Source organism: Phocoena sinus, chromosome 1 (genome assembly GCF_008692025.1).
Source record: "Phocoena sinus isolate mPhoSin1 chromosome 1, mPhoSin1.pri, whole genome shotgun sequence".
In the NCBI taxonomy this organism is placed as follows: domain Eukaryota; kingdom Metazoa; phylum Chordata; class Mammalia; order Artiodactyla; family Phocoenidae; genus Phocoena; species Phocoena sinus.
The window spans coordinates 116,655,899-116,777,794 of record NC_045763.1 but is presented as its reverse complement, the minus strand read 5'-3'; the positions used below and the strand labels follow the sequence as shown (position 1 = coordinate 116,777,794).

The following is a 121,896-nucleotide window of genomic DNA, read 5'->3' as shown; positions in this document are numbered from 1 at the left end:
GAGGAAGGTTAGCAGGCATGGAGACCTCCTTCAAGTTTATAAAAAATTATTTAAGAGAAGTTGGCAACCAGCTGTTAACCATTTACATGAAGAATGCTAAAAAAAAAGAGTAAAGCTGCAACAGAATATATTTCCCAATAGGAAAAATAATTTGACACTAAAGTATGTGGCTAAAGACATTTATCTTTTGGGAGGCCTCTGGGCATAAACTAGGCAGCGGTCCAGCCATGGGTGGTATGGCACCTCTACTGTGAAATAAAAAAATGTGTGTTAGAGCTTTTAATTGTTCTAGTGATGGCCATGGGTGCTGCTAGCAATTAATGGTGCTAAATGTCCTGCAATACATGTGACGATCCCGCCCAAGGATGAACTGTCCTATTCCAAATACCAACAGGGCTACTGCTGAGAAACCCTGGGCTAGAGTGTTGTCTGATCTGGTTGAAGTCTGTCTTGAGGTAGAAGAATGGCTGCTATAACCTGGTTAGTATCCTCCACCCTGGGAAGCCTATAATTCTTCCAAGAAAATCAAAGGTAGGAAGAGCAAACACAACCTTATGAAGACCTACTCCAGCTGTGACGAGCTGTTATACTACAAGAAGTTAAAGCCAGTCCATGAGCAATAAGCCCCATTTCAGCTCCTTTTCTAAAGAACAGTTACCTGTGACTGCGTAGTGCTGAGGCACAACAGGAGAGCTGGGCTGGAGGAGGCCGAGGAGTGAAGATGAAAATGTTGTGCTCCCTTGGCCACAGCATGCAGGACAGGGAGGGAAGAGCGAGGTAACCAAAAGGGCCTATGATGGGCTGAGGCTGAAGGGGCAGCAGATAAATACACTCTAGTGGGAATGTGGTTAGGCTTGGGAGCTGCAGGCCTCCTTGACAGCCCTTCTGTGTGGAGAAGTCTTCAAAGCCAGAGAAGGAGCTCCCCCAGGAGCAGCCAGTGGGGCTCCTGGAGGTGACTCCCTGTAGACAGACATCCTGAGAGCCATCCTGAGGGCTTGGAGGATACAGACAGCAGGTACCTGGGGAACTCATTATGTGTAGTGCTCATTTACCCAGTCCCAGGGTTGGCATTTGGGGAGCCTGGGGGAAGTTTTTGCTTCATGTAGAATCAGCATTAGAGGAAGCTGGTTTATTTAGTTCCCTATACTTGTTTGAATAAACGCATTGTGGCTGAGCAGTTAGCTCAGTTGGTTAGAGTGTGGGGTTAATAATAAAATAATGAATAAGCACATTGTGGGGATTTTTGCATATGTGCCTTGGAAATCCATAGTTTACACATCTCAGCAGCTCAAGCTTGGAACCATATCATCTTGGATCTCAGGAAGTTTAGGCCCTTTTTCCTACAGGCAGGATCTCTTACAGACAGTTTAGGAATCTGATTCTCTCTTTGGAATTAAAGTAGTCAAATATGGTCATGGTTCTGCAGAGGGCAGTTCACGCTGCCTGTCTTTCTGCCCCTGTGACATTCAGAATTGGAAAGATATTGTCTTTAGATCCAAGCATCCTCTCTTGGGGGTTAGAAAACAGATGAGCCTCTGAACACTGTGCTCTTTACTCAAAATTACCTCCTCTTCTCCATTTGGCAAACTTCTACTAGTCTGTCAAGACCCAGCTTCAGAATTTACTTTCCGCTGAAGACTTTCCATGCGTTACTTTATTGCTTCTGTAGCATTTTCTTCCTTTAACATGTGGTGCTTATCTGCGCCCATTCATTCTTCGAGCACTAAGCATAAGCCAGGCCCTGTGCTCGTTGCTGGGCATACAGAAATGAATGAGATGCCTCATCAACCTTTGAGGAGCCCACTGTTTGGTTACAGGTGGTAAACAACTTTAATAAACTGAAATAAATGCCACGAGTAAGTGGGACAGGAAAGAGATGGTCCTTGATTAGACTCCAGTTGATTACAGAAAAAATGGAGTAGGTGAATAAGACCAAGTTACAAAATGTTTTAGAGTATTTAGACATTATCATTTTTAAGGTCCTCTCAAATGATTTCACTTATCCCTCCTTTTAATGGGCTTCACAGTCCCTTAGCAACTAACCTCTAAAGGACCAGCAGCCCTCACCACTAGCTACCCTCCACCCTCTTCTTGTTTATCTGGTCATTTTGCTTCCATGCTGGTAAAAAAGATACTCAACACTGGAATTTGATAGATTGATCTGGTAGCAGTAGAAGTTGGATTTGAGGTTGGTGAGAAGAGGCAGGGTGGTTGCTGACACAACAGTCAGGCCAGAAATAATTGGGATTGATCTAGAAAGGGTGACAGTGGCCTATATAAGAGGGACAGATGGGACAGACATATGATGTGAATCAATAGGGCTTGTAACTGAATCAATGTGTAGATCAAGGGAGAGGAAAGAACCAATCATTTCATAAACTACTCCCATCAGGTTCATTCATGCCAACTCCCCCAATTAATCACAAATATGCATAGCTTCCTGTTAGATAAATCAAACAAATGATCTATATATTAATGTTCCATCATTAGATATGATTGGTGACTATGGGATCTCAATAGGAAAGGAGTGGAGTTGGGCAAAATAGCTCAGTGCTTTATGATGCCATTGCTCTGGGACAAATTAAGAAGATTTTGGAAATGGGGCAGTGGGTAGATGGTATAAAAATGTGTTGCCAGAGGAAAAAGAGGTTTTTAGCTCCAGAGTCAACTAATATTTATTGAACACTTTCACAAGTTTTTGTCTTACTTAATCCTCCAAATGACCCTATGAAGTCACTGGTACTATTTTCATTTTACAGATGAGAAATTATGAGGAATTTATTACTCTACCAACAGTAAGTCTATTGAAATTTGGTACTAGATGGAAATGAACACGTGAAGTGACTATAGAAACAAAGCTGGCAAAACAGCCAAGAGAACCTGTTATACACTGCTTTATTTGGGGACCATTTATTCTAGTTCATTCATGGCATTCACAGTAGTTTAGGATCCCAGGTCTAACCCTCCTTTAGGATCGTCAATGGGACTCTTCCAGAGTCATGAATAGGACTCACAACAGGGTTAACTGAGGCCAGCATTGTTCCTGAATGTCTTGGTCAGCTTTGGCCGCTATAACAAAATATCATAGACTGCGTAGCTTAAATGGCAGACATTTATCTCTCATTTCTGGAGGCTGGGAATCCAAGATCAAGGTGCTGGAAGATTTGGTTCCTGGTGAGAGTTTTCTCTCTGGATTGCAGATGGCTGCCATTTTTCTGTGTCCTCTTATGGTGGGGTTGGGTGGGAGAGAGAGAGAGAGAGAGAGAGAGAGAGACCTCTGACATCTCTTGTTAAAGGGCTCTAATCCTATCAGAAGGACCCCACCCTCATGACCTCATCTAAACCTAATTACTTCCCACAGGTTCCATCCCCAAATACCATCACATTAGAGTTTAGGGCTTCAACATACGGGTTGTGCAGGTTGTGGGTGGGGGGGCGTGGGTGGACACACAATTCAATCCATAGCACTGAAGTTATATCTACTCTCATACTATCCCTGTCACCTGGAGCTGGGGTCTCCAAATTTTTTGGATGTGAGAACTCCTTTTTTAATTTCAAAATATTTCATGACTCTCCAGCTTGATGATGGTGGATAATAATAGTTGTACTATTTGTTCCAATTGATAGAAAAAAAAAATCCTGAAAAGAGAACTACGAATTTAGTAATTCATGCTTTCAAATGAATTATGATACAGTCAAAAATAGCTGCACATGTCTTTGTAAGTATTTATACACCCTGCATATGAAAGCTGATGCACACATGAATCCTGGAACTCACTGCAGTGTCTCTGAGGCAACAAGGAGAGAAGTGGGAATGATGCTCTGAGTAGTTGGTTAGACCAATAAGTGGGTAGGGCATAGGTGGAGGGAATCTGGGGTAGGAATGCAGAGAGGCAGCTGAAAGGTTTATTAACACATGGCAAATGTGTCCAGGAAGTCATTCTGGAAGACCCTGGAGAATAGTTAGTTTCCTTTTACTGGAATGTGGGATCAAAGACTATAGGAGAAGTCCATTGTCAAAGTCAGGGCCTCCTGGGAAGAGGGAACTCATTCTATGAATGAGAACTTGTTAAAACTGCTGTTATAACTGTCACCTCGGAGTGAGATAGAAAACAATGTGGGGAACAGGGTGGTGGAGCTAATAGCTATCCTGCTTCCGGCTGCCAGGAGACATCATGTCCGTAACAGTTTTGACTCCTCACAGTAACCTTGGGAGGTTGATATTGTCAGCCTCACTGTGAAGATAGGACACAAAGGCCAGGGAGGTTAAGTGACTATCCTTAGGACACATGCTTATAACGGTGGACCTAGGATAGGAACACATGCTACTCTGGCCCCAAAGCCTGTGCTCCATCTACAATATCTCACTGCTTAAGCATCTCCTACTTCAGGCTGTCAATGCTTTGAAGGGGGTCAGGGACAATAATAAATGTGGGTAGGAGGCTGGGTACAGAGGTTAATGATCTAGTGGTCCTGAGCGCTAACATTTTCCAGTGGCCTTTGGCCCACTGTAGATTTCCTTTTATCTTTGGAGCTGTGCTGAGTGGAGAAAGGTTGCACTAAGATATTTGAGAAGAAAACATATTACAGTACATAATTTCTGAACTTCCAGACTAATTTCCAAGACACAATGACATTCAAATAGGATTTGAGATATGTGTAAATTCACAATGTATAGAACTCCTTTTTCTCCTAGTCTTTAATTAATATAAAGGAGAAAGCTGGTTCATATAATCATCATTAGCTTATAATGCAGCTGCAGACCCTGGGGTGAATTGCCTGTTTTTAAATCTTGATTTTGCCACGTACTAGCTGTATGACCTTGAGGAATTTACTTAATCTTTTCAAGTCTCAGCTTTCTCATCTGTAAAGTAAGTTTAATAAAATACTTACCTCATAGACTTACAGTGAGGATAAAATGAGTAAAGTGCTTAAATTCATGCCTGCTATCCAGGAGGTAGTCAATATATGTACCAAAAGGGAACATCACCAAGGGGGACAAACAACCTAGAAGTAATGAAATAATAAAAAGAAAAGAGGGAGAAGAACTCTCTGCTGATGCTAATTGTGTTTTAGCTGCCCATAGAGTCTTCATTTATTCTTTCCTTCCTTTCTTCTTTGTTTTAATAATTATTGAGTAGCTACTATGTATCTGGTACTGTTCTAAGTGCAACAGATGCAGAGAGGACACTCAGGGAGTGGAGCCTGAGTGATAGATATAGGTATCTCATGGTTCAAATTAAATTCAAGATAGCTAATGTCTAGAATAGGCTGTGAGAGGAGATACCACCTTTTCTTTTTCTTTTTTTTCTTAAGATTTTTTTTTTTTGATGTGGACCATTTTTAAAGTCTTTATTGAATTTGTTACAGTATCGCTTCTGTTTTATGTTTTGGTTTTTGGGCTGCAAGGCATGTGGGATCTTAGCTCCCTGACAAGGGATCGAAACCACACCCCTTGCACCACCAGGGAAGTCCCATATTTTCTTTTTTTAATTAATTATTTTTTTTTTTAGTTGAGGAGATTCTAGTGTGTGGACCCAGGACATTCTATGATCCAGAACCAGCTCTTTCTTTTCAGCCCTGCTTCCTTCCTATGTTCTCCAAATACCACTTGTTCTAATAACTAAGTCTCCCTCCTTCTGTGTGAAAGGTCGTTTCTGCTTCTATTTTCTAGTCTGTAAACAATAAAGAGACTGAAACTTATTAAGGGTTTGAATTACCAGTAACTGTAAGAAAGCAGTGATAAAAACAACAAAATATTAAAGTTTATAAAAATCTCTGGCTTTAACCCCAGTGTAAGTGGAGGGAAGCTTAATTTTTTTTTCTCACTTCATTTGTCTCCATTGGCTCATCTATAAAATAGAGAGGATAATATCTACTCATAGTGTTCCTATGGAGATTATATGAGTTACTGTTTGTAAATAGCCAAGCACAGTTCTTGATACATAATAGGCAAACAGTACATTACGTTTCTGCTTCCCTCCCTTCATCTGTCCTCCCCATCCCCACTATGCATAACTCTGGGTTCTACTTGTATGTTAAGCCCACCCCCAAAGCACACATACCTTTATTCTCTCTCATGTTCATGGATGGGTCTTGTTATTGATTTCTCCAATCTCTGTTGATTGGAAAGCCCAGGTCTCACTTTCTACCTCCTCTCCAACTCTAGATTCTCAAATGTGTGGGGATGGGGGTAGAGGTGGTCTGGTTTCAAACCCCATCTCTTCTTACTTCACATGTGACCTTACAAATATTTCCTCCTCTGTTTAGGCTTCAGTTTCTTCTCCCATAAGATGAAGACAGTACTAATGTCTACCTCAGGGGACTGATGTATGGGAAGGGTTGCATGGGAAGATGCCAGTAAGGCATTTAGCAGAGGGCCTGGTATAGAGCGTGCCATCAATAAGTGGTAACTGTTGATAAAGATGAGCATAGATTTCAAAATATGAGTGTTGCTGGTCATTGTTTTATCTTCACTTCTCCTCCCCCAGGCCTGACGTCAAGGCTAGAAGGTGGCTGGTCTCCATCTAGCTAACACTGTGGGGCAGCTTGCAGATTAGAGGATGCTTTTCTGTCTTTTGGAGATGTGAGGAGAAGGAGGTAGCGGGGGAATGAAACACAATATTTTAGCAGAGGAGAGAATCCCAAGGACCAGGAAGAGGATCTGCATGTGGTTTGGAATGGAAAAACCACTCCCAGTGCAGCAATTCTGCAAGTGTGCCTTTGTCCAGGATCTCTGCCTTGAACTCCTACACTCATGAACCCAATATTTCAGCCAGCCAGCTGGCTGTTTACTGACACTCATCTTTCTGCCCTCTGCTTGATATCTGAGGCAGTAAGGTGGGTACTTCTGTGTTCAGGGAATATACTTTTTCTAGTACAGAGAGGGAAAATTAGGTTCACTCAACCAGATTCAGATGTTCCATTTCTCTCCTCCAGGCCCCACCAGCCAGGAGTGTGATAGACGGTGTGGGGATGGGACTGCATGTCCCCAATCCCTCTGGCTCATTCAGTGCAAAGAATATATTTTGAGCTAAATTCACCAATTAAGCCCTTTGAAAGTTCTGCCTGAGATTTTCTAAGACTAATGCTCAGATATCACTTCCTGAGTGATTTTTCAGTATTTATATAATGCTTTTTATTCCCCAAGTTTTGTGACACAGCCGTACATTCATCTTTCCACTTGGCAATATTCCTAGGAAAGAAAAGAAAAAGAAAAGGTGATATTCCATGAGGCAAGGGTCATAAAGCCACATCCAGTCAGACAAGAATCATGCTTCATTGAGTCATAGAATGTGACTTACATCTCACCAGGCAGGGCTGAGGCTCTCTCAGTCTTCAGGAGAGCAAAGGCTTGAGAGTGTAGAACCAGGACTGCCAGGACTCCCGCTGTGTGTGGCAGACACGGCTCCCAGAGAATCTTCTGGAAGGGAGGGCTAGAAGAAAAACTTAGAGCCCACCAAGGTCTGTTAGTTAATTTCTCTCTCTGATTGGCCAGATCTGGGAGTAACAAACAGACAGAAAGCAGCACTGCATTCTCCTATGCCTCCCCAAAGCCCTGTTCCTTTAATCTGGATCGCAGTCTGTCAGAGAGAGCCATTCTCCTGTGCCCCAGGACTCTGGGGTCCCTCTCCCCAAAGCCACAGTGACTGTCCCCAAGGCAGCAGTAGCAAGATCCAAACACCATGATGTCTGGGGATCTCATTAGAAAAGGGACTCATCAACCTACTCACATAGGTAGTATGTAGTTGTCAGGGAGAAAGAAATTTTCCTCTGCCCTTTCAGGTTCTTCTGACTGGTCTAAGAATTAAATTGACATGAGACAGATTAACATGAGAAAATCAAACAAAAGTTTAATGACGTGTACATGGGAGAGGGCCAGGAAAACTGAGTAACTTGCCAAAGTGTCCAAAGACCTCACTTTAAACACCATCTTCAACTAACAGAAGAGGATGTTGCTGGTACTGATTTGGGGATTCAAAGGGGAGAAAGGCAATTCACATGCAGAGAGAAAAGCAAAAGTTTAGTAAATAAATGTTTGCTGGGCCTGCAAAGACAATGGGACACAGAAAGGAAATTTTTTTTAAACATCTTTATTGGGGTATAATTGCTTTACAATGGTGTGTTAGTTTCTGCTTTATAACAAAGCGAATCAGCTCACAGAAAGGAATTTTAATAAACAGACTTTCCTAGGTTCCTCACTGTCTACCACACCTACTTCATATTATAGTTATCTATGGTGATGGCTCCTTTCCTGGAACAAGTCCTCCATCTGTGTTCTTTCAGTCAGTTAGGGGGAAAGTCAAAGGTTCTTCCTGAGTCTTTTGGGACTTAATTGTTTCAGCTCAAAATAATCTACATGCCAAAGAGACATTTTGGGGTGACAAGTTTTTCTCCCCTACATAGATGATCTAGGGTTTCCACAGGAGCAAAGCTGTTTCATCAGGACATGGTCCTGCTCTGCTCGGTGGATGGAGGATGAAGAGGAGCTCTTGCCTCATGACCATCATTGTAGAAAGTGTTTACAACCTTGTGGAACCCAACCATGTTTAAGGGTGCAGCTTCATTAGACAAGCCACTCACACACTAGGGCCTCTGTACCCTAAGGGCCGAAGGATCTGTCTCTGAGGTCCCTTCCAATTTGAATGTTCTGGGAACTGTGACTCATTCATTCACTGATTCCTTCAACAAATACTCATTGTGTGATTTTCACATGGAAGGTACGTGGAATATAGCAGAATGGGGACATGGCATCTGTAACTATATACCAGTCCTGCAGGTTTTGCCCAGCAGACTCCAAGGCATCACTGCATATTGCATAGGAAAAGCTGAGAACCTTCTCCTTGAGGAAGATGAGAAGGAAGGCCCATATTGGAGTCCTTCCTGCACCTGCCCTCTTTCTCTTTCCCAGCATTTAGGCGTTGAGCAGGCCTAGCCTTGTCTGCCTTTCATAATGCAAACCCAAGATGGGCCTTTCCAAAGGTTGAAGGAGAATCATATCAAATATACCAGGTTCCACTGGGACTTGGGCTCTTTAGTAATCCCTAATTCTGGTACCCAGTTTATGCCTTTCTCTTAGAGACCCCCAAAGTAGGAAAGGTTCCTTCCCTAAAAACCAGTGTACTGAGAAATGAATACTTGAAAGCAAGGCAATTTATTGTGGTGTCTTTGATAAGCTAAGTAAACTGAGAGAGAATGATAAGCATGAAATAGTTGCTAGGCATTTGGTTCGGTTGCACATAGTCTCTTTCAAGGCCCTCAAACATTTACCCAAGAGCAACTGCAAATACTTAGGCTCATAAGCCATTAAAATCCAGAGACTTACAGCTAAGAAATAGATATGTAGTATATTTATCACTGCTTGGGAATGGCCAGTGCATAGCCTCATTTGAACTGTTTAAAATCCTTTACGGAGCAGCTAAAGGAAGGTTTAAAGCTGGGCAGCAGGTCTTAGCAAGACCTTAAAATAATCATTAAATCTTGGGCCTTATTAGTCAATGTCCATTCTTCACAGTTTTTCTGGTAGCTCTGTTTAAATATTTATCTCTGAAATTAGAAATGTAATTGAGTCTAAACCCATGAGGAAGGAAAGGAAACCCTGATATTGAAATTATGAACTGAGAAATGACTTTTAAAAAATATATGATTCTTATTGCACATTTATCTGAAAAAGACTGAAAAAAATCTGGAGTGGATGGAGGTTCGGAGGTTTTTCTTTTCTGAAAAAGGAGTGAGTGCATCATCGGTATGTTTGGGAAGTTTTGTCTTTTCCATTCTGATTTCTTTAATATCTCTTCTTTTGGCTTATTGCATTTAGTTATGAACTACAATACAGTATTGAATAAAGGCAGTTACAGAAGCATTTTTGTCTTTTTCCAAATTTAAATGCTTCTCATGTTTTGGTCACCATTAAATGTGATGCTTGCTATCGATCTCAGATACCCTTTATCACATGAAGAAGTTCCCTTCTATTCCTGGTTTGTTTGCAAGTTTGTCACTAACAGTCTTTTCAATGGTCTAGTTCCTTTTCTGTATCCATTGATATAATTATATGCTTTTTATTCTTTAATTGGTTAGGGTGGTGAATTATATTAATAGATTTTTCTGATGTTGACTCATTCATATATTTTAAAGGAAAACTCCTGCTTGGCCTTTTTATACACTATTGAAATCAAGTTGCTATTTTTTCATTCATTCATTATTAGTCGATAATTATCACTTCCTACTTTATCTATTTTTTGTACCAGAGGTTTGCAATTAGCAACCTCTTTAAATGCTGGGGAACTTTCACCCCTTTTCTATCCTCTGAGCCTGGTGTCTTTTTTTGTTGTTGCTTGCTTGCTTTTTGAGAGAATAGGTTTTCACTACAATGATTTCCACTTTTTAGGGTTTTTAGTCTGGTAAATTTTCCATTTCTTCTTGGTATAATTATGGTAATTTATATCTTCTTCTGAATTTGCCCATTTTACATTCTTTTTCAAATAGATCAATGTAAAGTTTTTCAAGGTATGCTTTTATAATTGTTTTGCTCATCTGTATCTGCCCTTTTATCTTTTTTTCCTATCTGATTTTGTTTATTATATCTCTGATTTATCATAGTTGCTAGAGGTTATATTTTTAAATTAATCTTTCCAAAGATCTAAATTTTTTAGAAAGTTTCTAGTATCTTATATTGCTTTAGTATTTTAATTAATTTTATTTCATTATTATTTGTTTCTGCTTTCTTTGGGTTTATTTTGTTATTCTTTTTTAAGCTTTTTGAATTAAAATATTTATTTTTCCTCTTCCTTTACATTAAATATTATAAGGCTATAAATTTTTTTCAGAGAACAGCTTCAGATTTACCTTGTTCATTTTGATGTGTAGTGCTGTTGTAAGTTGTATTATATAAATTTTCATTTTTATTTTTTATTTAATTCACAGTTTATTTAGATGTTTATGTTAAGATAATACACAATACAAAAGAGATCAGATCCTGGAGTTGGGGTGCCTGGGTTTGTGTCCCATCTGCCACTTGCTATATGTGACCTTGGGCAAGTTGCTCAGCCCCTCTGTGCCTCAATTTCCTTATTTGTAAAATGTGAAGAATAATAGTATTGACCTCAAACAATTGTTGTGAAGATTGAATGAGTAAATATTTGAAAGTTCTTAGAGTAATGGCTGGCATATAGTAAGTGCTATTAAGTGTTTATAAAATAAATCTTCAGTACTATGAGGAGGGGTAATGGAAGGTTTGGCTACTTTTTTGGATTGATTTCTTTATTGCATTATGGTCCATGAATATTATTTGTATATCGTTGTTTCTGAATTTGTTGAGGCATCCTTTGGGGTCAAAACATTCTCTGGATGAAGGTTAGAGTTTTAGGTTAGGCTTGTTACTTGTCATAACCTTTTTAGTCCTATTAACTCATTGATTATTTTATTAGTCCAAAAGACATGTGTTAATATCTCCTACTATGATTGGTGTTTGTTTGTCAGTTTCTCTTGGTAGTTTTATTGGTTTTTGCACAATACATTTTGAAGCTATGCTGTTAGGATCTTACAAATTCAGGAATGGAATACCTTCCTGGTGAACTGTTTTGTTTACCAATATTGTATGTCTCTTAGCGGTTTTCACTTAGAAAGATATTTTGTCTGATATTCATAATGTTACATCAACTTTCTTTTTTTTTTGCGGTACGCGGGCCTCTCACTGTTGTGGCCTCTCCCCTTGCGGAGCACAGGCTTCGGACGCGCAGGCTCAGCGGCCATGGCTCACGGGCCTAGCTCCACGGCATGTGGGATCTTCCCGGACCGAGGCACGAACCCGTGTCCCCTGCATTGGCAGGCGGACTCTCAACCACTGCGCCACCAGGGAAGCTTACATCAGTTTTCTTTTGGTCAGCATTTTCCTGGATGACATTTCAACCCCTTCATTTTCAACCTGTGACATATTTTTTTTTAAAAGGGGAAAGTGGATCCTTCCTTTTATTCAATTTATTTTTAAATTTTATTTATTTATTTTTGTCTGTATTGGGTCTTCGTTGCTGCACGCAGGCTTTCTCTAGTTGCGGCGAGTGGGGGCTACTCTTCGTTGTGGTGCACAGGCTTCTCATTGTGGTGGCTTCTCTTGTTGTGGAGCATGGGCTGTAGGCACACAAGCTTCAGTAATTGTGGTGCATGGGCTTAGTTGCTCCGCGGCATGTGAGTTCCTCCCGGACCAGGACTTGAACCCGTGTCCCCTGCATTGGCAGGTGGATTCTTAACCACTGTGCCACCAGGGAAGTCCCTGTGACATATTATATTAATAGTATAGTGTAGACTATTAAAATTCAGTCTGAGAGCCTCTGTGTTTCAATTGATTAGCTTAATTCATTCACATTTATTATAATTAGAGTAGTTGTTAAATATTACTGCCATCTTATTTTATATTTTCCATGTGCTAAGATTTCTTAATCTCTATTTGTTTCTCAACAAATCTTTTTGTTTGATTAATTTCTTTGTTCCACTTTTCTGGTTAGAAAATTATATATACATCATTTCTATTTATCCAAGAGTTAACCTTAATTTTTACAATTTAATTTTATTTTTGTAGAATTAAATGCAGAATTAAAAATACAAAATAGTACTACATTATTAAAACATTTTCTCTATCCACCCATGATTCTTGCTTTTTAGAAGCACCTACTTTCAACTCTTTTACCTGTGTCTCATGTTATTTGCCTCCACATTTCTGCTATATTATATATAAAATGCATATAATGGTATTTAATTCCTAAATTTTAGGCATTATCTCTTCCTAGCTTATTTATAACACCATCATTTGTACACATGAACACAAACCTATGCACATACTTCTCCTCTTGTCATCCTTTCAGTAAAAATTAAGTCTATTTTCAAAATATACATTATGATAATATGCAACTATTACTCACAACTGAGCCATGTAGCATACTCTAAGTGTACATCTCTTCCAGAGCAATTTTTGTTTTTCTTGCTAAGTTTTAGTAATTGAGTCTGTGAATGAAAAATGTTGCCTGCCATATCAGTAAACAAAGGGTGCTGCAGCCATGAAGCTATCACATTACAGCTACCCCCCCAGGGTGATCCCTGAGGGAACCTAGAATGGAAACAGGATGCCCACTGCCAAGCCCTCAGCCACTGTAGCCACACACACCTCCCCTTCCCCCTTCCCCACCAACCTGACTGTGCACCCTGAGGGGACTCAGGATAGGAAAGAACAGGATCCTGGCCCTATATGGCTAGGGTGCATATTAAAGAAATGATTTCAGTAAGCCCAGACTCTTGCATCTTCCCATACATAGTAAGGTGCTAAATTCCTTAAATTGAGCTATCTGGTTTTCTTTAGTTAACAGTAATCTTTTGAAGTGCTGACTACCTGGTCTTTGTTGCAAAAACTCCTGTATATCCTGGCTCCTCCCTTACCTCTTTGGAATAGTCCCTCAGAACTATCTGAGAGGCTGTGTCCCAGTCTTAAGTTCTCAGTATTGTCTGCCAGATAAAACATAATTCTCAACTTTTAGGTTGTGCACTTTTTTCAGTTGACAGGTCCATTTATTTGTGTAGTTTTCAAGTAGCTGTAAGTAATCTAGCCTCAAATTTTCCACCTTCTTCCGTAGTTAGATACAGTCAAACATATCAGGTAATATTCCCAAGTCACTTTTATCTGTCTGTCTGTCCATCTATCTATCTGGTTAGTTGGTCTCCTAGTTAGTTTCTTTTTGTCTTAAGATCATCTCTTTCCATCTTCTCCAATCCAGCTCTTGAGTTGCTCTGTAGGACAGCTGCAGGGCTGTAATCCTGGAGCTTTCCTTCACCAGTATTCCTCCCACTTTAATAATTCTTCCTAGATTTGTTAAAGTATAATTGACAAAAACTGTATATATTTAAAGTGTTACTGTGTGATGATTTGATACACATTTACATTGTTAATGATTACCACAATCAAGTGTATTAACACAACCATCACCTCATATAGCTACCTTTTTTTGTGTGTATGTGGTAAGAACACAAGATCTAATATCTTAGCAAATTTCAAGTATTCAATACAGCATTATTAACTATAGTCACCATACTGTACATTAGGTCTCCAGAACTTATTTATCTTATAACTGAAAGTTGGTACTCTGTGACCAACATTCCCCCATTTTCTCCCAGCCCCTGGCAACCATCATTCTACTCTCTGCTTTTGTGAGTCCAACTTTTTTTGGATTCCACATGTAGGTGAGATCACACAGTATTTATATTTCTGTGTTTGGCTTATTTCACATAGTATAATATCCTCCAGGTTCATTCATGTTTTTGTAAACACCAGAATATCCTCCTTTTGTATGACTAAATAATATTCCATTGGGTGTATATGTATGAATGTGTGTATACATATGTATATAATATCTCCCACATCTTCTTTATTCATTCATCAGTTAATAGATGCTTAGATTGTTTCCATGTCTTGACTATTATGAATAATGCTGCAATGAACATAGGAGTGCAGATATCTCTTTGACATACTGATTTCACTTCCTTTGGATACATGTCCAGAAGTAGGATTGCTGGATCATAAGGTAGTTCTTTTTCCAATTTTTTAAGGAATCTCCATACTACTTTTCACAGTGACTGTAAACAATTTACATTCCCACCAACAGTGCACAAAGGTTCCCTTTTTTTCCATCCTTGCCAGCTTTAGTTATTTCTTGTATTTTTGATAATGGCTATTCCAAGAGATGTGAGATGATAACTCATTGTGGTTTTAATTTGCATTTCCCTGATGATTAGGTGTTGAGCACCTTTTCATATACTTGGCCAGCAGCATCCTGAGATTCCCTGATCTCTTGCCTATGTTAGTTTCCCTGTTTCCTGGAGCACCTCTTCAATAACTTCCTGAGAACAGCAATATGGGATATACATTTCTTGAAATATTACTTCTTTGAAAATATCTTTATTATATTCACATAGGTTGTGAATCATTTGCTTGATATATTAACATAGCTTAGAAATAATTATCCTTTACAATATTGAAGGCATTGCTTCATTGTTTTCTAACTTCTAGTGTGGTTGTTAAAAAGTCTAATTTCAGGGCTTCCCTGGTGGCGCAGTGGTTGGGAGTCCGCCTGCCGATGCAGGGGACACGGGTTTGTGCTCTGGTCCGGGAGGATCCCACATGCCGCCTAGCGCCTGGGACAGTGGGCCATGGCCGCTGGGCCTGCGCGTCCGAAGCCCATGCTCCACAATAGGAGAGGCCACGGCAGTGAGAGGCCCACGTACTGCAAAAAAAAAAAAAAAAAAAAAAAAAAAAAGTCTAATTTCATTTGAATTATCATTCTTTATAATATGATTTTTTTCCCTCTCTTTCTCTTTTTGGAAAATTTTAGCACTTTTTTACCCCTAGAGTTTTAGTATTACAAGATGATACTCTCTGACATATATACTCTTGTTTTTCCACTACTGCTAGTCACTCAACCTGGAAGTTGATGATCTTCAATATTTTGAAATATTCTTTTCATTGATGTTGTCTCTCTTCTATTTTCTCTTGCTCTGAAACTGGTATTTGTTGGACATTAAACCTCTTCTATTGATCCTCACATTTTGTTTTCTTTCTCTTTCATTACTTAACTTTTTTCTTCTTTTTAATACACTTTCTGGAAGACTTTTTCAACATTCTCTTTTTAAATTTACTAATAGAATAAATTGTCTTTAACAAACTTTTTTGTTATAGAAACCTTTTTTGTTTCATGAATGCACTCTATTCTCTCATCTCTTTGAGAATATTAAATATATATAAATACACATGCATCTATACTTAAATTTTTTTCTCTGTGCATTGTCTCTCTTTTTCCCAGTATTCATGTTTTTTTTCTGTTTGTTCCGTCATGGTCTTTCATGTTAGAAACCACCTTGATTTTTCATTTGTATCTAGGAGAGAAGCTCTAATAAACCAGTTGGAAGTTCTGTGTATATAGGACAATAAAGTGACAAATCATTTTTCACTGGGAAGTACCCATGTCAATATCTATAGATGTATTCTCTTGGGATTCTCTATTTCCCCAGGGAGGATTACTGTAATGTTCTTTCTGGTGGCTACACACCTTGTTGCCAGAATTCTGGCAGACCACGGGGGAGAAGGAGCATGAGGGGAAGTCTTTCTGCTTGCTGTATGGACGTTTTCTTCTTCCCCTATTTTCTACACAGCATTTTTCTTTAGTTCTGCAAATATCTCTGGAAAGTGTGAATTTCCAGTATTTTACCTGAACGTGGGAGGGGCACTGACATTGCTATGCAGAGTGGAGAAGGAACCCCCATTTTACATATTCTGGAAGAGCCACACTTAGAGAATTAAGAAAATTGGAATGAAGTCATCGTCGAGAACTCTGAAGGATCTGAGATTTACCTTCCTTCCAAGCTTACAAGTGAGCCTGCCATAGTTCCATGGATGCAGGTAAAAGATGCAAGACACCTTGGACTGAAGCAAAAGACATTATTACTCACAGCAATAGTATTGACATTTGCACCAGTTCTCCAAGTCCCAATTCTTACAGAGGAACACAAAGAGAGCCAGGAAATACCTGAACATGCAGTGAGTTGCGTTAGAAAAGTGAAACTCTAAGCTTAGGGGACCTGAGTCTGAGATAATATAAGTAAGCCTGCCTACTCTATGCTCCAGAGAGAGACACTCTATCTTCCAAGGCTGTTCACTATAAAAGTACACTTGAAATAATAATCTGGAACAAAGGCAGTCAGTGTGTCTGCTCACAAGACATGTAGAAATGCAAGAGACCCAAGGAGAACTGTCAGAGTTCAAATATGCACAGCAAAGTCTAAAAGGGAAGGACAACGTGTTGTGTGTGACAGTGGGTGGGCGTAAATGTTGGCTTCTATAATAAAGTGTAGAAATATTGAGCATCACCTATGGAGGAAAAGCAGTGTGGCTTTTATAAGGGGACTGTATCCTTTAAGAGGCTAGATGAACCATTTGCTGTATAAATAAGAGAAATAATATACTTTTAGTTCAAAAATTGGAAGGTCTCTCTCTCTAACATTTGAGCCAATAAAATGAAGAAGCTTTATTATGGTTATATTAGAGGTGGGTAATAAAGGTCAAGATTAATGGTTATTTATCTTCATAGAAATGTATATACTTCTCAAAGGTGTGAAGATATAAAGTCAAATGAAAATAAATGGCAGGAATTTCTTTGCAGCTGTCAGGAAGAGGCAGGTAAATTTCAGTGAGAAAATGAAAAATAATGCATTAGAAGAGGAGAGCATAGAGTATGATTAAAGCACAAAGTGCTCTGAGTTATTAATTTAAAAGAAAGTATAATTTGAAGTTACTGTGTGTGCTATTCCTCAGTATGCAGGGCTAAATGATTTTTTTAAGATGGATTTAATTAGCAAGCATTAAAAACAAAAGCAAGAACCCTCACACAAATCCTTGGTTCACCTTCATGCAGTGCTGGTGACTCCCCATCCATGCTACTTGAGAAGGTTCAGAGAAGAGCTGGTAAATGCCCTCGTGAGAGTGGCAAGGGCTCCCGTGTGCAAGTAGCCTGATAAGACAGAGACTCTGAAGTCTGCAGTGGTAGAAGCAGAGAAGGGATGTGATTTTACTTCAATACATTATGAATAGTGTGAACAGAGCTAATACTGGTTCATTCAACTGACACAATATTAGGAAGTACACAATGACGTATTTAGTTCAATCAAATTCAACCTTTGTATTTTGGAAAATCCCATACACCAACGCACTCTTCAGCTTCAGGGACTCAGCTGGGTTTCTCTTTCTACCTCACAGGAGGCCCCAAGGACTCAGTCTCTTTAAAGCTGCTATGAACCACAGAGCCTAGACCCATTCAGAACCACACTTGTTTCCTAAAAGTGACATGATTGTCTCTAATAATGATAAAAATCATGGCCAACATTTTCTGAGATCTTACTTTGTGTCTGTCATTTTGCTCAATGCTTTATGCATTAACCTATTTGAGCCTCACAATATTCTTCTGAGTTAAGAACTAGTATTGTATAGATAAGGAAAGTATGTTACAGAGAGGATCAGACCTTGCCTAAGGTGAAATAAGATTCAGTCATAGGAACCTATGACTTCAGAGCCTCTGTACTTAACTGTAGTGATTCTTTTGCTGCTTCATCTGTATCTTTATAAGTGCTGGTCCCTCTAACTAGATGTCCGCAGTGACACATGCATCATTCGCCTTTTCCTTACTGTCTTGGATAATACCTCCTTGATAGTATACTCTGGCCCTACTGCTGAGTTAGATGCCCCTCCTTTGTGTTTCCATACCATCTTATACTAATCTCCATCATAGCACTCATTACTCTGTACTGTCATTCCCATTTACCCTTCTCCTCTAATGATGTTCTGAGTTCCTTAACATCAGGGATTCTTTCCAATTAATTATTCAGTCAATAAATATTTATTGAGAAACAAGTATGTTATAGCCATTGAATCCATAGATCTTAGTACATAGTAGAGGAATCAGAAATATTTGATGGACGAATAAATTAATCAATACTCTTCTTTGGGATTCCTCTCCCCTTAAGATCAATTGTGGATTTTTTTTCACTAATCTCACAGAAAAATATAGGAGTTAATTGCATAACCACATTGAATAAAATATAAAACTAATTGCATTCATGCAAGCTTCCTGTAATTATTGCCTTTTATCTTTAGCTTCCAATTCCCACTCTGAACTGATCACTGCAAGTCTTCCTGGTTAAGCACTTCATGCTTAAGGATCTCTGCTGGTGGGAAGCCTCAAACCTTGTATATACTAAGAGTTGACTTATATAACATTTACTAGGTGCCAGACACTTTTCTAACCACTTTGCATAAATCAACAAGTTAGTTCTCACAACAACTCTCTGAAGACCAAGCCGTTTTAGAGATAAAGAAACCGAGACACAAAGAAGTTAAGTAACTTGCCTATGGTTACATCGTTAGGAATTGGAGGAAAGAGGATTCAGTCCTGGGCAGTGTGAATCTAGAGTCCATGCTTTTAATCACTGGGCCCTATTGCCTCTCATTACTCTCTATTTCCTCTAGAGCCATAACGATGGGCAATTGCATTTTGACATATTGTTTGTGGGAGATCATTTGGTAAAAATTTTGTAGAGAAGAACAATACTCTATTAAATACTCTTTAAAGTTTAGGATGCTCATGGTCTTTAACTTGGCATTTTCACTTCCTGGTGTTCACTTATGTGTGAAATGGCATGTTTATAGAGTTTTCTATTTCAGAATTGTTTACAGTGGCAACAGCTAGAAAAAAAAAAGGACCAAAACATCCATCGGTAATAAACTTGGTTAACAAAAATGACATATCTATAAAGTAGAAAGTTATGCCACCATTGAAAAATAATCAGATAATTATGTAAGTGCTCTACAGAAGGACATCCCAGATATTGTTAAATATAGTGGGGAAAGTATTAATGTGTATGTGAACACATATGTGCTTTTATATTAGCTAGTATATGCAAGGCATCTCTATATTTATATACTGTATATTGCCTGGAAGGAATATAGGGTGGAGGGGTAAAGGGAGGAAGTGTGCTTACTGACTATGTTAACCTGACTTTGCTATTTAGTTGTTTTCGTAATACAACTTTACTCTTCCATTACCTTCATCAGCATGGCATTACTATTCCAAAACATTCTTGCCCAGGAAGACAAAAGTTGTATATAACTTTATTGTTCTTCTTAGGAACCTCTACCAAAAACTTATGTCAACGAGCATCAAACTGTTTGGATTTTTAATAAATAGCATCAAATGACTGTTAATGCTCTAAGGAAATTGAAACTCTAATCTCAAAAGTATTACTTTGTTGAGTCTATCAGTCCTAAATTATTAAATCATGATCCTTACCCAATCCTAATACAGTCCATGAATTGAAAGACTGGCGTACACCAAACTCCGAAACTGGCGTACACCTACTCCAAAGGTGAAGTAAAGACATTTCCAGGTAATCAAAGACTTGAGAGTATTTGTTGATAGCAGACCTGCCTTACAAGAGTACAAGAGGAAGTTTTACAGGCTGAAAGGAAGTAACACTCGACAACAACTGGAGCCCATACAAAAAATATAAATAGTACCAATTATAGTAATTACATAAAGCATAAATGTATGCTCTTATTTAGACTAAATTTTGATGTCAAAAGTGATCATTTACCTTTCCCTTCCTACTCCAGCACTGGCTCCCATGGTGGTTTCATGCATGAATCTCTGTTCCAGTAAACTATGACTCCTTATATTTGCCTGTCTCTGCAGTCTTAGGGGCAGTAGTTTTCCCTGTGTCCTCACCTTTCTTATGGATTCAAGAACTGTTGATTTTTCAGCCTGTTCAGGCTTTCACTTTCTTTCATTAGGATAGAATGGTGTGTTCCACGCTCCTTACATGTGGAACCAGGAACCAGAATTCCCAATCAGATTTTTTTTTTGTCAAAAAAATTCTTTTGAATAAATCCCCTTTCAAGCATCCAAGTTGAATTAATTCTAGATTTAGTTAACTGTATGTGGTATTATAGTTTATTTCAGTTTATGGTGTACACTGAACATTTTAAGTTTGAATTTTATGCTGTAGACCATATTTTGACCTCATAGAAATCTCAAGAACTAGAATCAGTGGGCATCAATTTAAAGGGCTATATACTTATAATATTAACAATAGGCTGAGGTTATAAGAACATTTTTTTTGAAGTTTGTACTTGAAGCTCACTTTTATGCTAGCCCTAGTTGTGTCAGACGACACATCACCAGTCACCTGAAACCTTGACACCAGTGACTTTATTTACAATATTTCTGTCTGGAAATTTTGCAAAACTACTTGAGAAGAGATTTTAATATCCTTCCAATAATCCTGGAAAAGAGCTTTATTATCTACAATTATGTCAAGGCATTCTTGACAACTTTACTTTTTTTTTTTTTTTTTTTTTGCAGTACGTGGGCCTCTCACTGTTGTGGCCTCTCCCGTCGCGGAGCATAGGCTCTGGACGCGCAGGCTCAGCGGCCATGACTCATGGGCCCAGCCGCTCCGCGGCATGTGGGATCTTGCCAGACCGGGGCACGAACCCGTGTCCCCTGCATCGGCAGCTGGACTCTCAACCACTGCGCCACCAGGGAAGCCCCAACATCTTTCCTTTTAAGTGTTACAGACTCTGATTAGAGTGGGTCATTGAGATCAACTAATTTAACATTTGCTGATCTCACTATCATGTTTGAAGTAAGCTCTAAAGGCATAGCTTTACCAGATGATCACCATGGTGAGATGAGAAACACAGAGGCAATGTCTTCTTCTGGCTAATGCTATCCTGAAAATGGTAGAAATAATGAAGATATAAGAGTCAAAAGGACAATTGCAAAGGTAGTAGTCAGAAGACTGTCAGTGACAGAATCAGTGATTGGACTAGCAGAAACCAGGTCCAACATGACTTAGACATAACAGAGAAAATGATCAGTGAGTGGATCACAAAAGGTTAGCTAGAGAGTGGCCACAACCTGAACCAGTGATAGAAGCAACCCTGTTGCACACACTGAGGATGCCAGCCTGACACAGGTCCTCCAGTTCTTGAACTGAGTAAGAGTGGGTTGCAGGTGCCAGTGAAAAGGTATTACCCCATTACTGCTATGGGTTGGTGATAAGAAAGCAAAGAAGATGATGACCTGTGTCTCACAGTCCTCCAAGAATCAGATACTGATTCTTGCCTACAAGACTTGAAAGCAAAATGAGATAGTGCCCATGCTGAACATCTTTGAAGGAAACAGGACACTAAAAAAGAAACACAGGGAGAATGTGAAAGTGATAGCTAGTAAAGATTATAGTCCCAATGATGACATTATCAGCCACTGTTATGAAGTATAGGCTTAGGGGCAGAAAAAAACACTCTTGAAAAATAACTCACTCACCTCTATGTAAACCATTTCATTGAAAAATTTCCCAATAAGAAGAGATTTAGAGAAAGTCAACATTATTTATTAACACCAGGTACTGTTCTTTTTCTCTAGGGAGTATATTCTATAGATCAAGAAAGAGACATGTCAAAATTTACTTCAAAAGAGCATTGACCTCCATGTCTGGAAACATGGCTAGTAGCGTAGCCTGAATGGCCCTCCCAAAGCCTGGCCAAGTACTAGTCATCTTCTCTACACAAAGAAGAAGGAAAGGAGAGCCCAGGACTCAGGATACTGTTCTGGCACACTTCCGGGGCACATACTTTGTGTTGGCAGTCACATTGACAGAGACGAATGGATCAATCCCAGATATTCATCATCCTTCCCTGTGTTGCTGCCTCCTCATTGTGTCATCAAAGGCCCAGATCAAGGATGAGTACAGAAGGTGTTAAAGTGCCAGGCTCACTCAACACCTGCATCTTCTTTGACCTGAACCCACCTCTTTAATGGTCAAGTAAGGTAGTTGTTTTCATAATTCTGCTGTTCATCTTACGTTGAAACTTTCCCTCCCTCCAACTCCTGTCCTAAATTTAGTAAATCACGAAAAACTTCTTAATTTGTTCTCAAGGATGGTGAGCTTTTGTCCAGTGGAAGAGCACTGATGTTCCCCTGAGCCTCGGACATTATTCAATAGTGCTGCTCAGAGTACTGTGTAATCTGTTGTATAGTTAGAACCTCACCTCTCCTTTTCCTTTGTCCAGTTCATTCAGATCCAGATCTTCCTTAGAATTTAGACCAAACTCTACTGCTGTTACTGAGATTCTCTTTAAAGATTTCTCCAGCTTTGGGTGGTAGCACAGCCTTGTTCTCTTTTTTTTATCCTTCTGACTTTGTACCTGCTGACTCTCTCTGGCAGTGTCATTGTGACTATCATTTGCTTGGGTTGTCACCTCCATACTCTGTTGTACTTCTTCCTGAGCATGCTGTTCATCTCTGGGACCTGCTACACTCTGGTCCCTACATTCTGTCTGGCCTCCTGAGCCCACTGCCATTCAAGACTATGCCATCTAGCTCTTGAATGCATGAGCTATTTCATGTCTGTAACCAACAACTGTTTCTTGTTCATGGCCATGCAGTATGAACACCATGTGGCCATCTGCAACCCCACTATGGGATTCAGTCATTGTATTAGAGTTTTCCAGAGAAACAGAACCAAGAGAAAATATATTGATATATGTAAGAGATTTATTATAGGGATTGGCTCATGTGGTTATGGAGGCCAAGAAGTCCCACAGTGTGCCCTCTGAAAGGTGAATAGCCAGGAAGCCTGGTGGTATCATTTAGTCTGAGTCTGAGGGCCTGAGGATCAGGGGGCAAATGGTATAAATCCCAGTCTCAGTCTGAAAGCCTGAGAACCAGGAACGCTGATGTCTGAGGGCAGGAGAAGATGGATGTCTCAGCTCAAACAGAGACAATTTGCCCTTCCTCTGCCTTTTGATTCTATTCAGGCTCTCAACAGATTGGATCATGCCTGCCCACATTAGTGAGGGTGATCTTCTTTACTCAGTCTACTGATTTAAATGCTAATCTCTTCTGGAGACACCTTCACAGACATACCCAGAATCAATATTTTACCAACTAAATCTCTAGACATCCTTAGCCCAGTTAAGTTGACACATAAAATTCACCATCACAGTCACCCTAAGTAAGAGGCCTATGCCAGTTGCCATCTGGGTCACTGGGAACTGGCCTGGACATGACACTGTACAGGTAACATGTGTTTGGCCTGCCCTTCTGTTATACCTTGGTCATCTCTCACTTCTTTAGTGATGTGAGGTACCTGCGAGAGCTGGCCTGCACAGACAGACATCACTGTCAGTGAGATCATCAAGTTGTCATCAATGTCTGTGACGTTGTTTTACCCGTGGGCCTGGTCTCCATCTCCTATGTTGTCATCTTCTGCACCATATTTAAGATTGCTTCATAATCTTAAGATTGCCTTGGTATCTTAAGGCCTTTGCCTTTAAGAGTCAGAAGAAGGCCTTTGCCGCCTGTGCCTCCCACCTCACAGTGATCACCATCCACTATGGCTGTGCCTCCATCATTTACCTGAAGCCTAAGTCCCAGAGTTCCCTGGGGCAGGACAGACCCATCTCAGTGACCTACACCATCCTCACTACCTGGTGGACCTTGTCATGTACAACCTAAGGAACAAGGAGGTCAAAGGTGCTCTTCACACAGCCACGGTTAAGATACTACTCAGGGACTTTCCTGGTGGTCCAGTGGTAAAGAACCCGCCTTACAATGCAGGGTTTGATCCCTGGTCAGGGAACTAAGATCCCACATGCATCAGGGCAACTAAGCCCGCGTGCCACAAACTACAGAGCCCACGTGCTCTGGACCCTGCGCGCTGCAACTAGAGAGAGAAAACTCTCATGCCACAACTGGAGAGAAGCCTGTGTGCCGCAAAGAAAGATCCCATATTCCTCAGTGAAGATCCTGTGTGCCGCAACTAAGGCCTGATGCAGCCAAAAATAAATAAAATAAATAATAATTTTTTTTTTTTTAAAGATACTACTCAACCCTCACTGCATCAGACTATGACAGCTTCTCTTCGTGTACTCACTCTTCCAAAGTGTTTACGGTCAGGAACACCCTCCACTACACCAGGTGCCTCCGTGGGTTCTGCTCCTGCAATGGCATCTCAGGAGACAGCTCCTCTCAGACTGCCAGTCACATTCCCATGAATAGCATAGGGAGGACAACTGCTGGTCTATAGGGTGCTTGTGTGTATTTGAGAAAAAAAAGAACATTCCATCCCCTCCTCTAGACACTGCTGTCAGAAGTTGCCATGGTTATTTTACTGCCTCTCCCGGGAAATTATCATAAATCTATGATGCCTAAAATGTGAATGGCACTCCCTTAGATGTGGCACTGTCACGTACTGCACAACCTGCAGAATCCTACGCTGTGATTCTGACTGTACAGGTGAAAAAGGGGCCTAGAAACAAGTAAGTGCCAGTTTCTTTCCCAGAGTCTTTATTTAGTCCTGGATTGTCTGAAAGGCTGAAGTCACTGACTGCTATTATCCACTAGAATACCTCTAGTTTCTCTAAGTCAAGTCTGGTCAAGAGAATGTTTTAAACTTACAAATTCTGGAGTTATTACAAAGGTGAGACCCAACACGGGGATCCTAGACAGAACTAGCCTCTCTGGGTCCTGTAAACCAGAACCATCCCCAAATCTAGCAAGAGCTAGTGGTACAAATTTACATGCATTGAGTTAAATGCCATGGTTGCTCACCCTGCCAGCATCCTAGGATATCTTCCTAACCAGAACTCACACATACAGGGGCTATGATGTTAAATTCCCAGTTCTGAGCCTGGTGGGTCTTGTTCTGCTATCAAAGAAGAAAACATGCATGCTTTAAGTATTTACTGTATAACAAGCGCTATGTTAGAAATTATAGGGCTTCCCTGGTGGCAGATGGTTAAGAATCCCCCTGTCAATGCAGGGGACATGGGTTCGAGCCCCGGTCTGGGAAGATGCCACATGCTGTAGAGCACCTAAGCCCATGTGCCACAACTACTGAGCCTGCACTCTAGAGCTCGCACACCACAACTACTGAAACCCACGTGCCTAGGGCCCATGCTCCTCAGCAAGAGAAGCCAACACAATGAGAAGCCCATGCACCGCAACAAAGTGTGTCCCCACTCACCACAGCTAAAGAAAGCAATGAAGACCCAACCCAGCCAAAAATAAAAATAATAACACGTATATATGGAATCTAAAAAAAAAAAAAAAAAAAAGTCTGTGAAGAACCTAGGGCCAGGACAGGAATAAAGACGCAGATGTAGAGAATGGACTTGAGGACACGGGGAGAGGGGAAGGGAAAGCTGGGATGAAGTGAGAGAGTGGCATGGACATATATACACTACCAAATGTAAAATAGATAGCTAGAGGGAAGCAGCCACATAGCACAGGGAGATCAGCTCGGTGCTTTGTGACCTCCTAGAGGGGTGGGATAGGGAGGGTGGGAGGGAGACGCAAGAGGGAGGGGATATGGGGATATATGTGTACCTATAGCTGATTCACTTTGTTATAAAGCAGAAACTAATACAACACTGTAAAGCAATTATACTCCAATAAAGATGTTAAAAAATGATTAAAAAAAAGAAATTATAGAGTCAGTACCTAACTATACTTGTATTCTTTAAAACCTAATATATCAATTCTTTATTTCACTCATTTATTCAAGTGATATTTACTGAGGGCTTCATTACCGGTTCATGTTGATATGATGAAGCTTGTTCTTAGAAGGCTGGCATCATTCCAAACTTTTTGATCAAGTAACCCTTTATTTTTTTTCTTTTTCTTTTAAAAATTTTATTGGATTATAGTTGCTTTACAATGTTGTATTAGTTTCTGCTGTACAGCAAAGTGAATCAGCTATACGTATACATATATCCCCTCTTTTTTGGATTTCCTCCCCATTTAGGTCACCACAGAACACTGAGTTCCCTGTGCTATACAGTAGGTTTTCATTAGTTATCTACTTCATACATAGTAGTATATATATATCAATCCCAATCTCCCAGTTAATCCCACCATCCCTTCTCCCCTTAGCCAAGGAACGCTTTAAACTCTTAAAAATTATTGAAGACCCTAACAGCTTTTGTTTATATGATTTTACTGTAGTAACAATTAAAACTAAAAAAAATTATAAGTATTTTTTATTCATTTAAAGATAACAACAATAAACCTATTGGATGCAAACATAAATAACATGTTATGAAAAACAAGTATAACCAAAACAAAAAAAAATTTAGAAGAATGGCACTGATTTACATTTTTGCAAATCTTTTTAGCATCTGGCTTTAATAGAAGATATCTGGATTCTTGTGTGTGCTTCTGTTTATAACCTGATGCCATATCACATATTATGTAGCCTCTGGAAAACTCCTCTCACAGGAGAGAATGAGTGAAAAGCATAATTAATGTCAGTATTATCATGAAAACAGTTTGAACCTGACAGACCGTCTGAAAGGAATCCCCTGACCACTCTTTGAGGATGTCTGAGCTAGTGTATAAGACCTTGTCTGTCTGTTGTGAGCTATATTTGCTAATGTTTCCCCTCCCTGCACTGACTACACTGACTTTAGAATTTAAAAGGGAACTAGAAGTAGGAGTGGGGAAGCATCACTTCTTAGAAGTAGTGAGTAAAGGAACCAATGAGAGGTCACAGGTCTCTCTCATCTTTGGGCACTTCTATGGTCCATTGGAAGGGGCATCAGAAAATGCCTGAGTGGGTGAGGGGAGGAAATGAGATGTAGAGTTGGGGTCAGGAGGTTCTAAATGGGTCTCATTACCCATTAGTGTTTGGTGTATGGGTAAGAGATGGGCTTTACAAAATGTGTTTTCCTGTTGATTTTCTCTTATTCCTGGATCCCAACCAGCAAATTGGAGCATCGGTTTCTGAGAATCAAGTGAGACCCTTTTACCTCTCTCCCTCCCTCCCTCCTTTCCTCCTTTTTTCCTCCCTCCCTCCCTCCCTTCCTCCCTCCCTCCCTCCGTTGTTGGCTCTAAGCACACTGGAGTTCAGAGCCAAGAAGTACAGTTAAAAAAAATCTAAAGAAAAAGAGCTTCATCACTGCCTATATCTAAGTGGCATCTATTAGTCATATTCCTTTCTTCTTTATCATATGCCAAATTAGTATATGTGTACACAGCTGTTTTCTATTCTTAAGTATGGATCAATTTTGGCTATTTTTGTGCCAATTTTATGCTGTTTTAATTAATATAGATTTATGATTTATCTTGATATCTGCTAGATCAAGAAATCCATTGTAATTTTTTCTAAAAGTCTTGTCTATTTTAGCATATTACTAAACATAAGCCTTATGAAAGCAGTGATATTGTTTATCATTTTGATTGCTGCACCCCAGCAGCTTTAATAAAAGTGACACAGTGTAAGCACTCAATAAATATTTATTAAATAAAGGAATGAACTAATTATAGAATTAGTTTTTCAGTGTACATGCAGCATCTTACTGGGGTTGTTCATAGGATGGCACTGAATTTGTAGATTGACTTGGGAAGAATGGACATCTTTGCATCCTTAAATCTTCCCACCAATGGATATGGCTCCATGTATGCAGTTCTTTCTTTAGGTCCTTCAGTAAAGTGACATAATATTCTCCAGGAGGCTCTTGTCAATTTTTGCTGTGTTTTTATAAGGTGCTCAGGTGTTTTGTTATTGCTGTAAATGGATATTTTTATATAACAGCTCTACTGAGCTATAACTCATAGAACATAAAGTTCACCTTTTGAAAGTGCACAATTTAGTGGTCTTTGTTAAATTTGGAGTTGTGCAACTATCACCACTGTCTAATTTCAGAACATTTTCATCACGCTAAAAGATACCCTGCATTAGCAACCACTCTCCATTTCTTCCCTTTCCTCAACCACTTACAAACACTAATCTACTTTCTGTCTCTATGGATTTGCTCATTCTGAACATTTTATATAAATGGAATCACACAATATGTTATCTTTTGTGATTAGCTTTTTTTGCTTAGCATAATGTCTTCAAGGTTCATCCATATTGTAGCATATATCAATATTTCATTCATTTTTATGGCTAAATAATATTCTAATATATTGATAAACTCTATTTGTTTATCTATTAACCAGTTGGCTGAAATTTGGGTTGATTCCACATTGTAGGTGTTATGAATATAATGTTGTTATGGATGTTAATCTACAAGTTTTTGTGTGGACGTGTGTTTTTATTTCTTTTAGATATATACCTAGGAATGAATTGTTGCTGGATTCCATTTTGCTGAGGATTTTTGCATCTATATTCATAAGGAATACTGGTCTATAGTTTTTTTTTTTTCTTGTTATGTCATTGTCTGGTTTTGATATTAAGATAATACTAGTCTCATAGAATGAGTTGAAAAGTATTTCCTCCTCTTCTGTTTCTTGGAAGAATTTGTAAAGTATTGGTATTAATTTTTAATGTTTCATTGACTTTACCAGGGAGACCGTCTGGTCCTGGGCTATTCTTTATGGGAGGTTTGTTCTTGTTATAGGTCTATTTAGATTTTCTATTCCTTAAGTGGATTTTGAGAACTTGTGTCTTTCTTGGAATTTTCCATTTTATATAGGCTGTCTAATTTGTTGGCATACAATTGTTCATATAATTCTTTTATCTTTTAAAATTTCTGGAAGGTCACTGGTAATATCTTCTCTTTAATTTCTGATTTTGGCAATTTGCGTCCCCTCTCTTTTTCTCTTGGTCAGCTTAGCGTAAAGGTTTGTCAACTTTGTTGATTGTTTTAAAGAACCAACTTCTGTTTTTTTTAATTATTATATTTTTTCTATTATCTAATATCATTTATTTTCCCCCAATCTTTTTTTTTTCCTTTTGTGTGCTTTAGATTTAGTTTGCTCTTCTTTTTCTAGGTTTTTAAGGTGAAATCTTAGGTTAATGACTTGGGAACTTCTTTTTTAATATACACATTTACATTTATAAATTTCTCTCTACACACTGCTTTTTCTGTATTCCATAAATATTGGGATGTGTTTTCATTTTCATTCATCTTAAAGTACTTTCTAATTTTCTTTATGGTTTCTTCTTTGACACATCAGTTATTATTTAGGAGTGTGTTAGTAGCCACATATTAATGAATTTTCCAAATTTCCTTTTTTTAAAAAAAATTTAATTTTGGCTGCATTGGGTCTTTGTTGCTGCACGTGGGCTTTCTCTAGTTGCGGTGAGCAGGGGCTAGTATTGTGGTGCACGGGCTTCTCATTGCAGTGGCTTCTCTTGTTGTGGAGCACGGGGCTCTAGGCATGCAGGCTTCAGTAGCTGTGGCGCCAGGGCTCAGTAGTTGTGGCTCACAGGCTCTAGGTGCGCGGGCTTCAGTAGTTGTGGTGCACGGGCTTAGTCGCTCTGCGACATGTGGGATCTTCCCGGACCAGGGCTCGAACCTGTGTCCCCTGCATTGGCAGGTGGATTCTTAACTACTGCGACACCAGGGAAGTTCCAAATTTCCTTTTATAAGTGATTCCTAATTAGTTTCATTGCATTCAGGAAATATACTTTGTTTGAAATCAATCCTTTTAAATTTACTGAGGCTTACTTAAGGGTCTAACATATGTTCTGTCCTGAAGAATGTCCCTTGTTGAGAAGAATGTGTATTTTGATAGGGTGGAATGTTCCTTGGATGTCTGGTCTAGTTGGTTCATAGTGTTGTTCAAGTCTTCTGTTTCCATGTTGATCTTATGCCTAGTTGTTTTATCCATTATTGAAGATGGAGTATTAAGGTCTCCAACTATTATTATTGAATAGTCTATTTCTTCCTTCAGTCTGTCAGTTTTTGCTCCATGTACTTTGGGGCTTTGTTGTTAGCAACACGTACAATTTATAATTATTATGCTTTCCTGATGGATTTAACTTTTATCACTATATAGTGTACTTCTTTTCTCTTGTAACAACTTTGGTCTTACAGTCAAGTTAGCAGTCAAGTTAGTCTGATATTAATGTATCCATTCCATTTTTTATTACTGTTTTCATGGCATATCTTATTTCATCTTTTTACTTTTAATGTAATTTGTCTTTGAATGTCTTTGAATCTATAGTCTGTCTCTTGTGAACACCATATAGTGGGATCATATATTTTTAATTCACTCTGACAATCTCTCCGTCTTGATTGTATTATTTAACTTATTTCTGTTTAATGTTGCTGGCCAGGTAGGACCTACATCTCCCATTTTACTATTGGTTTTCTTTCTTTCTTTTTTTTTTAAGTACTTGAGTTTTTTATCTGAAATTCAATTTTTTTAAAAAAAATTCTTTATTTATTTTGGCTGCACTGAGTCTTTGTTGCAGTGCGTGGGCTCCTCATTGTGGTGTGTGGGCTTCTCTAGTTGTGGCATGCAGGCTTTTCTAATTGCGGTATGCAGGCTCTAGAGCATGCAGGCTCAGTAGTTGTGGCACATGGACTTAACTGCAGTATGTGGGATCTTAGTTCCCTGACCAGGGATTGAACCCTGGGCTGCCTGCCTTGGGAACACAGAGTCTTAACCAGTGGACCACCAGGGAAGTCCCTTACTGTTGGTTTTCTTTCTGTCATTCTTTATTTTTTTTTCCTTTTGTCAACCTATTACTGCCTTCTTTCTGTTAAGTAGATATTTTCTTTTGTAACATTTTAATGCCCTTGATTTTTCTTCTCTAGATTTTTTTGAGTTATTTTCTTAGTGGCTGCCCTGAGGAAGATTACAATTAATTTTTACTTTAAAAAATTCTAGTTCTTATTAATACCAACTTAATTTGCAAAGCACACAAGGACTTTGCTCCAATATAGCTTCATTCCCTCACCTCTCTTGTGCTATTATTGTTATATATATGTGTAATATCTTTATACAATTTTATACAAGTCCATCAACATAATTTTGTTTTGATTGCTTTATGGTTGTATTTTAAGTCAGATAGGAGAAGAGTGCAAACAAAATAGATCTATATTGTGTTTTATACTTACCTATGTGTATACATTTTTGTCTTTTTCCTGGCTTTAGTTGGAATGCTCAAATGTTTTGTCATGATATATGCTGTTTGGTGCAGACTTCTGATAGATGCTCATAGGTAAAGGAAATTTCTTTTTAGTCTTAGTTTGGTAAGAATGTTTATGATTAACTGAATGTTGGATTTATATCTAAGGTTTTATGTTTTTCATCTTTTGACATAGTCATATGAATTTTATCCTTTAACTTTTATTATTCTGATAGATTCTTTTAATGTTGAATCTTCTTAATATTCTTAGTCTAAACTCAACTTGGACATGCTGGGTTTTTTTAAACTATGGATTCCTTTTGTTAAAATTTTATTTAGAATATTTGCTCCTATCTGTAGGTGACATTGGTGCTTAATTTTGTATTTTGACTGCCTATTTCTGGTTTGATATAAGGTTTTTGAAGCTGGTGTTCTCATGATTTGAGTTGGGGAGATTGCCCTCTTCTTATAAGACCTGAAAGAATGTGCATATTTTCTCTTAAATGTCTGGTCTCATGTCTTTCTCTTGAATAGGGGTAGAAAGTGTATTTTGATTAAATTTTAATTTTTCTTGATTATTGGTCTATTCATTTTTCTAATTATTCTCAGGCCACTATTAATTTATATTTTTATTAAAACTGTGTATTTAATCTACATTTTTAAATGTATTGATCTAAAGATTTTCCTGCTATTATCTTACAGTTTTAACAATTTTACTTGTATCCCTAGTTATGTAAATATCCTTATTTTATTTGTGGTTTTATGTAGATAGTACTTTTCTCATTTGCTCTTGATCATATGTACCAAAATTTTTTATTTTCAAGACTTAATTTTTATTTTTATTATTTTTTATTAAGGTATAGTTGATTTACAATATTATATTAGTATCAGGTGTTCAATGTAGTAATTCAATATGTGAGTCACTATATTGATTTATCTTCAGTATTCATATATTGTCCCCTTTTTCACTCCTATTTGTCTTTTTGTTCTGCTATTCAAGACATTTCATCAAATTTCTCTTGCCACTCTCATACTTAATTTTTTATTTCAGCTACTGTATTTTTAATTTGTAAAATATCTTTCTGCTTCTGAGAACGTGCCTTTTATATAACACTGCTTTTATTTCTCTGATAAAGGATTTTGTTGTATCCTTCTGAAAATGTTAAATAAGTATTTTTTGAAAGATTTTAATCTACTCCCTGCACTGTATCTGATTCTTCCATATTCTTTTGTTATCTGTTTATTAGGTTGATGTCTCTTTCATGTTAGTGGTTTTCCTCAAATGCTTGGTGATCCTTTCAGTGCATTATAACTATGATTGACATACTAATAAGCTGTTTAGAAACTCTGTGTACATGTGTGTGGTGAGGTGGGATATATTGGATGGTGGGCTTTATTTACTAGGGTGATAATGGTGGGTAATGTGATAAAGCTGGCTTTATTAGGGTAAGCTTACTTTTTCAACATAGGACATTGAGCTGTCCATATCTAAGTCTTTGTTCTTGACATGCTGAATTTCTCAGGGGGAAATCCTTCAGTTTCTTGGTGGGGAGCTATAAGCTTTCCATTGAGCAAGAGAAGTGAGTTTAATTTTCTTATAATAAATTACTTTATAAAAATATTATAGCTTTTTAGCTCAACACTTCTAGTATCTAGTTGCTTCCTCCTGTATTTATGGGGTTTTTCCCCTAGTTTTTGTTATGGCTAGACTCTGTGTCACTGCCATGCCTCTTTCTCCATGCCTTTTCCAGACAAGAATTGCTCTTGTTTGGAAACCACCAACACTGTTCTGTTACTGCCTACATGGGAGCAATAGCTGATGGGGAGGGCTCCTTCTTCTGGGCTAATACCTCCTATTGCTTTCTCCTGGCATTTATCATTATTCTTACTTTCCACCATCGCTGGTATGAAGCAACTCTTGTGTTGCTCCCAAGTTTTGTGACTGGACTTTTGTTTTTATTCCCATATACTTCTAAGATACCTTATCAATCTGATTACATTTGTTGGGAGTCTATATCATGCCTCATAGTTGCTCAACATGACTCATATTTTCTAGTCCACTAAATAGTCCATTTTTTAAAGCAGTGGCTATATAATCCTAATTTTAAAATCTTTTCTTTCCCTTCTTGGGTTTGGTGCAGGGGTGGGGTTGGGGAGTGTGGAGAGGAGAAATGTTGTATGTACTTATTGGGCCATAGTGAACATCCAAAATCAAACGTTCCACTTTCTTCTTTATAATTTTCTGAAACTTTTTTCAAAGAATTAGTATTGCTTTTGTGATCAGGAAAATGCCAATTCACATACTGCTATTTTAGAATAAAAGGAGACAAAAGAAAAAATAGGGGGCCTCCTTCTCAGATACTTACCTACCATTTCAGCCAGCTTGGCGTGTCACTCATGCATACAACACTGCATATGGCATCCATATCTCCCCATGTTTTCCCTAAGTTTAGTGGATCACACCAGGAATACCTCAAAGTTCTGCTTTGCTTTTGGTATTTGGTCAAAACCTGCTGTTGGGTTGCTACTTTGGTTTTCAGTTTCTGCAAAGTTGATGGCTCAAAATCTTGTATGTCATTTTTTTGGCATCTCAATTTGTAGGTGAACAATGATCATTTAATAGTATGGGTTATTGTCTCTAATCAGTCTAACAACATCAGTATTCTGAATAAAGCAAGTCATTTTTATTTTTTTAAATGTTCAAATATGCATTTTCAAACGCAGTTAATCATTTTATCTGTGACTTAGACTGTGACTTAGACTGAAATATCTTTATATGCTTTTCATGATAAAATTCTATCAAGCAATTGAAGTATACATTTCATTTATTATTACAATAGTAAAATGCAAGAATAATTGATAATATTGTGAAAGTTGTTAATTTTCTGGACAAATTTAAGAGTTTTAAATAGTCAAATAGGAAAATAATATTTCATATAAATATTGAAATAGTTTGTTGCTTATTAGTTTTAGAAAGAACACTATATCCTTATAAAGTCAATAGATATTTATAAAATTTAAATTGTACAAAGCAGAATAATGGAAATTAGATATCAGAATTCTAATCTTTGTAAAATCGTCTGGTGTTTTGTATTTATAATATTAAATAAAACAACTTTTCAGCACTGTGTTTTTAGCTTCTTAATTCCACTTAAGCCATGAATCTTATATTTTATACATGAGTTACAGCACAATTTCAGTTTTGCCACCCAAATCATGTATGACAGTATCCAGTATAAATTATTTTTAATCCGTATCTAATAAAGAATATGAAGAAAAGAAAATGTTAGAGAAAAATGAGATATTACCTTCAAGATATTTTGATTTTCTACCAATCTCAGTTCCTCATTGAAAAATGAGCATCTATCTGGTTTACCAAATGTGTGTTTTAGTGACTGCTAGAACAATCTAGCAGCTACAGTGAACACTAAATGTCCTTCCTCTGAAATGTTTAAATATGATTACCAAATGTTTAATAATAAAATTCCAATGTTATTAAATTATGAAATAAGATTTTAATTTTATTTCAGTTTCCCAGAGACAGTCTGATGATATTGGGCTGAGGCATTGACTTCCGTTGAATATTTTAACTCTCAGTTATTGAGTATTTGGTCAAAATATGTCTTAGATGCACCTCTCTTCACTAATATTACTTAAATAAAATGAAATAGAACAGAATTGACTAGAATGAAAAACATCTAAATGCATTGCATATAGTAAGGGTAAGTACTGTTTTGTCAATGGTTTTTCTTGTTTGTATATGTATGTGTATGTGTATATATACACAGACATACAGAAAATGTATGCATGCATACTGGGTTATGTTACAGTATGCATTGCTTATTGAGGGCCATGGAGCATGGTAAAGAGTTTGAAATCTACTAAACTAGAAGGAGGGAAAGTGTTTGATGTAGAGCAGGACAAGCATTAACTGCTGAAGTTGCTAACAAAAGATAGTAATGCAAAGTTTGGAAGTGTTGTTTTTTTGTTGTTGTTGTTTTTTATAAGCAACTACAAATACATGACAAGATTTAAGGATGGATACAACAGCAATTAGAACTTAAGTACAAGTGGGAGGGAGGAAGGAGTCAAAAATTAGTGAAATAATATAAAATAGCCAGGAAAAATTGGAGAGGTAAGAATACAGGGATCATGTTAGCTAATAATAATAAGGATAATGATACATTATATTTCTTAACACCTCCTGTGGTTATCACAACAATTTATGCTCTGTTAATTCTACTATATTTGATTCTTACAATAGCCTAATGGGAAAGGCAGAGCCAGCATTGGTAACCCCATATCGTAGATAAGGAAAGATTCCATTACTTCCTTAGGAATACACAGTTGGGAAGGAATAAAGGTGTGTCTTAAATTCAAGTCTTCTTATGATTTTGTGTTCTTCCCAACAAAAGAGGCCAGTTGAGAAATGAAGGGTGGAACCAATATGTCTGGGGAAACTAAGTAAAACAATCACTTTCTGTGCTCATGAGATCACTGAAGCTCTGTATCAGGCTAAATGACTGGGATGTGTCTGGAGGATTAATCATCCAGAAGCGGAACTCCCCTCATCATTCTCCAGGGTGTCTAAAGAAAGAGACTCGACCTTGCACCAGGAATAGAAATAAAAGTGATAGCAGGCAGACAAAAACGGAGAATCAGAAATCTCTGTGGCAGTACCCTCCTCAGATGGATGAGGTTGAACCCTCTGGGTTTCGATGATATAATTAGAAGTTTACAGAGATTATAGCGCTTTTCTTACTCTAATAAAAATAAAGAATATTTGCCCCTGTTTTGTCATTTACAAAGGATTTTCACACCGCTTGTCTCGTGTTTGTCGTGAGAAACTGACGTTTTGTAAGTGAGGAAACAGTGGTTTAGAGAAGTTAACTAATCATTCAAGTATATGTGGTGAATAAGAAGCAGAGCCAGGACTCAAAATGCAGTCTTTTTCTTACAGTGCCTATGTTATATCCACTTTACTCTGCTGGCTTCCAAAAACTGCTACCTAACATTTTCAGTAGCTAACTTTGCCAATATAGATTATTATTAATAAAGTTGAATGAACAGGGCAGCATTTTTGAGGCTACAGTCTAAAATTTAAAAAGTCTTTTTATTTACTGAGTAAAAGTGACCATTGGCAAACCTGGGGTACCTTTATTTTGGGGTTCTGTTGGATTCCACCACAAATTTTAAAAAATACTCAAATTTATGAAAGACTGAACCATAATGGGCTATTTATGAAATTACAGTATTTGGACATAACCCTAACTTTTGAAATTAACAGGAAGGAGAACACAGCCTGTGAAAAACAGGTCACCTGGTACAAGTAAGACATTAAACTGTCCACTTAGTGAAGTCTTCATCTGGTTACAACATCACTCACTGCCCGTTTCAGACTTTGAGCCATAAAGACATCATGGGAAATGCTCACTATAGTAATATAATGCATGTATGAGTTTAGAGGTAGGAGAGTGAGGGAGTGATTTCTTCTTCATTAGAAAGTTCATAAAAGAGAGATGCTTTAGTTTGGTGTTTTAAAAGGAGAACACCCTGTTTGAGTGGGCAGTGAGGCTGGCAGTAAGGGATTTCCATTAAGTAGCAATAAGCTGTAGAAAAGCATGAGAATATGAAATGGGAAATGGGAAGCCACAAGTCACCAGGTGTTCTGTGTGGGACTGGATAACAGGCTGGGGGAGGGGTGCTGGAAGTGGAGGTGACTAGTGAAAGATGGCATATTAATTCAGGTCCTAGGGGGTTTGAAATGATAGTGTTGATGGTTTGAGTCTTTTTCTTTTGTTGAGTCACTAAGTTATCATATGGCTATTTCCTTACCCATCCAAATCTTCCCAATCCTCTCACCTGACTAATCCTTTTTATAGATTCTCTCTTGTATTCCCATCCACTAGACACTTCTTTTCATTCTCCAAGCATCTCCAAAGGCAATACTAATTTTTTTTTAACTGGGTGAACCATTCACATATATTATCACCAATAACCTTTGTACATTCTCATAATATAAATGCCAATATGATTACTTGGTGCTACCTCTTTCTTTAATTAAATTGCCAAGGAATTTTAATCACTTTCCAAAAATGTTTCTATTACATGGTCCTGAAAACTTAAGTTCCAGGTTGGCCATATGGGAGAATGCAGACTTATATGGAAAAGATCCAAACTTCAAGGACTGATGAATTGTGTAGATGCTTATTATCTCTGATAGCCATTTATTTTTAATAAATTTATTTATTTACTTTATTTTTGGCTGCACTGGGTCTTCGTTGCTGCACGCAGGCTTTTCTCTGGTCGCGGCGAGCAGGGGCTACTCTTTGTTGAGGTGCGCAGGCTTCTCATCACGGTGGCTTCTCTTGCTGCAGAGCATGGGCTCTAGGCGCGTGGGCTTCAGTAGTTGTGGCACATGGGCTTAGTTGCTCCGCAGCATTTGGGATCTTCCCAGACCAGGACTCGAACTCATGTCCCCTGCATTGGCAGGTGGATTCTTAACCACTGCGCCACCAGGGAAGCCCCGATAGCTATTTATTTATGATGTCTAAGATGCAAGGAACTTGAATTGTCCATAAAAGAATGACTTCAATTGGGTGTTAAGCCTTTGTAACTTTAAATGGATAAAAGTGAATCCCATGTCCAAAAAGAGTGTTATAGAATATATTTAAAAGTTTAGTCCTGCCTTGGAGTAGCCTCCCCTCATTAATTCGTTCTACTATCTTGATCTTATTCTGTCCCAGCTGTGCAGACAACCCATCTACTTCCTCAAATCAAGTTCTTTCTCCTATATTTATTGCTCAATACCATCTATGCTCTCTTGTCAGATGCAGGCTTGCTTGTGCTTTGGAGAACCTTCTCCCTATCTCCAGGGGCTGGGTTTGTAGTCCTTTTTTCTCTTCTACCCAACCACTGCTTAGTAGGCCGCAGAATTTTCACTGTAGGTGCTGTGGGCACTGCTTTACTTTTTCTTCTCTGTAGAATCTTCTAAGACCTTCTGTGAAACAGGCCCATCTTCTCAGGAAAGCTTCCTGCCAGTGGCCCGGAGCAGAGCATCCTTGACCTCTTTGTTCCTCAGAGCGTACACCACAGGGTTCAGTAGAGGGGTGATGTTGGTGTAGGTCACTGAGATCAGCTGACCCTGATCCTTGGTGTTCTCTGACTTGGGCTTGGGGTAGACAATGGAGGCACAGCCATAGTGGACCATGACCACAGTGAAGTGGGAAGCACATGTGGCAAAGGCCTTCTTCTGGCCCTTAGCAGAGGCAATTTTAAGGGTGGTGGAGATGATGAGGATGTAGGAAATGAAAACCAATCCCATGGGAACCAGGATCACCAGGATACTGATGATTAAAGTCAGGATCTCATTGACAGTCATGTCAGTGCAGGAGAGCTTCATCACAGGTCAGATGTCACAGATGAAGTGGGCCAACTTTGTAGCACAGAAAGATAACCTGAATACAGATGTAACCTGTGTCATGGCTACAACCAGCCCAATGCTGCAGGCCTCCCACACCAGCTGGATGCATGCCCTCTTGTTCACAATGACAGAGTACCTCAAGGGGTTGCAAATGGCCACATAGCAGTCGTGCCCCATTGCTGTGAGCAGGAAGCAGTTGTTGATGGCCAAAATGATGAAGAACATCTGAGTGGCACAACCTGCCAAAGAAATGGGCTGACTCAGGCCTGTGAGGTTACAGAGCATCTTGGGTATAATGATGAGTGTGTACATGGTTTCTGAAGCTGACAGCATGCTGAGGAAGAAGTACATGGGGGATGTGGAGGTGATGATCAAGGCTAATGATGGTCATAATGATGATACTGCCTGCCAAAGTTAACATGTACAGTGCAAGGAACATAATAAAGAGAGTGAGCTGGTGCTCATGGAAGCTGAAGAAACCCTGGAAAGTAAACTCACTCACCAAAGTGTGATTCTCTTTCTTCATTAAATCATATATGGCATCTAAGAAAGTAAAAAATTATATAAGGAACCTAGATGGTTGATTTCTGTCAAGAGCAGGCCGGGCAGATTCTTTTGGTTCATCTACTTCAGGTCTCTGATTATTTATATTCATACCCATGCTCATTTCTTTTGGGAATAAGCAGTGGAGTAATGTTCTTTGCTCACCAAGGAAAAAAATACATGGTTTTTAGAGTCAGGTGGTATAAACTCATATTTTAGTTCTATCATGGGCTAAGTTACTTCGGGCAAGGAATTTACATCTCTAAGACCAGTTTCCTCACGTTTATATGGATGCAATTATGATAACATCATAGATTTGTTGGTAGAAACATTTTTAAACTGTTAAGTATCAACTTATATTAGAATTCAAACAATTATTGAATCCATTCAAGTTCAGTGGTGTAATGTCGTGCAGAGCTCCAGGCTCTGTAGCTACCTACTAATTCCCAAGCTTCTAGGGTTTAAGGTAGAGCTCTTGTCACTATGGTTTACACACTGTGTTCTCATTTCAGTCTTTCAACTCTGATGGTACTACTCCTCTCAACTTCTGTGCTACAGTCCTCTTCCCTAGACACTACTCATTTTTCAAAGCTACACAAAGCCCATAACCTCTGTAAAATCCTTTTCTATTCTCTCTCTCTCACCCTGCTCCCTCCCTCCCCCCCAGCCCCAAACATGTGTCCTTGCATGCAGGTAGCATACAACTGTATACTAGCTCTTTTGTGTTGAAAGCACCATAGTGCATTTGTGATTACAAAATATGTTCACATACATTATTTAACTTCATCACCATCCAATGGAACAGGAAGGGTGAGGATTATTGTTTCTCTTCAGAAGCAGAGACTGAGGATCAGCTCCGTTTAGGTAACTGCCCGTGGACACACAGGTGTCAAAGGATGAAAATCAAGACTTGAACTCATGTCTTCTGATCCTGTGCCCATTGTTCCTCCCATTACACAGAACTGCATCATAGAACTGTCCCCATCATGGCTGTATTATATAGTCTTTGAGAGTAAGGACCAAGTATTTCAACTCTTTATAACCCTATGACAACTGCAATGTAGGGCACAATGTCTGCTGATGGAATCGTTGCAGGTAACTGGTCCATCAAACAAATTGCCTGTTAGAAAGCAGAGTGCTGGGGCACCACAGCGAGCTCTTCTTCAAAGAAGAGGAGTTTTCAATGTTTTTTAACCTCTGTCTCCTTTCCCTCTGTCTATGCCTGTGACAGCAACAAACAATTAAAGAACTGGGCTGAATTTTAACATTGGAATTATAACTCTAGAAGAAAGCTAACACTATGAACATCTAATTGGAAAATATACTGGTAGTGTAACTTTTCTAGTAGCTTTTACCCTATTACTAAACAACATATAATTATGTGACAGGTTAGCTATAAAAATAAATTTAATAATAGAATACATGGAGTTGCCTAAAAAGTGCATTTTGCTGGAAGTAAAGCAAATTAGCCACATCGAAAAATGACTCACTATTGGGTAAATTTCAAAGGCAAACTTCTTTAGTGCTTTTAAGATTAATCTATTTTTCAGAAATATAACATTTTAAATAAAGGAAATCTACAAAATGGTATTTATAAGAGATTGCTGCACAGTTACACTTCAACCCCTCCGAGCATGATATGAAAAGAAATGGTATGAGGTTGAAAGAAAAATTTTATGTTAGACGTCAGGGACCATTTCTTAACAGGGAAAATTGTTTGGCTTGATGTGCGTACCATGATAAGTAACTGTAAATGTATACTATGAGGCTTTATAAACAGTGTCTCTGTGGATTATGATTTGTGTGAAGACAAGAATATAGACAAGGAAACATAGCTGCTAAGTAGCAGAGCCACATTCTTTATTACCATATTAGTCAAGATAGTCTAATTCTGGAAGTCATTATTCCTTAGGATTAGCAGAGGATCTTTGAAAGTGGTAAATTAAGGCTAAAGAAGAACAAAAATTCATATACACCTGGACCCTTTCCAGCTTAATATAATTTGACCCTTTAACAACAATAAAACCCATACGTGTATTTTATTCTGTATGTGGCTACCTCTGTAAATGATTGAAGTCTTTTCCCAAATCTCACTTGCTTTTCTTCCTGCAAAACTGTGGCTCAACAGAAAAATGGAGGTAGCGATCAGAAATGTGGCCCATTGGTCACAAGTATTCACAAATCAAGGTCATGAAACAAAGGCACCTGAATGTGATCCTTCTGCCTGCTTTAGGGCCAGTCTAGGGCTGAAGGTAAAAGGAAAGTTACAGGGGGCTCCTCAGATACTAGATATTCTCTCCAGCTGGGGGAAGAGCTTTTGACACCCAAGAAAGGCTCTCTGGGGATCACCTCTCAAGGTTTCTGGATGACATTCCCTGAGCACCCTCGAGAGTCACCCTGGGGCTAGAAGTAAGCAGACGGCCAGTGCCCAGGGACCTTGTTATATAGAGGGCACATTTACCAGATTATATGGGTTTGTGCTTTGGGACTCTCATGGCACTTTGCACTGCAAGTAGAAACAGCAGTGGCTTATTTGTCAGGTTTTGTTTTTTAAATAAATATTCTATTTTTATATAGTTGGGCCTTGGAAAACCATGGTTACAAAGCCCAAGTGGGCTCTAGCTATGAGCCTCTGTCTTGGATTCCAGGAAACTATGCAGCTCTCCCTGTAGTCAAGAACCCTGCTCAATATCTTTTTTTCTTCTTCTTCTTCTTCTTTTCTGGAACTAAAACAGTCAATCTGGTTATTGTTTCTGTCTTATTGTGGGATTCAGAAATGGTAGACCAAAAGCTCAATAGACAGTAGAGACCTCTCCAGAAGGCCAGGAGACCACTGTCTGTGTCTAAAGAAACCTGACCCAGGATTTCATACCCCAGGCCTGTCCAAGAAAATAGTTAAATGCACAGGGCTTCACAAGCCCAGTCTGGGGTTACCTCCACACTGGTTTCCCAGCCCCAAGTCCAGGCATTTTTTTCTCCCCCTAGGAGCATCTTATTCTCACTATTTTCCTCTTTTATATTGGTAAAAGACAAACTGAGGCATATTAAAAATTTTAAGCTTTTTTTTTTTTTTTTAACAAAAATCAATGCAAATTGGGCAGTGCCAAACCAGAAGTTGTTAGGGGTGTCCCAGGGCCAGGAACTCAGAGAGACTTCTATAAAGAAAAAGGAGAGGCAAAGTAAGGAGAGTAATGACTGGCTGTAGCTTAAAGCCTGGTTGGCTTTTTGTGATTGGTTGTCCCGAGGCTTTGATTTTATAACCTGGAGGCATTTCCAGCCTTAGATTTTAGTTTATTTACATAGGCTGCCATGGCATTGGAGGCCCCTCAGTTTGATGGCCTCCTTGTTTAGTTAATTTAACAACATGTACCTTATCTATCTCATGGCCAGATCCTGACAATTCTCCAAGTTAATTTTTCCACACATGGCAAAAAAATGAAGTGCCTGCATTCATACCTTGATAAACTTAAAAAATGCCCCTTGTACTTGGTTTTGGTTTGTTTTTTGGTTGAGTGGCGGGGGGGGGGGGGTTGTTTTTGTTGTTTTTTTGGGGTTTTTTTGTATTCCTGCTTCTCCTTCTCTACTGAATTTGTGGTAGCTTTTAAATTTAGAAAACTATAGAAATAAAGGTTTATAGCAAACATGAAGAAGTTTATAATATTTGCTCTTATCCATATCAGTTTCAGAGACATAAGAGGAAATGCTAGCCAAATCAGGGTTTCTTAGAAAACTCAAAATTTTTCATTAAATTATCATTAATGAAGTTAACGTCTCAACTTCTTTTCCTGGCTGTTTGCAGCTGAGTAGTATCTTCATAGCCATTATAGCCTTCAGTGTTTTGTGGTCAAAGTGTGATTGGATAGTCTTCCATTTTGGGACCACCCCTGTGATTAAACTTTTTTTTTCCTCTGCTCTAGTGAGAGAAGAGCCAATTTGTCACTCTAGATATCATTGCAAACACAAATCAGCATTGAGGCATGAAGAGGCTCCCTGCCCCCAGCAGGAAGAAGGTAGAAAGCCTCTTTCATAGAAGACAATCAAGACAGCTCTAGCAACACACAATCAGGGTAGGAAGAACTTTGTACTGTTACAATCTGAGCTCTCTGTGAAAAATTAGGAGACCATGCTGTTAGAGGATACACTAGTGACCTTATTTTTCCTGAGGAGGTATCTTTTTGTTTTAAGAGCTGAAAAGGAAATCTAGCAGAATCCTAGGTTTATGAATAATCAGGAGAGGAAGGACAGTGGTTAGGGTTCTGTTAGGAGGTTGATGGCCAAACAACCTGACTCCTGGCTAGCAGGTCTCTCTGGGTATGGCTGTGAGAACAACTGAAGGGCTGAGCTAAGGGAAGTGCTGTATTCCTGGGCACTGTGTCCCTGGGTGCCTTAACCTCAGCCTAGCATTGTGTGGGTAGGCTTGTCCACATGCATGACTGTAGTTGCCCACATCCATGCTTGCTTGTACTGAAACTTGGATGTTCCAGTTAGCGGCATAACAAACTACTTGAACTTAGTGTCATAAAGCAACAGCAGTCCTTCATCATCCATCTCTGGGAGACTGGTCTCAATGAGGCTCTTCTCACATCGGGTCTCCCATGTAGCTGTGGTCAGGAGTTAGTGGGAGTTTGCTCACTCACGTCGTCAGTCAATGCTGGCTGTTGACTGAAATACCTGCACCTAGCCTCTCCAAGTAGCCTGGGCTTCCTCACAGCCTGTGCTGTGGATTCCAGGAGCAAGCACCCCAAGACAAAGAGCCCGACAGAAGCTGTATGATCCTTTATGTCCTGGTCTCAAAAGTCAGGATGTCACAGCATGACTTTCACACCACCATAATTGTCCAGTCAGTCACAGAGACATGCCGTCTCAAGGGGAGGCATACAGACTTTGCTTTGTAATGGGGGTGCAGCACACTTATAGGAGAGCATACAGAATGGGAGATAACTGCGTTCAGTTTTTGAAAATGCAGTCTATTTGCTATAGTGAATTAGCAAATGTCCAGGATCTTCTCTTGAACAGGTTAGGCTCGTTGTCCTCAAAGGGAAACAGGAAACAAAATAAAAATTAGACTAAGCAAACTCCAGGCTTTCCCTACTTAGGTGTTTCTCTAAACCTGACAACTTTTTTTTTTTTTTAGTTCTGAGGAATATTAAGTATTTTTTTACATTTATTGTGCACTTTATTTCTATTATTATTACATTGTAATATATAATGAAATAATTATACAACTCACCATAATGCATAAACAGTGGGAGCTCTGAGCTTGTTTTCATTTGCCACTCACTGATCAGGTTTTTTTTTTTTAATTGGGGTATGGTTGTTTTACAATGTTGTTGGTTTCTACTGTACCCTAAAGTGGAGTTCCTTGTGTACAGCAGGTTCTCATTAGTTATCTATTTTATACATATTAGTGTATATATGTCAATCCCAATCTTCCAATTCATCCTACTCCCCCTCTTTGCCCCCTTGGTGTCCACATGTTTGTTCTCTACATCTGTATCTCTATTTCTGCCTTGCAAACCAGTTCATCTGTACCATTTTTCTAGCTTCCACGTATATGCGTTAATATTTGTTTTTCTCTTTCTGACTTACTTCACTCTTTATGACAGTCTCTAGGTCCATCCATGTCCTACAGATGACCCAATTTTGTTCCTTCCTGACCACTCTTTTTGAAATGCTTAAGTTCCAGGGATTCTTGGAAAAATGAAGGGGAAATGTGAACAACTCCTCCCCCACCACCACCACCAAAAAAAAAGAAGAATCTAGATCTTCTGCTAATCTAACATTAGACACTTGAGATGACATTAATGAGTTATAAAGTAAAATAGGTATATATTTAGTGCATTACATGATAACTGGAAAGGCAAACCAAAGTTCTAAACATTTTCAAAATTAACAAAACTCTGCCTTGGCTGACAAGAAGATTTTGAAGCTACTGGTTGCGATTTGCCTATGGGCTTTTGTATATGTTATGTTTGGTGTGTGTTATGATCTTTCTTTATTTAAAAAATATTTATCATATTTAATATAACATATACTTACAAAACACTATGTTTAAAATATGTTGAGATGCATAACAATAAAATAAACATTTGGAATCCCATCACTTGACTTAAGAACTACTCGACTCAAGAATCACTTAGCTAATTCTCTCATTTTTCCCACTTCCTTATCCCTTTGCACTGCACCCCCCATTCTCACCCTTACCCCCAACAGTTACTACTATCCTGATTTTTATGTTTATTTTCATCTTACTTATTTTATACCTTTATTATATGTGTATGTGTGTTTATTTATTTATTTATTTTTGTGGTATGCGGACCTCTCACTGTTGTGGCCTCTCCCGTTGTGGAGCACAGGCTCCGGACGTGCAGGCTCAGCGGCCATGGCTCACGGGCCCAGCCGCTCTGCGGCATGTGGGATCTTCCTGGACTGGGGCACGAACCCGTGTTCCCTGCATCTGCAGGCGGACTCTCAACCACTGTGCCACCAGGGAAGTCCTGTATGTGTGTTTAAACAATACATTTTTTAGTTCTATTCTTGAGCTTTATAAAAATGATATACTATATACAGTTTTTTGAGACTTGTTTTTTAAAAAATTCAGTGTTCCTTTTCAAGATCCAGAATGGAGCTATAGTTTATTAATTTAACTGCCTTACACTATTCCATCATGTGAATATACCGCAATGTTCTTTGTCCATTGTCCTGGTGTGGGAGAAGGGGGTTGTTTCCAGATTTTTGTTATTATAAATTGTAATGTTTCAAATATTTTACTGCATACTTTCTTGATTAAATGTGCACAAGTTCCTCTAAGGTTTATATCCTTTCAATAAATTACTAGCTCATGGAAGATAAAAAGTTTCAACTTTACAAGATAATACTAAATCAAATTTTGTAGTGGTTGTACCAATTTACACTGTGACAGGTGAAGAATAAGAGAAGTTCCAGTTGATCTACATCCTTTCCTCCTTGTTATTAGACTTGCTAATTTCTGTCAAGCTAGTAGGTGTGACATGGTTGTGGTTTTAATTTACATTTTCCTGAATAACAAGAGGTTGAACATCTTTTCAAAGTTTATTGGCTATGACTGCTTTGTCTTCTGCAAAATACTTTTCATGTCTTTATCCACGTTTCCATTGGGTTGTTTGTGTTTTTTTTATTCAACTGTAGCAGGTTTATATGTACTCTGGACACCAAACTCTTGTCCTTAATATGTTATGCAAATATTTTCTACCACGTTGTGGCTTGTCTTTTCACTTCTTTATGGTGCTTTTTATTGAACAAAAATTATTTTAATGGAGTCAAATTTATCATTCTGGTCTTTTTTGTTAGCAGTTTTGCATCTTCCTTGGAAAAAGAAATTTCGACCTCAGTGTCAGAATAGTCACTTTTATTTTCTTCTAAGCCTATTAATATACTTTTCATATTTAAATCCATCTGGATTTGATTTTTGTGTATGAGGTAAGATAGATGTCCAAATTCATTTTTCTTTTTTCAACTGGATATCCAGTTCTATCAGCTGTTTGAAGAGTCCTTCCTTTCCCCACTGGTCTACAATTTTATCTCTGTCATACATTATAAATCTTTATAAGCATTGGTCAGTTTAGCCACTCCATTCTGCTCCATTGGTCAGTTTTATTCCATGTACCCAGATTACACTGTCTTAACAACTATAACTTTATAATAAATCTTAGTTATCAGGGAGATCAACCCCTCTTATCTTCTTTTATTTTTATGTAGCTGGATCTTTACCTTTCCATACAAATTTTAGATCAGGTTTTTGGAATTGCATTAAACTAAAAAATCATTAGGGATGAACTGATATAGGCTCTCTCTCTATTTGTTTAAATGTTTTAATTTTTGTTGTCAGTCCTCAAGATCACTATCCAGCTAGGTGATCCTCCTAGAAGGATTCACAGGGTACAGAATAACTGTTACAGTCATGGTTATAGTTTATTACAGCAAAAGGGTACAAATTAAAATTGACAAAGGGAAAAAAGGTCCATGGGGGCAAAGTCTAGGAGAAACCAAGCATAAACTTCCAAGTGTCCTCCCCCAGGGGAGTCACATGGACATGAGTAATTTTCTCAGCAACAATGCAAAGTGACCATAGGTGCAAAGTGTTGTTGACCAGGGAAGCTCACCTGAGCCTTGCTGTCAGGCTTTTTATTGGGAGTCAGTCATGTTAGGCATGTAATAACCTGCCTTACTGACCTCAGGTACTCAGACTCCAGCCCTTCAGAACAACAACAGGTGTTCACCATAAATCACACTTTTAGCATAAATGATCTGATCAAACAAATATCTGTGGTTCAAGGCCTCTGACATATCAAAACACTTATCAAGCAGAATTAATTCAAGAGTTCAGAGCTCGTCTCCCATGAGCTGGCCGAGGTCCAGTCCTAAACACAAGCCTTTCTTGGGAATGTGCAGGGTTGCAGCCCAGGACTTCTGACTTAACCCTTTCCTGCACAAATATCTATAAAGAAATTATAATATTTTTTTCACTTTTCTGAAACTTTTTAAATATACAATTTCAGACTTATAGAAAAGTTGCAGGAGTACTACAAAAACTCCTAAATGTCTTTGTCCAGGTACCCCAATTATTCACATTTTGTCCCACTTACTTTATCATTCTCTTCTTTCATCTATAATCTATCTATATCTATCTATCTATCTAACTTTTTTCAGAATCACTTGAGAGTAAGTTGAAGCCATTGTGTCACTTTACTCCTAAATATTTTAGTGTGTATTCCCTAGGAAGAAGCTCATTCTCTTACATAATCACAGTATAATTATTAAAAATCAGTATATATGTATATATATATACAGAGAGAGCCACATACACATATATATTAATATCAAATACAACAATACTATTACCTAATCCACAAATCATATTTAAATTACCCTATTATCTCATAATGTCCTTTATAGCTAAATTTTTTTTGTAGTTTAGTATCCAATCCAAGATTACCCTTTACATATTTGTTTTCCTGTTTCTCTAGTGCCTTTTTATCTGAAACAGTACCTTACTTTTCTTTGTCATTCTCTACCTTGATACTTCTGAAAAGTACAGGCCAGATATTTTATGGAACGTCTCTCAGTTTGAATTTATCTGAAGAGTTCATCATTTTCCCCTTGCACTTAACTTTGATTCTGTTTCACTTCTTTCCCTTCTTTGTACTTACTTTGATTTAATATCCTTCATGACTAGATTTAAATTTTGAATTTTTAGTAAGAATATCATGAAAGTGATGTATCATTCTCAGTGCATCATACCAAGAACCACGTGATGTCAATTTGTCCTAATATTAGTGATGTTAACTTGTTTAAGGTGGTGTCCACTAGGTTTCTCCACTGTAAACTTATTATTTTCCCTTTTTATATACATAATTTGTAGAGTGATATATTTAGATTTATATCCTGTTTCTCATCAAACTTTCACACTCTACTTTTAGGATCCATTGATGATTTCCTAACTCCATCATTTCTCCTATAGACTGATATTCTGTAAGAAAGAGGTACTATTTAGATACTAGTAGACTTAGATAATATAGGTACTATGAGATAATGTTAATTACTTTTAATATTATTTATGTTGATGTTCAAATCATCACAGAATTGGCAAGTGGAAACTGCATTAGTCTGGCTCCTTTGTTCTTTTGACATGTCTCTATTATTCTTTGGGCAGTTTTATTTTTAATTGAGGTATAATCGATACATAACTATATTACTTTCAGGTGTACAGTATAATAATTTGATATTTGTGTATGTTATGAAATGTTAAATAAAATTTAAAAATTTAAGTTAAAATTAACTTAATAATAAGTTTAGTTAAAATCCATCACCATACCTAGTTATAAATTCTTTTTTTCTTGTGATGAGAACTTTTAAGATTTAATCTCTTCATAACTTTCAAATATGCAATACAGTATTAGTAATTATAGTCACCATGCTGTACATTACATCCCCATGGCTGACTTATTTTATAACTGGAAGTTTATACCTTTTGACCCCATTCACCCATTTTGACCCCATTCACTGGCAACCACCAGTCTCTTCTTTGAGCACTTCTCTAACCTCAAGATAGAGACGTTCCAGGCTCATCTTGTACTTTCCCTGTACTATTCCCAGAATCAGCCATTTCTCTGAGAAGCTATGGTATCTTTTAGTGGAGAATTGTATTTAGAAACCAAGATCTGGGTGCTAGGTGTACTTATTGCCACTGCTGTATATTTAATTTTAGACTCTAAAGCTAGAAAATGGGGGGGGGGGTGTATTAATATTTATATCTTAACAACCATGATTTTATAATGATACCTCCAATTCTAAATTAATATCTCAGACTGTGTTCTAGTGTTCCCCCTTTCTCACTTCTTTTCCCAATGATAATAAACCTATTATTCTCAGTATATTTGCATATTTGTTCAAGTCTAAAATACACAGAATATTTTTTTTAAAAATTACTAATCCTTGCCATATCTAAAACCAAACCTGACTACTACAAGCAACTCTATGCCACTAAAATGGACAACCTGGAAGAATTGGACAAATTCTTAGAAAGGTATAAACTTCCAAGACTGAACCAGGAAGAAATAGAAAATATGAACAGACCAATCACAAGTAATGAAACTGAAACTGTGATTAAAAATCTTCCAACAAACAAAAGTACAGGACCAGATGGCTTCACAGGTGAATTCTATCAAACATTTAGAGAAGAGCTAATACCCATCCTTCTCGAACTTTTCCAAAAAATTGCAGAGGAAGGAACACTCCCAAACTCATTCTATGAGGCCACCATCACCCGGATGCCAAAACCAGACAAAGATACTACAAAAAAAGAAAATTATAGACCAATATCACTGATGAATATAGATGCAAAAATCCTCAACAAAATACTAGGAAACAGAATCCAACAACACATTAAAAGGATCATACACCATGATCAAGTGGGATTTATCCCAGGGATGCAAGGATTCTTCAATACATGCAAACCAATCAATGTGATATACCATATTAACAAATTGAAGGATAAAAACCATATGATCATCTCAGTAGATGCAGAAAAAACTTTTGACAAAATTCAACACCCATTTATGATAAAAACTCTCCAGAAAGTAGGCATAGAGAGAACCTACCTCAACATAGTAAAGGCCATATAAGACAAACCCACAGCAAACATCATTCTCAATGGTGAAAAACTGAAAGCATTTCCTCTAGGATCAGGAACAAGACAAGGTTGCACACTCTACCACTATTACTCAACATAGTTTTGGAAGTCCTAGCCACAACAATCAGAGAAGGAAAAGAAGTAAAGCTGTCACTGTTTGCTGATGACATGATACTATACATAGAGAATCCTACAGATGCCACCGGAAAACTACTAGAGCTAATCAATGAATTTGGTAAAGCTGCAGGATACAAAATTAATGCACAGAAATATCTTGCATTCCTATACACTAATGGTGAAAAATCTGAAAGAGAAATTAAGGAAACACTCCCATTTACCATTGCAACAAAAAGAATAACAAACCTAGGAATAAACCTACCTAGGAAGACAAAAGACCTGTATGCAGAAAACTATAAGACACTGATGAAAGAAATTAAAGATGATACCAACAAATGGAGAGATATACCATGTTCTTGGATTGGAAGAATCGATATTGTGAAAATGACTATACTACCCAAAGCAATCTACAGATTCAATGCAATCCATATCAGATTACCAATGGCCATTTACGGAACTAGAACAAAAAATCTTAAAATTTGTATGAAGACACAAAAGACCCCGAATAGCCGAAGCAGTCTTGAGGAAAAAAAACGGAGCTAGAGGAGTCAGACTTCCTGACTTCAGACTATACTACAAAGCTAAGGAATCAAGACAATATGGTACTGACACAAAAACAGAAATATAGACCAATGGAACAAGATAGAAAGCCCAAAGATAAATCCACACACCTATGGTCAACTAATCTCTGACAAAGGAGGAAAGGATATACAATGGAGTAAAGACAGTCTCTTCAATAAGTGGTGCTAGGGAAACTGGACAGCTACATGTGAAAGAATGAAATTAGAACACTCTCTAACACCATACACAAAAATAAACTCAAAATTGATTAGAGACCTAAATGTAAGCCCGGACACTATAAAACTCTTAGAGGAAAACATAGGAAGAACACTCTTTGACATAAATCACAGCAAGATCTTTTTTGATCCACCTCCTAGAGTAATAGAAATAAAAACAAAAATAAACAAATGGGACCTAATGAAACTTAAAAGCTTTTGCACAGCAAAGGAAACCATAAACAAAACAAAAAGACAACCCTCAGAATGGGAGAAAATATTTGCAAATGAATCAACAGACAAAGGATTAATCTCCAAAATATATAAACAGCTCATGCAACTCAATATTAAAAAAACAAACAACCCAATCCAAAAATGGGCAGAAGACCTAAATAGACATTTCTCCAAAAAAGACATACAGATGGCCAAGAAGCACATGAAAAGCTGCTCAACATCACTAATTATTAGAGAAATGCAAATCAAAACTACAGTGAGGTATCACCTCACACCAGTTAGAATGGGCATCATCAGAAAATCTACAAACAACAAATGCTGGAGAGGATGTGGAGAAAAGGAAACCTTCTTGCACTGTTGGTGGGAATGTAAATTGATACAGCCACTATGGAGAACAATATAGAGGTTCCTTAAAAAACTAAAAATAGAATCACCATATGACCCAGCAATCCCACTACTGGGCATATACCCAGAGAAAACCATAATTCAAAAAGACACATGCACCCCAATATTCATTGCAGCACTATTTACAATAGCCAGGTCACGGAAGTAACCTAAATGCCCATCAACTGACGAATGCATAAAGAAGATGTGGTACATATATACAATGGAATATTACTCAGCCATAAAAAGAAACGAAATTGAGTTATTTGTAGTGAGGTAGATGGACCTAGAGTCTGTCATACAGAGTGAAGTAAGTCAGAAAGAGAAAGACAAATACCATATGCTAACACATATATATGGAATCTGAGAAAAAAAAATGTCATGAAGAACCTAGGGATAAGACGCAAATAAAGGCACAAACCTACTACAGAATGGACTTGAGGATATGGGGAGGGGATAGGGTAAGCTGTAACAAAGTGAGAGAGTGACATGGACATATATACACTACCAAACGTAAAACAGATAGCTAGTGGGAAGCAACCGCATAGCATAGGGAAATAAGCTCGGTACTTTGTGACCACCTAGAGGGGTGGGATAGGGAGGGTGGGAGGGAGGGAGATGCAAGAGGGAAGAGATATGGGAACATATGTATATGTATAACTGATTCACTTTGTTGTAAAGCAGAAACTAACACACCATTGTAAAGCAATTATACTCCAATAAAGATGTAAAAAAAATAGTAATAAAAAAATAAAAAAGATGTGGTACATATATTCAATGGAATATTACTCAGCCATAAAAAAGAATGAAATTGGTTCATTTGTTTGAGATGTGGATGCATCTAGAGACTGTCATACAGAGTGAAGTAAGTCAGAAAGAGTAAAACAAATATCATATATTAACACATATACCTAGAAAAATGGTACAGATGAACCGGTTTGCAGGGGAGAAACTGAGACACAGATGTAGAGAACAAATGTATGGACACCAAGGGGGGAAAGTGGCAGGGGTTGGGGGTGGTGGTTGGATGAATTGGGAGATTGGGATTGACTTGTATACAGTGATGTGTATAAAATGGATGACTAATAAGAACCTGCTGTATAAAAAAATAAATAAAATTCAAAAATTCAAAAAAAAAGTAATTCACTTTAGAAAAGCTCTGAAAATTGTAATTAGGTGTTGAAATTAATATAGAAAATATTGCAAAGGGGATGAAATTTTCATTACATTCTATCACTTTTTGGAAACACTGATTTTGGTTGAGGTGGTTCTCCAATTTTAAACACACACATACACACACACACAAGTACACAAATACACAACAACATACACACCTCTAGCTGCTTTGTTTCTCTGACCATGTAAGAGAGGTGCACTCTTCCTTTTAGACAAAGCTATCAAACAGCTGAGTGACATCCTCTCTTGAACAAATAAAGCAGATGGAGTTGTATGCAAAACAGTCAAACAGACTTTAGTGTAATATAGAAAATAAAAAAATAAAACAAAACAAAACCAAAAAATAAATTCTATTCTACTAAATAGAATTTAGGAATGTTCTCTGCATATACCTATGTGTGTGTGTGTGTGTGTGTGTGTGTGTCCTTTTTTGTAATCCAAATGGACTGTATTCTGTGTACTGTTATATGACTTGCTTTTTCACATAATATTTGAGATGTCTTTACAAAACAATACATGAAGGTTTTTATCATTCATTTGAACAATTGCATATAGTAAGGTAAGAGTATAACATAATTTATTTACCCTATTCTAAATATCCATGGATATATAGACTATTTGCAGTTTTGGGCATTTTTAACGGGTATTATAAAGAAAATCACTTTATATATAAAGTTCACATATAATTGTACACTTCTGGGACCACATCTGTAGGATACATGCCTGAAAGTAAGATTTCTTAGTGATATGTGCATTCAAAAACTTAATAACTATTACCAAACTGAAACCAAAATAAGATGTATTAATTTACACACTTTTCATATACTTATTAATCATTTGTACTTCATTTGCTGTGAATGTCCATTTACATACCTTGCTCATTTTTCATATTCTGGCATCATTTCCTTGTAAGAGTTCTCTAATAAGGAAATATGCCTTTTATTATACATGTTGCAGTATTTTTCTTCTGTTTATCATTATTACTGAGTTTATGAGTTTGAAATTTTATTAGCATTTTATTTATGTGTTTATCAAGGCCTTCCTAACTCCAACATTATTTTTTTTAAATACTCATGTCTTCTATACTTTTTGTGTTTCAGTATTTGATTCATCTGGAATCAAATTGGTTGTAAGAAACAAAGATGTACTTCTTAAAATGAAATCAGATGCACCTTTTATTATTACCTATAACTAGGCCATTGTCTCAACACCATATATCAAATAATACAAACATCTCATATTTTTACTACATTATGCTACCGTATGCTAAATCTGCCTCCCCCCAATTATTCTTGTTTGGAATTTCCCCAGTTATTCTCACATTTAACAATTAATGGTATTTTTATTGATTTTTCATTGTATTCACAGAAATTTAAGAATAAACATCTTTAGTCTATAATACTGAGGCTTTCTACCCAACGCAAGATTTAAATGGTAATGTTTGTCTTCTTTCATGTGTTTCAGTAGGGTTTTAAAATATTCTTCATGTAGAAAATGAGTATTTTCGGGCTTCCCTGGTGGTGCAGTGGGTGGGAGTCCACCTGCCGATGCAGGGGACACGGGTTTGTGCCCCGGTCCGGGAGGATCCCATGTGCCGCGGAGCAGCTGGGCCTGTGAGCCGTGGCCGCTGGGCCTGTGCGTCCAGAGCCTGTGCTCCACGATGGGAGAGGCCACAACAGTGAGAGGCCCGCGTACCACAAAAACAAAAAACAAAGAAAATGAGTATTTTCTATTTCCATGTATTTGATCTGTTTTGTTTCATTTAGGAATGAGATATCTTCTTCCATTATATTTTCTAAAGAACTATTATTTCCATCACTTATCTTTCCAGTTCATTCTCACTGGTATCTTAATCTAAATAATTCCTCAATTTATAAAGCCCTACATTTTATATCTATGTTTATTTCTGTCATTTTCAAAGTTCCATGTTACTGCCCCCTTTTGTCCTCCCTACCCTGTTAAAATTCCACAGACTCTCATTTCATTGCATTCACCTTTAATTCACGTGCCCCTGTCTTACCTGGCATAATACCAATCTTGGTTAAATCAAATTTTCCTCTTGTGCAGAGCACCCATGCAGCTGAACTTCACTGGTGGAAAATATATTCTTATGATAACTTGTCTTACTTAGAATTCATGACATTTAACACTAAGTGGGGTCTTGATGTTACTGGGGAACCCCTCTGTATTCCTGCCTACCATTTTTTCTCTCACCCTCTTTGCACTTTTCACACATTCTTTTCTATTCTCTAACTTCCAGAGATTCTTCCTTATCCTTTTTAAAGCACATGACTTTATTTTCTGTTTCATTAAGAACAATTAAAGCAGTTAGGAGAGATCTTCCATGTAGTCCCACCAACACATCAACCCAACCATGGGCATCTGTGCTCAGTACCAATCCTTGTATACTCTCACTGTGGGGAGCACTCCATATACATCGAACAAGACCATCTATGAACTTGTGCACTGCACCCCAATCGCCTTTCCCTTACTCAGGACTTTGCTTTAGCAGTTTTCCTCTATGTCTTTTGAATCATCAAATTTGCATTAGATCACTTTCATTTACAAACTTATTTGCTTGTAATTTTCCTCATCCTAAAAGAACAAACATAAAGGCCAATAAAAACAACCTTCCTGTGATCCCGTATCCTTCTCCAGCTATGGGTTCATTTATTTGCTCCCTTTTACATCAAAACTCTTTGAAGGAATTGCATTGTCTTCAGTTTCTCTCCTTTGTTCTCTTGAATTCACACTAAACAGGCTTTTATCACCATCCCTCATACAGATTTTTTTCGATGAGACCGAACACCTCATATTGCCAAATCTAACAATCAATTCTAACACAATGTACTTGGCATATTGGCAGCATTGGACCCAATTGACTAATTTCTCTTCCTTGGAAATCTCTTTTCATGTGGTTTCCAGGACACACACTTTTTTAGTTTTCATATTTTCCCCTTCCAATGTCATTTTTCTTTTCTCCTCAATCTCATGATGTTGGACTACCTCAAGTTTCAGCCAAAAACCACTTCTGTATTTACAGTTGCAACCTAGCGATCACTTCCTCTTCTGGCTTTAAACAATTTCCAAACTTAAATCTCCACTCCATACTTCTTTTCAAACTCCAAAGTTGTATGTTCAACAGTCATCTCATTTTCTCTTCTTGAATATCTCCTCAGCATCTCAAATAGAACATGTCCCCAACTGAACCGATAAACTCTTCACGCAAAGGGACACTTTGTTCCAAGCTGCCATCACCTCTAACTTGGACCACAGCAGCAAGGTCCTGACTGGCCTCTCCCTGCTTCTCCTTTGGGTCTGGGGGTTGAATACAGTAGCAGTCAGAGTAAAGATTTTAATGTCTAAATCAAATCAGGTAGCCCCTTTGCTCAGATGGCTCTACAATGAATTTTTAACCCTCTTAGAATAAAATTCAAAGTCCTTACCATAGCTTATAAGACCACAGTTTCAATCTTCCCCTTAATTGCCTTGGTCATTACCCTCCAGCCACACTGGCCTGTTTTTTGCTCCTCACACATGCCAAGGTTAACCTCTCCCTAGATCTTATCTTAGCTTGGAGCACTCTTTATTCTATGTGGCTCACTCACTCCTTCATTCATTCTTCTGCTCAAACATCACCTTTCCCGACCACCTGATCTAAATGGGCTACTGTTTCCTGCTGCCAGGGATGACTATCCTTTTGTCCTTTTTTCCTTTTGCTTTTTCTCCAAACACTATCATTTCCCAAAATAACAGTACATATAACTTATATACTTTTAAAATCATCTATGTTCCTCTTGGAAAATAAGTGTTGTGACAGCAGGAACTTTGCTTCGTTGACTGCTTGTTTGTTTTTGTTAGTGACTTTTGCTCTCCTCTGTTTGGTATTTTGCCTGGAATACAGTTTTCCATCCCTTATTTTCAACCTTCCTGTTTTGTTTTAGGTACTGATAAGTGCTTAAAAAAACAAAACAAAACAAAACAAAACCATAAAACACCTAATAGAGTGCCCACATTGTTGGGCATTACAGTAGATGAAGTGATCAAGGAAGGAATCCCTAAAGATTACTTCTCATTTTAGTTGAGGCTTGAATGATAGAGAATGAACATGCATAAATGAATGAATGAGAATCTGGAGAAAAAGAGCACTCTAGACTGAAGGAATAGCAAGTATAAAGTTCCTAAGTGGGAATAAACTTATGTTGATAGTTACCGGACTAGTAGGTAAGAGGTTAGACATAAGAGATGAGGTCATTCTTAATGGCATGGAGTGACAAGGACAGGTAGGGCCTATAGGTCATCATGAGGAGAGTAAATTATATTCCAAATACAATGGGAATCCATTGGGTATTTTTAATTAGGGGAAGAGCATGATCTGATTTTCATCTTTAAAAGATAACTTTGGCTGTTATGTAGAGAATTGATTGGAAAAGAATAAGAATAAACAAGGAGAGTAGATACTGAAAGAAGATTGTTTCTGTATAGGAGCAGTTTCAGTGGAGATGGAAGGAAATGGATAAATTTGTTTTGTAGGTAGAACTGACAAAACTTGTCAGGAAATACTACTCAACATGGCCTCAAAGGCTAATTTTCTCTCCCCTTTCAGTAATTTGGCAAAGAGCTGACAGTGGAAGAATAGGTTGATACTAGCTGCTGAGTTTTTGATGCTCCCTCTTCTAACAAAGATCTTTCAACTAAGAAGCTCCTGTTGTTATGTAATCACTTAGATGTTTCCTGTTCCTCTTTTTTTTTTAATAAATGTGCCACATCTGTGAAAGATCATATAATTATATCAACTTGACAGAGAGAAACATTTGACAAAATCCAGCACCCATATATGACAAAAACTCTTAGTAAGGTAAGAATCGAAGGGAATTATCTCAATTTGATAAAGAGCATATCAAAAAAAAATCAATAGGATCATAAGACTGGATGCTTCCTTCCTAAAATCAGGGACAAGACAAGGATATCTGCTCTCACCACTCTCATTTAACATGGTAATGGAAGTTCGGCCTACTGCAATAAGACACAAAGAGGAAATAAAAGGCATATAGATCAGAAAGGAAGACGTAAACCTGCCCCTATTTATGTGGGTGACATAATTATCTATGTAGAAAGACCCAAGGCATTTGCAAAAGCAAAATAAAACAAAAACACTTCCTAGAAGTAGTGAGTTAGGTAAGGTTACAGCATACAGTATCAACATATGAAAATTAATCACATTTCTATATACTAACAGTGAAAATGAGGGAACCAAGATTAAAAGCACAATATCATTTACAGCAGGGGTCCCCAACCCCTGGGCCATGGACCACTACTGCTCCATGGCCTTTTAGGAACCAGGCTGCTCAGCAGGAGGTGAGCAGTGGGAGAGGGAGCAAAGCTTCATCTGTATTTACAGCCACTCCCCATGGCTCGCATTACTGCCTGAGCTGCACCTCCTGTCAGATCAGCGGTGACATTAGAATCTCATACGAGCACGAACCCTACTATGAACCATGCATGCAAGGGATCTAAGTTGAGTTCTCCTTATGAGAATCTAATGCCGGATGATCTGAGGTGGAGCTGAGGCAGTGATGCTAGTGCTGGGGAGCAGCTGAAAATACAGATTATCATCAGCAGAGAGGTTTGACTGCGTGGAGACCATAATAAATCAACTGCTTGCAGGCTCATATCAAAGACTGATCAGTGAGTGGCAAGTGAAAACAAGCTCAGGGCTCCCACTGATTCTGCATTATGGTGAGTTGTATAATTATTTCATTATATATTACAATGTAATAATAATAGAAATAAAATACACAATAAATGTAATGTGCTTGAATCATCCCCAAACCATCCCCCCCCCCCCAACACCGGTCTGTGGAAAGATTGTCTTCCACGAAACCAGTTCCTGGTGCCAAAAAGTTTGGGGACCACTGATTTACAGTTTCTCCAAAGAAAATGAAACATTTAAGTATATGCTTAACAAAACATGTATAAGATTTGTATGCTGAAAAATTACTAAATGACAGTGAAAGAAATCAAAGAAAACTTAAAATGAGAGACATACTTTGGTCGTGAACTGGAAGACTCAGCACTATAAAGTTGTCAATTTTCCTTAAATTGATCTATAGATTTAATGCAATTCCTATAAAAATCCTGGCAAGCATTTTTGTAGACATAGACAAGCTTATTCTAAAATTGATATGGAGATGCACAGGCCTTAGACTAAAGACCTAAACTAAAATAATCCTGATAAAGAAGAATAGTGTGAGAGGAATCACTCTACCCAAAATTAAGATTTACTATACAGCTACATTAAACAAGATACTGTGGTATTGGTGGAGCAGTAGACACATAGATCACTAGAACAGGGTGGAAAACTCAGAATTTGATGCACAGAAATACGCTCAACTGACTTTTGACAAATGAGCAAAATGGAAGATGGTAGCCCTTAAAAAAAAATGAACTGAAGTAATTGGATATCTGTAGGCAAAAATTTAATCTTGATCTAAATCTCACAGCTTATTACCAAAAACCTCACAATGGATCATTGACTTAAATGTAAAAAATAAAACTGTAAAACTTCTAGAAAAAAATTATAGAAAAATGTGTAAAATATGGAAACAAAAAAGACCCCAAATAGCCAAGACAATCTTGAGAAAGAAGAGTAAAGCTGAGGTATCATACTCCCTGATTTTGAATTATATTACAAAACTACAATAATCAAAACAGTATGGTGCTGACACCAAGACAGGCACATAGATCAGTGGAACAGAATAGAAAGCCCAGAAATCAACCCACTCTTATATGGGCAATTAATCTATGACAAACAAAGCAATATATAATGGGGAGAGGGCAACCTGTTCAATAAATGGTTTTGTGAAAACAGGACAGCTACATGCAAATGAATCAAACTAGACTACTCTCTCATACCATGCACAAAAATAAATTCAAAATGGATTAAAGACTTAAATGTAAGACCTGAAACCATAAATCTTTTAGAGGAAAACATAGGTAGTAAACTCTTTGACATTTATCTTAGTGATATTTTTTTTGGATATGTCTCCTCAGGCAAGGGCAATGAAAGCAAAAATAAGTAAATGGGACCACATCAAGCTTAAAAGCTTTTTCATAGTGAAGGAAACTATCAGAAAAATGAAAAAGCCACCTAGTGAATAAGAGAAAATATTCACAAATGATAGATCCAATAAAGGATTTTTTAAAAAGCTCATACAATTCAACATCAAAAAAACAACTCAATTGAAAATGGACAGAAGGCCTGAATAGACATTTTTTCCAAAGAAGACATACAAATGGCCAACAGGCACATGAAAAGATGCTTAGCATCACTAATCCTCAGGGAAATGCAAATCAAAACCACAATGAAACATTACCTCACACCTGTCAGAATGGCTATTATCAGGAAGATAACAAATAACAAGTGGTGGTGTGTGGAGGAAAGGGAACCCTCATACACTATTAATGGAAATGTAAATTGGTAGAGCCACTATGGAAAACAGTATGGAGATTCCTGAAAAAATTAAAAATAGAATTACCATTTGACCCAGAAATTCCACTCCTGAGTATTTATCAGAAGAAAACAGAAACACTAGTTAGAAAAGTTACATGCCCCCCAGTGTTCATTACAGCATTATTTACAATAACCAGGATATGAAGCAACCTAAGTGTCCATCAATAGATGAATGGTTAAAGAATATGTGGTAAATATTTACAATGGAATATTATTCAGCCATAAAAAAGAATGAAATCTTGCCATTTGTGACAACATTGATGGACCTAGAGGGTATTATGCTAAGTGAAAGAAGTTAAACACATACTGTATGATTTCACTTATATGTGGAATCTAGAAAGCAAAACAAGTGAACAGACATAACAAAACAGAAACAGAGTCCTAGAGAACAAACAGGTGGTTGCCAGAGGGGAAAGGGATGGGAGGAGGAAAGAAATAGGTGAGGGATGTTGAGGTACAAACTTCCATTTGCAAAATAAATGAGTCATGGTTATGAACATAACTATGTACATCTTTGTATGGTGACATCATAACTAGGGTTATCATGGTTGATCACTTTGAAATGTAAAAAGTAAAAACAGAAGGAGACTTAAACCAATGGAAAATAATACTATGTTTTTAATATGGAGGCTCAAGATCATTAAAATGTTAGTTTTTCATAAATTAGTTAATAAATGCAGTAGGATTTCAATAAAATAATACCAGAGTTTGGTTCACTTGTATGTATGTAACTGTGCTGAGTATGTGTGTGTGTTGGGGAGGGGTGTAAGTTAAATAAGCTGCTTCTAAAATTTATATGAAAAATTTAAACAGGCAAAACACCTAAAAATATTCTGAAGAAGAATAATGGCAGGTAACTATCTGTATTAGATAATAAAACATTTTTAAAAATCTGTGATAATTAATGTTGTTGACACATTAAATAAATGCAACAGAATAAAAATTCTACATTATTTCCATATTTCACATTGTTTCAGAGGACTTTCATTTGCCCCAGGGAAGGGTAAGCCCAAAAGAATCCAGAAAAAAAAGGTCCGTTGAATTTCAAAAAGACTTTTTTTAACTCATAACTAAAACATTTGTCTTAAAAGATGAAATAGTTTTTAACTTTAGCAAACTTTTCTAGAGAGGAAAGCTACATTTAGTTTACAAAGAATCATTTTGAATATTAAAAGTCTAAGCACTAAAAGTACTTTGTATGTGAAATGTATAATGTAAACTACTACAGAGTTAGGAATAATTTAGGTTTTTCTGCCAAAATAAAATAAAGGTATCCAGCTTTGTGGAGAAGATAACACTGGAGTTAGTTGGATATTGGGGAAGGCCCACTCTTAGATCTACCAGCAGATACCAGGTTTACCCTGCTGTAAGGAAGGATGGGTGGTAACTGATAAAGCAGAAGGGATATGTCCCTCACTTCCCAGCCTCAGAAAACACGTGAAGCCTGGTGGAGCAGAAACAGTTGAGTGATACATCCAAGTGGATGTCTTGGTGACACCCCACTGTGTCTTATTTACTCCATTATAGGGTCAAGGGTGCAACTGAATGTCCAATTGCCCTCAAGCAGTGGTTGAGAGAGGGCCAGTAGACCTAGAGTAGTCACAAGGAAGATGAAGTGCAGGAACCACATTGATTAAAGAGCATGATAAGACCAGAGTCATCACAATAGATAACAAGGATGACCACGGAAGTCATGTATTTACATAGAAATCCAACATGGACAGGTGGAAGTGACCATGGATCAAGTTCCTCTTCCTCCATGCTAAGAAAACTAGAAGGCTTTGTTACCAACCCAGGGTTCTTGGACTCCTTAATCAATAGAAATTGATAAGAGGTCAAACTAGAAATTCACGCAAGGCTTTATTGGGACTTGTGTTGTGGCACAAGGGAGTGAAAGCAAGTAGCAGGTTCCCTTGCTCGCTCCTGAGTGGGGGTGAGCTGGTCCCTTAAATGGGGTGAGGGTAGGGGTGGACCCTTGGGTCAAGCCAGAGGAGTGGCTTAGGTGGTCTGCACACCTCCTTGGTGGTGCTTTGTGCAGGGATCATGTGCAGTACCCTGCTTTTGCTTGACACCTCAGAAGTGGAAGTTGGGATTTTGGTTGTTTTGTATCTTTTTTTTTTATGAATTTATTTTTATTTATATTATTTACTTTTGGCTGCGTTGGGTCTTCATTGCTGTGCACGGACTTTCTCTAGTTGCAGCAAGGGGCAACTCTTCATTGCGGTGCGCTGGCTTCTCATTTTGGTGGCTTCTCTTGTTGCAGAGCACGGGCTCTAGGTGCGTGGGCTTCAGTAGTTGTGGCACATGGGCTCAGTAGTTGTGGCTCACGGGCTCTAGAGCACAGGCTCAGTAGTTGTAGTGCATGGGCTTATTTGCTCCGCAGCATGTGGGATCTTCCCAGACCAGAGCTTGAACCCGTATCACCTGCTTTAGCAGGCAGATTCTTAACCACTGCGCCACCAGGGAGTCCCTATATGTTTCTTACGAATGTCCTGAGCTAAGTGCCCCTAGGCGAAGCTTTATGGCCAAGACTTTGGAAAACATTGATTAAATTCTCATTAAACTATATTGAGGAGCATGAAGAGAATTATTCCTCTTTTCTGAGGTGGGTCAGGGTAAAACATTTGGTGCCCTGTCTTTACTCTAAGAGGGTTGCTATGACCAGAGAAGGCTGTGCAGGGGTAAGGGCTACTACGTCCTCAGCCTTGAGGGAAATACACACATTTTTATTATGATTTATAAGGCATTTAAAAAGTGTATTATCTGTTCCACTAGTACCTATGAGGATTTCAGAATCAGACAACTCAGCTCTGCCCCTTGCTCTGTGTGTGACCTTTCCATATCTTTGTTTCCTCATCTGTAAGGTGGGGATACTAATACTATTTGGTTGCTGGGAGGATTAAATGAGATGCCACATACTGACACATAGTAAACAATTAAGACCTTTCAGCCATTAGTATTTTAGATGAAGAATCTAAGTCTTAGACAGGTTAAATGGCTTATCCTTGTGAGTAAAAAGGGTAATATTGGATCTAGGACAACTGGGGCCACATTCTTTAAACTCCGCACTCATGCAAGACTGCTTTCTTGATCCCACCGGCACATTCTGAATAGCTGTGGGCAGAGAGAGAGGTCTGAACTGGGGGAGGAGCCTGTGAATGTGGCTTGTGTGCAAGGTGGGCAAGCAGACAGACACACTGAGTGGGTGGACAGGTGGCCAACTCTGCCATGAATGGCTGGGGGAGGAAACAGGCAGTTGGTTAGGCTCACCAATGAGCTCTCAGATGAAGAGAGCAGGTAGATTTTCCCAGCAGTCCCTCTGGAATACCTCAGGGGAGTTGCTGACTGGACATGCTATGCTGAAGGGCATGACCTGGCTGCATTCCCCTGTCCCTGGATCCTTGGTCATCTGGAAAAGCCCTCCACATATACACCAAGTCTACTGTGGGCAGGAGTCCCCTTGGAATGACTCTTGTTTCCCCCCAGTGGTTGCAGAGGGAAGAATGTCAGAGCACAGGTAATACCTTGCAGGGCCAGCACCCTGGTTCTTTTGTCCCTGAGCCTACCTGAGGCATGGACACAAGATCGATTAATGAAAAGGCTCAGTGGTCTATCCTGTTTCCAATCTCAAGTGGTTAGTTGAGCTTACTTAATCAGCCCTTTGTTCCTTTTGATAACAGAATAACGATGCTTTATCTTTCCAGAGAAAGATCAGTCAGAAGATCTAGGTTTAGGTGCTAACTCTACCATCTATAAGCTGAAGAAACTTGAGGAGGGTACTTACATGCTATGAGCTTAAACTTCCTAATTTGTGAAATGAAGATGATGACATTTATCTGATAAGACCATTGTGAGGATCAAAAGAGATCATACAGTTGAAAGCGCTTTGCCAATAATAAAGTGCTCTATGACTTATCATTTTCCCAGACTTCACAGTCTAGGTCTTAGTCAGAGAACTGACTCCCCTGGCCCTCTGACCTGCTATGGGATTCACAGTACATTTCATGAAATGTGGCCCTTTATTACACCCTGCTTTTCATTATTGAGCACATGTTTCATGTCTTATCCTTATAACATGTTGACGGAGAGCAGCATGTTATATCTATTCCCAATTTTCTACAGCATAGGTGATTGATAAATTGATAAATAGATAAATAGATTGATAAATTCTTATTGATGGTGTAGAACCACCCCACCATTGGTAGAGTATGGACTTGGGAGTCAGAACCTGCCACCTGCACTCCCTCACCCGGCCAGCCTTTCAGGTTGGTGCCACGGCAGGAGGGGAGAGGAAGGATCATAACTTGAGACCTGGGCTCTGGGTCTGGCTCCATCGTTTCTCATTGGTTTCCTCAACTCTGAACTGAGCATAATGCCACCCTGGTCATTATGAACAGTAACCACGCACTGAATGCACATGGGAGGCTTTTACAAACTATAGAGAAAATATAAAGTGTTGTTCCCAAGGTGAAGACCATGGCTATGGAAGAAGAGCAATTGGTCCAGGTGGGGACTGAGCCCATATCGTTAATGTGGCACACTAGCCGCCACAAGGGCACTCACCTGAGGAACCGAGGCTGCATCTGGACCACGGGATGAAGGTCTGAGAGCCATTGCTGATGGGGTTGCTCACGGTGCAGACGTAGATGTTGTTGGCATCCTGAGGGCCAAGGGTGAGATACAGGAGGTGGGAGTTCTTGGTGGGGCTCAGCAGGGGGGCGCCCGCCTCCTCACTCCAGTTGTAAGCTACATGGTCCCCCTTCTCCACCATGCAGGCCAGCATCAGGCTACAGTTCCCGTTCTCCTGGCTGGAATTCAACACCTTAATTTCCGGAGTGGAGACCTGCTCTGTCAGGAGGAGGAGGAAGGCAGCCATCACTGAAATGAATCCTCTGGAATGCTGCCTTAACCTTCTTGTTAGAAGAAAATGCAACCTAATAGCATCTTTCCCCCCGCCCCAACCCCGTGGATCTGTAGTGTGATTTATTTCTGTGGGGACCTACTGCTTCGCACCATCCCTCTCTCATATGCCCCTCCCCCATACTTCTTTCCAGGATCACCTTGAGATAAAATAGAGAAGAAAAAATTGTCTTTTAGTTCCCCCCAACCAGTACTGTTAGGGCTCCCCTTGCCTTTCTGTTGTTCCTCATCTAGGTTGCTCTCCTGTATTCTACCTGTGGAGTTTGCTGTCAGCTAACTCCCCCATGGGTTTTAACTGTTCTTGGCTAAATTATTACCTTCCAGATCGAAAAGAATGACTTTTTACTGGTGAGATTTCATCTATACTCTGTGTGTGTGTGTGTGTGTGTGTGTGTTATAGCAAGTGCTTTAGGGTGTCTGAAATTGGGATAGCCACAGGCCTCACCAACTTATCTCACTCTAATGCTGTGAAATAGACAGAGTAAAAGGGAAAGTCTTATTTCTTCAGCACATACTATAGGACAGGCATAATGCTAGAATTTCACATTTGTAATATTTTTTAATCTTTTCAACAACTTTCTCAACAATTATGAACCTAGTTATAATTATTCCCATTTTATAAATGAGGAAACTGAGACCCAGAGAGGTAGAGTGTCTTACATAATGCCACTCAGCTTCTAAGAGCCAAACTGAGATCTGAAACTACGTCTTTCTGACTCCAAGATCCAGACTCTTTCTTTGACTTGAGAAGAACACCATGGTTGCAGGAACCATATTTTCTAAGGTAAGAATTTGATCATAAAAGACAAGATGTGACAAAGGCAGTGAACTGTTCTAGAAAATGCATGTGTAATCTTTGTGCTCATGGCAGCCTTGCCCCGGGAACACTATTGGAATGATCAGGACACCCTGATACCTGGTGGAGGGCTGTGGGAATTCTGCATACACCGTTTTGAGGGAAGGGAATGCTAGGGCCAGGGGAAGGGCAGGGAGGGTATTTCTGTCTCTCTTGTCGGTACCTGAGGATTTTAAAGAAATGTTGGCTGTTTGGGGCTCCTGTCCCATCCTCAGAGATAAGAAACTCACTGTTGAAGAAGCAGGGTAGCCCACATGGCTGCCAGGATCCCTGGGAATTCAAGGGAGCCTTGGGACTTAAGAGACAAACTCTGGGTGTGTTCAAGAGGGGCTGGCAGTTAAAGCGGCTCAAAAATGCACTGGCCTTAGATTTAGGTGGACCTACGTTCTAGTTTAAGTTCTGCAACTAAGCAATTTTATAATCAGAGCATTTGTTTAAATGAGAAAAATATGCCTCTTCCACCAGGTAGATGCAATCCTCTGTCAGGATGCGGGGCTTGGTGAGTGATGTGTGGGCTGAATTTCAGCCCTCCTTCTCCCAGGACTCCTACTGCAGCGAACCCACCTACGCAGATGTGAGTGGGAACGTGCAAACCACTTATCTCTAGATTTCAGTGTCCTCATCTATGAAAGTGAGATTGAGCTTGATCAGTGGTATTCAAAATTTTTTTAATTAAAAAAACACCTTTTTTCAAATAAAATCTTATTTGTAAATTGAGACTCTTGGGGCTCCAGGCCCTCTTGTCAACAGGCAGAGGGGCTGTAGGCAAGAGGGCCTGGAGCCCCAAGAAAATGGGGTTAAAGGTAACTTGTGCTAATCAGCTATCACTAACGTGCAATTTGGATGAAAAAAAGATTTGTGAACTTCTAAAACTTCTTCCTGAAGGACGGTTTGCCCCTGGACTGAGATGTCTTTCAAGTTGCTTCCAACTCTGAATACCCTTTGCTTCTGAGAGAGGCCTAAATTCCTAGGCAAGGAACTATCTCGTCCCTCCAGTGGGGACTGGGGAAGCCGCTGTCATTACCATAGAGCTTCAGCTGCAGGCAAAAGTGCTGGACTGAAATGTTTTCCTCCAGGCTCATAAAGTACCAGCCCTCGTCCTCCTTCCTGCTTTTCAGGATCCTCAGGCTCAGGTTTTCTGGATGAAACTCATAGCCATTCTCCAGATGGCGTGGAGAGTCACCTTTCCGCAGATCCAGAGACACTATTTTCTTCTTGGTGGTGTCTCCGGGTGATTCTGCCATTGTGACAAGGATGTGAATACTCTTATTCATGCTCTTACTTATCCCGTCAGATGTCGGGGGCAGCAGCACACTGCTTCCCAGCCGCCCAAGGATCATCACTGGGCAATTCGTTGAGCCCTCACCTGCAGGAGGAAGGAGAACGAAGTCCCTTATTATGGGAACCTTTGAGACTCACATCCTGTCTGTGGATCAGGAATAATAGACTGGATGGTCTCCCTCTTCCTCTTGGCCAATCCCTGGGGTTGCCAGGTCCTTAGTAGTTTATAAGGACTGTCGTGAGGATCCCACTATATTCTCAGTATTTCCCACTATATTCTCAGTATTCAAAAATTGCAGTGGAAATCTTAAAATCACTTATGATAGAGCTGTATAGACTAATTAGCACTCTGGGTTTCTTTGATCTAGGAGGGAATTCTATCAACTCAGATTTACAGTTAAGGCACCTAAGGCATAGAGAAGTTAAATGACTTGCCTAAAGTCATATAACTAGTAACTGGATTAACTCCTCAGCCAGACTTCCCATCACCATTGGATATATAGCATGAAGAATGAGATAACTGAAACTAATTCTGAGCTTGTGAGCCCAAGAGACCAAGGTTAAGAAGCATCATTTCAGATGAGGAGGAAAGAGAAAAGTCTGAGGGATGTGGAGTCCAGGAGGAGATGAGCCTCATATTCAAACTGGGGAATCCTAACTCCCCAAAAAGCTAAGATATTTAACAATGTCAAGGGTGAGAAATTATTTTACTTCTCTTTTTCAAAAAAGCTGAGGCAACAACAACCAAAAAAAAAAAAAAAACCCACAACCTCAGTTGATGACCCTGCTTCTCATTTCACTGAAAAAGGAGAAGAAACGAAAGAGGACTTCCATTTGTTTCTACCACCAAGTCAACCTACCTACTTGGATGGATGGTCTCTGCTCCCAGATAAGGCTAACCTCTTCCTTCATGGAGCACTCACTCACTTCAAGGCTTTGCTTATGCAACTTCCCCCACCCCTTGTGTCATCAACTTTGTTATTGTTATGGTATGTTGTGGGTTATTTTTACTAACACACAACATACCAACATGTAATTTCCCTCATCTTAAAAACCCCTCCCCTAGTGCCAGGTCCATCCCCAGACACCTCCCCATTTCTCTGTTTTCTTTTATCCCAAAGTCCCTTAATGTGTGTTTATACCTTCTGTCCCCATTTCCTGACTTATTTTTCCTTGTACCCACTCCAGACAGGCCTTCTTCTTACTACTCATTGGAACTACTCTTGTCAAGGTCACCGTATATTCCATGATACTAAGTCACTTCTCCATCTTCATCCTTGCTTTCTCATCTTGCTTTCACTTGGCATTGTTCGTATTCCCCCTTCGAAACACTGCCTTCATTTAGCCTGGGGAACAACACACTCTCCTGGTTTTCTTCCTATTTCACTGGCTGCCCTTTCTCAGTCTCCTTGCCTGAAACTTTCTGCTCTTAAAGACTGGAGCATCCCAGGACTCAGTACTCAGACCTCTTCTCTTTCTCAGCCACACTTATCTAGTTGCATAGTTTTACATGTTTCTGGAATGCTTACAGAGATATATCTCTTACCCAAACCCTTTACAGTACTCCAAATTGCCTACACTGGTTGGTGTTGGTATTTGGAGGTCTAAAGGGCATCTCAAACTTAGCAAATGAACTCTTGATTCTATAGCCCCTTCTGCAAACATTACAATTCCTAGGTCAAAACACTGGAATCATCTTTGACTCCTTTCTTTCTCTGATACTCCACATTCAATCTATCAGCAATCCTGTTGACTCTGCCCTAAAAATATATCTGGCATCTCAGGACTTTCAACCACCATCATCACCAGCCTGGCCCTGCCATTGTCTTCCAACTAATCTCCCTGCATCCATGCAATGGACAGTGTAACCTTTTAGAACTATATCAGATTTTGTCTCTCTCCTGCTTTTAATCTTCCAGGGCTTTCTAAGCACCCATAGAATAAAATCCATAGTCCCTGTTATTGCTTCAAAGACTGAATAACCCAATCCCTGGTACCTCTCCAACTCCTTCTCCTGTCCTCAGTGCACTATGGCCACACTGGCTCCGGCTGGTCTGTAACTCATCCAGAACATTCTCATCTCAGAGCTTTTGCATTTGCTGTTCTCTCTCTCTCTTTCTGGCAATCTCTTCCCGTACATATCTGAAGAGCTCATTCCCTCATTTTATTTTAGATTTCTGCTCAAAAAATCATCTTCTCTGAGAGACCTTCTCTGACTACCCTACCTATCCTATCCTATCCCTTCTTGTTGTGCTTATCACTGTCTGATGTTATACTGTATATATTATTCATTTTATTTTTTAACACTAGAATGCCAACTTCTCAAGAGGAAGAATTTGATCTTGTTCACTCTTTTGTCCCTAGGACTCACAATTGTGGTTGGCACATAGTAGGCTTTAAATAAATATCTGTTCAATTTATGAATGCTGAAAGCCATGTTACCTGACTAAAACCTCTCTTATTTAGCTCTGCCCAATATGTGACTGAACTTAATAATTGAACTTAACCATAAGCTAATGTTTGTAAAAGAAGGAGCCCATGAGTCAGAGAGAGCACAAATTGTTCTAGTTGATAAGAAAGTCAGAAGAGTACGATAAAACTGTCTGCCTAAGTAGTGCAGCCATCTAGAAAAGACACAATAACTCGTGGTTAAGATGGATGTTGGAAATTTGGGCAAACTGATTCAGATGTTCTTGATACCAACATGCTCTGAGATCCTGTAAAGGGCCCAGCTGATATCAGACTAGAGATTCAGAGGTTGGGAAAAAAGAAAAATCAGGATTTGAGTGGTGGACACATAGTATTTTTTTTCTTTTTCCATGCCATGTAGCTTGCAGGATCTTAGTTCCCCAAACAGGTATTGAACTCTGGGCCCCGGTAACGAAAGCCCTGAGTTCTAACCACTGGACTGCCAGAGAATTCCTGACACTTATAATTATTAAGGAATAGTGAGAAAGGCAATTAGGCATTTGCTCTTTTACATATTGCCAATACATCAACTCTTGAAACAGAGTGCTCTCCCTTGTTGCTCAATTGATTCCATAAGGCCTGCTGTTCATGGTGCTGGCGTTGCTGTTTTTATAAAGATAAACTGCAGGGCATGTTGGAATTCCTTCCAGCCACACTTATGGATGCCTGACTGTCCAGATAATGTGGTAGGTACAGTACCCAAGAGAGTAACCTCTTGGATCCTGAACTTAAACTTCTACCAATAAAGGGATGACAGAAAACTAGAACCATCCATGCAAGGAGAAACATCATGTGGTACATAGGCCCCCTGAAATTGTGTACAAAAGCGGTAGAAATAAGCATATGTACATTTTTCTGGGAGCATAGCCATAAATGTCATCTCTCAAAGGAGTCTGGGCTTCAAATCAAGGTTGAGAATTGCCATCATACTGTTGATTTTTTTGGATCCATTTTAATATAGAGAAAAAAGAAATGGAAATTATACCCATTCATAGACCATAAGTCTCCACCCTGCCATGTCTCCTGTGTGCCCCTTCTGTCCCTGTAACCCAACAAACTCTTTACACCATGGCTGTTTTCAGAACTTGGAATTGGAAGGGAGTCGGGGGAAGAGGAAATAGAGGATGGGGCAGAAAGTAGTCAAAAAAAAATCAAAGAAAAAAATTTTTGAAAAAAGAAAAGAAGAGGGAAAGAAAGAGAGGGCAGATGAGAAGAAAAGGCTGAGTGGTTTAGGCAGACTCAGTCATGGGGAGTGGAATCAAAACTTCATCAGGAAGAGACCCTCACACGTTACAACCCACATAAAGAATGATGATGTAACAACTAAGCGTGTGCGTGGTCAGGTCTGCAGGGGGTACGTGAACTCATTGTCACCTAAGCAAGGGTGGAAAAGTAAGTGGGGACTTTAAAGTGGTTCATAAAACACTTCAAGTAGAGTCCCAGCTCCTGAAACATCCTACTGCTTGATGAGTGTTTTCCAGCAGGTCTGTGATTCAGTCAGCCCCTGGTTACTAAGAGAGTCTGGAGGAAACATTTGTAGCTGTTAACACCAACTCACTTTCCTTCCAGGGCAATTCTACTTAGAAAGTAGAGTGATTCACACGGGCCCGTGGATATTTTCCTGAAATCAGTAGCATTTAGCCAAACTTTTCACACAATGGGATTCTACCTAATGATAACATTTTTTTGGCCCAGCCCTGTTACTGGGCATCTTGCTACAACATTTCTTTCAGGTAGGACTCAGAGCCTTCACAGTTCTTATGGGAAATCTAGGCTTACAAAGAAAAGATAATGTGTCTTTAATAAGTCTCATTTTTAAACAGAAGTCCTACCAGCTGTCCTCCTAGTCCCATTCCTTGACGCTGCTGGGTCTTTCTACCTTAGAATATTTGCACTCACTGTTCCCCAGCCTGAAAGCCTGTCACTGCTCTTTATTTGCCAGGTTAACTCCTTCTGTCCTTCAGGCCTCTGTCCTTGACCCTCGGCTTAGATTCCGTTTCTCTGCCATATGCTTCCAGTTCACTTTGCGTCTCTCCTTTCATATCACTCAACACATTTTTAACTCTCGTTCAATGCTTGTCATCCTTATTCAGTTATAAGTTTCCAAGAGTAGGGACTGTGTCTGTTTTGTTCACTGCTATAATCTTAATACCCACCTGGGACATGGTAGGAACTCAATAAATCCTTTTTGCCCGAGAGAATGAAAAAACTGAATGAGATGAATGAATGAATGAACAAATGACAAAACAGAGTCTAATTTCTTCTCTCTCCAAAATCTGAATGTACTCTCCTTTATCTTTATAACATCCATAAGAGTTGTTTATGTAGGGAGATGAAGGGGACCCTTATCCCTCTTTGCCAGGTGAGGAGCTAGAAGTGCCTTAGCTATGAAACCTCTGCTTCAGGTGCAGTAGGCCACTTACAGTTCCCCCTGAAAACTCACAGCACTTTACCTCTGCATCTGTGCCTTCATCTAGAGTACTCTTTTCAAATTATATAAAAATCCAACCTACCTGATGTATACATTTAAAAGGACATGCAAGAAACTGGTAACAGTAGGGAGAGGTATAGAAGGGAGATTTGTCTCCATTCTGTACCCTTTTACACTGTGGAAGTTTTATAGACATACATGTGATACTCTTCCAATAAACAAACTAGTTAACAAAAAATTAAATGAAAGCTACATGATGAAAGATGTTTCTATCCACTTTTCAAATTCCAGATCAAATACCTCCATATGCCTTGCACTCCCTTCTTTGGTTTTGTCAACCTCTCTCACCTTTTGAAAATTCCTATACTTCATTTCAGTTCAATTAAAATCAACTCATATCCTTCAATTATAGACAGCATATTCTAATTTTTACCATGGGACCTGGAAACAAATTTTAGGATTCTCCTCCTCCCTAAACATAAGCTTATCTAGTTTCATTCATTCAGGCCTCGGGAGTCAGGCTGGGTGATTAAAGAGAAATTGCTAACTGCTCTGTGACTCTTTTTCCTCTTTTATAAAATCATAATGTAACAATAACTACACATATCTCATAGGGTTGGTATGATAATTAAATGAATAATACACACAAAGCACTTACAACAGTGCTTGGTATACAGCAAGGATGCTGTACATACTATTATTATTCATTCAACAAACATTCATGGAAGGGCTCTCACAGATACTGTGTCAAGTGCTAAGCAGAGGCCGTGGTTGTTCATTTTACTTCCCCCACACCTCACATAGTGCTAGCCACATCGTGTGTCCTTAGTAGACCATTGCTGAATGGCATTGTTCAAAGGCAATCTATGGATAAAACCAAATAGCATTGAGGTTCTGATTTCCAGTCCAACACTGGAGACAGTGAAGATAGTGGCATTATATCACAGTATTAAAGCTTTTGAGAGATGGAAGTGCCTAGATCTGCATCTTGGGGTACAATGGGCCAGTGAACAACAAGGTTGGGCCAAATCTAGGATGCCCCCACTTGTCCCTCACCTCTCCCCTCATGTGTGTGAAGGATGTGAGGAGGACCTGAATGAAGGAATAAAAAATCCCACTGGGGTAGATTCATCAGTTGTAAGAGATGCACCACTCTGGTGGGGGATGTTGTTAATGGGGGGGGGGGCTCTGCATGTGTGGAGGTAGTTGGAAATCTCTGTACCTTCTGCTCACTTTTGCTGTGAACCCAAAACAGCTCTAAAAAACTGAAGTCTATTAAAAAATGTATCATTGGGGGAAATGGAAAATTCACTTTACTTGGGGGAGGGACATGTGGACTTCTTGATTTTTACAGTTTTGACTGGGAATTGGAAGTCGAGCTGAGTAGAGATGGGAAAGGGAGTAGGTACTGATTTTACAAGAATGGGACTTCTTGGTTGGGTGAATCTGTCATGAATGACCTGTCCCATTTGCAAAGCATTTCCTTCTGGGTTTTATTGGGGTTTCACAAAAGGGTGCATATTTTTAAATAAAAACACTAAAATTTTTGTACGTATTTCAGAGAAGACAAAGGCAAGGAAGGGAGACACTACTGATTGGGTAGCCATGCCTGTGGGGCTGGGCTGTTTCTCACTGACCAGTGACCTCCAAAGCTTTCCGTGCAGCAGCTGTCAGCAGAACCTGAAATGCCAGGGCCAGACTGGCCAGGAGGCAAGCCAGCACAGAGATAGAAAAGTCCAGCTCACTGTTCAAACCCATCACGCCTGATAGTCACTAAGAAGAATTCCAAAAATGGTGGAGTCACAAATGGGATGCACCCAGGAAAGTTTGACTCTCCCTGTGATGGCTTAAAGTGGTTTCGTTTGGCTTTCTGAACCCTCAGTGCAATTATTGCTCTCTGAGACCTTGGGTAGCAAGAGCCATGGGTCTGCCTGATTCTGAGGAAAAGTGGGGCCAAGGAAGGCCTATTCATCTGGGAATCTGGCAAAAGACAGATCCCAAGTGCAGCCCCTCTGACAATCCTAGCATATCTCTGGGCTTCTCCTGGAAAAGTCCATAATGGATTTGTGGTCTTGAAAACCCCAAGAACAGAACATCCGGAGCCTCAGGACGTCCCCCCTTCCTTAATGCCGCTTCTACTCCAGACTGCTTCCCACAGTTCCAAGGCATTTAAGCAGAAAGGAGATTCTCATCCACTCCACAGTAAGCCCAAAGTCTGCCCCTTTCTTGGCTTTTTCTTTCTCAAACACCTTTTCTCATAGCTCAGCTATTACTAAACAGAGAATACCAGCAAACCAGAAAGACAGGAGTAGAGCCCAGCTCCAAACACTTTGTCTTGTGTCTGGCCCTACACTGGAGCTGCCCTGACCCTGAACATTTCTGATTTGCATTTCTCACTTACTGTAACCAGCCCTGGGCTCCAAAAATCCTGGCCTCTCCCCCTCTTGCTGCCTTGGAACCTTCTCTTCCAGGAAAGTAGCCACCATTATGACAACACTGTGGCCACTATCTGTTCTCAACCAGTGCCTGGGGTTTTCACTTCTACCCTCTCTTCGCACCTTACAGTTATAGTTTCTTTGTATTCTGTTGCTGGAGGAGAGTTTTGTCCAGGTGCAAGCACTGCAACAAAGGGTCCCAGGTCCCAGGTCCAGCCTGTCTCACCTGCACCAGAACTTGATTCACCCAGAGGATAATGGGAAAGAAAGGGCAGGAGCAGGACCTTGAATTTCATTGTTTACTCATAAAATGACTTAATTACTAAATTGCCCCAGTTTACATGAAAAGGACTAGATGACTTTTTTCTGTCAGGCAGATTGGGAGCTCAGAATTACAAAGTAGACTGAACTGCAGAACCGTTTTAAAGTTAGATTTTTATGTGCTTGCATGCATAGCCTATAAAATGCACGATCATTTTAGAGATTTTGATATTTTTATATTTCAAAAATATTTTATAATGAGGATACTGTGTACTCAGGTGTATCTTATGTATCTTTTTTTTTTTTTTTTTTTTTTTTACGGTATACGGGCCTCTCACTGTTGTGGCCTCTCCCTTTGCAGAGCACAGGATCCGGACGTGCAGGCTCAGCGGCCATGGCTCACGGACCCAGCCGCTCCGCGGCATGTGGGATCTTCCTGGACCGGGGCACGAACTCGCGTCCCCTGCATCGGCAGGCGGACTCTCAACCACTGCACCACCAGGGAAGCCCTCTTATGTATCTTTTAATAAATAGATCAGTATAATAATTTTTATTTGCTCAGTAATTATCAATTTTGATCATTATAGTTTGATTCAACACCTATCTTATGTCACAAATTGAGTCTAAAGTTCACCCTGATTCTTTTTTATATTTTTAAGGTGAGAAGCAGTAAATTGCCTTTTATTATTCCATTTCTAACTCAGTTGCTTTAATTTTATGGAAGTTTTCATGTCAAGATCCTTTACTGTCAACTCTTTTCAGATTTTCAGGACTAATGGAATTACCTAATTTATCAGAAAGGTGTTATGCTGACTCTTTTCATATTTCTGTTTAATTCTCTTTCTTTGCCTTTGTGACTTACTTAGCTTATAAAGGGCAGGAGAGGACCCAACCTGAAGGACCTTTTCTAAACTCTCTTTGGCTCCTCCTGACCCTCCCCTTGTACTTCTGGCTTCTCTTGCTCTCCTACCACAGGAAGCTCCAATTTGGATCTGCTTCTAACTTTTCTTTCTTTTCGGCCAATTTCACAGCATTCTTTCAGCAGTTTGCTCCCTGAGCTGTTAGTCTTCATTTCCTCTGAGCCTGCTGTGCATCCTGTCCATGAGGGAGACCCTTCTCTCAGCCCCGCAAGGACTTCTTTATGTGGCTCATCTCTAGCCAGAAGAAGCGAAGCATCAGACCAAGTCATGTGTGTCGCATGCCCGTCATATGCAGTTAGGAGTTCTCTCCAATTAACTCTCTCACTTCCCACCCCATGGTTCCCTTTCCTTTGAAGTCCCACATGTTTGAAAATATTCTCTCTAGAAGGATTTTAGCTCACTGCAAACCCATTTCCTAAAAGATATCTATATTTGTGCTTTGCTTATCTTATTAAAGCACAAGGCACTTAGATTTCTACACAATATCCTCCCTAGTGACCACTTGTTCAAGCATCCAATTTATGTTAAAAGAGGATTCAATGGAGTGGCGATTTTAATGTAGTTTATACATTAAAAAGTGGACTGGTCACTTTAAATTTAAGCTTGAGATAAACACTAGATCACATTCTGACCTTGTAATTATCTACTGGAATACGGCCAATAGGTGTCTTTGAGTGACTTTTACTTTTATTTACATTAACAAAAGGTTGAGGAAGTGAAAATCAATTATTAGAGGCTAGACCCCGGCTCCACTTTTGCCCTGGCCGTGATGTATGAGACTTCACTAATCATTTGAAATCTTGCTTCTGTAACTTTACCTATATAGGCTTCCTCCTGGAAGGCATGCATACCTGTTTGGGTAGGGATTTCATCTTAGGAAAGGGATTTCCTACCCACCACTCTCCACAGAGCATCCTGGACTTCTTTGTTTCTTAGACTACACACAACAGGGTTTAGTAAAGGTGTGATGACAGTGTAGGTCACTGAGATCATCCTTGGTGTTCTCTGACTTGGGCTTGGGGTAGGGAGTGGAGGCACAGCCGTAGAGGACAATGACCACAGTGAGGTAGGAGGCACAGATGGCAAAGGTCTTCTTCCGGCCCTCAGCTGAGGCGATCTTGAGAATGGTGGAAATAATGAGGATGTAGGAGATGAAGAGGAAGGTTGCAGGGCCTGTAATGACCAAGAGCCTGATAATTAAGGTCAGGATATCATTGATGATTGCGGTAGCACAGGCCAGGTCCAACACAGGTTGAACGTCGCAGAAAAAACGCTCAATCCGTGCAGTCTGAAAATGGCCACAGCCTGAACCAGTGAGAGTGAGAACCCCGTGGCACAGACTGAGGATGCCAGCCTGGCGCAGACCCTCCAGTTCATGATGATCGGTTAATAAAGTGGCAGATGGCCGCAGAGCAAGCATACCCCCTTATTGCCAATAGGAGGCAGTTGGCGATGGCAAAGCCAAGGAAGAAAAAAAGCTGAGTCCCACAGCCCTCCAGGGAAGTGGATTGGCTCAGACCTACAAGGCTGGAAAACATGCGAGGGATGATGACCAGAGAGTAGAAAGTGTCTGATAGGAGAGGACACTTAGAAAGAAGTACATGGGGGTGTGGAGGTAATGGTCAATGCGGATTACAGTCACAGTGATGAAATTGCCAGCCAGAGTTAGAATATACAGGGTAAGAAATGCCACAAAGAGTGTGAGCTGATGTTCTTGGAAGTTGGAGAAACCTTGGAAATAAACTCTCTTACCTCTGTGTGGTTGGCTGTCCTCATTGAAGATCTCAGGTCTGAAAGACAAAGTCAGCACCATCTCTTTGGACCAGAGGCTACCCTGCCCTCTGGTGAGCACACTGTCCAGAGCAAAGATTGAACACCACAAAGACCCAGTTCAAAACTTCATGAATTACCTGCCCTTTCCAGGGACACGGCAGACTAGGTCCTAGAACTGGAATTAAAGATACAGAGATTTTGAGCAACACTATTTAAAAGTTTGAGGTAAAGCATTCTTTTCAAGTATTCCTGGGTCATGTAAAAAATGACAACCTATGTATGGCCCATGAAATTGGTCTCAAATTTTTCTTAAAACTGGATTTTCTCAAAATGTAGACCACAGTCTCAGGCCACAGTGTAATTAAGCTAGAAATTGTCACAAAAAGGAGCTTGAAAAATTACAAATAGTTGATAATCTAACCAATAGTTCAAAGAGGAGCTAATAAGGGAAGTTAGAAAATATTTAGAATTAGAGAATAATAAAAGAATCATGTACCAAAACATGTACGATGCATTTGGAACATCATTAGAGGAAAGTTTGTAGTTTAAAATGCTTGTCTGTTACAATTCTTTTTAAAGGCTGAAAATTAATGAGTAGAGCATCCATCCTAAGAAGTTATAAAAATAAGATAAAAAAAGACAGTAGAAGGAAAAAAAAATAATGACAGAATGTTAATGATATATAAAAGAAAGATAAAACAGACAAGGTCCACAAGGGTAAAAGTTTATAAACTTTAGGTAAACTGCTAGTGAAACTGACCAAGAAAAAAAAAAAAAAAGGACATAAACTCTAGTATGAATTAATAAAGGGACACAATAACAGAAGTTTCAGACACAAAAAGATGAAGAGCAACATTATGAACAACTTAATATCAATACATTTTTAAACTTCAATGAAATGGATGCATTTCTAGAAAAATAATTACCAATATTGAATGAAGAAGATACTTGAAAACTACTGGAAATAAAGACAGTAATGAAAAATCTACAAATAAACCTCCAGGCCAAGAACAATTTACCAATACGTGCTATAAAACATTCAAGGATAAATTAATTTCAGTCCTACACAAACTATGTTTGGTAATAGAAAAAGAGGGTATAGGGGAGCAAAAGAGACCAAAATGTGTCTCTTTAGCATGAGGGTTAAGTTAGGCTGATATTTTTTTTAAATAAATTTATTTATTTTTGGGTGCGTTGGGTCTTCGTTGCTGCGTGCGGGCTTTCTCTAGTTGCTGCAAGCAGGGGCTACTCTCCATTCCAGTGCATGGGTTTCTCATTGCAGTGCCTTCTCTTGTTACAGAACACGGGCTCTAGGCGTGTGGGCTTCAGGAGTTGTGGCACGTGGGCTCAATAGTTGTGGTTCATGGGCTCTAGAATGCAGGCTTGCTAGTTGTGGCGCACGGGCTTAGCTGCTCCGTAGCGTGTGGGATCTTCCTGGACCAGGGATCAAACCCGTGTCCCCTGTGTTGTCAGGTGGATTCTTAACCACTGTGCCACTAGGGAAGCCCTAGGTTGCTTATTTTTAAGGTCCAAAGACTCAGGAAGAATCTTTGACCTTTCCTCTAACTGACTAAAAGAATGTAGATGGAGGACTTGTTCCAGGAAGGGAGCTAGCACAATAGATAACTATGGTATGAACCAGGTATGGTAGACAGGGAGGAACCTAGCAAAGTCTGCTTGTTAAAATTTCTGTGTCCCATTGTTTCTGCCTGGCCCAGCAAGCATTTGCTTTTCCATCTCCTTGTGAATTGCCTTTCTCTCCTTTGAAGTCCCAAACCACTACTCCCAACATTCTCTTTTTTCTTTGGCTGCAGATGGTATTTAAGATGAGGGTTTTAGCCATTTTGGTGAGTTACTCAGTTTTCCTGAATCTCTCCCATATATACATGTTATTAAACTTTTGTTTGGTTTTCTCTCAGTAATATGTCTCGGGCCAATTTAATTCTTAGACCAGCCAGAAGAACCTTGAAGAGTAGAGGAAACTTTCTTCCTTCCTGACTAGGGAATACTCCTTACCTCATTTATTGCAGCTGGAATTATCTTGACACCAAATTTATCAGGCCAATCTCATGCACAGAAATAGATGCAAAATTCTTAAGCAAAATGTCACCAGACCACATCCAACAGTGTATAAGATGGGTATGTGACCAAGTTGGTTTTATTTTAGGATGCAAGGTTTGTTTAACATTAAAGCAGTCCAGTTATATATTTCCTCACATGAATTGTTTAAAGGAAAAGAGACATGATTATTTCAATAGCTGCCAAAAAGCATTTTTAAAATTCAGTGTCTACTTATAAGAGCCCTTAGTAAACAAACAATAAAAGATTTTCTTTAAGCTGATAAAACATGTGTACAGCAATTCTTCAGCCAACATATACCTAGAGGTGAGATACTGAAGGATTCGCTTTAAGATTAAGAACAAGATAAGGGTGACTGCTTTATCCACTTCTCTTCAACATTGAATATTCTAGAATATTCTAATTTCTTGCCCAGTAAGGCAAGAAAAAAGGAATTAAAAATACAAGGATTGAGAAGGAAGAAATTCTTTATAGATTATGTGGTTATGAACATAGAAAATCTAAAAGAAGCTACTGATAAATTATTAGAATTATTAAGAGAATTTAACAAGCTTTCTGGTATAAAATTTATATATAAAAATTCATCACATTTCTGTACATAAACAAATCGATATCAAATTAAATTTAAAAGGGCTATCATTTATAATAGCTTAAAAATAGAAAATACCTAAGAATGAAGACCTTTATTAAGAAAATTATAAAACCTTAATAATGAACACTAAAGAAGACTGAAATGAATGGTGTGATACACAATGCTTATGAATTGGAAGATCTAACATTATGAAGATTCCAATTAATCAAAAATCCATGAATTCATACTCTGAATTCTGTACAATTCAATCAGAATTCCAAATGGATTGTTTTTGGTTGGTTGGTTGTTAGATTGACAACTGATCCTAAAATTTATATGGAAGTACAAAGATCCAAGAGAAGCCAAAACACTCTTAAAGGAGAAGAAGAAGTAGAGAGGGTTGCCTTTACAATACCATTACTTATTATAAGGCTATAGGAATTAAGAAGGTATGGTATTGTCACAGGGGTAAGTGGTCACACCAATGGGCAAAAAATGGAGTTCTGGTATATGGAAACTCTTTGCACCAGAGCTGGCATTGCAGATTGGTGGAAAGCACAGAGTCATCAATTAATGGTCCTAGAATAGTTGGTTTATCCATATGGGAAAAAATGAAATTAGATTAGCTTACAGCATTTAAAAAAAAATCAGTTTCAAATGTATTAAAAGGAAATGAACAAAACATCCTATGAAATGTCTAGAAGATAATATATGAGAATATTTTTTAAATTTGGGATAGTAGAAGATATAAAACATAAAAGAAAATAATGATAAATTTTATTCCATGAAAATTAACTTCTATTTTTCAAAATAAGTTACAAGAAAAGAAAAAGGTAGAAACCAGAAAAACATTTACAATGAAATAACAGATAAAATAATGATATCTGGAACATCTAAAAACCAAAAAGATCAGCTTAATATAATGATAGTTTAAAAAAAAAACAGGAATTTTATATGAGAGGAAATACAACTGGCATGTGAACAGATTTTTAACATCATTAATAGCCAGGGAAAAATAAGACCACAGACCACAAGCTAAGACCACAGACCATTTCACACTTATCAGATTGCAAAAAATCAAAACTATCACAGATATAGAGTAATGGAAGCTCCAGTTCCCTGTTGAAGGGAATGTGAACTGATAAAATTATTTTTGGAAAACAGGTAGAAATTACCTGTCAAAGCTGAAAATGAACATATCCTATGCAATTCTACCATTCGATATTTAACCCAGAAAAACTAAAGAATCACAGGCAAGAAGATTAAAGCAAGTTTGTTTATTATAGAAAAATAAAACTGAAACAAACCATGTTTTTCAAAAGCAGAAAGGACATTTAAATTGAAGTAAATTATTACAAGGAAGTATTATAGAGCATTGAATGAATTAATTATAAAGCTGGGGTGGGCAAACTACAGCCCATAGGCCAGCTGTGCTTATAAATAAAACCTTATTAAAACACAGTCACACCCATTTTTTATGTATTATGTGTGACTGCTTTTGCACTAAAATAGTAGAGTTAAATAGTGGCAACAAAGACTGTATGGCCTGCGGAGACTAAAATATTTACTAACTGATCCTTTACAGAAAAAGTTTGCTGACTTCTGTTAAAGATCATTAAAGGTACTAATTACATTTTCATGAATCAACACGGATGAATCTCAAAATCATAATGTTGGATAATAGAAGCAAATCAAAGATTGTATACATATGTTTGTGTGTGTATTCCATTTATTTAATGTTCAAAAGAAGGCAAGATTAAATAATATATAGTTTAGAAATAAATATGTTCTGTAAAGCAGTATATTCTTTAAAAACATGGGAAATTTAAAACATGGAAATTCTGTAACCTAAAATTCATGATAGTGACTATTTGGCATATATTTGAAGTACTTGAAAGTATTTGAAGTATTTGAAAGGAGCATATGTGAGGCTTCTGGCTTTATGGTGATGTTCTGTTTCTTAGCTTCGGCAGAGGGTACCTAGGTATTTGTTTTGTTATTTTTCTTAAAATGTGCATTTGTTTTAACGCACGTTTAAATGCACCATATTTTACAATAAAAATTTTAGTGTTATAATCAAGAAAAGTGTTATTGATATTGTTAAATGGAAGAAATGTTGCAAAATAATAAAGGTCATATGATCCCAATATTGTAATGAAAAGCAAAGATATATACCCACATAAATGTGGATATGTATGTACAGGAAAAAGACTAAGAATATAGAAATGAATATATGTGTCAGTTGTAAACAGAGACTAATACTAATGTATTATTCTTTAAAAATATATTGTTCAGCTTTTAAATGATGCATATGAAAAAAATTTAATTCAATGGGAAATAATAGGTTAAAAAGCAGGATATGGTATGGTATATGCAGAATTATCAAAGTATGAATACAGAGAAAGCTAAATAGAGATCATCGAAACGTTAGTAGTGCGTGATTCTGCATGGTATAACTCTGGGTGAATTTCTACTATCTCCTGAAATTTTCAAAGTGTCCATGATGAATATGTACTACTTAGGCAGTGGGGTGGAGGATAGGTTTAATTTTTTTTAAGCCTCCCTTGAGGTCATTCTTATCACCTTCTTTCTATCTAAGTATACCTCCTGTCTTGGTTCTGTTGGCATTTTTCATTCTCATATGATGGCACATCACATTCAGTTGAAATTTATTTATTATCTAACTTTTCAACTACATTGTAAGATTTTTTGATGACAGAGATCATACTTAGTCCATTTCCACATACCCAGAACCTAGCCCAGTATTTGCCATTTCTTAAGCTTTTGATAACTATGTAAACCAATAAATGAAGTAATACTCTCGACGTACTTCTGGTCTGGAGGAGGAGACCCCTACCTCTGCCAGGTATATACAGCAGTGCTGCCTTGGGCACATGGAAACCAGGACAAAGTATTGAAGTCAGAATCTTCACTTAACCCCATTAAGTTGCAGAAATTGAGAGACTACCAGAGAAAAAAGATATGAAAGAACAATATAGGAAAACATGAAAAACCATTATCATTAAGAAGGAACATAGATAATGCATCTGGAGTAGTTTTCCAATCCTTAATCTGACTTTTGGTGAACGGCTCTTTTCTCCAAAAAGATGGTAGAAAAATTTATACAAAATTTTAGCATTTTACAGTTTCCTTTATTCTTCAAAGTAATAATACATCTACTACCCAAAAATAACTATGTGGTAGGAAATGTGAGGTTGCTTAATTCCAAAAAGGATGAAGGTGTTGCCTAATATCACATATTTAGTTCATGGCAGAGAGAATTGGGAACCCAGCTCTCTTTACCTTGTACTCTGAGTCCTCTGCTCTTGAAAGATCTCAATACTGGAGGGAAGATGTCCTTTTTATCTCAGCTGAGATACTGATACATGTAACACTGATACACAGAATTTGATGAGCTTTCTCTAGGAAGACATTTTAAAAAAGAGGAAATCGGGGCTTCCCTTGTGGCGCAGTGGTTGAGAATCCGCCTGCCGATACAGGGGACACGGGTTCGTGCCCCGGTTCGGGAGGATCCCACATGTCGCGGAGCGCCTGGGCCTGTGAGCCATGGCCGCTGGGCCTGCGTGTCTGGAGCCTGTGCTCTTCAATGGGAGAGGCCACAACAGTGAGAGGCCCGCGTAATGCAAAAAAAAAAAAAAAAAAAAAAGAGGAAATCACTTTATCTTGTTCTGGGTTGTTTTGATGTCTCTGTGAAAAGACAGGGACATGGTTTGATACGTATTACCTAATTTCCTTTTAGTTCTTAACATAGTTACTACTGTCTGGTGGAAGGACAAGGCTCAGAAAAACACAAGTACTTCCTTTATTTGTTTTCTTCTGCTGCAAGGCTAGCATCTATCTGTCTAGAAACTCCAGCGTCAGCCCATTCACATCCACATCCCACAAAACACAACACATACACACACATAGAGATTATGTCAAGCATATTTCTCTGGAAGTAGTGATCTGGATGCCCCCATGTAACATTGCTGGATAGAGAGCTGGGCAAAGAACCTGACCCAGGATTGAGCATAATAAGTAAGGGGAATCAAAGCAACATATAGACCTCAAAAGCTGATGGAACAATAAAGTTGGCCCTTACACTCTGAATGAGTTAGGTTTTGCATTACATTTACTAATGAACATTTGATTAAAATATACTATATGCTGGCCTATTAAGACACTCTGCATAACTTACAATTTAGAATTACCCTACAAGGAAATAAAATACATACTCCCATTTTATAGATGGATAATTTGAAGCTGGGAAGGATAAACCTACTTGTCAGACTCACATATCTAGTAATTGACAAGACCAGCTGTGAAACACAGTATGTGTGACTCCAAATTCTACATGCTTTCATTGAGTCAAAACTCTACTGAAAGAATATTCAGGAATGAGGTTCTGCTTAGAGGGGAAGAAGAAAAACAGCTGTATGAAAAATGACCCTCAGCCTTATTCACTGAAAAAGATAACAGGGACATCACTGGTAGATGAAAACTCTGGGATTGTAAAGGTTTTTAATTTACTATCTCTCCTCCATGATTTTAAAACAGATTCTTCCATTAATTAAAATGAAACTTATGAGGACATTCTTGTTCACTTTATAGGCACCTGGTCTCAAAAAGTCATCATGCAAAACACAGGAAAAGTATGAAACTCTAATGTTCAAGAAAATAATCAGAAAACTGGGATGAGACAAGGAAGAAACTTAGAAAAATTTAAAACAGTTCTTCTCCTCCTTTTTTTTCTACCATCAACCACTTCTTGCAAAGTTGGCAAAGGAGATGAGAGAAGTTCTCTTAATTGCTGTGCATCTGAACTTAAAACAAAACAAAAAGAACAAAGATAGGGACTCTCTCCAAGAGGCCTATGAGGGAGAAATTGAAAATCCCAAGCCTTAGAAGTCCAGCATTTCCTAAGTGTCAGAAGGAAGCTCAGGGTGTGGGGACCAACTTAAGGTCCAGAGCATTGCATCCTCTGGCCTGAGAGGATCTTCCTGCAGAGTTGAAGCCTCTTGAAACCCCAAATCCAGGAACTCTGTTTATTCCTGAAAGAGGACCAGATCCATCTGATCTAGGACTCTAGGGACTTCCCCCCTTGAGAATCATTCCAGGGCACAAGGGACAGCAGAAAAAGAGTTTGAGGCTCTATCCCAGGGGGCTGATTGGGAACTTGGGCAATTAGTATAACAAAATTTTGCGTTTGGTTACTGGACTCACAAGAGCAGCTTGCATTGTAGAAACTGAAATATGTTTTGTTAAAAAAACCATTGAACCCAGAAGGAACATGCAAAATAAAATACATGTCAATTATTCTGTGCCTGAGGAGTATTCCTTCTTTTAATGAAGCAGCAAATATTAATGAACATCTACTTGTGTTCCATGTAGTATGCTGAATATTGGAGGTACAAGCAGAACAAAAACAGTCATGGTGTTTGCTCTCATGGAGCTTATCAAGGAGGGAGGCATATAGAGCTGTAGCTAATCCACTGGGTATCTTTGTGCAAATTAGAAAAAAAAAAGCCTCTTTTGGGTAGATGCAGCCCATGTGCACACCACTTGGTGAGTATACAGTATATTTTTGTAATTTGTAAAAGAGCATCTCTTCAATGGATAGATGGAGCTCCATACCAGGATATATGACTTGTCAAGTGGACTGTGGGCTGCATTTTATCCTTCACTCTCCCTCTTGATTAGGTATCCCTGTGCAGTGCTTAGCCTGCACACTAGGCAGGTTTCAAACAAATAGTCTCAGAAATAAAAACATTATTATAAACAAAACTAAATGCTATAAGGAAAAATGCACAGTCTTATGAGAGCATATAATAAAGGAGGGCAAGTTTTGCTAGTCTGGGGAGTCTTGCAGTATTTTTCAGAGGATTGATGTTTGAGCTAGAATCTTTAAGATGAGTATGGGTCAGCAAGGTGAAGTTAGGGAAAAGAATTTAAGGCAGAGAGAAAAACATGAGTGAAGAACTTGATAGATTCATGATAATAATTCATTCCAAGAACTGAAAGAAAGACAAATTGTGCACAGAGAATCTGAGGGAGAGATGAAGTTAGAAGGTAATGGGGAGGAGATTGTGCAGGGTTTTGTACCACTTCAAGCTTATTGTGAGGCTGATGTGGAGCCAGGCAACACTTTTAAGGAGGTGAATAGCACCATCAGATGTGCATTTCCAAATGTCTGGTTGAAATGTGGAAAATAAATTAAAGAAGAGTAAGTTTGGAAGTGGAAAGGTCAATTAGGAGGCTGCTGAGGTTTTCTAGTGGAAACATAGGAGCTAGAACTTGGGAGGCAGATGTGGAGATGCTTTAGCTTGCTGAGACACACAAGACAAATTCATGATAGGCATCCTAGGTCCCATGGTCCAGTGACCTTCCTTTACCAGGACTCAGAAGTTATTCAGGAGTCATTTCTCAGAAGAATGCTAATCTAGAGAAACAAAGTATGGCTTTTTATAGAAGTCTGAGGAATCTGAACTGTGATCCTCCTGTTGGAGTCTGACAGAATCTTGACTTAGTTCACCATCATGGAGAATCATCACAGCCTCTCACCTAGTTCTCTAACTAGAACGCTTGAATGAAGGGGTAGCCATGTCCCCTTGAGGACAGACCCTGTGGTACTGCCACAAATAAATATTGGAAACACATACATCTCAATCTCTATAAAAACTTGACTCTCTTTGAGTACATTGTATCCTTGGGGTCATAAGGCTTTAGTGATAGAGTTGCTTGCACTATACCTTGGACCAACTTAGGAAACTTCTCTTGTTCTAGGCCCGCTCAAAATTGACAGCATCATGGCTTACTCAGAAAATGGGTTGAAGTAGCAGATGTGCAATATGTTGCCAAGCATGTCTATTTAATAATATATTTGAAAATGGGGAAATAAGCCAGATTGTGTTTGGGAATCAATGGCCCTACTGTGAAATGAATTCAGGCCTGAATTCCATTTTTTACTTGACCTTCATGACTTTCCATGCTAAACTGTGTTTGCTATCGAGAGGATAATGTCAGTTCAGAGATAGTGGCCAGTATTCTCCCCAAAATATATCCCTTATATTCAGTCATCCTGGCAAATAGATTCAGGTTCCTTTAAGGAAGGCTACAGAGTGATGAAAACTTATTTTACAATACTTTCAAAGAACTAAAGGAAATTATGTTCAAAGAATTAAAAGAAAAATATGGTAGTGAGTCCACAAGTAGTAAATCTCAAAAAGGAAGTAGAAGCCATTAAAAACGAAGCAACTGCAAATTCTAGAGATGAAGACTATAATAACTGAAATGATGATATAAACGGCAGATTTGAGATAGCAGAAGCAGGATCAGTGGACTTGAAAATCAATCAATAGAAATTATCCAATCTGAAGAACAGAAAAACAGAGGAATGAAGAAAGATGAAGAACCTCAGAGACCTGTTAAAAAAAAAGAAAGTAAACTTTTCAACACAGGTGTAGTAGGATTCTCAGAAAAAGAGGAATAAAAGGGCAGAACAAATTTGAATGTATAATGACTAAAATCTCAAATTTTATTAAAAACGTTAACAGGCTCAGTAAGCTCAAGAAATCTTAAGGTAAATGCAAAGAGAATTATACATAGACACTTCAAACTGCTGAAAGCCAAATACAAAGATAAAATCTTGAAAACAACAAGAGAAAACTGATTCATCATATACATTTTTAACAAAAAATTCTATCTAGCAACAATATCCTTCAAAAATGAAGGCAAAATAAAGATGAACTCAGGTAAACAAAGATTGACATTATTTGTTGCTAACAGACTTACTATACAAGAAATACAAGAGGAAGTTCTTCAAGCTGAAAGGACATGACAATTGACAATAACTCATATCCACAGGGAAGAATGAAGAAAACTGGAAATGCTACCTATGTAACATAGGTAGGTAATTATAAAGGACTGTATGTATGTGTGTGTCTGTTTATATATATGCATTTCTATTTTCTTCTTTTAGTTTCTTTTTAAAAAACATAACATTGTTTAAAACAGTTATATAATTATAATACTGTATTTTTGGATTTATAAAAAATAAAAACGTAATGCATATGGCGATAATAGCACAAAGGAGAGAGAGGAGGAAATGGAGTCATACTGAAGTTAAATTGCTATATGTCTTTGAAATCAAATCAGTATTAACCTGAACTAGATTGTGATAATTTAAATATGCATAGAACAGTCGCTAAAAAATTTAACTATAACATCAACAGAGGAATTAATATGGTACAATAAAAATATTTTAACAGAAAAGGCAGTAAAAGGAAACAAGAATGAAAAAGACATGAAACATAGAAAACAAATAGCAAAATGGAAGACATTAATTCAGTCATATTATTAATTACATTAAAAGTGAATGCATTAAATCCTCTGATTAAAGGGGAAAATTGTCATATTGTATTTAAAAAAGCAAGATCCAACTATGTGCTGTCTATAGGAGATACACTTTAGAATCAAAGACACAAATACTTGAAAGTAAAAGCTTGTAACTGGACCTATCACGCAAACAGTAGCCATAAGAGAGCTAAAGTGGCTATGTTAATTTCAAACAACATAGACTTTCAGATAAGAATATTGCAAGAGACAGAGAAATATATTTAATTATGATAAAAGGTCAATATGTTAGGAAGATATGAAATTATAAATGTATACCTGACGACAGAGCCCCAAAATCCATGAAGCAAAAATGACAGAATGAAAAGAGATAGGTAATTCAACAATTATAGCTGGAGAACTCAATAATTCAATTTCAGTGCTTTATAGAACAACTAAACAGAGGACCTGTAAAGATATAGAATACTTGAACAACAGTCATTATTAACCAGCTTGACCTAACTGACATTTATGTAAAACTCCCTACAAAAAGATCAGAGTACATCTTCTTTTCAAGAGTATGTAGAACACTCTCCAGACTAGACTGTATATCAGGCCACAAAAGACCTCAAAATTTTTTTAAAAATTGAAATCTTCTTTGGCTGATATTAACATAAAACAATTACTTTCTTTTAGTTATTGTTTATATCATATTTTTTTTTATTCTTTTGTTTTCAATCGTTCTGTATCCTGATAATTAAGGTACGCCTCTTCTTAACAAAACTTTGTTTTCCTATCCATCTGACAATCTATGTCTACTAATTGGATTATTACTTTACATTTAATGAAATTTACATTTTAAATTTAATGAAATTACTGATATATTTGGGTTTAAATATACCATGTTAGGATTCATATTCTTTTTTCCCAGTTTTTTTTGTGACTACCTTTCCTCTCATCTTTTTATTTTGGAGTAATCAAGCCTTTTTATTATTTCTTGCCTTTTTTGTTTGTTACCTTTATATCATTTTTTTTTTTTTTTTTTGCAGTATGTGGGCCTCTCACTGTTGTGGCCTCTCCCATTGCGGAGCACAGTCTCCGGACGCACAGGCTCAGCAGCCGTGGCTCACGGGCCTAGCTGCTCCGCGGCATGTGCGATCTTCCCGGACCGGGGCACAAACCCGTGTCCCCTGCATCGGCAGGCGGACTCTCAACCACTGTGCCACCAGGGAAGCCCCCCTTTACATCATTTTAATGGTTATTTTAGAATTACATTTCAAGGACAATGCAAAGACTATATGAAGCCTTAATTTAATTTATTACCATTTTCATGTTATGGTTATATATTTTAACTCTATAAATATTTTAAAATTCATAATACATTAATTTATTGTTGTATAATATTAAGTATAATACTAATTTATACTTGCCCATGCATTTATCTTTTCTGTTCTGTTATTTAAAATTCATTTTGTTTTTTTTTTTGTTTTTTTCATTTTTGTTTCCATCTAGGATAGATTTTCCTTCTACCTGAAGAACTCCTTTTGATATTTCCTTAATGCAGGTCTGATGGTGAATTCTCTCATTTTTTTTCCATTTCTAAAAATGTCTTTGTTTTGCTTTTTTAGTGAGGGAGATTTTCCCTGAATATAGAAATCTAGTTTGGTAGTTGTTTTCTTTCAGAACCCTGAAGATGCCATTCCACTGATTTGTGTTTTCCATTATTGCTACCAAGAAGTCATTTAATAGTCTTATTGTTATTCCTTGAAAATAATGTATCTTTTTTCCTCTAGCTACTGTAAAGACTTTTTATCTTTTTTTTTTAGTTATTTTACATGATATGCCTATGTGCCTTTTGTGTGTAGGTGTATGTGTATATATCCTGTGTGTATTTCAGAGTGATTCTCGAATCTGTATCTGATGTTTTCCTCAGGTTTGGAAAACGTATGGCTATGATTTCTTCATATATTGTGTCCGATATATTCTACCTCTCCTATCCATGGGCAACTCCAATTACACATATGTTAGACCTTTTAACTGGGTTTCATATGCCTCAGGTACTCTTCCAAGCTTACACGGTTGTTGGCAGAATTAGTTCCTTGTGGTTATAGGACAGAGGTTGTGTTTTCTTACCAGCTGCCAACTGAGATTGCTCTGTTCCTAGAGGCTGTCCACATTCCTTGCCAAATGGCCTTCTTGTAAGCCCTCTCAAAACTTGGTAGCTTATTTCTTCAGAGCCAGCAAGGAACTATCTCTTGTTCCTGTTTGCTGAGGTGAATTTTTATAGATGTATTATAAGCATGGGTGTGACATCCATCACCTTTGCTTTATTCTCTTGAGTAGAGGCAAGTCACAGTTCTGCCCACAGTCCAGAGGAGAGGATTGTATTATACATGGGTGTGACTCATTGAGGGTCACCTTAGGTGCATTTGCTACAATCTATTTATCTTAAAGTTGTATCAGATAATTTTAATACAGTGATTTTTTTTATGGATCTGTTTCTGTTGAGTGCTTTTTTTTTTTTTTCTTCTTGATCTTTAGCCTTTTGGTCTTTTCTCCCGGTATGTTTATTGTATTTTTATCACATCCTGGACACTCTATATCATTTATAGATGTAAAAACCATTATACAGCTTGCAGGCTGTGCAAAAACCACTGGTAGGCTCGTGGGCCAGTAGGCTGTAGTTTGCCTACCTCTGTTATAAATGAAAAAAAAATTGTAAATTGTAAAAATAAATTGAGGCTGTACATTATATTACCTTCCTCTAGAGAAGCAAGAGCAAATTAACACAAATAGGTATTAAGTAAAATTGAGCTGGATTCAGTCTTTGTGAGGGTTAACTTATTTCCACTTTACCCTTTTGCCTAGGGTATAGCCCTTAAGCATATGGAGACTGCCATTTTTTCAGTCTTTTGACCAAAGAATACAGACAACAAGTTACAGTTGCTCAAGGAAACTACAAAGAATTGGGTGTCAGGCTAACATTTCCACATATCTTTTCTTTCTTTCTTTCTGGAATCTTTGCCCCTCAACTCTTCTCTTACTTAGAAGCTGTATCTACATCTTACAGTCTTTATAACATCATTCTAGGGATGGAGGAGAGCTAGTTCTTTCCTTCAACTTTATAAGAATAGGAAGGGTAGCAGGGTGGAAGGAGCCCTGGTAATGGTCAGGGCAACTCTTCCCTCCAAAACATTAATCTCAGGATTAGGAAGTGAGCTGACTGAGTAATAAGGTCTCCAAGTATTCTGCTGTTTGGATTGTGTCTTCTGATATTGATCACTTGGGAGCAGTCAGTGCTGTTTTGGGAAGGAGACCCAGGAGTCTGGAACAGACAATTTGCACCTCATAAAGAAACCTCAAGCTGGAGTTACTGCTTTGTGACTCAATGAGGAGCTTCTTCCAGGAGGAGGGGCTGTGAGAATCTAGAGGAAATTAATGTGACTTTGCCCTTCACTTCTAATCTCAGACACTGGAAGACTGGGATAGGCATTGTTTCCTTCCTGTCCAGTTCTTTTATATATTGCATCCAAGAGGTATCTAAAGATTCGCCAGTGAAGGGGAAGTTCCTCTTAAACCATAGCTCTGCTCAGTAAGACATGAGTGACCTTCAGATTAAAAAAAAAAAAAGTAGACTATTTGCTAAAATAGCAAATTTTTACAATGTGGTCTAAATTTAAATAACTGATAGGTTTTAAATAATTATCAGGAAAGGCACTGATAATGATCTAGGAAACATTCTATAACTATTCATAAAAATCCATATCTAATTTGCAGGCAGTCAAATTCCCAGAGTGGGGAGTATGACCCTCAGGAATGAATACAGCTCTCTAGAATACCCAAGAAATAGGTCACTTGGTGAGTTTCACTTCTTGATATGCCAGAATGTTTATTATAGTATATATTCAGTTATCACACAGCCAGTGATGTCTATACAAGGAGGAACATGATCTCTCCTAGAGAATATTGTGACTTCTATGATTTTGGAAATGCGGATCTGTAAACTAACATAGAAAAGAGGGACATAAGACTTCAAAGGCCTGTAATTGGGTCCTTTACAAAAGGCTGTTCAAATATCTAAGCTCCATGAGGACAAGGACTATTCCTTGGTCATCTTTGTTGTCCTAGTGTTAGCACAGTACTTACACTTTGTGACTATTCAACACATTGAACTATTGAAAAAATGGTTTTGTTTGGATTTGAAGCAAAACTTTACTATTCACAGGAAACAAACAAACAAGAAAACCAGAGAATGATGAGATAAATAAGCTCTCTTCACTGGAGGAAAAATATAAATAGTATATTCATCCATGATTAAGTCAGGGGAAGGTTTTGTTTCACTTTTTTTTGGTGGGGTGTCATTTATTTGAAAGAAATAAAAGGTAGTAAAAATTCCAAAGTCAAAGACATTATCTGAATTTTGAGGTTTCTGTCCATCTGTACTCTCCCTATTTTTTGGTCTCTCATGTTTCCTTCCTACACCCTAGATGAGTAATCCTACCCCTGCCAATGTTTTTCATTTCCCCATTCCACTCTGCACCCCTTTACTGATTGTCCTATCTGTTAGAGTCTCCCACATTATGGTGCTGGGGTACAGTTTTTTAGGGTGTCAACAGTTAGTGCTGATTAATGGTCTGGAGGAGGAGGGAAACAGAAATATTGTAGTCTACCAGCATGAGTAAGATCTTCTGGCCAAGAAAGTGGAATTAAGTTATAAGAATAACATGGATGGGGGCTTCCCTGGTGGCACAGTGGTTGAGGATCTGCCTACCATTGCAGGGAACACGGGTTTGAGCCCTGGTCCGGGAAGATCCCACATGCTGTGGAGCAACTAAGTACGTGCACCACAACTACTGAGACTGCACTCTAGGGCCCGTGTGCCACAACTGCTGAAACCCACATGCCTACTGCCCATGCTCCACAACAAGAGAAGCCACTGCAATGACAATCCCATGCACCACAACAAAGAGTGGCCCCCACTTAACACTAGAGAGAGCCTGCATGCAGCGACAAAGGCCCAACACAGCCAAAAATAAGTTAATTAATTTTAAAAAAAATCAGTCACAGGACTAGAAGGGACTGAGGATACTATGCTCACTCCATTTAAAAAAAAAAAAAAGAATAACCTGGATGACTTTCAAATCAAGTGTGCAAGTATAATGAAAACTGTGATTTTATAGTGGTGGATTCCAAACTATTACTTATAATCCAAAAATGCAATCTAGAAGTCACTGAAGGTTAGTCTTAGATATATTATCTGGGTGAGCTACTGTGATCTAAGGGAGAAGTAAAATGTTGGGCATCTTCAAGAAGGGGATTAGAAGCAAAAATGAAAGTCTTATTCTACCTGATTCATACCTGTGTTGATATAGTACATGTAGCAGTGCATTGTTCTGATCAGTTTACCTCAGGAAAGATTTTTAAAGTGTATGAAAAAGTCCATATGAGCAATTGGAAGGGAAATGAGAAAATTTATAAAATCAAGGCTAGGATAATCACAGGCTTCTTTACACATCCTAGAATGCTAGGCTGAAGCCTGTCTATCTCCTACTGCATCTCTTAAATATTTAAATTGGTTCATATGTGAAAACAAAAAGAAGTACTAGGGAATTCCCTGGTGGTCCAGTGGTTAGGACTCAGCACTTTCACTGCCAGGGGCCCAGGTTCAATTCTTGGTTGGGGAACTAAGATCTGTGCATCGTGACCAAAAGAAAAAAAAAGAAGAAGAAGAAGTACAAATAAAACTACTATTTATTAAGGGCTTCCTATGTATCAAGTGCATGTCAAACTCTTCAAAGACATTAACCCATGTAACACTTATGGCAACTCTGTGGAGTATTACTATATTCAATTTATAAATGAGTTTAAATATTATGCTTAAAATGTAGAGGGGCTACTGAAGGAATTTATGCAAGAAGTCTCCATTAGTAGACTTTTTTTTTCAAAGAATGTTATGTTAGCATACGGTATTTGTTTTTCTCTTTCTGACTGATGAACCTAGGGGCAAAACAGGAATAAAGACACAGATGTAGAGAATGGACTTGAGGACACAGGGAAGGGGAAGGGGAAACTGGGACGAAGTGGGAGAGTAACATTGACTTATATACACTACCAAATGTAAAATAGATAGCTAGTGGGAAGCAGCTGCATAGCACAGGGAGATCAGCTCAGTGCTTTGAAACCACCAAGGAGGGTGGGAGGGAGACACAAGAGGGAGGGGATATGGGGATATACGTATGCACATAGCTGATTCACTTTGTTATACAGCAGAAACTAATACAACATTGTAAAGCAATTATAGTCCAATAAAGATGTTAAAGGAAAAAAGAGGGGAAAAAAAGAATGTTATGACAACATTCGGAAGGAAGACTTGGACTAAGGTCAACTGAAATGAGGGGAATTAGTTAGGAGACCATTGCAGTCATCATAGAGAATGATGATGGTAGTCGAAAGTTGGGTGTTGGTAGAAAGCATGGAGAAGAAGGGACAGAGTGGACAGAATTTCGGGAGGCACTGTCTTCAGGATGGAAAAGGGAAGGGAGATAGTTAGGATGGTTCTCAGCTTCCTGAATGGAGGTAATGGTTAAACATGGTGGGTAATCAGGAGTAGATATGGGTTTAAGGGCAAGGTTAACTCTGTTCCAGTATAGTCTCCAATTCTGAGCTCACGTGGAATAAGCTCAATTCTATCCTCATCACAACTTGGAATATGTAAAATTAAAGTGAAAAATAGAACATCTGGCCCTTCACTGATTAAATGAGCTTTATCTTTGCTCTCACACTAGGAAAACCATTCCCTACTTGAAACGACTTGAAGGGATATCCTCATACTTATTCCAGCCTCTCTCTTGCCTTTGGCTAGAATTCAAGGAAATAAGCTAAATACCTGCATGGCCTTAGAATATCTAGAAGTGCTCCCTTTTTGAGTCTTTCATGATCACAGTAGACTTTAGTGCAGGGCTTAGGGAAGTGAAGCCTGGGACCTAGGGTTCTGGGGAGGAGAAGCCACTCTAGGACCTTCATGGGACATTTGATATTGACAGTGCATTTTGACAGTGTTGAAAGGTTATCAGCCTCAGGTATCTTTTGTCTTTCACTTAGGTCACTGTTCCTCACTGGATGCTTAGAGGGTTAAATCAAGAGTGTTGGAGGAGGAACTATAGAGCTGGGCTTCTTCCTGGACCTGGACTCACCTCTTCAATGGCTAGGTAATTATTTCTACAAATCTATCTTTTGATGTGTCTGTATTTTCCTTCTCAGATCTATCTCTGCCATCAACCCCAGGGTCCTGGGGTAACACTTCCATAGCAATAAAGAAGAGGGTGGGGGGAAGGTGATGGCTCTGAGCAAGTGACCAAAAGCTGAACACTGATGACACTTGAGGTCTTGGGCATTGTTCAGAGGATGGACATACCTTTTACTGAAGGCCTTGGCCCAGCCTACTGTCTTTCATTATTATCATCACACATTTCTTTCCTTTGCCCAGCTCTTTTAGACCTAGACCTCCCTCAGTGCTAAAGCCAAACTCCACTGCTGTGACTGAGTTCCTTTTTGAAGGTTGCCCCAGCTTTGGGTGGTAGCACAGGCTTGGTTTCTTGGTCGTCTTTCTAACTTTGTACCTGCAACTTTGTACCTGCTGACTCTCTTTGGCAATGCCATTATTGTGATTGTTATTCACCTGGACCATCACCTCTATACTCCCATGTACTTTTTCCTGAGCATGCTGTCCATCTCTGAGACCTGCTACACTGTGGCCATCATTCCCTGTATGCTTTCTAGCCTCCTGAGTCCTCATCATCCCATTTCTATCCAAGGCTGTGCCACTCAGCTCTTCTTCTGTCTCACCTTTAGTATCAATAACTGCTTCCTGCTCACAGCCATGGGGTATGATTGCCATGTGGCCATCTGCAACCCACTACAGTATTCAGTCATCATGGGTAAAGAGTCCTGTATCCAGTTGGCATCTGGGTCCCTGGGAATTGGCCTGGGTATGGCCATTGTACAGGTAACATCTGTTTTTGGCCTGCCCTTCTGTGATGCCTTTGTCATCTCTCACTTCTTCTGTGACATGAGACCCCTGCTGAAGCTGGCCTGCACAGACACCACTGTCAACGAGACTATCAACTTTGTTGTCAGTGTTTTTGTCCTTGTTCTACCCATGGGCCTGGTCTTCATCTCCTATGTCCTCATCATCTCCACCATCCTCAAGATTGCTTCAGCTGAGGGTCAGAAGAAGGCCTTTGACACCTGCGCCTCCCACCTCACAATGGTCGTCATCCACTATGGCTGTGCCTCCGTCATTTACCTGAAGCCTAAGTCCCAGAGTTTCCTGGGGCTGGACAGACTCATCTCAATGACCTACACTGTCATCACTCCTCTGCTGAACCCCATCGTGTACAGCCTGAGGAACAAGGAGGTCAAAGATGCTCTGTGCAGAACCAGGGGCAAAAGCCCCTCTCCTCTTAGTGAGGAGGTCATTGAAGGCCTTTTCTTTCATTTTGTAAATATGTATTAATTTTAATGCTGTATCAATAATACCTTTAAGTATGGGATCAAGAAGAATAGACTAAATTGAATTGGGTGCTAAAATTGGGGACTTCCATTTGAGCTAGTCATGGTTCTCTGTGACCTCCTTTAGAGAAGATAGAAAATGACTTGGCATACACTTAAGAATATAGAGGAAAGATTTACCTGCCTAGGTCACTCATACCTATGTTATACACCCATGCACACATCTACATATGCCCTGAGAATATATTGGGTTATACAACTCTGCTAAAGCACAAAATCCAGCAAGTTTCTAGAAAGCTAATGAACAAAGTGTTTGGAAACCACCTCAGAAAAACCTCTGTTGTTGTTGTTAAGGGTGTATGAGTAATTTATGCAAAATTTTAACAGATAAGTGTGGAGACACATGCATGTCCTTTTCTGTGGACGTTGAAGGCTTTCTTGTAATCTGTTTTTGCTGCTTACTAGTATCTCATCACAGCCTGAGGACTCTTCAGAAGGCCAAAAAAAAAAAAAACACTCTCCAAGTGGATAGAACTGCCCTAACTGACCATTCCTGGAAATGAGGGGTACAAATGTGGGAAGGCAAAAAATCACCAGCTACTAGAACACAGAGGTGGGTTGTCCATAGTCCAAAGATGCTTAGGTGAGAAAACTCCAATTTGGAAAGGAGAGCATGCTGAACAATTCAATGCTTTTCACATCTCCAGTGCAGGAGTGAAAGAGAATGGAGGCTGGAAGAAGCCAAGCAAAATCATAGTTCCTTTTGCAGGGTAGACTTAAATCTTTGAAATAGTGTTATAAATGTAAGCACTTTAACTACAACTTCTGAAATTATTTATTAATGAGCAGAAGTCTAAAGCTTGACTTAATGAAAAAAAATTCCAGTAAGTTTCTAAGCTGTCAGAGGTTAATCTTCAGAAATTTCTTCTTAGATACTCCCAACTTAAAACCTGAGGTAAAAAACAGCATTTCATGTTTGAGCATCACAGAAGGTGAAGGTGTATGCCCTGGTCCTCTCTCCCTCATCCTTCCGCTTCACTCTGGCCTTCTATACTGAAGAACAGGTATAACCTGAGTTTCAAACCCAGTTCTTGCCGTCTCTAGAATCCAGCTGATCCCATGGAGTGACACTGCAGAGGCAAGATATCACTTGTAAGAGTGTCATGAAGTTAGCTGGGTGCTGAGGCTAGGACAAGGCAGTGGAAATTAACAAATCTTCTAAGTCAAGTTAACATGTCTTGCTTTGCCAAGAAACACTGGCATGTGCTATCTGACCAGAGATAAAAGATATCTTTGCCTTTGTGAACAGATTTCTAGAAATGATAGAGTCAGTTTATTTCTGTTAGGATAGCCAAGAATTGCCAAAAAACAGTTAAAAAAAATTTTTTTTGCATTGTGTTCTGCTTAGTCTAGATAAAGCTGTTAGGTAAAGGTCTGATGACCAGTGTCAGTTTCTGATAAGGCACCCGATAGGGACTTGGGCTTGGTAACTAACTGTCCAGGGCTGGGTAGACAACTTAAGGCAGGGAGACAATAATACTCTCTGAGTTTCTCTGGGCACCCAGGCTGGCGAGTACCTCTGCCATTCTCAGCATAAAGCTCCCATCTCTGACTTCAAGGAGATTCTCTTGTTGTCCCATTTCCCATTTAATGAGAAGAGAGAAATAGCAGAGCTTTTCTTCAAGTACTCAATTTCCCAAAATACAAGATGTATCTTTTGTCCGAGTTTCCACTCTTGAGGTAGCCAAGGAAATTTGTCTTCCATTGGCCACTAGTAGGGAGCTACCAACTTGATTTTCAAAAACCAATCCTAATTATTAGGAGTTTGTGACATTTTGTAGCAGACAATTTGGAACAGCAATCATCGGAAAGATATTTGCTCTATGGACTGGCCTAGACCAATCTGGTAAGATATTGGAGGTAACAGAGGAAGCCCCAAGGGTGGAGCTGGGGTGAATTATTTCTATTCTAATCATTTGTATAACCTCCATACTTCCTCCCTGGCACAGATAGACTTTATGTATATTGAAATAAAAAAGCACCTTTATAAATGCCATATTTGGGGGGTCCACAAAATACTCAAGACCTCACTGTGTGTTCCACATTCCCTATGGAACAGATGTATGAATATCAGGAAGAAAAAAGGTGGAAATAAATGGTAGACATAAGTCTGGTATGAACCTGAAATTTAGATACATGGGAGAGCACAATGAAGGGAGAGACCAGTGTGTAGAGGATGAAGGAGAAATTCACACTGGAGCTTTTTTGGGAATGTGTTCTGAGCCTTTGTGCTGGAGAGTCACCTCATAGAACTGGGTTCCCACGTAATGAAGGACAAAATGGGCTCAAAGGGAGCTTAGAGACCACCTAGTCCAAATGTCCCTTGTTACAAAGAAGAAATGGAATCTCAGAGACTGGCAAGAACTTGCCCCAGTCACACAGCTGGTTAACAACAGCTCAAACTTCCAGGTTTATGCTCTGTCCATAGCCCTTGCAAGCTGGGAGTGAGGATGAAAATGGAGGTAAAAGTGAATTGGAGGTAAAGTGAAAAAGTGAAAATAGAGATAAAAGTCACTCAGAGACTCAGAAAACCCCTCAGAAGATGTATCTGAAGCTTATAAAGCCTCCACTTTCTATTCATGTTCAGTCTCTCTCAATTCTTAACTCCGGGTCACTTGGCCTCAGACCAAATAAAGGAGGAAGTAACTTGCTCTTTAGCCTGATGCATAGCTGTGTGTTAAACACTGTGAGACAAGATGTTGTTAATGAATGTTCTGTAAGACTGTGGTCTCAAGGTTATAACTTCTAACAGACCTCCTGTCTTTCCTTAAAGGTAGGGAAGTGTCCAGGAATGACACCAAGGAGCTTCCTGTAGGGACTTTTCCTGGCCTATGGTTGCAGGAAAAAATCTCTTCTCCACTCACCAGGCTTCTTTACACAAAGCCAAGTGCCAAAGCCATTCCCTGAGAATCTGGTCATTTCCTAACTCTCTGAAATGATTTTAAAAAAAGAGACAGTGTTAAGGAGGTTCATACCAGTGTTGGGGATCAGGGTGGGCTGCCCCTAAATGTGCCACAATGACATATTGATTATTTTGAATTAAAGTTACTTAAGAATCAGGGATGGATGGATTGGGAGTTTGGGATTAGCAGTTGCAAACTATTATATATAGAATGGATAAACAACAAGGTCCTGCCATATAGCACAGGAAACTATATTCAATATCCTGTGATAAACCATAATGGAAAAGAATATGAAAAAGGATATATCCTCATATTTTTTCATATTCTTTTCCAAATATATTTCTTTTCTTTTTTTTTTTTTTTTTTTTTTTTTTTTGCGGTACGCGGGCCTCTCACTTTTGTGGCCTTTCCCATTGTGGAGCACAGGCTCCAGACGTGCAGGCCCAGCGGCCATGGCTCATGGGCCCAGCCGCTCCGCGGCATGTGGGATCCTCCCAGACCAGGGCACGAACCCGCGTCCCCTGTATCGGCAGATGGACTCTCAACCACTGTGCCACCAGGGAAGCCCTCCATATATATTTCTGTCTTCCTGAAAGTAGGAAATAAATCTCGCACATGAGAGGTATACTCCTTGCATCTGGAGGTAGAAGGACACCCTTACTGCCAGAGAGAGGGAATTCGGGGCTTAGAAGCCTATATAAACAAACTTGTTACTTATTTTATTTACCACCTCAAGCCCAAACTCTGTTTAGATTCTTCACGAATTGAGCACACCAATCCTAAGCTTCGTTGTCCTGTCAATTCCTCTCAAATGTATCATTTTTTTGTCTAAAAAGTATAAAAGCTGCCTGCTTTAACCACATTTTAGGTCCCATTTCTATGAGACCTCTGTGCACATGAATTATAAAGTATTTCTTTTTCTCTTGCTAATTTGTCTTGTGTAAATTTTATTATTAGTTCAGCCACAAAAACTCAAGAGAGGTCAAGGGGAAAATTTCCCTCACCTCAACACCAAATACCTATATATATTTTTAAAAGCTTTAATAATTATTCTCTGCTTTATGGCCCCAAACATCCTTCGGAGAAAATGGGCTTTGTCAGTCTCATGGATATTTACAAATTTTCCCCCTAGTTCACTTCATCCTTATGTTACGTTATTAATTGTTCGAAAACACAGGTAAACTAAAGGTGCTCTGATCCTCCGTTGCCTGTTGTGAACTCTTGGTCAGCACTGATAGTATGTTGCCTCTCCTCCCTAATGCTTTCCCCAGGCCCCCACTATAACTGTCTCCATAAGCAGAGGTGGGGTGTGGGTGGGGAAGCAAAGACTGTGTCTTTGTCTGAGATCTTATTCAGTCCTGGACTGTTTTCAGAGTGAGAGTTATGATTATTATTTGCTAGAATTTCACTAAGATGCTTAATTCAGGTGCTATAAGAGGGTATACAAGATTTAAATTGGGGAAATATTCGGGGAGTGAAACAATCACAGGGAAATCTTAGACTGAGCTTCATCCCCAGAGACCTATGGCTCATGGCTGCCCCAGGTTCTGCCAAGAACTAGAAGTTCATATGATAGTAAGTTGAAGAGAGAGCATAAAAATGATCAACTTCATCAGCATTCTACCATGTCTTCTCATTCCTAGTTCAGACTTACAATGGAGATAACATTAGAAGAGAGAACATTTCTAATCTAGACCTTCATGGTTCTTGCCTCTAGAAGCAGAAAAGAAATTAGCAAGGCTCAAATACTTAGGAACGTCATGTTATGTGGTTTCATACTTCTTTTATTCAAGTTGTGCATCTCTTTTAATACTAATAAATGAATCTATTCATTCTTTTACTTATTTAAATGATGGTTATTGAGCACTTACTATTACATGCCACTTGACCAGTTTTGATTGGTTTAATGAAGCAGTTCTGTAAAGCCTTGAGCACTTGGTACCTTGTGAGCTGTGTTTAACCATTAAGAAGCAATTGCTAATGCCAGAAAGAAATTGCTATTGCAGATGTTTCTTGAGCAGTAACATCAGCTCTTTGGGGGTTCTGGTCTGGGCTGTGGGTCCATAAATTTGTTGCCTTTCCTGGTTCTCTTAATCTTCAAGAGAACTGTGAGTTGCTGCTGGGTCGAGATAAACAACGCTGTGTCCACAACAAACAGAATCGTCACCAACAATGGGATAAGAAATTGTAGCCAGAAATATTTGCTTCGGGAAGCTGGAGTGGAATCAACAACAAGAAACATAACTCATATTAGGAACTGAAAAATGAGTTTAAGGGTGTCATCCTCCCTCAGAGAAGGACCCAACATGATCTTTCATTTTCTAGCATGATATGCCATCCAGGAGCAGAGAGAAAACACTCATGAGTTTGGGTTCCTCAGTTGGTGCTCCCTGGAGCCCTAGGGAGTCCTGAGTATTTCCCCCACAGCCCCTGTCTAATGGTTTGTCTAGCCATTATGCCCAAGGGGAAAGGTCATAGGAAAAATGGCCACTTCTTTGGAGCTGACAAGACCAACATCCACATATGATTCAGAGGTGGAAAGGAGACAGAATGAGGGCAGGGGGTCACCAGTGCCTTATTTCTCAATCAATCAATCAATCAATCAGTCATCATTTATTGCATGTCTGTTGGGTGAAATGAAGATATTAGACTCGATCATATTTAAGTTGCCTTCCAATTCCACTGTTTTGTGATTCTGTTACTCTATTTGCAAAGTACTGATTTTTTTGTGATTGCTCTAGAATTATAGAACCCTAGAATATTACAGCCAGAAATTACTTACAGATCACTTAGACTGATGGCTCTCAACCCTGGCTGCATATTACCATTACCTGAAAGAAATTTTAAATACTGATGCCCAGGCCTCATTCCAAACCAATTAAATCAGAATCTCAAGGGATGATATACAGATATCAATTTTTTTTTTTAATTTCCCAAGTGATTCTAGTGGAGTCTAGTCCAAATCCTTTATTTTACAGATAAGGGTACTAGAAGCCCAGCAACAATAAAATAAGAGGTCTCAAATTAGTTAACAGAGAGCAACCATTAGAGCTTAATTCTGGCTTCTGGTCTCATGCTTTTTAAGATATTAGCATGAGCAAAGTCCTCCAAGCGAAAGTCTGATTTCTTCATTGCAAGGCAAATATTTCAAAGGCTCACTTTTTTATATGAAGTTTGGAAAGAGCAGCCTTTTTCATTGGCTAGAGAGGTAGCCCACCTGCCTATTCTTTCCTCATTAAGCCCTCTCTCTCATCTCCTAATTCACAGGCACACAGCCTATTGACTTGTTGGTTTCCTTTCCCATCCCTCCTAGGCTAGACTAGACTCTTCAAGCTCTTTATAGCTTTTGTTCCTTCAACTTTGAAACTCTCTTTCAATTTGTTAAATATAAATTTCTCCCCAGGAGCAACAGATGACTTTGCTTGGCTAGTATTTAACAATCCATTTCACAAATATTACATTTAATATTTATAAAAATTCCATGTGAGCAGGTATCACTGTTGCCGTTGAACAAGTAAGGAATCTAAGACAGACTGAGGGATACACTCTACCCCTGGTCCCCTCATTGCAAGTCTAATAGACTTTCCAAGGAATCACAGCTGCCCCCATTCTACAGCTGCTATCACTTTAGGCTCAAATGCTCTTTCTCCTTTCCCCTGCTATGAACTCCTTCCTTTTACTTCACCAACTTACCTTTTTTTATTTTAATGCTGAGGTGATTAGAAGTATAGAGTATCTGCTGAATTATGCCCATGCAGTAATAGGTGCCACTGTCCCCTGTTGTGGCGTTGGTAATGGAGATGTTGTGGTTCTCATACCAGTATTTAAGGGCTTTGTCATTCTTGAAGTAAGTCACCTTGTAGACATTCAGATTCCTCCAGCCGTGGCACCTGAGGAAGAGGGGCTCGCCCTCCAACACCATCTCAGCAGAGGCCTGAAGGAGCAGCCAGTCTGAAGAGCGTTTTTTATGTCATTTATTTAACAATGATAGATAAAATTAATAATAAATAAAAATAAAATAAAAGTAGATAAAAGAGGTCATGCAGAGAGTGTGTGTCAGAAACCTTTATCATTAACCCATTTCTTGGCTCATAAGGTCAATAAAAAAAAAACAAAAAATAATGCTTATAGCCTGTCTCCTCTATTGATAAATCCTCTCTCCAGAAAAGTAATTCTGGGACCACAACATCGCTGACCTTTCTAATGAGCCCACCCATAGAAGGCCTGAAACCCATTATCACACTCAGCTCCATTGTTGCATTTAGTCACTAAGGGGGAAATAAACCCACTATGCCTGGGGGGTCTTAGCCTAGGAGAGTGTCTGTTTTGTCCTCTCTAACCTTATAGGTGCTTTCCAGTTCTATTAGTCACGGTTAGCCCCTGACTTCTTCAGAACATGTATCACACTTTTAATTAGTTATTTGTGTAAGTACTGATTGGATGTCCTTTTCCTCATTGGGCTCTACACTTCAGAGGTCTGGGGAATGCCTGTTCCTTACATCGTATCTCCAGTGCCTAACACAATACCTAGGAGTTGGTAGGTTCTCAACAAACGTTTGTCAATAATGAGTCAGTAAAATATAAGAGTCAGGTTGCATGACTAATGTCATTTTAAGAATTGAAAAGCATTCACCAAAGGAGACTTTTCAATGGAAATGTGGCTAGGTTGCACAAGCATATTTTATTTAGGAACGATCCTTGAGGACTTTTCTAGAGCTTACTCCAAAGAAATAAAGAAGATGTTTTACATTGCTTTAGTTTCTATTTGGAATTTGTACACAGCTGTTGAAACATCTCTTTTTACTCGAGAAAAATACAAAGTATGTTTATGCTTTAAAATATTTTTTATTTAAAAATACAAAGCAAAATATAACAATGAGCTAGCCATGCAAATGAAATCATTGCTTTGTTCATTAAACATTTACGGACTAACCCACATGTGCCTGAGCATGCTGCACTAATTGTTGACAGTAATAAAGATGAAGCAAACATAAGATTTGTTCTTAAGTAAAAGCAGAGGACATGAGGAATGTACAGAGAGGTCTTTCAAAATGAAGAGTTCAACTTAATATTCAGGTTGTGATACATGGAAATTGCAGAGCAAATCTTTAAATCAATCTTTTGATCCTATTTAACATATACAGCTATTTGCAATGTTCACATGTCCAACATGCCATTTGACCATAAAACATGTATCTGCACCTATGTAGAAAAGATAGAAGTGAAATAGAATAGAGGAGTAACACTGGGAGATTGCCAGAATCTTGAAAGAAAGCAGAATGGCTGACAGAAGGAGTAGAGGTAGAAGAAGAGAGATGGACAGGTCTGGTGAGAGACCCTGAGTCCCACCTTGGTGCCCTAAACCTTGGAATAACTTGCTTTCTCCCCATATTCAGATAGGCCATTCCTCACATGAGAGAACTGATATTTCCATAACCCTGGAACTTACCACTGATGACATCTAGGTACACAGGTTCACTCATGAAAAATCCTTTGCTTTGACATCTATATTCCCCACTGTCCTGGATGCTTGCATTTATGATGTCCCAACGTGAAGTTTTTCCTTCCAAAGAGTTATTGTTGTGGGTCCACAAAGTGGAGTCATCTTCACGAGAATTGTTCCCTCTACATGTAAGAGTCACATTCTCTCCTCTAAATATTTTGTTCCATGGGGGATTCAAGGATACCTTAGATTTCCAGATGGCTTTCAGAAGAGCAGATTGTGGAAAGAGATATAGAAGGGGGAAAAATATCATTGAAAACTGTACAGACTCCAAAGTACAGACATACCAATAGTCAGACAATCAATGGTCAGTCTACCCTTAATTATACCATTGGTGATAAGAAACTGTCCTGATTCCTAGGATTAAAGGAAGGAGAAAAGGGTGTTGTGGCTCCACAGAGTTCCCAACCTAGGGAGAAACATAAGACACAAATGCAGCATATTCAAAAACAAACAAGCAAATTTACTATGTGATGTAGGATAACTCCCTCTAATTCTCTAAATTTCAGTTCCAATGTCTGTAAATGAGGACTGCAGTCTCTTCAGGCAGAGATTATGTCTGTGATGTTCAACCATAACTCAGCACAGTGACTATTACAAGTAAGTGTTCATTAAATATTTATTGAGTTGATGAATGAGTGAATAATGGATGAATTAAGGTATTGGACTAGATGAAATACATGATCTCTCCCAGCTCTAAATTTTTTATGACTATTTAACTGTGAATGAATTTGGAATTAAAAATATATGTCAATTCTGGATGGTAGTGAGAAGCGCCAAGAGGATCAGTCTTAAAAGGCTTTCAGGAACAAAGAGATATGGTACAAATTTGAACAGAAACTTTGGAAGCAGCCAGGTGGTGATGAGGAAGAGATGACGCTGCTGAAAGACTTGTATTCAAGGGACTTATGTTACAATCCAGTCCTTTGTTAGCTGTATAACCTCCAGTAAATGACTTAATCTGAGTTTCAGCATCCTCAATTATAAAATGGCAATAATAATAACAGTGATGATGGTGTAAGAATTGAATGAGAACTACAGGCTCTTTGGTGGGGTTAATGGTGGACACTGGGAGGGCTCATGCCAAGGAGTGCATACCAGAACTTCTGCTGCCAGTGCCCTTGTCCCTGTGGTGAGCCACAGCCACTATCCACCCCACCTCGAGCCCCCTGCAGGAGACCCTCCAACACAAGCAGAGCAGAAGCAAGAAAAACAACAATCCTGCAGCCTGTGGAACAAAAACCACATTTACAGAAAGAGACAAAATGAAAAGACAGAAGACTATTTACCAGATGAAGGAACAATATAAAACCACAGAAAAACAACTAAATGAAGTGGAGATAGGCAACATTCCAGAAAAAGAATTCAGAATAATGATGGTGAAGATGATCCAGGACCTCAGAAAAAGAATGGAGGCAAAGATCGAGAACATACAAGAAATGTTTAACAAAGACCTAGAAGAATTAAAGAACAACCAAACAGAGATCAACAATATAATAACTGAAATGAAAAATACACTAGAAGGAATCAATAGCAGAATAACTGAGGCAGAAGAATGGATAAGTGACCCGAAGACAGAATGGTGGAATTCACTGCTGTGGAACAGAATAAAGAAAAAAGAATGAAAATAAGTGAAGACAGCCCAAGAGACTTCCGGGACAACATTAAATGCACCAACATCCTCATTATAGGGGTCCCAGAAGGAGAACAGGGAGAAAAAGGACCCAAGAAAATATTTGAAGAGATTATAGCTGAAAACTTCGCTAACATGGGAAAGGAAATAGCCACCCAAGTCCAGGAAGTACAGAGAGTCCCAGGCAGGATGAACCCAAGGAGAAACACACCAAGACATATAGTAATCAAATTGACAAAAATTAAAGAAGAAGAAAAATTATTAAAAGCAACAAGGGAAAAATGACAAATAACATACAAGAGAACTTCCATAAGGTTAACAGCTGATTTCTCAACAGAATCTCTACAAGCCAGAAGCGAGTGCCATGATATATTTAAAGTGATGAAAGAGAAGAATCTATAACCAAGATTACTCTACCCCACAAGGATCTCATTCAGATCTGATGGAGAAATCAAAAGCTTTACAGACAAGCAAAAGCTAAGAGAATTCATCATCACCAAACGAGCTCTAAAACAAATGCTAAAGGAAATTCTCTAAGTGGGAAACACAAGAGAAGTAAAGGACCTACAAAAACAAACCCAAAACAAATAAGAATGTGGTCATAGGAACATACATATTGATAATTACCTTAAACGTGAATGGATTAAATGCTCCAACCAAAAGACATAGGCTTGCTAAATGGATACAAAAATGAGACCCATATATATGCTGTCTACAGGAGACCCACTTCAGACCTAGGGACACATACAGACTGAAAGTGAGGAGATGGAAAAAGATAATCCAAGCAAATGGAAGTCATAAGAAAGCTGGAGTAGCAATACTTATATCAGATAAAATAGACTTTAAAATAAAGAATATTAACAAGAGACAAGGAAGGACACTACATAATGATCAAGGGATCAACCCAAGATATAACAATTATATATGCACACAACATAGGAGCACCTCAATAAATAAGACAAATGCTAACATCTATAAAAGAGGAAATCAACAGTAACACAAATAGTGGAGGACTTTAACACCTCACACCAATGAACAGATTATCCAAACAGAAAATTAATAAGGAAACACAAGCTTAAAATGACACAATAGGCCAGATAGATTTAATTGACATTTATAGGACACTCCATCCTAAAAGAGCAGATTACAGTTTCTTCTCAAGTGCACACAGCACATTCTCCAGGATAGATCACCTCTTGAGTCACAGTCAAACCTTGGTAAACTTAAGAATATTGAAATCATATCAAGCATCTTTTCCAACCACCATGCTATGAGATTAGAAATGAATTACAGGAGAAGAAATGTAAAAAACACAAATACATGGAGGCTAAACAATATGTTACCAAGAGATCACTGAATAAATCAAAGAGGAAATCAAAAAATACCTAGAGAGAAATGACAATGAAAACATGACGATCCAAAACCTATGGGATGCAGCAAAGCAGTTCTAAGAGGGAAGTTTATAGTAATACAATCCTACCTCAAGAAACAAGAAAAATCTCAAATGAACAATCTAACCTTACACCTAAAGGATCTAAGGAAAGAAAAAACAAAACCCTAAAGTTAGCAGAAGGAAAGAAATCATAAAGTCAGAGCAGAAATAAATGGAATGGAAAGAAAACAATAGCAAAGATCAATAAAACTAAAAGTTGATTCTTTGAGAAGACAAACAAAATTGATAAACCTTTAGCTAGACTCATCAAGTAAAAGAGGGCGAGGACTCAAATCAATAAAATTAGAAATGAAAAGGAGAACTTACAACAGACACTGCAGAAATACAAAGCATCATAAGATACTACTACAAGCAACTCTATGCCAAAACAATGGACAGCCTAGAAGAAATGGACAAATTATTAGAAAGGTAAAACCTTCCAAGATGGAACCAGGAAGAAATAGAAAATATGAACAGACCAATCACAAGTAATGAAATTGAAACTGTGAAAATCTTCCAACAAACAAAAGTTCAGGACCAGATGGATTCACAGGTGAATTCGATCAAACATTTAGAGAAAAGCTAACACCCATCTTCCTCAAACTCTTCCAAAAAATTGCAGAGGAAGGAACACTCCCAAACTCATTCAACAAGGCCACCATCACCCTGATGCCAAAACCAGACAAAGATACTATAAAAAAAGAAAATTACAGACGAATATCACTGATGAATATAGATGCAAAAATCCTCAACAAAATACTAGCAAACAGAATCCAACAACACAGTAAAAAAGATCATACACCATGATCAAGTGGGACTTATCCCAGGGATGCAAGGATTCTAAAGTATATGCAAATCAATCAATGTGACACACCATATTAACAAATTGAATAATAAAAAACATGATCACCTCAATAGATGCAGAAAAAGCTTTTGACATAATTCAACACCGATTTATGATAAAAACTCTCCAGAAAGTGGGCATAGGGGGAACCAACCTCAACATAATAAAGGCCATATACAACAAACCCACAGCAAACATCATTCTCAATGTTGAAAAAAGTGACAGCATTTCCTCTAAGATCAGGAATGAGACAAGGATATCCACTCTTGCTACTCTTATTCAACATAGTTTTGGAAGTCCTAGCCATGGCAATCAGAGAAGAAGAAGAAGAAGTAAAAGGAATCCAAATTGGAAAAGAAGTAAAACTGTCATTGTTTGTGGATAACACAATACCCTACATAGATAACCCTAAAGATCTAGAAAATAACTAGAGCTAATCAATGAATTTGGTAAAGTTTCAGGGTACAAAATTAATGAGCAGAAGTCTCTTGCAGTCCTATCCACTAACAATGAAATATCAGTTCAGAAAGACCTGTATGCATAAAACTATAAGACACTGATGAAAGAAATCATAGATGATAGAAACAGATGGAGAGATATACTATGTTCTTGGATTGGAAGAATAAATATTGTGAAAATGACTATACTACTCAAAGCGATCTACAGATCCAATGCAATCCCTATCAAATTACCAATGGCATTTTTTACAGAACTAAAACAAAAAAATCTTAAAATTTGTATGGAGACACAAAAGACCCTGAATAGCCAAAGCAATCCTGAGAAATAAAAACGGAGCTGGAGGAATCAGACTCTCGGACTTCAGACTATACTACAAAGCTACAGTAATCGAGACAATATGGTACTGGCACAAAACAGAAATATAGATCAATGGAACAGGATAGAAAGCCCTGAGACAAACCCACGCACCTATGGTCAACTAATCTATGACAAAAGAGGCAAGGATATACAATGGTGAAAAGACAGTCTCTTTAATAATTTGTGCTGGGAGAACTGGACAGCTACATGTAAAAGAATGAAATTAGAACACTCCCTAACACCATACACAAAATAAATTCAAAATGGATTAAAGACCTACATGTAAGACCAGACACTATAAAACTCTTAGAGGAAAACATAGGAAGGACACTCTTCGACATAAATCATAGCAAGATCTTTTTTGATTAACATCCTAGAGTAACAGAAATAAAAGCAAAAATGAATAAATGGGACCTAATTAAACTTAAAAGCTTTTGCACAGCAAAGGAAACTATAAACAAGACAAAAAGACAACCCTCAGAATGGGAGAAAATATTTGCAAATGAAGCAACTGACAAAGGATTAATCTCCAAAATATACAAACAGCTCAATAATAAAAAATACAACCCAATCAAAAAATGGGCAGAAGAGCTAAATAGACATTTCTCCAAAGAAAACATACAGATGGCCAAGAGGCACATGAAAAGCTGCTCAACATCACTAATTATTAGAGAAATGCAAATCAAAACTACAGTGAGGTATCAACTCACACCAGTTAGAATGAGCATCATCAGAAAATCTACAAACAACAAATGCTGGACAGGGTGTGGAGAAAAGGGAGCCCTCTTGCACTGTTGGTGGGAATGTAAATTGATACAGCCACTATGGGGAACAGTATGGAGGCTCCCTAATACACTAAAAATAGAATTACCATATGACCCAGCAATCCCACTACTGGGCATATACCCAGAGAAAACCATAATTCAAAAAGACACATGCGCCCCAGTGTTCATTGAAGCACTATTTACAATAGCCAGGTCATGGAAGGAACCTAAATGCCCATCGACAGATGAATGGATAAAGAAGATGTGGTACATATATACAATGGAATATAACTCAGCCATAAAAAGGAGTGAAGTTGGGCCATTTGTAGAGATGTGGATGGATCTAGAGACTGTCATACAGAGTGAGTAAGTCAGAAAGAGAAAAACAAATATCGTATATTAACGCATATATATGGAATCTAGAAAAATGGTACAGATGAACTGGTTTGCAAGGCGGAAATAGAGACACAGATGTAGAGAACAAATGTATGGACACAAGGGGGGGAAAGCAGGGATCGGGTGTTGCAGGATGAATTGAGAGATTGGGATTGACATATATACACTAATATGTATAAAATAAATAACTAATAAGAAACTGCTGTATAAAAAATTTTTTAAAAAGAACGAGTTTACATGATAGTGGCTGGAGGAGTGGCTGAGACACTTAGATGCTCAACAGACATGATTGTTGGCATTAAAGAGGAAAGGGTGACTTAAGAGAATGAAGTGGCATGTGGGAAACTTTTGAATGGGGGGATAAAGGAAGATTATGCAAGGTGGAAGTGGGTTGGACAGGGAAGAGCAGATTAATAATCATTAGAAAATAGATGATGGGATGAAGGGAAAGAGTGAAGGGAGGGCAAGTCCCAGACACATTGAAATGCTGAAGGAACAAGGACAGAGGTCTCACCTGCTGATATGCCATCTGGAGCTGCAAAAAGTCCAGAGAGGATACGTTAGTGTCTATCCCCAGCCTTCTGGACACCTAAAGACTGGGATCTGGAAGTGGTGATGAGGTTTACATCCACGAAGTTTTAAGGGCCAACTATCTTTCCAGGAATCTGACTCAGGGAAGGAAGGAGCTTCTGTCTTTCCTCCCTTGCTCTCTGGGAGATGCCAGCATGATAGCAAGGACCAGACTTTCAGTCCAGCTTCCCCCTTAGATGGCGTTCAGCCCCACTTCCTCTGCTATCCAGCTTGCCTTCCCTACAGAATCCCTGGGAAATTCCCCACGGTTTACACATAGCCTAGAAAAAGTCACCAGTAAAATGATCAACTTTCCCACTCCAGCTGCTCTCCTAATCCATTTTGGCCCCTTCAGGGGCCAGTAACTGATCTCTACTTACAGGAGAACAGCAGAGCTATCCACAGCAGGGCAGGGGTTCCCATGGCAGTAGGCATTTCCTCTGTGGCTGCCAGGTGCCAACTGGCCTGGAGAGACCTAGGGCCTTAGAGTAAGCTTGAAACTAAAAAGGAGAAGGAAATGTTCTCTGTTTCATATCTCATTAACTCAACAGCTGCACCTAGGTTTGCTTCCTTCTCTGGAGATAATATTCAGGGTGGTGCCTAATAGGGCAATTGTGTATTTACCCGCATACTGCACCCTCCATCCCACTTCCGTGTACACATCTGGAATCTAGTGGTAAAGAGGCATAGAGCTAGGCACACGGGCACAGAGCTTTCTTAAACTGTCAATGTATAGCTATGTCATTTTCAACTTAGAAAAGTGGGGTGCCAGGGAGAGCAGAATAAAACAACAACAGTTAATTATTCAACACCTAATATATGCCAGGCACTATGATAAATACATCTGGTATTTCATTCATTTCTCACAATAAACCTATGAAGGAGGTACCATTTTTATTGACATTTTATAGATAAGAAAATTGGAACTTAGAGAGATGAAGTAGCTTGTCTTAGGGTATTCCCTAGTAAATGGTTAATTTGGGACTCAAAATATTTAAAAAATCTAATCCCAGAGTAAAGATCTTAATCGTGATGATATATTGTTTATGCATGTCTACAAGTATGGCCAGCAATTGCTGAAATTCTGTTGTGGTTCTGCAGAGCTACCAATCCTCTTATTACCTAATTTCCTGCTGATACATTAGTTCACAAAGTCACAAATTTTCATCTGCTTCCCTGATGATCCACTATCCAACCAGACAAATTAGAGATATTTTCAGAGACTCCTTCTCTCCCATGGGGTCCTGATGGGGCTCACAACACAGGAAGGCAGACATTAAGCCTTAACTTACAGGGATCTCGGTCATATAATTTATTTTATTTTCTTTCCCACCATTTTTCCCTTTTTATCTTTCTAATCTCCAGCACGATCACCCTTTCTCCTCTAAATCCGCATCTGTTCTCCTCCCTCCAGGACCCCTTTGCCTAATTCTTCTGTTTTTTAAATCTAGGTCAGAGTTGGTCACCTTCTTCCAGGATTTGGTATTGATAGTGATACTGGAGATAATAACCCCATAAATATCTACAATGGTTTGCCCTTTACAAAGCTTTTTCATATGCAGTATTATTGTTTGGTCCTTGGCAGAACTCTGAAGTAGGCAGAGGCAGTACAAAGTAAGCAAGGCCCCATTCTATCATGCTATGCTTTTCCTCACAGACTCTTGAATTAGGTCTAATGAATTAAACATAAAGTCACTGCATGTAAAGATCTAACCAAAGCTTCCAGCTTCTATGAAATTAGAGAATATGGGGCTACGGATTCATAAATAGAAAGTTTCATATAAGAAAGGTTGTGACTGGTCCCAGGTCATGCGATGTTTTACTGACAGATCTTTAAAGAAAGCAGTCATTTATTTTGGAAAGCATAAGTATTTAAAGATCTGAATTCAAATACTCCTAGTGTTTATGTGATTAAGGTTTACCTGTAAAATAGGGACAATAATGGTATCCAGGTCATGTCTTTATTATGAGGTTTAATAAGATAATAAATGTGTAAAATGCATTACACAGCATCTGGTATGTAAAAGCTGCTCAGTAAATCTACTTTTGCCCTCCTTCATTATCATTATGTATTAAAGACTCAGGAGAAACATGCATTTCAACAGGGTCAAGGCAATCAGCAAATACACAGGATGCTTGATTTGATAACCAGTATCTTAACGCCAGTATAACTTACGTAAGCAATCTCACTCCTCTCCATAGTCACGAAGAAGGGAGCATGATAAGAGAGAAGAGAATGGAAAAAGTTGTTTGCCGGTGGGGGCGGATGGAACAGGGAGGAGAAAGAAATGGGGAATATGCAATTTTTGAGGCACTGTCAGAAGGCAGTATGTATTTGAATATATCAAGATCCTGGAAGAGACAAAGACAGAAGCTATTTCACCACTTTGTTGAGTTTGTCCAGGGGAGTTATCAGATATTCTTTTTCCCTAGGACAGCGATTCTACAATAAAATTGTCCTTCAGAGACGATCACTTTACTGCGACTCAAATAATCTATTTTACAGCTTCCTCCTTCAGTTATTCCCTGCTTGAATGAAATTCATCAAGACATACTGTTTCCTAGTTCGGAGAGTATAAGCTTTGGAGTTGAGACACTACTTTCATTTCCTCCACCATCCTAAAGACTTTTTTGCTTCAGTGTCCAGTAGTGAAATGAAGGTAGTATTTTGGTAGCAGTAATGGCAAACATCAGCAGATTCAACAAAAGTAGTTCACTAAAGCTCAAAAAACAAAACAAACCATGCATTCATCAACCTCTACAACAACAACAACAACAAAATCTACAATATCAACCTCAGAAAGAATAAACTATACCCTAATTCCCATAGTATACAAGCCCAGATACCCAAAGGAACAAAATGAGAATTCAGAAAGGACAACACTTAAGATTAAACCATAGTACTACTCTACTCTGCCATAACTGGTTGATGTGCCAGTTGAATTCCACACATCCTTTATCTTATTACAAAAAAAAAAAAAGAAAAAGTTCTCCAAATTTTATATCCACTGTCTGGGTGGAATGTGCTGTTGATTCTTGTATCCTGCCTGTCAATGTCAGGAACATGTGCTCACTGGGATCAATAGATTGTGTCTTAACCTCACTTCTTACTACAAGCTTTGAACCCGGGTACTCATGTGTTCAACACTCATAAACAGCATCTCTAGCCCCAAATTTTGACCTGTTACTGGTTCTTAGAAACCTTAATCTATTCTTCACTTTGTAGCAGTGGAGAAATGAAACTCAGTTGGCCATGCATGAACTATAGGGCCTATCCACTGTGACGTGTCCAGAGTAAAAGGCTTTTGCCAGGAACTTTGATGATTTGGGACATGATGGCAAAGGAGGGATCAGTCCATAGTGTGTCTGAGCCTTTGTGCCTTCCAAAACTGGGAAGCAGAAGAAAAGCTAATCTACTGGCTTTTTCCTCTCTGTTTTCCAGTATCAGGCAAGGTCGATATAAAATTGGATATGAAATGATGAAACAGCAAAACAGCTCTCTGTGTGTATGTACCCGATAAATACTGATTTCTTTCTGAGGACTGGGTACAAGGCTAAGTATGCAACATGCCTTATCTACTTGGCTCCTCCTACCAACGTTATGTGGTTAAAGAATGAGGAAACTAAAGCACAGAGAGGTTAAGTGACTTGTCCAAGAACACGCACCTGCTAAGTCGAAAAGTTACAATGGGAATCTGGCTGAAGAGTCTACACTCATGATCACTTCTGTATAATATGTATCCTTATTCATCCAATCTACACATTGTCCTTAAAGTCGACATGGGTTCATAGTCCCCATGCAAAAATTTCATGGATTCCAAGGATCCATAACCCACCCACAAATGGAGAATCATTGATCTAATCCTACCTCTAGAAATTGTAGAAAATGCAGTCCTACGATTTTTTCTTATTTTTGTAAATGGCATTTCAATCCACAGCCACAATGCTATGAGCACTGTGGACATACTAGTTATGTATATTTCATTGATGTACCTAAAAAAGAAGAGAGAAGAGAGAGAGATTCTTGCCTTTTTACTCTGGATTCTTAGGGTGAGGAGGACACCAGCTCCTGCCACCTTGAATAGGAGTCTGCTCAGGAAAGAGCTCTGAATAGCTGGTGCTGACTGCCTGGTGAATTTTCACAATAACGTCAGTAGCTTTAATACTTTTAAAATGTCTTGATTTGAATGGTTACCTGCTTTGGGTGGATCATCAAGAAATAAATAGAAGCTCCTAGGACTCCCAAAGTAAATGCACTCAGGAAGAGATGGAGACAGGGGTTATGCAAGCTAAAACTTTAGGTGTGGACAGAGATTCTTCCCCCAGAAAAAGAAAAATGAGACTTCAGGAAATAATCCCAAGGTTGATACTTTCCCTTCCATTTTTAGAGACTAACTTCTGTCTATCGTGGAAGGGAGAATCGGTGGAATTTTTCACAGAAATAAGGATTTGAATGGAGACTAGTTGTAAAATATACTTCTGACACCTGATTTTATTTTATTTTATCTTTTTATTTCAAAAAAAGTATTAATTTATTTATTTTTGGCTGCTTTGGGTCTTAGTTGTGGCACGCAGGACCTTTCGATGTGGCACGCAGGCTTCTCTCCAGTTGCGGCATGCGGCCTTAGTTGCCCTGCGGTATGTGAGATCTCAGTTCCCCAACCAGGGATCGAACCCGCGTCCCCTGCACTGGAAGGTGGATTCTTAACCACTGGACCACTAGGGAAGTCCCCTGACACCTGATTTTTAATAACAAAATATGCTATAACGCAAATTCAAAAGTGATCATACTATTTGGGTATTACAAATTGATATAGATAGAGCTAATATCTTACAGACTACTTTTAGACAATATTCTACAGATTGGTTATAGACAGGTCTACGAGATAGCCAATTAAAGGTCATCAGTGGAAGCCTAGAGGTCAAAGGGTCTGGGTCAGGTTCATGGTCATGTACTGAGTGAACATAAAAATGCAATAGGGGGCTTCCCTGGTGGCGCAGCGGTTGAGAGTCCGCCTGCCGATGCAGGGGACACGGGTTCGTGCCCCGGTCCGGGAGGATCCCGCATGCCGCGGAGCGGCTGGGCCCGTGAGCCACGGCCGCTGGGCCTGCGCGTCCGGAGCCTGTGCTCCGCAACGGGAGAGGCCGCAGCAGTGAGAGGCCCGCGTACGGCAAAAAAAAAAAAAAAAAAAATGCAATAGACTGGGAAAAGATTTCCTAACTAGTGATACAATTCTGAGGTATCCCCTAAACCTATAAAATACAGAGAAAATCCTTGAGTAGGTCTCCTAAAATTCCTCCAGGCTGGACCACTGACTGAGCCTAATTCCTACTGTTTTATAGAGTATATTGTGGGCAGCTGGGGTATCAAGCTGCCTGTCTTTGAGATGTGAAACCAGTTATTCACCTTCCAATTGAGGTATCTCTGCAGGGCCTTGCAGTTAGGAAACAGTCTGAACCATAAGGTGCACTCAGGCAGATTGACCCGGACCTTTGCCTTATAAATACTGTGTTCCAGAGGGCCTCTGGCTTGCCTTCCTGCCTTCCAACAGATAACAGACGTTAAGTGAGCTGATCGTTTCTTCAGAGTAGAGAGAAGAGAATTATAAGCCTGCTGAGGAAGATTCCTAGGGAGAATGATGGCGTTTAAAAAAAATTTGCTTTTTTAATGCCGGACTATTATATTAAATTTTAAAAATTAAAAGAAAAAAAATTATTATCCAGGTATATTTTAAAGGGATTAAGTGTAAGACTGATTAGGCGTCCAGGCTCTGAGCAGGCATTGGAGTTTTATTCTCAGCTCAGATCACGTATTGGCTTTGTGGCTCTCGTCAAGTGACTCAGTCTTTCTGTGACTCAACATCCTCTCTGGTAAAATGGAGATAATAACAGCACTTGTTGAGAGTATTAAATGAGTTAATATAGTGAAAGATTTAGAAGAGAGGCTGGCAGATAGTAAATGCTGTATATGATAGTTATTACTGTTATTATGATCATTTTGTTAGCAGCCTTTGGACTTGAGCGCAGCAGAGAAAGAGACTCCTGTCCATAGGAAAAAGATTTGGAAAGGTTACCGGTCCAGAAGGCAAAAACCGTCCTCAGAGGGTGCAGCCCAGATCACACAGGAGCAATTGTGCTTCAAGCAGACCCTAACTGCACTCACAGGCTGGGGGGCTGGAGGGGAGGAGTTGCTCTGTGGGGGTCCTGAGATCATTTCCAGGTGTGAGTCTAGACAGAGAAACCCCAGTCTTGCCGAGTCAGCCCTCAAGCCATGTGCAGTGCAGGCTAGATTTATTTTAAGCTTCCTTACAGAATTACACAGTTAAAAATGGAAACAACTTTCTCTTAAAGGGATTCTTAAAGGAATCCCTTTTAGGCTGTTAGCAGATAAGGACAAGAGGTCTTAGCCCAGCCAAGGATATTTGCATTTTAGTAAGTAACTTTCAGAAGCTGGGAGGAGTTGCTTGTTGCTTGTCTCAGTGATGGGTGTGCAGGATACATTTTTAGCATTTAGAAGGCAGCCCAGTGTCCTGTAATACCCAGGACAGGCTTGCATAATCAAGAACTTGTTCTGCCTTTGCAATATTTTTGAATGTCCAGCCAGATATTTTATAATTATTTGAGCCTTGCATCTGACTGACAAATTATGCAAAGTATTTTTACATTTTTTTCATATATACTGGATTTTACAGGAACGAAACTATTGTGTACACTGAGGGAAGATTATTCTTTGTGTCACTTGAAAACTGGGTTTGCCTCTTGGTGGGTGTTGAGCCAAAAGATACAACCAAGCCAACAGATTGGGAGAAAGAAGGATTTATTATTACTTGCAGCAAAAAGGAGAACACGGGGTTTATTTCCCAAAGCAGTGTGTCCCGGAACAGCAAAAATTGGGAAGTTTTAAGCTAAGGTACATGCATATTCGTGAAGGGGCTCGAGCAGAGGAGAATCAGCATAGAATTGAGGTCAAGGTCAAGTCCAAGCTTTAGTTGATTGAAGTCACAAGGGTCAACATCATCATTCCATCCTCCACCTTGGTGGGGACCTTAGTTCCTGCAGAACTCAAAGACTGTATCAGAGTGTCATGTATATCCCTTGAGGAGGAGCTAGGGCTCTGTTTTATAGCTGTACTATTGTTTCTTGACTGCTTTTCCTTTATTTCTTCATTCCCTCACTTCCTGATTACTGAGATCTGTTCATGGGCAAGCATTGTGGCGAAGCTTAGTTCACAAGATGACTTAGGCCAAAAATGGCTTCTCTTATGTCAAGAAAGCCATGCCCCATTCTCTTTCTATGGGGAACCCCTACCCTATCTGCTCACATTTGTTTTTCCTGGAACAGCATCCTTGAATTTTTCACTGTTTGCCAAAATCAGATCACCAACAGCTACACTGTTCCTGATCATTGTGTTGTTACCAAATTAGTCAGCTAGACCCCAGCAGGGTCCTGGCCTGGGCCAAGACCCCTTGTCTCAGCCAGGGAGGTTCTTTTTCTGCTTGGATTTGTGCAGCCAACAAGAAAACTGATGCTGAGGCTGGAACAGCACAAACTTTATTCAATGGCCAAAGAATGAAGATGCAGGAACTTTTTGCAAATCAACTTCTCAACCCAGTTCTGGCAAAGACACCAAATATATAGGAGGGTCGAGGTAAAAGGGAGGGAAATCGGAAAGAGTGAGAGGAATATTCATGAGTTATCCAAGCACAGGGGTATGGTTTGGACCTGAAACTGATGCAACACTCCTGTTCAGTCCTTGTATGGGCTTTTCCAGTTGTTGTCATGGCAACTGTCAACTGTCATGGCACCTGTGGTGTATCATTTAGCATATGCTAATGTATTACAATGAGCATATAATGAGGTTTAAGGACTACTAGAAGTCAAATCTTCTGCCATCTTGGGCCTAGTTGGTTCTAACCAGTTCTTGTTTTGCTCTGTACAGCTTCCTCCTGAAACTTAGATAACAGTAATTGGTTTCTTGGAGGGAGGGGCAGGGGTATGACTCTGTGGTAACAGCCTTGGTATCAGTATCACCAATGCCTCACTATCATGTTAGGCTACATTTATAGCTGTCATATTCATCATGGATATATTTTCTTACTATAAAGTCAATTCAGTTTATTTCTTTTTTATATTAAGACTAGGAATTATATTGATTTTTTTTGTTTGTTTTTTTTGCGGTATGTGGGCCTCTCACTGTTGTGGCCTCTCCCATTGTGGAGCACAGGCTCCGGACACGCAGGCTCAGCAGCCATGGCTCACGGGCCCAGCCACTCTGCGGCATGTGGGATTCTCCCGGACCGGGGCACAAACCCGTGTCCCCTGCATCGGCAGGTGGACTCTCAACCACTGCACTGCCAGGGAAGCCCCTATACTGATTTTAAAATCTATATGTGTGTGTAGTTAGGAGCGATGAATCCAGTTTCAGGTGCCTGAAACTTCCACAATTTAGGGTGTCTTCCTTAAAAAGTTGAATAGAAAATTATGAATAAAATATTAAGTATTAGAATGACTACTTATTTAGAAAAAGAAAGCAAACTACAACAAACTGCTAAATGTAAAAGCTGGAAAATGACATGAACATTATAAAATCCAGAAATAATTTTCTTTTTCTATATATCTTTACTACATACACTGATCTCTTCTTCATTAGACGGTTATATTGTAATATCACTTTTTATAGAGTGTTGGGAAGGAAAAAGCTTTCCTCTACCCTTCTAGATTCTTCAGGCTGATCTAAGAATTAAATTGACATGAGACAAATTAACAGGAGAAAATCAAACAAAAGTTTAATATTGTGTATACATGGGAAAAATCCAGGAACACTGACTCCAGATATTTCAACCTTGTCTTCCTTCACTGCCCACAAATTTCCAGTGCTGAGTACTGGGGGATGCATTCATGCTTCAGTGTGACCTTTGCCCCTCCATCTTTGTGTCCTAAAGTCAGGAGAGCTGGCTCTTGGTGGCGTTTTCTTGGAAGCCATTTCTACGCCAGGGTGACTTGCAATACCTTCCCGTACCTGGAAGTGACTGTGAACCGTGTACATCTATCACACTAAACCAGAACTAAACAAATCCTTAACTCAAGTTCATCTTGGCTGGATCCCAAAAGCTTTCTGCAGCTACTCTCATGCTGCCAGTTAAAAAGGAAGCATGACAGAGGGAAGTCTGATGGGGAAAAAACAGTGGTCTTATCCAAACGTGGCTAAAATATCTTACTTTTGCAAATTTTATAAAAATATTTGACCTCTTCCAGGATCTTGGAGGGGCCCATGCAAAAGAGGAGTCATGAAGTTTAACTTTCATTAGCTTCACCATAACTCCAACTCTGCTAAGTGAGTTCATAATTT

At 38.8% G+C, this 121,896-nt stretch overlaps 4 protein-coding genes and 1 pseudogene across 5 annotated transcripts; 2 read left to right on the top strand and 3 right to left on the bottom strand.

Annotated features, from left to right (window-relative positions):
- Positions 1 to 23,168: 23,168 nt before the first annotated feature.
- On the top strand, positions 23,169 to 24,643 carry LOC116764248 (annotated as a pseudogene).
- Positions 24,644 to 38,473: 13,830 nt separating this feature from the next.
- LOC116757096 (olfactory receptor 10J1-like) lies at positions 38,474 to 78,137 on the bottom strand. Its single transcript, XM_032638447.1, is given in 7 exon segments — positions 38,474 to 39,232; positions 39,234 to 39,418; positions 60,226 to 60,238; positions 77,664 to 77,746; positions 77,749 to 77,937; positions 77,940 to 78,101; positions 78,104 to 78,137. Coding segments are annotated over 7 exon segments (1,425 nt in total).
- Positions 64,811 to 74,503, bottom strand: LOC116759356 (signaling lymphocytic activation molecule-like). The gene is made up of 3 exons (XM_032643033.1): positions 74,383 to 74,503; positions 67,589 to 67,930; positions 64,811 to 65,636 (listed from the first exon to the last, which is right to left on the bottom strand). The coding sequence occupies exons 1-3, from the start codon at positions 74,501 to 74,503 to the stop codon at positions 65,329 to 65,331; spliced, it is 771 nt and encodes a 256-aa protein (XP_032498924.1). The 3' UTR covers positions 64,811 to 65,328.
- Positions 78,138 to 86,840: 8,703 nt separating the features above from the next.
- LOC116764202 (olfactory receptor 10J4-like) lies at positions 86,841 to 97,630 on the top strand. The gene is given in 4 exon segments (XM_032652608.1): positions 86,841 to 86,939; positions 96,217 to 96,323; positions 96,602 to 96,737; positions 96,740 to 97,630. Coding segments are annotated over 4 exon segments (1,233 nt in total).
- A 4,735-nt stretch (positions 97,631 to 102,365) lies between these two features.
- FCER1A (Fc fragment of IgE receptor Ia) lies at positions 102,366 to 113,028 on the bottom strand. 2 transcript variants are annotated; one of them, XM_032643375.1, is made up of 5 exons: positions 112,928 to 113,028; positions 112,492 to 112,512; positions 106,039 to 106,293; positions 104,283 to 104,540; positions 102,366 to 102,803 (listed from the first exon to the last, which is right to left on the bottom strand). In XM_032643375.1, the coding sequence occupies exons 1-5, from the start codon at positions 112,980 to 112,982 to the stop codon at positions 102,616 to 102,618; spliced, it is 777 nt and encodes a 258-aa protein (XP_032499266.1). In that variant the 5' UTR covers positions 112,983 to 113,028; the 3' UTR covers positions 102,366 to 102,615. The 2 variants fall into 2 exon arrangements, with proteins under 2 accessions (XP_032499266.1, XP_032499275.1); XM_032643384.1 differs by lacking the exon at positions 112,492 to 112,512 and having other exon boundaries at positions 112,928 to 113,012.
- Between the last annotated feature and the right edge of the window lie 8,868 nt (positions 113,029 to 121,896).

Bases quoted from the DNA above. Each gene is read 5' to 3' on its own strand.
- LOC116759356 (XM_032643033.1), bottom strand. From the start codon at position 74,503: ATGGGTTTGAACAGTGAGCTGGACTTTTCTATCTCTGTGCTGGCTTGC. The intron at 67,931-74,382 runs GTCAGTGAGAAA...TTCCTCCTGCAG, and splicing joins GAAAGCTTTGGAGGTCACTG to GTGAGGGCTCAACGAATTGC. The intron at 65,637-67,588 runs GTAATGACAGCG...TCCTCCTGACAG, and splicing joins CCTGCAGCTGAAGCTCTATG to AGCAGGTCTCCACTCCGGAA.
- FCER1A (XM_032643375.1), bottom strand. From the start codon at position 112,982: ATGCCTACTGCCATGGGAACCCCTGCCCTGCTGTGGATAGCTCTGCTG. The intron at 112,513-112,927 runs GTAAGTAGAGAT...GACTTTTTGCAG, and splicing joins GATAGCTCTGCTGTTCTCCT to CTCCAGATGGCATATCAGCA. The intron at 102,804-104,282 runs GTAAGTTGGTGA...ATTCCACTCCAG, and splicing joins CAGCATTAAAATAAAAAAAG to CTTCCCGAAGCAAATATTTC.